Below are 144,179 nucleotides of genomic sequence, written 5' to 3' on the forward strand. Positions count from 1 at the left end.
CTACCCTTAATACCACGTGGCAAGCTATCGTGAGCTGCTCATGTACACGCGCAAGTCAAAATTGGTTTAAACATATTTGGTTCGGTTTGGTTCAACAAAAAAATTAGTTCGAGTTGAACCATGCCTACCCTTAATACCTCGTGGCAAGCTATCGTGAGTTGTTTATGTACTATGTGCACAACTCATAAGAATTTTCCACGTTGCAATTGCACACAGAACTAATGCACAACTAGTCGTGCACCATGTTTGTGCATAACTGGTTACATTAATTTTGTAAAATATTTGAAAATGGCATTAATGTTGTAATTTATTGTTTATATTGCATTTTTTTTTAATTTTTTTGCCTAAAGAATACATTCTTATTTTTTTTGTAGTTTACAGGGAATAGAACACACAACCACACACTCACACACACCTTATTACACACACCCACGCCACTAGCTAGCCCTAGTGGATTCTAAAGATTACATTCTAATAAGCTTCATTGTAGAATCACTTTGTCCATCACACACTTTCTTGAGTTTCCAATTTTTAATTTCTTGTAACACTTCATTAGTGAGAGAATGATAGTTTTGCTTCCACTTGCATGTTAGTCATATTTTAAGAACATGGGACTTTAGTTGTGCTTTCACTCACTCACCTTGAGAGATTGGTGTTCAATCTTCACCGTGTCAAAAAGTTTGGTTGTAAAGTATTAAAAGACTGAATCATATCAAATGCTTGATAGTACCTATATTGGAGTTCTTACCTTTGGATCAGAGCAAAGATTATAGTGAAATCTTGAGGATATTTTTACTTTAGAAAGTAAACGTAGGTTCATTAGAAATTAAATCACTATAATTAAATTGTTGGGACGAGGTCACTCAATCAGCGCATAAGCAAAATCTCAGGTTGGCATGATGAGCTCGGAGCTCGGCACATGGAGATCAGCCGGAAGTCACCAGGTTGGCTAATACGCAAAGAAATGAAAAATGCAGAAATTAGAGACACAGAGAGGAAACACAAGTTTTAACGTGGAAAACCTCTCCTGAGTCAGAGGAGAAAAAATCACGGGACACAATTCTAGAAAATATTCCACTATGTAATAGTAGAATTACAAAGAGATCAAACTTTTCTAGTCACACTAGAAGTACACTCAAGCTTCACCAATAATAGTGGTTACAAGTTCTTCTTAAAAAAGCTTTTACTCAAACTTTTCTCTAGAGGGTTTTCTCACAAAAGCTAGGCTAACCTTTTGTAAAGGTCTTCATGTGTTTAAATAGGGTGAGGGAAACCCCTACACCTCTTTCTAGAAACTTCAATGATAAGGTGGGTAGCATTCATTGAGGTGGTTGGATAGACATTGAGCCATACACCCATAAATGAGGTGCATGCTCAACCATCAGCATTAAAGGAAAGAACATACCCCAACAAATCTCCCCTTCTGACTGTAATGCATCGGGTTCAGCAGCCTGACACCCTTATAGTAGTCTTCAAATTTTCTTGCTGGTACCGACTTGGTCATCATGTCCAACCGATTTAGGTCAGTGTGCACTTTAACGAGTTCAAGTTGTCCATCCTCCATCACATCCCGGATCCAATGATATCTCGCGTCAATGTATTTAGTGCGAGAGTGATAGGTCGAGTTCTTCGTTAGATGAATCGCGCTTTGGTTATCACACTTCAACTCGTATTTTTCTTGATCATGGCAAAATTCCGTAAGAAACTTCTTTATCCATAACATTTCCTTGCAAGCCTCAATAGCGACTATGTACTCGACCTCGATCATCGAAAGTTCCACATTTTTTTGTAGTTTTTTTTGTCAGGAGATAGCTCCTCCTGCAAAAGTCATCAAATAACTAATTATCAACTTTCATGAGTTGGCATCTCCCCCTAAATCGGTGTCCATCAAGCCTTGCAACTCGGCCTTACCTTCAATTATCAGATGTCAAACTAGTTGCTATAAAGAAGTCGAAAGGCAAGTCTTTCAAGTGCGGACTAAAGGGACACTAGAAGAAAGATTGCCCAAAGGTGATGAAAAGAATTAGGTGTGGGTAATTTAAGGCTTATTTAGTGGATGAATCCATGATTTGGAAACCACTAACTTTGTTTGTTGCTCTTTGCAGTGGTTCAAGTATAGAGGGCCTGTTAGTGCAGGATAAAGAAATTTTAAGCTTAAAGGGGAGCTTGTGTTTGCATTAGTAGTAGAGCAAGTTGTTTTATCTTTTGATAACTTAAGACTTTGGTTTTGGAAGACTGTTTCTTTATTCTATATTTAAAAAGGAATTTTATTTGTGTTGGTTGTTTATGTAAACATGGTTTGACAATACCATTTAATTCCTCAGTTTCAATAAGAAATTCATATTCTTTTATTCCGGTATATTAAATGGTCTTTATTACTAGAGTCATATACCCCATTGAATTTATTATGTTGAATTAAAAGGATGATGAACAAGTACATTCACCAAATAAATAAAAATTTCAATTGAAACATATCTTTGGTCTTTATGATTGAGTCAGATTACCTCAAATAAGAAACATAGTTTCGTTAAAAGCGGGATTGAAAGTTCCATAGTCTTTGAACTAAAGCTACATATAAGTCTTATTTGGAAGGTAAAATGACCAAACAATCTTACAAGGTCAAAGGGATTTGTGCAACTATTCAACTAGAATTGGTACATATTTATGTGGATCTATTAGCATTCAAGCCATAAAAGGTTATGAGTACTTCATTATGTGAATGGTTACTCTGGATTTGGATAGATGAATCTAGTACGCTATAAGTCTAAAGCTTTTTGAAAATTCCAAAAGGTTTAAGTCTGAGGCAGAAAAATATCTAGGTGTTTAAATCAAAATACTTTGGTCCAACTGAAGTGTTAGATACTTGTCTGGTAAGTTAAGGTTTTACCTGATTTAACAGGGGATAGTTTTCATAACTGTCAACTCAAGGAATGCGTTAGTTAAACGAAATTGCAATATGCAGAAATCAAATATTTCTAGACTTGGAGAAGTCCATTTTCAGTTATCCATCCTTCCCAATGTTGTTATGGGGAGATGCCCAGGAGAAGACAATGTATCTTATTAACTTGGTTCCATCAAAGTCTGTTATAAAGACATCTACAAAATTATAGAAAGGGTGCAAGCCTAATTCAAACCATATTCAGATTTAGGGTGCTCCGACACACGTTTTACAATAGTAGTCAAATAAAATGGAATCTTGTACGAAAGTGTGTATATCTTTTAGCTACCCTAAGATAACCTGGGATTGGATCTTATTTAGTCTAAATGATAAGACGGTCTTAGTAAGTACTCATAGGATTTTGTTAGAAGAGGACTATATGGCAAATTATAAGTCATGAGTAAGGTTATTCTTGATGAGACTTATCTCAGATCAAGAATTTTCACAAAATTTAGAAACTCCATCCCCTGCTTCCTTGATTGTTCAAAGAAGGGAAAAATATATACCTCTGGGTGAACAAACATTTGGAACAATGATTGGAAATTCAACATAATATTGGATAACGGGTAGTTTGGAATTTCAAGATTTGTTTCAAATATTCAAAAATTTGATTTCGAAAGGTGAGGTTCATATTTTTTTTGTTACTTTGTGTGCTCTCTTTTTATTTTGCGGTTCGGTTGCGAAATCTGCCCAATTCCCCCTTCATGTATGGTTACCGGATGCTATGGAAGGGCCTACTCCAATCTCAGCCCTTATACAACACAAGTGAAACTAGTAGAAATATTAGTATTATATGTAGAAGAACAATATCAAGAATTTGTTAACACATAATGTGTGGATCATCAAGCTATGAAGATCCACCACTACCCCTAAAACTTGGACCTACCTGTAGATACTTAAGGTCTAATGCGGTACATTCATAGTGAGAGAGAACCTTGTTAACTCTCAAGTTGTCTCTTGTTAAGTGACATTAATCCCACTAGTTACGATAATGCACTAGAAGATATTGTTAATCAAGTGTTGCTCAAAGTTATGAACCATGAGGTGGAATACTTGTATTTCAACTCTGTTCGGTATCTAGTAAAGGCACCAAGAGGGATAAGACTCACTAGGTGTATGTGGACTACAAGGCAAAGAGAGGAAGGACATGAAGATAAAAACCTTCAAAGCTAGCTTGAAGGCAGTTTTCATCAAACAACATGCTTAAGTGTATCCAGATTCTCTTAGCTGCTACTTCAAGTCTCAATTATGAGATTTTATTTTGGGAGTTGGATGTTAGGATATCTACATGCAATAACAAAAAATGGTTTATAGCTAATGGGAAGGAACACTCGGTATGCAAGTTGTGAAAATCCATTCTATGGACTTAAGAAAACATCCAGATCATGGAACATCAGGTTTGATCATATTATCAAAATTTTAATTTTGAGAAAACCTTGATGAATGGTGTGTATTTGTATGTAAATGATGCAAGGGGAGACAATTATTTCTCTGATACTTTATGTAGATGATGTAAGAAGCCGCACCGTTAATTAAGGTATTTAATTAATTAATTGTGTGAAAATAGAAAATGATTCCATAATTGACCCTAATAATTATTTATGAGGCTTAATAATTATAATAAGTGGGTTAGAATGCTGAAAGTCGCTTTTCGGAAGAAAAGTGCAGATACCGGTTATGCTAGTCGGTATAATTGCGTACCGAAAAAGTATCCCGGAAAATTAATGTAAGTGCATGATAATTACTATAATGATATATAGGACTTGTAAAACGAGTTTCAAGTCCAAATAATGAGAACTGGTGCTAGAAACCGGTACTGGCTCTGAAAAGCGCGTACCGGAAAGGTGCTCAGAAAAATATTATAAAAATATGATAATTCTTGGAAAAATATGTAGTTTCAGAATCCAAAGTTTGGGATTAAAATGCTAAGCGTAGCAATTAAAGTTAATATTGTGTGTTTAATGCTTAAGTGCCTATATATACTCTAATCATTGGGCACAAAACCCTAGAACCACTACTCCTACGTGACTTGAGCGGCTGAGTGCACCTTGGCACTGTTTCATTGCTGTGTTCTTCTTCCTTGAGAGTCTTGGAGCCATTTCTTCCTTGTTCTTTGTGGTTTCTTCTTCTTAAACACTTGTGTGAGGGAGAGTCACCTTTGGAAAGGGGTTTGTGGTGCTGTTTATGAGTAAGGAGGTCAGCTTGAGGGAGTGTTGGGGGCTGACTTTGGGTTGGTGGAGGGAGTGAACCTTGTGCTTCATTTTTGGAGGTCCAAGGAGCCACCTTTGGTGAGGAAGAGCCTTGCTTGTCTTCCATTTTCGCACACCCTGTGTGGTCAGTAGTTGAGGGACTGTTGGTGAGCTCCAAGAGCATCTCCATTCTGAGTTTTGAGCCTTGGTATGTTGTACCAACCTTTAACTTGAGTTTTAAGGGTTAAAAATGGTACCTTGATGCATCTAATGACTAAAAGATAATAACTTGTTGTTGGGTAATGTTGAACACGCCTATAAATGCATGATTAGGTGTTTAAAATCGGTAAAAAGGAAACCTTTAAGGGATATCTTCACGAAAATGCAGAAACTGCATTCTGTCGTGAAATATCCGAATATTTGTCGAACAGATATCTGGATATTGGATATCCGGATATGGGGTTTTGGGATATCTAGATATTGAATATCCGTATATGTGAATCTGTATATCCAGATATTGCATATCTGGATATGGACAGTGAGATATCCGGATATTGCATATCCAGATATGGTACCGAGGAATATCTGGATATTCTGGGATTTCGTGGAACAGTAGCTGTGTTGTGTGTACAGTAGGCTATTGGGGGTTTGTAGACCCTAGTTTGATGAAGTTGAACTTCTGTATGTAAAGGACTAAGCCAAAATCATGGGATTAAGGGTTTGTGACTTTGTTAGAAGCTTTAAGACATTAAAACGTAATGATAAGGCGTTGTCTTTAATTTGTATGCATGTGGTACATGTTTATTGATTTATATTTGGTCCATATCAGATTGTGATCTGCTGTGATTGGACTTTGAGCTCGTGGCATTAGATAGCTAGCTTAGAGGTAAGCTTTTGTGTCCTCGGTTTAGCCATGTTGTGGTTCCACCATGTCCCATGGGGATATGCTATATGCATGCTGTGTTACATGCTTTTGATGTTTTGGAAATGCTGTTGAGCTATGTATGTTAGTGCCTTGTTGATATGCATGGAGGTGTTCCACCTATACGGTAAGCCTGAGTATGTAGAACATACAAGAGGGTGAGGCTGTGGGTGAGATGCAAGCGGTGTTCCTTGTACTTCATGTAGGGAATAGACGTATTCCTACATTTCTTAAGCCAGTAGATAATGATTACACACATGCCATAGATATCTGTTGCACTACATAGTTTTGGAACTGATAATGATTTTACTGCTTTTATAACTTATATTGCACGTGTAAGTGAGCTTGGGGTGGAAGATCCTTGAGGACCCCTTGTCTTACTGAGATTTCTTGTTTAGAGATCTCATCCCACGTTTGGGGAATGCTTATTTCAGGGTCAGGTAATGTTGAGACCTCAAGCGGCAGGAGGCCGGAGCTGAGTTAGATTGCTGTTATATTATGCTGCCATGATTGGATGCTGGATATGCATGCTGCTTATATGCTTATAGCTTCAGTTTATGTTTATGGAGTTTTATGTTGAGACTTGTTGTTTACTATGTTTATTTGATGAGCATGGGGATTGTCCATGACACATAGTATTGTTATGTCTTGAATATGTCTTGAGTCTTTTGGAGTTGTAATAATGTATCAGGATATCCGGATTATGAGACGTAATGCCGTGATTTAGATACACACTTATTTATATATTGAGGTATTTCAGTAGATGTCTTATTGCAATTTACATACAGGCGTTATTTTATAAAATTGATTAAGTAATCAAGTTGGTAATTGATAATGACGTCATAATTGAAAAGAAAAAGAATATTCCGTATTTTTAATTAAGCACCGCTTAATACGATGTAATGTTAATTTTCTACATGGGGTGTTGCAGATGATATGCTCTTTATTGGAAACAATGTGGAGGTAATATTAAGCATAAAGAGTTGGCTGAGTAAGCTTTTTGATATGAAAGTCCTGGAAAAGCCAATTATATTATTGGTATAAAACTCTTATGAGACGAGAAGAATAAGTTGTTGGTATCACCTTAGGCTACTTATATTGACAAAACTCTTACCAAAATTCAACATGCGGAATTCTAAGAGGAAAATCAGGTCTCTCAGACGTGGAATTCATCTTCCTAAGGTGTAACCTATAAAGACTCTTGAGAAAAAAAAATGCATAAGTAGGATACCTTTTGTTTTGGAAATAGGTAGTCTCATGTATACCATGTGGTGCGATGAACCAGATATCTTCCAAACAGTGGCAGTAGTGAGACGATGTTGTTTTGATCATAGAGGAAGACTAGATTACTGTTAACCATAGACTCAAGTATCTTCTGAGAACGAGAGATTATATGATGGTATATTGTTGTGAGAGTCTTGAAAAACTGAGTTTTCAGAAGTTTTTCAAGTGGATATTAACTCAAGAAAATCAAACTAGAGCTATGAGTTTTTCACTAAACTAAGATAACATTAGAGGTGGATCTTGCAGACCCAATTACTAAGAGTTTACCTAAACTTGTGTTCAAGAGACATATTGCTTCTTTGGGTCTTAGGAGGATCCCATACTTGCATTAAACGAGTGAGAGATATTGTGTTCATTGTGCTCTTAGAGTAAGATAATGAAATGATGTAATCATTTCCTGAATTTTACAAATAAGATATTATTAATTATTTTGTAAACACAATTTACAAACATTAAGATTCAGATGAATTGTGGAGTATATGATCATTTAGATACGTTCACAGAGGACTTGACGTGATCATAGGTTCTCACGATTGATGAATTGGTTCACAATTGTTAAATAAAGTTGGGCACTTTATTTAGGCTGCAATATTTTATGAAATGGTTTTGTCTGAAACATTGTAAAACATTGGTGTAGATTAACATTCACATTGAAAGGATCAAAGAGAGATTTGATTAAGATTATTTTTCTGTCATAAGGTATCAAGTCTCCAATTAACTATAATTATGTAATTGCTCTTAATCGTGAGTTTATTATAAATAGGTAATTAAATAGTTTTCATTCTTTGATTTACCAATGGGTGATGTTCGATCTTTTTTTTTTTTTTTTTTGATAACATGATGTTCGATCTTTTGATGACCAATAACTTGGTATTTTAGGAGTGAGATTATTTGATTATCAATATTTATGAGATAAACAATATGAAATTTGTAGGAAATATCCCCTTGATATGTTTCAGTACTGGGATATTAAAGACACTGGCCAGTGCATGCAATCCATTAGAGAAACTACCACAGTCAAGAGAATAAATAAGTGATTGAGTAACATAAAACTTATCAGTCAATTATCGACATTCTACAAATGGGCGATGCGTATTTATATTATGTGTTATTAATCTTGGAGTTCAAGTTCGGGCTTTTAGTGGAGTAGCACTGAATTATCAGGAGCCTAGATTAATAACAGTTGGTAGATCCCCAGGCTAGCTCGAGATAAGGGATGAAGCATTTTTAGTTGATGACGACTAGTGAGTTATATGGTCTTGGGTTTTGGGTTCAAGTTTGTATGCAAGAGCAAGTGGAAGATTGTTGGGTTTGCTCTTTCACTAAAGCCTAATTAGGCCTAGAGTGTAAGAAGAGCCCAAGAAACCTAGAGCATATTCAGCTTAGGGCTAGGATTTCTTGGAACCCATATATATTCTGCAGTTATAGTCATTAGCCTCCTAGTCTTCGCTTGGTGGTTGCAGAGGTTGAGGTAAGGTCAACTATATGATAGTGAAGAGTGCCCACATATCAATCCTATCCCCCTTGAGAGATACTCTGGAAGATCTACCACTAGCCAGACTCAAGAGGATTATTTGTGAAGAGGAATCAAATACGAGAAGATAATTCATAGATCTACGCGACAAAAGGACAACAAAAAACAATGATGATCCGTCGCATCCCAAAACGCAATAGTCTAAACGTTTCCTCAGAACCAATTGCGCCTACATTTACTTCCTCATCGATAGAACAAAGTTAACAAAAATGTATGTAATATGGATGCAAGTGCAACTTTCAATGGTGTTCCCTAAAACCCAAGTTGTAGATTCTTCCATCATGAAACTTCATCCTTTGTTTTAATCAATTATTACAAAATCTCTCATACTTTTCTTTATCCCCTCTCCATCCCTTTTATTTTCATATCCACCACCATCTAAGAAGGTGTTGATTCAAATATCTATGTAATGTTGGGATATTAAAGTATGATAAAGTCTCACATTGGTTGATAATGAGTTAAACAAAATGCATATAAATGGGAGGACTCATGAACCCAACATCTTAAGATTTTGAGTTATGACATGATATCGAACCCACTTGATATAGTTAATGTAGCTTAGTCAATTGATAGTGATTTCCTGCTCCTCTGGACTCACATGTAGGGCTGTGCGTGGGTCATGTCGGGTCAGGTTTTTGTCAGACTCGACCAAACTTGGTTTTTATAGGTCCGGTATTTTGACCCGACCCGCTTTAATTTGATCCAAGTCAGGTCTGACTTGGTTTGGATTTTGTTGAACTAGTTCATAACTGGATCGGATCTGACCTGACTTGGTTTCTGAAGTGGGTCTGACTTGGTTTCTGAAGTGGGTCAAATCTGACCTGACCCGTTTTTGACTTGGTTTCCTCACAAAATTTCATCGAAATTTCTACATTGCAAATGACGAGAATTTCGTCACAAAATTATTTTTTCGTCGGAATACTTTTTGTCGAAAAGCATCGAAATTTTTTCTCTAAAGAAAATGTTTACAAAAATAAATTTTCTATCGAAATTTAGTTTCCGTCAAAAGTTTTGACGAAAATGATTTCTTCCATCAAATGTTTTAAACGAAAAAAAAATTCTATCAAAAATTTTGATGCAACGTTTTTCGTTCAAAATTTCGATGGGAATGTGTTCTGACGATAATTTCTACGGTAATTGTTTCGAGAAAAATGTTTCATTCGAAACTTTCAACGAAATTTAGATTCTCTAAAGAATTTTGACAGAATATTTTTTCCGTCAAAATTTTTTATCGAATTTTTTTTTTACAGAAATATGTTCCGTAGAAATTTTGATGGAAATATTTTTTATCAAAAAACTTGACGAAAATATTTAGTTGAAAATTTTCGATGGAAATGTGTTTTACTAAAAATTTCGACGAATTTTTTTTTTTGTCAAAAAGTTTAACGAAAATTTTTCCGTTGAAAACTTTCGCCGAAATTTGAAATCTATAAAGAATTTTGATGAAATTTTTTTCCGTGAAATTTTTTTGATGGAAATGTGTTTCGTCCAAATTTTCGATGGAAATTGTTTTGAGGAAAATGTTTCTTTCGAAACTTTCGACGAAATTTAGATTCTCTAAAGAATTTTGACAGAATATTTTTTTGTCAAAATTTTTATCGAAATATTTTTTGTCAAAAATTTTTACGAAATTATTTTACAGAAATGTGTTCCGTTGAAAATTTTGATGGAAATATTTTTTATCAAAAAACATGACAAAATATTTAATCGAAAATTTTTTATAGAAATGTGTTTCGCTAAAAATTTTGACGAATTTTTTTTTATCAAAAAGTTTAATGAAAATGTTTCCGTCGAAAACTTTCGCCGAAATTCGAATTCTGTAAAGAATTTTGATGAAATTTTTTTTCTGTCAAAAAATTTCGATGGAAATATGTTTCGGCGTAATTTTTGATGAATATATTTTTTTGTTAAATATTTTGTCGAAATTTAGATTCTGTAAAAAATTTTGACAAAAAAAATATTCCGTCAAATTTTTTTAGAGAAATATTTTTAGTCACAAATTTTGATGAAAATAGTTTTCGTCAAAAAATTTTGCGAACATTTTGTATGGAAATATTTTTCGTAAAAAATTTTGACGTAATTGTTTTACGTTAAAACTTATCTTTTAATGTAACTGTGATTTTTTTTTTTTTCACATAATGGGTATGAGTCAAGTTTTGGGTCAATGAGTCAATATTAAAACAAGTCAGGTCTAAAACTGACCCAAATAAAAGTGGGTCAGTATTTAAACCAATTCAAAAAATGTAGGTATTTATGGGTCAGGTCAAGGGCAGAGCAGAACAAGTGAACCCGTTTTTTTGCACACCTCTACTCCCATGTAACTATTGTCAGTGATAGGCCTCTGTGGTTTGCCATGGATGGTATAACAATTTGGAATTGAAAATTCATAGTCTCGTCATTAATTCTAATTATAGCAAGAAAAAAAATGAAGATGAAGTGCTTTCTAGTATAATATTCCTAAATTGAAGGTAATATATGGTTTTGGTTCGGGTACGAGGAAGAAGTTGCTTGTATTAATTTTAACTAATGTAGTTAATAAAAAGATTAAGTAATTTTCAAAATACGAATTAATTTGACTACTTACACTAAACATTGTTTTTACCGTCTCTTTACCAGGGATTTAAAATTTTAATCTTGGAATCCGTCCTGAATCGGACTAGTCGCGAAACAATTAACTGATCGGAACATCTCAAAAAAAAAAAAAGAGTAATTAATTATTATTGTTTGTCGTTGATATAAACATCAACAACTATAATTTAAGGTCCCCAACATGCAAGGTAAAGACTGTATCCAACAAAAAATTAACCAGGAGTTTAATTATGGATCTTAATCATCTAATCAAAGAGTTAATTATATACTAATTAATGCAATACAATAATGAATATCTCGTTTAAACTATACTAATACTAATAATAATTTCTTTCTTAAACAATTAAGGCGAACTCATTTTTTTGTGGGTACATCAAAGGGGCTAAAGCCCTTGCGAACTCATTTTTTCCGTGAACTTTGGCTTACGAAACAATCTAAGCACAAAGAATGAGGGGTATATCGGTAGTTTAACCATTGGACTCTGTTCTTACACACATAAAAACCAAATCCACTTAGAAACCTTTTTCCCTTATGAATCTCGAAACATTTTCCGAAACGCACTCTTTTCCCCGCCATTCGCTTCCAATTTCTTTTCCCAATCTATCCCTCTAGGGCTCTTACTCTCTCACACACACTCAACTTTCTAATTTCTTCACATAAACCCTAATTCCCTTCAATTCGCCCTCAGATTTCCCCATTTTGACGCGTTCTGCATCTTCATGCTCTTCCGGTGACCAATTCATGAATTTTCCAGTCACTTCCGGCGCCGTCACGGCGGTGGCGTCCTCCGGCCACCGCGGCATCAGCTTGTCGAACACCGTCCACTCTGATGTTGCTTCGTGCTTGCCGTTGCCGTCGCTTCCGGTGTTCTGCGGTGCTTCCGATCAGGACCTCCGCCTCTTTGACGCGCCGATGCATTTGAACGGCGTCGACGTGCTCGCGCAGTCCAGTAAGATCGCCGAGCTACTCCGGCACACCGATGTGTCTTACTTGTAAGCTTCTACTTCGGTTTTTGCTCGACATTCTGAGATTTTAGTAACTAGGAAGCTGAATTAGTAGAGAAAAGCAAAATTAGGTTCGATTTTCGTTGGTGTTTATTATTAGTTTTTACGTGCAATTGAAATTTGTGGTTGTGACCTGAAGTTAGAAGCATTTGAATTTCCCTGTGATTTACTGTTGCCGTATGTGATGAGGTGTGACTTTTGGTGCTGGTATGAATTTTGCTGCGACTTATGTAGTTGACTGTGTTCTTATTTATAGCTATATATATATATATATTTTTTTTTTTTTTTTAAATAAATTTAGATTGCCTGTTCATGAGGAAGTTTGAAGGTTTAGGTCACCCGCAGATTAGTGTTGGACTTACAAATATTGGATGCTAGTACAATAGGTGCTATATGGTTTAATACTATAGTTTGTGAAAACTGTATTTTTTTTTAATTTTATTTTTAAAAATTTCACGAGAGAGATTTTGATTGAGAAAAGATATAACTACTTTATGACTCAGTTCACACTAATGCGCATAGAATATTATTCCCTGTGTTGATTTACTATAAATAAAACGCCATTCATTCCAACTGTTTCCATATATCCAAATTTTTGGCGCCTCTGTAAAGGGATACGTATTGATGTCGTCATCTTCATCAATGTTGTTTATGTCGTTACTATTATTACTGTTACAATTGAATTTAATACAATTTTATATATTTTGTCGTATATAGGAATTTAAGAGATGATGCCAGGAGTGTTCCGCATACCTATGTTGAGCCTTTAGAACTCCATGATGAAGTTCTTAGGTGCAATCCCGAAGCATTCAAATGCAGCGCTGCAGGTAAACAGAGTACTTGGTTTCTGCCCTAAATATCACCTTTGTGGATTTATTTCAAATCTCTTAGGGCTGTAGCTTCTCATTGGGCTACAATTATCTGACAGTTATTGAGGGTGACTTTTGCACTCAGAAATTTGGCCAGGATAAGATTTTTTACAAAGAGAAACTGTCATACTTAAAGTTTGATTTCATGCTGACAAATTACTGTCAGTTATAACTTCGAAGAGGTTTAGTGTGACTTGCTGGTTTGGTAAAACTCGAACTTGGGTTTGTCAAACTTTATAATTCTATTTACCTTTTCCACATACAGGTTTTGTTTTCCTTGGATCTTATTGCTTTTTGTTAAATAATTTAATGGTGCTCTGCTTATTGTTTATTGTATTGGTCAAGTTTCTCAGGTCCTGTCAAGGAGCAGATCTCTGGCATTGCTTTACCTGATAAGAACACCTTTGAATCAAGTTTTCCTGTCCCAAGTCACACTCAAAAAGACTATAACGTGACCCATAGTCGCCAGCTTGATAATTTTTCCACAAATGTATGCATGTGTTTGATATACACAGTTGATGATTAGATATTTTCATTTGCTTATATCCCAAATGATTTGGCAGGACATTTCTACATTGTCTTCTAAAAAATCAAAAGTCAAGAAGAGAGGTGGCGATGTAATATCTGTTGATCTCGATCCTGCTGAGCTTCAAGGTTGGTATGGCTGGTTACTACTATCCTACTTCTCAACAATTTTATTTGTTCTGTCTCTGTATCTCTCTCAATGTATGTGTGTGCGCTTGCGTGCGCATATGGCACAAACACTTGCTTTAACATATGTAATAACTTGTATTTATAATCTTTTTAGATGCCAACATTGGAAGATTTTGTGAGTTTTTGGAGGACTTGTGCAGCAAAGCTGAATTTAATAGTGATGATCGAGATGAAGCAGAATGGTTGCCATTGCCTCTTTCAGATCTTAGATTGCTTGTTAATGAAATAATGTCTATACGTGAGAAGAAACTTCTGCATTTGGTTCCCGTAGAAATCCTTGTTAGATTACTAAAAGTTCTAGATCATCAGATACATAGAGCAGAAGGCATGTCAATTGAGGATTGTGATAACGTAAGTTCACCTTTCAATTCTTTTTTTGTATTAGTCTATGCTGAGGTTTTAGGCTTGTTTTGATTTAATTGCCTTTAAATACGACGACCTCAATTTTTCTAATAAAGTTTATTAAAAACTGACTTGTATTGGGTACTAAACAGGAATTTAATATCAAAGTAGCTTTAGTACATAGATCCATTTGACTATGGTAGTATGTTTTCTCTTCAATGAGGAATATTAGTCATATAATTCAAAATTTCTAACTTTTTGGTCTGACAAATCTGTTCTGCCTTTTTTTAACAATAGCCAAAATTCAGAGCGGTCATTTTGGTCTGTTAAATTAAAATATTTGTTTTTAAATTTTTGAAAATTTATTTAGTTTTTTATTTTTATATTTCCTTTGTTCTTCTAATCTGCTCCTTCTACTTTCTCCCTTTTGTCTTGCTTTCTAATCTATTGATAACTCTGAGTTGAATTTTTACTTAGGCTTCTTTCCCCATCTTCATGTGTCTACATTGCCTTGTTATAAGCTGTTCACATTCATGAACAAACCTATTCATAATATTTAAGCTCAGAGTCTTCATACATTATGCTATTTTTTATTTTATTTTCAAGACTTTGTTTCTTATCATCGTTCCTGAATTAATTTGAAATACGCGTAACTATAAACTGTAATTGACAGCTGTCTGATTGTTATATTTTTTTATAGAACAAGAAATATTGTTTGAGAGAAAGTCATGAAATCACAATTCAAATCGTGAATCGCTAAGCTACTTTTTTAATTGTATTGAATTGTAAGATTCAGAGACAATGAAAAGCTTGAAATATATTATATAAATAATGGATGATACACAATGCAATTATTTTAAATTAGGAACTAGAAATTGACAAAATAACTTAGCCATAAGTCTCAAAAATTAAAATCGTAAGTCATAAATCATAACTGAATCACATAAAGTGATTGCATGAAGCCTATTCAAAATAACGAAAACATAGTAATGATGTCCCCAAGTAAGGTGCATATAGAGTGAGTGAGTGACTTTGTAAAGCCTCTATTTCAAAAGAATGAAAATATAGCAATGGAATAGCCAAATAGGATGTATAGAGTGAGTTAATGTGTGAAGCCTGTATTTCAGAAGAATGGAAACAAAGATATGGAATAATCAAATGGGGTGAATTCATTGGTGTTCCTTTAGTTCCTTTTGATGAAATTATTTGACTTTTCAATTTCTTTTATGAAAATTGATGTAAGAAAAAAAATGAACGAACCGTTGAATCGTGTGATTGGCATTGGTGATGCTGAATCACATTGATTCATGCATGTATCGTACGATTTAAAGCCATCTCCGATTTATCATATAATATGAATTGCTAGCTTGGCAAATCGTAACAAATTGTAAGATCCGAATGGTGAATCATGCGATTTCTGTAAGCATTGGAAAATAACAAGTAGAAAAGGGGACCAAATATCCTCCATAGTGAATACAGTAGAAAGGAAAATATTAACAACAATAACAAATGCATCAGTGCGATCAAATTCTCCAACCCTCCCTATGTCTGATGGGGAGTTTCCCTTGAGGAGATATGGTCAGAGCACCAAAGAGAAACCACTGAAACTAATTTATCCTTAATAGTGGTAAGGAGAACAAAGCACCCTGGAATTTGTTACCATTTCACTCCAACCAAAGTGCACCAAAGCTCCAGAAACAGACACCACTAGGGCAAGGTTTTTCACTTCTTGCTTCTTGCAAATTTTGTCAACAAGAATGGCTCTAAACCCGACTCACCCAAGATGGTTTGATCATGTGAGGAGAAGATCAACAGAGGCTTCAAGTGAGAAAGTGGATCAAAAGGAAGATATTTTGATTAAAGAGGTTGGGGAAGTCTGAAAAAAAACTTAAGGAGAAACCATTAAAAGGCCTTGCAGTTGATGGATTTATTGAAAATTGGCTTTTCATAGAGCCCAGTGGCGTGTTTGATCCATGTAGTTGACCCCGCCTAGTTGTATTAAGGCTTGGTTGTTGTTGTTGTTTAGAGTTTAAATCACAATTTACATAGTGAATTCATTCTTGATTTTGTTGTTGTTATAACTGTTATAATTGTGTGTTTCAGTCAGATTCAGAATTAATCTCATCTGTCTTAATTGCGTTGGAGTCCATTCATGCTGCGCTGGCGGTGATGGCTCATACTGAGATGCCAAAACAACTTTATAAAGAAGAGGTGTGTACTTTATGCTAGTTTAAAACTATTATTATTATTATGAATAACAAGAACTTCATTAGAACCTGTCTTGGCGCAAAGATACAAATAACATCTCCCTCAGCAGGAGAAAAGTATTGTTATATATGTATGAAATCAGTGATTTACCTTGCCATGACATGCATGGACTGTTACTTTTTTAATAATTATAATCTGTAATGTCTGAAAGTAATTTTTCCATGTCAGATCATCGAGAGAATTCTGGAGTTTTCCAGGCGTCAAATAATGGATGTGATGTGTGCATGTGATCCATCCTACCGTGCACTACATAGACCTAGTGAAAACACTGCAGTTGAAGGTTAGCCTTTTTAGTCTTTGTGTTGAATAGAACATTTTTTCCTTTCATAATTTTTCATTTTGGAGGATGGAGATGCTAGATTTTTGTTTTAAATTGCATCTCTGACCGTAGTTTATCTGCAGTTAATGATGCTTTGTAATTTCTTTGAGGGTCACTATGGGGTGATAGAGTTCACAGAAAATATACAATAGGGTCCATTAGGGACTAAAGAAAGGGAGTGAGAGTGAAAAGAAATTATTTCCTCTATGTGGTTTGAAACTGCCAATCTTTATTTGTTTTCCAGTTGATGATTATGAAGAAAATGATGCTGAATTTGGTTCAGCAAGCAAGAAACGGCGTACTAGCAAGACTTCGAAGTTGAAGAAATCAGCATCAAGCAGGTCTGTTTATTATTTTCACTTTAAAAGACCTTTAAGTTGGCTTTGTATGTGTCTTATGTTAGATTTGTTCATATACTTTTCTTATTATTTTCTCTTTGGTCCTTGCTTGATTAGGGTCTCTACTGCTGTGAACACTATTCTTCAGAAGTTGTGTACTGTTCTTGGACTACTCAAGGATTTGTTGTTAATAGAGAGGTTATCAGATAGTTGCGTTCTACAACTTGTAAAAACAAGCATTACAACATTCTTGGTTGATAATATCCAGCTTTTGCAATTGAAGGCAATTGGTTTAGTCAGTGCGGTACTGACACTTTTCTTTTATCTTGAAAACTTTGTGAATGTTAGCTTTCATGCTCATTTAGGCAGCTAACTTTTATAATTGTTATTTTTCCAATATGGTGGTACAGATATTCTATTTATACACACACCATCGCACTTATGTGATAGATGAAATGCTTCAGCTTCTTTGGAAATTACCATATTCAAAACGAGCTTTAAGAGCTTATCACATACGCGAGGAAGAACAAAGGCAGATCCAGATGGTTACTGCTTTGCTGATTCAGTTAATTCATTGTAGTGCTAACCTTCCTGATGCTTTAAGACAAGCATCGAGCGGTAATGCTGTATTAGAAGTCTCGGTTGATGTTGGTTATCCAACTAAATGCAATGAGGCCGCAACAGAAGCCTGTTGTCTATTTTGGAGCCGTGTGCTTCAGCGACTTGCAAGTGTGAAGACTCAGGATGCTTCTGAGTTGAAATCCATAATAGAGAATCTTGTTACAGATTTACTGACAACTCTAAATTTACCTGAATATCCTGCTTCAGGTCCTATTCTAGAGGTAGCTTTTGTGTTCATGCAGGCATCTCCATGTTTGTGTATGTATTATTATTTTGGTAAATTATCAGATTAGTTTACCGCTGAGAGTTGTTTCAGGTTCTGTGTGTCCTACTACTTCAGAACGCTGGGCTGCAATCTAAGGATATCTCTGCACGCTCCATGGCGATTGATATTCTTGGTACAATTGCTGCAAGGCTGAAGCGTGATGCTGTTATTTGTAGCCGGGAAAAGTTCTGGATAGTTCAATTTTTATTTAGTCAGGATTCTACTTCTAAGCATTATCCAAAAGATACGTGTTGTGTCTGTTTGGGTGGAAGGGTAGAAAACTTGTTCATATGTCACAGCTGCCAGAGACTTTTTCATACTGATTGCCTGGGCATTAAAGAACATGAAGTTTCCAGCCGGAACTCGTACTGTCAGACATGCATCTGTTGTAAGCAACTGCTTGTATTACAATCATATTGCAGTTCCCAGCGCAAGGATGATGTCAGAAAGAATCGCAATGCATCTAAAGATGATTCTGATGTTTCTAAGCATGAAATTGTTCAACAGTTGCTTTTAAATTACCTTCAAGATGTCACCTCCACTGATGACCTGCATCTTTTCATTTGCTGGTTTGTAGTCATGACAGATCTTCTAATTGACAATTTAGTTATGTTTATGCAAAGGTAATGCATGTGTATGATGTGTAGGTTTTATCTCTGCATGTGGTACAAAGATGATCCAAATTGTCAGCAGAAGTCCATTTACTACCTTGCTAGAATGAAATCAAGAATCATAGTACGGGATTCTGGTACTGTGTCTTCTATGTTGACAAGGGATTCAATCAAAAAGATTACTTTAGCTTTGTGCCAAAACAGTTCACTTTCTCGAGGGTTTGATAAGATTCTTCACATGCTTCTGGTCAGTTTATATTCTCCCTTTCCCTGATGTGTAAAAAAGAAATAAATTACACTTCACTGTTTTTTCTTATGATTTTTTTTTTTTTATGATTATAGGCAAGCTTGATGGAGAACTCTCCAGTTATTAGGGCCAAGGCTTTACGAGCAGTAAGTTTAAAATATTTTTGAGTTTTTGCTTTCTAATGAAAATGGGATGCTTATAATAGTTTCTTTATACAAAATTAATTCTGTCTCTCATTTAATATAATGAGCAGGTTAGTATCATTGTAGAGGCTGATCCAGAGGTATTGGGTGATAAACGAGTACAATTAGCGGTCGAAGGAAGGTTTTGTGACTCTGCGATATCTGTTAGAGAAGCAGCATTGGAACTTGTTGGTAGGCATATTGCTTCACATCCAGATGTGGGTTTTAAGGTATGTGTCAATGAATCTTTCCTTAATGATCAGAAACAAAACTGGTCATGCCTTATAAACTTCGTAGTTGTTATGGAGATGCTTTAAAGCTCGTAGCTTGTATTGGTTTCACTTTCACCAAAATTGGGTTATGAATTGTTAAAACATATTTCTCGAATATTTGTTGTAGTATTTTGAGAAGATTGCGGAGAGAATCAAAGATACTGGAGTCAGTGTTCGAAAACGAGCCATAAAAATTATTCGAGATATGTGCAGTTCAAATGCCAACTTCTCTGGGTTTACAAGAGCTTGCACGGAGATAATTTCACGTGTTAGTGATGATGAATCAAGTATCCAGGTATTTTAAAATTACTGCTTGAACCTTTAAGATATGTCACTAAGAGCCTGTTTGGCACCTCTCTTTTTTAAGTTAAAAGTTAAAAATAAGAGCTTTAAAAATAAAGCTACAAGTTGTTTTTTGATTATACAAAAATTTTAGCTTAAAAACTATTCATTTAAAAAAAAACACATTAAAAAAAAGCTGATACAACTTAAAAAAATCTCCTCTTAGGAGCTTTTGGGTTTTTTTTTCATTATAAAAAAAGCTCTTTTTATTATAAGAGCTTTTTTAAAATCCTATTTGGCCTAGCTTCTACTTATAAGGAGAAGAGAAGCTAAAAAAAAGACCTCCCAAACAGGCACTAAGTATTTTAAATACTTTCTACCTAGCTGTCAACAATTATAATTTATGCCACTAAGTGTAGCATGATGTGTTTATGTCTTTGGAGATTAACATGCTTTCTCTCCAACATGGTCTTATTTTAGAGCATTGGTGATGATATGTAATATTTATGGCTTCATTTTTACTCTTTATATTGTAAAGTTTCATTGTGCCATGTAAATTATTAGTCATTGGAGGTAAACGTCTACTTATTTTATGCTAAGCCCTGTGATAGGATCTTTTATTTATTTATCAATGTCCTCACCCTCTTCGGAGTTAATGTTCTCCCTACTATGCTTCTGTTTTATAGGACCTTGTTTGCAAAACATTTTTTGAGTTCTGGTTTGAGGAGCCTTCTGGTTCACAAGCTCAGGTCTTCGGAGATGGTAGTACTGTTCCACTTGAGGTAGCTAAGAAAACGGATCAAATTGTTGAAATGTTGAGAAGAATGCCCAATAATCAACTTCTTGTAACTGTAATAAAGCGCAACTTGTCGCTTGATTTTTTGCCGCAATCTGCAAAAGCCATTGGGGTCAACCCAGTGTCCCTTGCAGCAGTGCGTAAGCGTTGTGAGTTGATGTGCAAATGTTTGCTGGAGAAGATATTGCAGGTACACTAGTTTTTTGTTCATGCATGTAACTTTTATGCTTGGCTACATTGATATGAAATTGACACAGTTTATGTTCACGATCAGGTTGAGGAAGTGAACAGCGATGAAGTTGAAGCACATGCACTTCCATATGTGCTTGTCTTGCATGCATTTTGTCTTGTGGATCCAACTCTCTGTGCTCCATCCTCTAACCCTTCCCAATTTGTTGTTACTTTGCAGCCATATCTGAAGACTCAGGTTATAACTATCATCTTAAGTTTTATATATTGGTTTACTCTAGTATTACTATGAATTGTATATGTGTACGGTGTCATTATTTCTCTTGTATTTCTTTAATTAGTGCTGGGTATATAGTGGCTGGCAAATTTAAATTGCTAAGCATTGCGGTGTCCTGTCCTTGTTGGGGTGGTTGTTTCAGACTTTGACTGGGCTGTGGGGCTGATACGTATACTCCATCCCCTATAACCAATTCTGGTTATGCATATATACTAATTATTTGTACATATTATAATTGTTCTCAAATTAATGAAAAAAAACTAGTATATGCCACTGAAAATTCACCTATATTTTCAACTTTATGTTTCCTCCATAATTGTTTTTTTAATTATGTATTGTTTTGTAATTATTTTTTAATACATACTAATCTAACTTTATTTTTAATATATTTATTTATTGTGTCTAAGATAATGTTTCTTTTCATTATGAAATTTTATTTTGACACCAGCATTTTGTAAAATAACATTAAAAATGATCAAACAACCACGAGAAGAAACCTTATGACCTTAAAATTCTGAAGGCTATCTCAAGTTTGGAAAATTTATTACTTTAGTTTGTTTGATATTTACAATATATTGTGCCCAACAGCCCAAGTGTGGAAAAGAAAGTGTTCGATTTGTTCACATAAAAATGATAAGAATAATAAGAAAATCTAGCTTTTTGTTGATATGCCTGAAGTCAAACAGTGATGCAACTTTTCATCAAGGCAAACAAAGAAAAGAATAGAAAGATTAAATTCAGATTGTGCACAATAGCTAGGGGTGTTCATGGATTAGCAGTTTTGGACCCAACCCACTCATGAAAGCAGTGGGTTGGGTTTTGATTTTTTGTTTTCCCCTTCAACCTGACTTGCACATGTGCAGATTGGGTTGAACATAAAAAATAAAATAGCTTGCTAAAATATTTTTCGAAATCCATTGCATATGACATAGTGTGATGGAGTCTAAACACGTCATAGCCAATAACAATATAAAGCATTCTTTACATTAATCAAAGTCTCAATCCTAATGCCAACAAGCTTGTAGCTTAATTGGCACTGACCCCAGAGTGTGAGGATGATGTTGGAGGTCACTTATATTTTCCCTTCTCCCCCTCCCGAACTCGTGCGCACACAAACCCCTTTTTCCATGCCTAGGGTGCTTTGAAAACCAAAAAAAGTCTCAATCAATTCAAGCACATTTCCTAACAAATAGGGCAATAACTATAAGTCAGTAGATGATTCTTAAATTTTTTGGTGGAGTTGCATACCATTTGTCAGAGTTAGAGCACTTCCAATTTGAGAACCATCAATGCTATTAGTCAAATTCCCTTTCATAGATAAAAAGATCATTTTATTTCCCTATAAACCTTGGTTGAAGATGGTGTCCGGTCTCAATGATTAAGGTTGAGTGTGTCAAAACCCACAACTCAACTCAAGCCTGGTTGTTTGTTAATTTCAGACCCATCCCAGCCCATTGATCAAACCTTCCCACCATTTTTGGGTTGTTTTAGTTTGTTCGTGCTGGTTAATGGATCAACCTAAGCATGGGATTGAAGTATTAGATTTGTTGTAAAAAATGATAAGAATACTAAGAAAGTCTATTAGTCATAACATTGATGCAAATTTCCATAAACGCAAACAAAAGAAAAACAAGAAAGAAAAAGAATGGATTTAGGAGAAAAGCACAATTTTCGTGGTAGAGAAAGGAAAATTCCAATGCACAAAGGCTCTCCTTTACTTTGCGATGGTAGGACTGAGGGTTAATGATATGTAGTCTTACCCTTGTAATTTTGCAAAGAGATTGTTTCCTAGACTTGAACTTGTAATCTTCCGGTCAAAAACTGTAAAGAACCAATTCAACTCAAAAGTTTAAGATATTGAGTAAGGCTATATTAATGATTTTATATATCATATCTCTAACACGCCCCCTCACATGAGAGTCCATTGGGCTTAAAGGGTGGATGATGCATCAGGCCCAGTCTACCTATGCTCAGAAACTCCACAAGAATTAATTAAATATTAATTAAATGGGGGGCGGTGAGGATCGAACCATGACACCGAGACTCTGATACCATAAAAGAATTAATTCAATCCAAAAGTTTAAGCTATTGAGTGAGGTTACATTAATGATTTTATATATCTCTAACACTCAGCTTGAGAGGGAGTGTTGTAAATAATAATATTTTATTTTTGTTGAGAAACAAGAGATGAAAGGAACATTGATATAAATTTGTGTTGTGTTAAACTACACAACATTGATTCTATTATATAACAAACCAAATGAAAAATACAAAGAGATACACACGATGTGAGACTTCTACACCACTATTCTAACACTATTCATAACACTTCCCTTCAAGTTGGAGCATAAAGATCGTGTGCTACAAGCTTGAAGAACAAAGACCGACATAACATCAAAATAAATCTTCTCTTGAATGAAGAAACAAAATCAACAGTGTGCTAACATGGTGTCGGGAGAAACATTGACGAAACGATGCCGGGATGGACATCGACTAAGACATCTGTGCTGGAATGATCATCAGCAACTTGGACGGTGCCAGAATGAACTTCGGCAGAAACAACTGAGCTGTTGGAATTATCATCAACAACATGGATGGTGCTCCCCCTCAAGATGGAGGGACACTCCATTTCGGGAAGAAAGAAGACTAAAATGAAGTTTCAAGGAACATAAGTCGGAGAAATCGGTAGCACAACAAATCAACTGGAATGACCATCAGTATGAAGAGTTGGTAGCATTGGATGACCACGCCGGACGTTGGCAAAGACAATTGAAAAGATCCCTCTCAAGCATTTCGTCAAACAGTTGGCGAGCAACACTGGAAGGAAGACGATGATGAAAATGGCCAGAATATAAGCCAAGCCAATTGCAAACACAACAAACACTTAATAGCACCAAACACAACAAACAGTTAATTGGGTGCTGCGAACAGACCGACAGAAGATGACAAAAAAGATAGCAGCGTCGGAGCTTTGCCGGAAAACATCAACGAGGTCGAACAACAGCAGCTGGTTTGATGAACAAATTCGACTGAAAAACAGGTCTGACGAATGGGGGCGGACTTCCTCGCGAACAATTGACAGTGCACGAACAGATTTGGAACCGGCAGGGAGCAACGACGACGATTTGCAACTGGGTCAGACGCGAACGGTGGAAAACATCAAACGCGAATAGCAAATGTGAACGGTGGAGACTTTAAGAAGGTGGGTGGCCCAAACGATCTCCGTTGAACGAAATAAAGGCCAATCTGGAAAGAGGCAAATGGGTAACCTTGTCTGCCCTTGGTTGACGGTGAACAGGCGTTGTAAATGTCGCATGTGCTGGAGGAAGGTGGCGTGTTGCAGCCACGCGTAGAGACTGAAGTGGCGCGTGAGGACTCCAATGATGGTGGGGCTGGCAACGTTGAGTAGTTCGGCTCCTTTTGAGTCCGTTGACATACTTGTTGATTAGAACGGTCACTGGAAAACTTTTCTGGTGGAGGACGACGGTGGCTGACTGTGGCCGGTGATGCCGGAAATTGACGATGGCAGCGGAAATCCTTCATGAAGGGTGATATCTCTCTATTACCATATTAAAATTTTGGAAAAGAGAAATAAGGGAAGGCGGATTAGGATTTCTCTCGTTAGGCTCTTGATATCATGTAGAGAAACAAGAGATGAAAGGAACATTGAAATAAATTCGTGTTGTGATAAACTACACAACGTTGGTTCTATTATATAACAAACCAAATGAAAAATACAAAGAGATACACACGATGTGAGACTTCTATCCACTATTCTAACACTATTCATAACAGTTTTAAATAGGGAGTGGTATTCTAGAATCTTCTTTGGGCTTAGCCTATTCAGTCATTTAGTCTTTTTAAATAGAGAGCTCTTGTACAGTTGTAATACAAATTTTTTTCATATAATACAATCCTACTTTTCAAGTTGGTATCAGAGCTCTCGATCATAAAGGCTCTGCTTCCGCAACTGTCGCCTTTAGATCGGAACCCTATTTGTTTGCCTCTAGCCGCCACCGGAAAAAATTTTCGGGGACCTTTTGGACCAAGAGGACCACTGTTTGACTCTGTTTTTCCATATGTATCAATCTACAGACGTTTCCCAGTAACAAAACAACCCAAACAACCCCAAAAAGCTCAGACCGCTTCTGTTTTTTATCGGAACAGTACTATTCTGATGCCTTTTCAACTCCGATCTGCCTTGGACCACCTCGGTTGGACTCACCTTGGCTCCCTAGTTCCAGATCTGCTCTTACTTCCTTGATCAGACACTTTTCCAGCAATGGATCTTTGATCTCGTCATAAAAATCGGATCTCTTTGGCCACTACGCCTCCTTATACAGGCGCCGATTATACTGGACCCGTGACTGACCGACCGACCGACGGTCTACTTCAGGCTATTGTATGTTTCTCTAAGGAAATTTAGTAACATGGAGAAGTAAAAAGCAAAATGTGGTTGTTAGGTCAAGTGCAAAGGCAGAATTTCGGGCCATGGCTCAAGGTATCTGAATTATTATGGCTGAAAATCATTCTTGATGATCTCAAGGTGAGATGTGAAGGATCTATGAAGTTACTCTGTGATTATAAGTCAGCTATCTGTATAGCCCACAATCCTCAACACGATCGAACCAAGCATATTGAGATTGACCGCCACTTCATCAAAGAGAAACTAGAAGTGGACTGATCACTACTCCATATATTCTTTCTGGTCGTCAACTAACTGATGTCTTGACTAAGGGTTTCCCTAATGATAGATTTCAAGAACTTACTAGCAAGTTGGGAATGATAAATATCTATTCCTCAGCTTGAGGGGGAGTGTTGTAAATAATAATAGTATTTACAACAAAAAGGATCACAATTTTCGAGGCAGAGAATAAACCAAAAAGGAAATAATAGAAAACCTTTTGATTTGGACCTATGATTGAAATAGCGCCGCTATAGCACTTCAGTTGCGTTGCGGCACCCAACCGCTATTTTTGCACCGCGACACGACGGTTTCCGGTAGCGGTCAGTAGCGGCCGGTTGCGGCGGTGGCGGACGGCAGCTCTTGCGGCGCTATCGCGCCGCTACAAGGAAAGGAAGAGAAGTTACAGACATTCAGGGAGAAAAAGAAACGTAAAAAGCATGGGTGGCAGCATTTTGTAAATTTGAGTATCATTTAAGGGTATAATAGGAAAAGGCCAGAATAAGTAAGGGGTAAAATAGATATTTTATTTAAAAAGCCAGCTTTTTTTTGGGTAACATTATCACCTTCCTTTTCCTTCATTGATTATGCTACCATCTTTTGGGTAATGTGTCCGTGCTTGGTTTGACAAAACTTAATAATGCCACCAAATACATAATTAAAAAAAGGAAATAGTGGGAAGAAGTCAAGAGAAAAAAAGGTTGTAGGTGATGCTGCAGCTACGATTCAGATTCTTGGGAACTGAGTTTTGATAGCTCCTTCTCCTAGTTCACTGCATCATTACCCCTATTCTCCTCTTTCCTATTTTATTTATAATCATAATAACAATAATTTCAAGTCCCATTGTTTTTCTATCCACCAATTCACATTTTAATCAAATATATTTATTTTTAATAATCAAGATTTATATTATATACTTTAAATAAATTATAATTTGCGAAAACCACTAGGGCTAGCCTAGTGGTGTGGGTGTGTGTAATAGGGTGTGTGTGAGTGTGTGGTTGTGTGTTCTATTCCCTGTAACCTACAAAAAATAAATAAATTATAATTTGCATGATCTTCTAATGTAACATAAAAATAATTTGTTACCATAATATATATATATATAATTTAAAAATTTATATTTTATATTAAAATAGAAAATTACAAAATTATTACTGTTGATTTATTCATTAATATTTAGAATTCTCTCACATAAAATAAATCATATTAAATGATATATTAGATAATTGATCTTTTGAAGTAATAAGAATGGCCTTAAAAAAAATGTGTTTGGCTGTATTGTTATTAATTTAGTTACTTTCATTGAATTAATATGTTGATTCCTTTATGTTTCTTGAATCCTTGTTTTGAATGTGTAGTATTATATTTTCCATTCCTCATTTCCTCCTATTTTGGGTGATTTCTTATCTTATAGAATTTATATAGTATTTATATATGTGGTATAATTTATTATTAAGTAAATATGGACTTCACAGTACCGCTATACCGATATATCGTTTTGGGGGTCGGCCACTACTGTCCGCTACCCGCTATTTAAAACTATGATTTGGACAGCTGGTGACAATCTGTCATGAGTAAAAGAACAGAAACAAACAACTAATTTAAAACGGATAAGAAGCAGCAACAGCTAGAAGAATGTGTGCCATGCAGGGCGGAAATAAAAAATTTGAGCTAGAGTAGTTTTACTTGAATTAGAGCAAGGGACTGCCATGTTGCATTGGATGCAGTCCTCCTTTTTATCAAGAGTCTCAAGACCAGAATGTGTGCCATGCAGGGCGGAAAAAAAAAATTTGAGCTAGAGTAGTTTTACTTGAATTGGAGGAAGGGACTGCCATGTTGCATTGGATGCAGTCCTCCTTTTTGTCAAGAGTCTCAAGACCATGAGGTGTCTCCATATTGGGAGTGGGGCGAAATTCCCAATTAGGTGTTAGCTTGGCCTTAGACACAAGATACTTCTAGAGGGTTACAAGCAGTCCGCCCACATGGAGTTAAGTTTGCCAAGTGAGCCACACCTTGTGGTTAGAGACAGTTCAAAAAGATATTGGTTTCCTTATAAATTTAGAATTTAGAATTTAGAATTTATAATATGATTGGTTTCCTTATTTTGATATTATGTTTGTTATGTAAATATAATCTATTAATTGAATTACCGTATCAGTCAATTACAATTTTTTAGGGTTTTGATATGGGTAAAAAGATATGTTGTGGCAGGGTGCTGGGCTGGGACAGGTCACTAAAACCCACCCCCTTCCCCTGATTGCCACATTTAAGACTTCCAATAGGTATGCTACATCTACTATATAAACTATCTCTTGTATGTTTATAACTGATGTATGCAAGGTAGCCAAAACACGATCTTCCTAGTGAGTTCGCACGATTGTAGGATCTTCCTAGTCAAAATCCCAACATGTTTGGTTGGGATCGAGTGTACAGATGATCTCTCCCATTCTAAAAAACCCCTTTTCGAAACACCCATGTCCACCCAACTGAAAAACCCGACTTGTACCCGGTTTTAAATGCCCATTTCGTTTAGATGGCTTTCTTTCTGAAGCCCTTTGCATCTCCATTGTGCTGCTGCCGACCTTCCTGTTTCGAGTTTCAAGTTGCAACATTCTGGTTCAAACTTTGATGGGTTCTGCGCCTTGCTTCTTGTTGTTTTGGCTGATCAGCCACCACTGATTCATTCTATTTTGCTTCATGCTTGGTTCTTTTGTGATGCAGCCTGCTCTACGAAGGTGTTCTGTACTTATATGCCATTCAGCTGTTCTATTCTTTGTGTTGTGTGTACTACTGCTAGTAGTGATTTGAAGGTTATTTTTCTTATTTGTGTTATTTTATATAAATGTGTGTGTTTGAATGTAATTTTATTTCTTAGGTAGATTCTTACAATCTGTGTTACTATCAACACGATTTATGCGTTTCCCTCTCTCTTCGATCCTAGGTTGGATCTTGATTTTGACTTCCTTGGATGCATGCTCAACCAAAATCCTATTATGAAATTTTGTTTCTGCTTCAGTTTTGATCTATTTATTATTAATTGTGTATTTTAAAGTTTCTGACATTTAATTTTATTCCTCTCCTTATATATTTTATTGGCCTACAAGAAAATATAATGTACAAATGACAAAAGTGCTCAGTATCTTATTTTTGCTTGTTTTCAGGTTGACAATCGCATGGTTGCACAGCTACTTGAGAGTATAATATTTATAATTGATGCTGTGTTGCCCTTGCTTCGGAAGTTACCTCCGAGTATTGTTGAGGAACTTGAGCAAGATTTGAAACATATGATTGTCCGGCATTCATTCTTGACAGTTGTCCATGCTTGTATCAAGTACCTACGATTTCTCACCATTTTTTTCTTCAGTTAGCTGTGTTCTTTTACTTTTGTAATGCCTCAGCCTGGAATTAACCAGCTGATATATTTGTGTGATGTGAAATTCTCTAATTTTTCCAGCCTGGAAAATCCCCCTTCCCCCCCTAAAAGAAGAGAGTTGGCCTGCCCGTTCACCTACTTATAGGTCTTATTACTTTTCTCTTAATAGGTGCCTCTGCTCTTTGAGTAAGATGGCAGGAAAAGGGGCTGCTGTAGTTGAGCATCTTATTCAGGTCTTCTTCAAACATTTGGAAGCCCAGGCAGTTGATAACAAGCAGGTTTATTTGTCAAATCATGTCAAAATTTGCCTTTACTAGTGTATTTGTTATTGGGATTTATGTGCATGTACTTCATGGCAATATCTTTCAACTTATTAAAAACAAGATTATACGTACTTTATCTAAAAAATTGTGATTTGGAAATCATGCTGTTGCTTTGTATTTCTTTTAGTGGGGAAGGGGGCATTATTATTGGGGTCAGATTGGTTCTAACTTTTTGATGTCTTTGTATGGCCTAATATTAAATAGTATCTTGTTTTTGGCTGGGGGCAGCGCACAGGGATTTTGAATTTCTTTTCAATTTTTTAATAGAAAAATAAATATTATTGTAGAGAAAAGGTGTTCACTAGGAAGAATAGAGTGATGAACAGTGGAGTGACAATAGGAAGTGAGTCCGTTACATAGTTTATTCTAGAATGTCCAGCTGGCAGCCTTTGAGTGGAGAGAAGGGTATAATGCTGTTATTAGGCTGGTTTAAAGCAAGGAAAGGCTGAAAGACAAGGGAGGGGGGAGTATTTGGTGTTATTAGGCAGCACCTTGCTGTAGCCTTAGGAGAGTAGAGTTCTCTCGAACACCGCATATTCCTTTTTATTCCATTCTCAGATTCAATTCCCATACATTTCAGTTTCCTTCTATTTTTTTATCTTTGAATTACCATGTTTTTAATGAGAAAGGAGGAGGAATGAACGTAAGGGTTGATGGGAGAGACTCATGACTGAGTTTGTTAGAATGAAAATCACTCAAATTTCAGAGAATTTTCTCTGTTTTTCTCTCTTTCATTTTCCCTCAGTTTCTATCACTTCTCATCATTTTCTTGCTCGTGCTCAGTTTCTTTCAGTGAGACGCTCTCTTCTTGAGAGACCTTTTCTGAAGATGTAAGTTTAAGATGTTTATGTATTTCTTGGCCTGGGATAATGGTATATGACTTCTAACACATAAATTTGGCTTCACTAGTCGTAAGCAGATTTTGTGTTGATTGCCATGATACTATAAGCGTTGTCTTAAATTGTATTCTAACACGAATTGGATTCAATTTCAGTACTCAACTTTTGTTCCTTAAAATTCCTTGGCTAGAAAGTTTCTAGCATTACGCTACTTGAAGTTTGGGTAATTATGTGTCAAATCAGACTACACGAGGAAGTATATTTATATTAAGGAATTACATGGGCTTGGACCCTGTTTACACAATGTGATACTATAATATAAACAGCTTATACAAATGCATTCTAACAATGCTGAAGGATACATAAAGTAGTCTGATGAGGGAGCCATACGTCTGATGAGTAACTAAATCAATGTCATGGAAACCCGAAACCCCCCATAAAAAAAGCCCATTGTAAAACTCCAATCTCAAATGACTTTTTAACAGGAAACTAAGAAATTTATTTGTTTAAAATGGCAATGGAAAAATTGAATTCTTAAACTACATGGACATGAAGATTATAATATAATCTCATTAATTTATGTATTCAATTTATTTAGCTTTGACATGAAGATTATGAATATATTTTTGTGTCATGGAGTGTGAATAGTTATCTACTATATACAGCAAGTTGGGCGATCTCTCTTCTGTCTTGGGTTGCTTATTCGTTATGGCAACTGTTTGTTAGCAAGCTCCAGTAATAAACTTATTGATGTCAGAAGGAGTATCAGCTTGTTTATAAAGTATCTTTCGGTGGAGGATTTCATCATTAAGGTTCGATCGTTGCAGGTAAGAGCTACTCATTATTTCTGTTCTCATCTTGGTTTAATCTTGGAGTTTGTTAATGTTAGATTGTAACTCTTGTAGGCACTAGGGTTTGTTCTAATTGCTAGGCCTGATTATATGTTGGAAAATGATATTGGAAAGATAGTGGAGGGAACATTATCTTCTACTGCTGATGCTCGCCTTAAGGTAATATATTTCGTCTTGATATATACATTGCTTCTTTGTGGTTACTAAATCATTCTGGTAATCAGATTCAAGCATTGCAAAACATGTTCGAGTATCTTCTTGATGCTGAAAGCAAAATGGAAACAGATAAAGCTGATGATAATGTAGCTGAATACTCAGTTGGAGCTGGGCAGAGTGTACCTGTTGCTGCTGGTGCTGGGGATACAAACATATGCGGGGGCATAGTTCAGTTGTATTGGGATAATATTTTAGGCAGATGTTTGGATTTCAGTGATCAAGTTCGCCAAACAGCCCTGAAGGTTAGAACCTAGCTTCTATTTTGGATCAGATAAGCCAAATGCTAAAAATAGTAAAAATAAAATAAAAAATAAAATAACGAGAACTGAAAACATTTAATAAACAGGGGGGAGAGAGAGAGAGTGTGTGTGTATTGTTTCGGTGGTGGTTGTTTCTATTCCTCCAAATCTTTTCGATTGATATGGGTGAGGGAAAGGGAATGAGAAATTAGGTAGATGCTTTACAAAGGAGTTTATAGGTGAATCTTGCTTGTTAGTTATCAGTCCCTTGGAATGTGAATTAAATCATCTATCTTTCTGATTAGCTTATTTTCTTTGGAAACTTATGCATTCCAGTAAAACCAATGAGGTTTTCTTTTGCTCTTACATATTTATAATAACAGATTTGCTAATAATACAGATTGTCGAAATAGTGCTGCGCCAAGGTCTTGTTCATCCCATCACCTGTGTTCCATACCTTATAGCACTTGAAACAGATCCTCTGGAATCAAATTCAAAGTTGGCTCATCATCTCCTAATGAATATGAATGAGAAGTAATCTCCTAAATATAGTTTTGGATGACTTAGTACTTGTAAACTTGGTTGTATTAGCTAATAAAAGCATCTTTCAGGTACCCTGCATTTTTTGAAAGCCGCTTGGGTGATGGACTTCAGATGTCATTTATGTTCATACAATCTATTTGCGGTAGTTCTGAAAATGTTAACCATAAGATCCAATCTAAGAACCCTGTCTCTGGAAAAGGGAAACCTGAGGTTGCCTCCCTCACTCAAGCAAGACTTGGGGTTTCTCGAATATACAAGCTCATTCGAGGGAATCGGTTATCACGGAACAAATTTATGGCCTCAATTGTACGAAAATTTGATAATCCACGCTGGAACAGATTAGTAATAGCTTTCTTAACGTAAGTACTGTCTGTTTCTATTTTTAGTTTTTTATGTGCGTTCTTGAATGACCATTGACTTGGTTTCTTTTAACAGATACTGCACCGAGGTCCTTGCATTGCTGCCATTCATTTTACCTGATGAGCCACTTTATTTAATCTATGCTATCAATCGAATAGTTCAAGTGAGGGCAGGGCCGCTGGAAGCTAACTTTAAAGCCTGGAGTTCAAGCTTGTTGCGAAGTGAGGGTCATAGTACACCTCAAGGGAATGGAATGTATCAACAGGGGCCAGATGAGCATACACTTACAACCCATGTGATGTCAATGGACTTGAATGGAACATTTCAGCAAAACCTTGATGCTCAGCTCAATATCAATGACATGAGATCAGTGGATTTAAATGGAACATATCACCAACAGCCAGATCATCCTTTATCAAACAATGGTAGCTCAGAAGCAAAGCCGCATGCTACAAGTTTGCCAGATTCTTTTGCCTTCTCAAAAGAAGATCTGGAGAAAATTCAGGTAATTTGGAACATGCAGTGATTATTTTTGCCAATAACGTTGATTTGTTTGAGGAAGAATGGGAAAATTTCTGCTAACGAAAAGCTTTCTACAAGCAAGAAAATGAAATATTTTCCTAGTACTGCCTAAACAGTAGAATATGCACATTTTAATTGTTATTTTTCTGGTCATATGTTCACAGTCGTTTTGTTCCCGATGCTTATGCAGGTTGATTGTTTATCGGCGATTGCATTGCAACTTCTTTTAAAGCTAAAGAGGCACCTAAAAATCATGTATAGTCTCAATGATGCCCGATGTCAGGTAAAGTTACATAATGCATCATCATCACTTAGCTGCATTTAAATACTGTATATCCTTTTGACTAGGATAAGATGAGATAGAAATCTAACTGTCCTCTCTTTGGGGTACGTTCCCATTTTTATTCAGGCTTATTCTCCAAATGAGCCCCCAAAACCTGGAGAGGTCATATCCAGACAGAATATTGCGTTTAACATTAGTGAATGTCAGTTAAGTTTGCCTACAAGTCCGCAAGAATTAATACAAAGATACCAGGTATTTTAGTTTTGAAGTGAATTTATTTTTCTTTCATACGCTTGTAAGCTTGTTGCATCTGATTAGATTGAGGGTTTCTATAGCGCCGTTATTTCTCATTTGTTGCACCAGGAATTTAAGAATGCATTGAAGGAAGACACTATGGACTATACACTTTACACTGCAAATATAAAACGGAAGCGACCTACGCCGAGAAAAGTTCGGAAACCCGTACACATGGCAGGTGGGGACTTCGACGAGGAGGATGACGATGAGGATTGGACCGGTGGAATGCGCAAGATAAATAGTAGTGGCCGCAGGAGTGGCCTTAGAAGCTCTAGGCAATATTGATTTATGTGTAAGTACATGATAGTTAGGCTAACTTGTACATTAAATAGGAAGTAAAAAAAGAATACAGGATAGGATGAAAGCCAACAGAATAGGGGTTAAGGAAACAGGGTGTAGGAAAGCAGGGCCTGGAATACTCCTAGCCGTCTTAGTGGATGTATGATTTTTGTCTGTTTCCGTTTGTAATTTGCTTCATATTATAGTGGCTGCATTCTTTTGTTTATGAAAATTCATCTCAGCGCCATCCAAATATCAGATTTCATTTTATCTTCGTTTTGTTCATATAGAACTTACGTCGTCTATTTAATAAAGCTGTTTGCTATGAAATAAGAGGCCTGTATTGGAAGTAATAAATTAGAAAATCATCTCAATCATTCCCCTATTGAAATTTTCGTAGGTTCAAATATTTTATGATTGGAAGAAATGGTTCTATTTTTGTTGCAGAATTTTTTTTTACCATACTGTCATAAAGGTGAATGGGTCCTTATGAAGAGGAGAAATTTTTTGTGTGGGATTCATTAACTTTTTATGAGTATGGCAGAAAAAAATTTGATATAATTACTTGTAATCACCAACCAGATGGTGGAAAGTGTAGGACGGACAATATTCTAGATGATGAAACAATTTCAACGTCAACCACTTTGGGAGAAAAAAAAACTTGTTTGCAAATCGTTATGACAATTATATTTTGCGGATTTGTATTTATAAGGGATAACAATTATGAGCGAAAATCCGTTTAAATTAAGGGTTTCTATTCTATTATTTAACCACAAAAAATTTTCTACACACACAACATTTTGTGAAGTTCGCATGTTTTAAAAAAAAAACTCTGGCACGCAAAACGAATCTCTATAACATAACACAATCACTTTTCCTACAAAATAACTCTTATAAAACCCTTAAATCAAAATACTCATTATCTTCTACAACTACAACAATCATAATTTTTTGTACCAAAAAAAGAAAAAAACATGTTTTGAATTGTATGTTTATATATAAATTTTTCTTAATCTCTACAAGGTCAAACCAATAATCAAAATTATGTCTTTCTCCTTTCGGCAATAAAACAATGCTACTGCACAGCACAACAAAACAAATCAAACGGTACATGCTTCATCACTTAAGAGCTGGATCTTATACGAGAATAACTAAAGTGTTAATAAACCAAAAGGAAATCATACTCTGCTACCACTTTTTTTTAAACTATTAGTAAACCTTACCATCTATGATAAAAAATATCTATCTTCAATAACATGAAAAAATAAAAGAAGAATAGATGACAAAAACAACAACTTAACCTTGAACTAGAACGCACGGAAGTTATAAGATTTCCTGCCCAATGAACTAGAAACCTCTTCTGTTTTGTCTCGATTCCCAAACAAAACAAAAATAATTAAGCTCGAATAAGACTTCGTCCTCAAACCAAATAAACCTGACCCTAGAAAATAAACAAATTAAATAAGTTTTTAATCGAGATTACAGGCGAAAAATTTGACAAATTTCCAAACAATACCCTATCAGCTAAAATAAAATAAACAAATTAAATAAGTTTTTAATCGAGATTACAGGCGAAAAATTTGACAAATTTCCAAACAATACCCTATCAGCTAAAATAGACGTAACAAATATTAGAAAATTTAACTGACATTGCAGAGCCCTCAAATGAGAGCTCTTCCAAAAATAGGCGTATGCCGCTTTGAGTGGCGAGCACACGGTATTCTTTAGTAAAAGGCGAAAGAATAGTTCGCTCTGTGCTCAACACACGGCTCCGTGCCTTGAACCATTGGAAGTCCTTTCATTTTATAGCATAAGCACTTTACTTCCACTTTGTACACTCCTCGATGTGGGCTTTGGTAAAAAAACAGACACCAAGACATTTACGTTGTCATAAACAGGTAGTTTTAGAAGATTCATGGAGACGACGCAAATAGCAGCAATTACTAAATAGATCTGTGACTGTGGATGACACAATAGTTTGAACAAGTTTCGTGATTACAGTTCAATTATACTTGAACCAATTTATCTATCTGACCCCATTCAAGGTAGGAACATTTTGAACTAGTCTCATATTGTTATTTCAGTTTAATGTTGTTCCCTCCAATCACTTCTTCTATACACACGTAATGAAGTTTAGTTATCTCTGACGTTATTGTATCCAAAACCTTATCACCGTTTTTCCCAATAAACAACAATAGGTGGAGACTGAAAATTCAATTTCACCAGCGTGATTGGAAAGTTATGATTAGTTCAACAAAAACCTAAATACCAATATATATAGGGTAAATTGAGTGTCATTTTAAATGATGTAAAGTTGTGTCATTTTAAGAGAGAGAGAGAAAGAGATAGATAAAAGAGGAAAGAGAGTTGACAAAAAAAAATAAAGGTGTGGGTCCCACCTCTTTGTGAGAGTGAAAGGATATAAGTTGTGTGATAAACATTTTTTCCATATATATAATATGAATCACGCTTGTAACGAATTGTAAATAATTTTTTCTGAAATTAATTAATTTCATTTCATGAAGTGTTCGAAAGACAATGATGACAATGAGTTTTAAGTCGAGTTGTGATGCCACCACACAAAAAATTGGCTCAATTTAGGATATTCATGAAAGGATGAAGATAATTTTGAGTCATCTTTTTGTTTTGCCACATAAAAGACCCTATAACAAATTACATTAATAACATAACAGCCAGCAGGTTCTTACAAGAAAGAGGGACCATTCAGAAACCAGATGCAGAGAACATTAATATTACAAATATCAAAACTGCTTAGAAGTTAGAACTACAAATCCAATATTCATTCTGACATGCTGGGGTTTTTATGCCTAAAATATATCCCAAAAATGAGACAAACATTATCACTCAATAAATATATGTATAAAATACCATGCCATCCAACAAGGGAAATTCCCATCAACTTCTAAGTAAGGTCCCTTCTGGTACTCATGGAGCTATTACAAAAAGAGGCTGCATAGAGCACAAGTATTTTAGTTAGTGAAATGAAGCATGTTGTTTGTAGATAGACAGACAGATAGATACACAAACACACACACATGCGCGCACGCAAAGAGAGAGAGTGTGTACCGTGTCTACACTGACTGGTTTCCCATCCTCAGCTACAATCTCAGCTATTGTTCCAGATTGATCAGCCTGCCACCAAGCAAGGAAAGGTAACCAAGAAATTAGATTTTTCAATTTTTGCCTATATGTTGATAGAAATTTGTTGAGAAGGAGAGAGTTTATCTAACAATAAACCACTCCCCTTTAAGCCCCGACTAGCGAGGGTGGGGTAAAGTTTATCTAGCAGTAGACAAAACAAAATCCAACAGGCTCTTAAAGGGTCTTGCTTCCTCCCTGAGTCTCTCTTCTATAAAATATTCCACATAACTCACTCTAAATGCCTCTCCTTCATTTTATTCATCTCCTAACACAAACTCCACACACACCAGTATAGGAATGTGCAAAATAATCAAAAAAACTGGACCGAACCGTGAACTGAACCGAACTGCACTTTGACAGTTTAATTACATGTACAGCTCACCCCCAAGTGAGTTATTTCCCATTCTACTCTGTACTTATCTCTTAATCCCTTTCTACCCCTCCTAATGTAAACTTTAGTCATAGTTAGGTGCACATCAGTAAGTAATTAGAGAGTTAATGCAGCTGAAAGAGATGGAATTAAAGAAACAGAAACAGCGTTCGAACAGCTTTACCAAGTCTGTGCTTTTATATTTGTTACACTCAGAGAGCCTTGTTTACGGATTTATGTATATTAATTACTATATGGGAGGATAATCCATATAACAATGGGACAAATCTCCAAAATAAACGGGAAAGAAAACAAGATAGTAAATAGGGAAAGATAAATGTAATAATACAAAAAAGAAGCTGGAAAAAAATACACATACCTCAATTTCATTCATCAGTTTCATAGCCTCGATAATGCAAATAACCTGGCCTTTCTGCACTTTATCTCCCACCTGAAGCAACAGCAAAATAATTAGGCTATTCATTAATTTATTTAGTAAATATATTGCATCAAATATCCAGTAGTAAATTGAAAACTCAAAAGAAGTGTGCTATTTAAACTTCGTATGTTTACATACCTTGACAAATGGAGCTTCACCAGGTGCTGGACTCCTATAAAAGGTTCCTGCCATTGGACATTTCAGAGGTGGGTGAGATGATGAGCTTGTTTTCGCAGGAGGAGGTAAGGCAGGTGCTGCTTTTGAAGATGGAGAGCTTGCAGCTGGTGGTGGCGGCGGTGGTGGTGGAGAAGGAAATGCGGGATAATGCAGCGGTGGTGATGCTGAGGCCATAACTGTGGCTGGTGGAGGCTGCAAAGCTTCCTTTTTCCTTATCATGAGCTCACAGTCAGATTGCTTAAGTTGTAGTTCCACAATGTCTCTAGAATCCACAAGTCTGTCCATGGAAATGATGTTAAATAAAAACAATGGAAACAATGCATGTCCTAACATAAACCACTCTCAATTAAACCCTGACTAGAGAAAGTAGGAGTGAAGGCAATCTTTATACATGGTCTTATCCTTGCAATATTTGCAAAGAGACAGTTTCTCAGATCTGAACCCGTGACTTTTCAGTCACAAAGAAACAGTTTTATCATTGCTCGTGACTTGACCTCTTATTTCCTAGCATAGATATAATAATTAAAAAAAGGAAAGGTGATTGCATGCAGACTGCAACTGCTTAGTCTTACTTTACAAGGTCTGAAACTTGAGCCATGAATACAAAAATTGAATCTGCATCCGGCACAGAGAGTTTCTCTTTTGATGAAGCAACATTAGGTCCGTTGACCGGTACAGGTGCAGAATTAGAAGAATTTTTTACAGTAGCAGCCTATGATGCACAAAGCAGGGTAACTTATAATAAAATTTTAATTAATAAAGAACATATATGAACAGCAGGATGAAAATTTTGTTCAAAACAAAACTCAATTAAAAAAAAAAAAAGACTCAATGCAAACTGACCTCATTAAGTTGTGCTTGAAACTTCCCAACAGAAAATTGCTTCCTGTTAAGGCACTGCAGGAAATAACAAATAACAATTGAACAATTAAATAATCAGGAAAAAAAAAATAGCAAAGCCTAATAAAATACACATTTATTATTTATTCAGTGAATAATGGATAAATTATAATTTCTCCAATTATAAACTCGTTGGAAACTAATAGCTAAGACTACAAGTTCAGTGACTTGAATGCCTTGTAGTTGCAGTTGTCCTCACAGATCCATCAACTACAATGAATATAATGAACTTTTGCAAGTGATAATATGCTTAAAAACTTTAGTTGTAGTCCCCATGTGGGAAAATCATAAATGGAAGGATTGATATGAGTATCATAAAAAAAATAGTAGGTATTCTAAATCATAAATGTGCATATTTACAAAGGCCTCATCATATAAATGCTTGCATGTTACTGCAAATTTTATCTTAACTCTTGACAAAAACATTGATGCCCCTGTAGGAGAATTTTATCTTACAGAGTGCTACGCTTCTCTATGTTTGTACTTCATATTTGAGATGGCCTTTTATGCTAAGAAATAAATATAACTATTGAAAGAAAAATTTCTAGATTCAAAATTCTAATTCTTAAACGAACATTCAGAAACCCTAGGGAAAATCAATTGCTAAAGGTATTTTTTTTCTTCATTATTGGGAAGGATATTGTAACAACCAATTAGTGTTACTATCAATATTACTACCAATCAATTTCACCGTTAGATCGATTATATTGATATAACGGTTATATTTATTTCCAACTTTGTATGGTTATGATTCTCCATATTTAATACTTTATATTTATTTTCACCTTTGTATGGTAATGGTTTCCTATATTTAATGCTTTTACATTAAATATGGGGAATCATAACCATACAAAGATGAACATAAATATAACCGTTGGATCAACATAATTGATCTAACGGTAAAATTGATTGGTAGTAACATTAATAATAACACTAATTGGTTGTGACAATATCTTAACCCATTGTTAAAAGAAATCAATTTATCAATACACTACAGAAATAACTGGAGAATAAATACTATGCTTTATGTGGATTACATACTGTCTCGTCTGTAAAACGTTAGATGCTTAAAAAAAGGATCACAACAAACAGAAATTCAAAGAACAAAAGAATTTTTTTTATTTTTATCAAAAGTAACCTCAACACAGAAATTACAGAGGAATTTGCTCAATGCCAATTTATGTTGAAAGCAATACAGTAATTAAATTGAGGTTAGACAATAACTAAATAACTTATATACCAAATAATAATAGCGACAAGGCATCCAAATTTCTAAAATTCAGCCATTAAACTTGTATCCCAGTTCTGCTCTTTCACTATCTAATCTTCCAGAAAAAAGAAAAAAGAAAAAAAAGAAAGAATGAGTAAACAAAAAAGCAAAAACGAGGATTCTTGTGCGACCCTCAGCTTCTTCATCCTATAATTAAAACATTAATTTAATTATAATTCGTATAAGCTAATAAATAAACAATCAATCACAAATCAACAAGACCAGATTCATATTCTAAAAAATTACATACTCGAATCCCAGATGAGGCTGAATCAGCAAACAAAGATCCGAATGAAAGGGAATGCTTCAAGCTCAACCCACTTTGAAACGAGAGCTTGTGGGATTTCAATCCCAAAGTTGCAGGAGAAGGGCACTTGGGGCATGGGACCGAGAAAGATGCCATATGGAACCAACCCCACGAATCAAAAACTTGTCTTTCCTTCTTCTCTGCTAAAAGTGGTGAGTGATTTGCAAGGAATGTTGGAAAATGGCAATTTGGGTAGGTGAAAAATATAAGCTTGAGGGCGATAAAATCGAAGAGGGTATGTGAGGAATCTGAGAAGGCACAAAAAAGGGTAAGTGAAAATGTTCAATGATTGATTAAAAAAAAAAAAATGTTCAATGAAAATGGATGGAGAATACAAAGGAAGATTTGGAAGACAGTGTTTTAGATTTTACACGTTTAGCTTCGATAATTACGATGCAAACAACAACATCAGTGTCACACAGTTTTTAACTAACTTGGTACGACAATAAATCAATGATGTCATGGCTCTTAGTCAAATATGCTTTTGCATTTGTCTCGGACACATGTTAGATGTTTGTTTCCAATCCAAGTGCAACAACATTGGAAGTCTTTGTCCTCATGATCCAACGGTCATAACAACCTCCATGTGCACCCATCAACAGCCACTACCTTTACTATTATTGTGGCCGATTTAGTAGGTCTTGCCTTTAGAGTAGGGCGTTCATTTATTTATTTTCTAAAGTGGTATATTTCAAAATTGACTTAGAAAGTGTGTTTTTGTATAAATATACTTCATTATTAATGTTGTAAAATTAATAAGAAATATAAGAGAAGAGATAATAGAGATAGGAGAATGTACTTTTCTTGTGTTGTCATACTACAAAGATGTTTTATTTACAACATTTTGTGGGGTCCGCACTTTTTGAAGCAAGTAAAAAATAAAAAAATTAAGGCACGCAAAACGAATCTCTATAACATTACACAATCATTTTTCCTACAACATAACTTTTATAAAACCCTTTATTTATAGGCTCGGGAAACATAAAAGTTACGATAACTGAAATTATTCTCCAACGGTCATAATATCTCCAACAGTCATAACGTCTCCAACAGTCATAACGGTTATATAATGGATATGGACAACCAATAAATTATTTATAACACTCCCCTTGGATGTCCAATAATCCTATTGAGAAGAAATATGTATTAGAAGCTCCCTCATTAAAAACCTTACCAGGAAAACCCAATGGGACAAAATCATGGTGAAGGAAAAAAGAGTGCAGCACGTATTTTACTCCCCCAGATGATAACATTATTTAATATCTCTGAGTTTATGCATTCCGATCTTGTAAACGAGCTTCTCAAAACTTGAAGTAGGTAATGCCTTGGTAAATAAATCTGCCAAATTATCACTTGAACGGATTTGTTGAACATCAATTTCACCATTTTGTTGAAGATCATGAGTGAAGAAGAATTTTGGTGACATATGCTTCGTTCAGTCTCCTTTAATATATCCTCCATTTAATTGAGCTATACAAGCAGCATTATCTTCATGCAATATTGTTGGAACCTCTTTTTCTAACTAAAAACTGCATGCTTTTCGGATGTGTTGCGTCATTGACCTTGATCAAACACATTCTTGACTTTCTTCATGAATTACTATTATCCCATGGTTGTGCTTCCACTTGTGAATAAATATCCTGCTTGAAATCTAGCTTTGTGTGGATCCTGCATTATTCTAGTATCTATATATCGGAAAGAAATAATTCCTGGTAACAAATTTACAAATAAAGATAAAATATGAGAATAAAGGGGAAAATATGAGGTTTAAAAGCCAGACATCCACTTTAATAATTTTATTATTTCCCTTGGATGTTCACCCTTTATTATACGATAATAAGATTGTCTCGATTGAATTAAATATTTTATTAAGGTGATTATACCACACATGCCTTTATTGTCTTAATCCATTAATGATATTTGAAGCTTCATTTAACTAATTTCCGGGGAATTTTTATATGCTTCAAGTATTTTAGATCCTTTTAGGATTTTCATATATATTTCACTGTCAGATTATTAAAATATCTGAAGGTGATTTCATCCACCACAAGAGAATATATTTTCAAATAATTGATGCTAGGCTTTTGCAAAATTCTTGTGCTACAACAACTTCATTATAATTTTTGCACATTTGTACCCCACTGGCATTACACCTTCATGTTTGGACTATATGATCAAAAACTTTAAATTTGAATTGTGTCTTTATATTTTGGCCAATCATCATCAACAAATTTAGCTTCAAGATCCTCGTCTTGTTTCTTCATTTCATTTTATGCAAAATATCGTCGACAACTATATCTTTATGGTTCCAACGTTTTTCTGTAATGACATAACTAATAGAGATCTCTTTGTTTTCATTATTTTCAGGTACCTGAACCTCCCTTGAGATTTGATCAAAGTTATGTCTTTATGTCTCCATATTATGACCATCTTAATCATTTGCTCCTCCTCCCTTTATGAGGATTTTTATCCTTGGAATCGATCATTTTTCTATGTACAATATGAATATGTACAATATGAATTGGAGCATTTTCAGTTGGAATATTAGACTTATTGGTTAGTGAAATCATCTGGCAGTCGATATATAATATCTTTTCTCATGTTTACTTTGTGCTAGGATCTATATGAGATAATAATAAATTTTCCAACTGTTTATTCTCTCCCCCTCATGTTGGAAAGACTGATAATAATAATCCACTAAATCTCCAGTCATTATTTCAGGATATTATATAAGGAAATTCATATCCAACATATATTCTCAATTATATTTGGGATTCGTACGTGTTGTGGTGGAGTAATTAGAATATAAATCGCACATCAAAAATATTATTTGGCTCCTGACCATAAGCCAATGTAATGGGGAGATGATAACTTATTGGCATGATGCGTACAAGTACTGCAACATAAAATATAGCATATTCCCATGCAAAAATAGGAAGTTTTGTTCTCATAGGCAATGTTCTAGTAATCAATTGGAGACATTTAATAAATAATTTCGCTAATATTAAATTCACCAGCATTATGAAGACGAATTATCTTTATTGTACTCTTAATATTATCATTTGAGCAAACAATCTCACAAATGTCAAGATAGACAAACATGTGGCCATTTTGTAGATGCATCTATTAAATTCATATTATTTGAAAGGTCCACTTGATAGGTGAATGAGCCCATATATTTCACCCTATATGCATTTTAAAAATGCAAGATATTGAATCTCAACTTTAGTTGGTGATAATTTCTCTTGAGAACTAGCCGTACAAGAAGAATCTTCTGGTTCTTCAATGCATGATCATAATAATTTTTAAATAATGTTTCGCACCATATTTGATCCGAGATGGTCCATCTGGTCATGCCAAATAATATAGTTATTATAATCAATATCTTTTTGATTTACCAAGACATGTTTTTCAATCATGCTAATATATATTGGAAGCAAGACATGTAATTTTTTCTTTTTATACACATTTCTTACCTGCAATATTTGTAGTAATAATAGTATATCAATATGTGTGATTACATGCATCACATATGGAGGCATTAAAATCATTTTGTATATAGGTAATTGATAAAATAATTCAGATTTTGCTACTTCAGGAGCAATAACGAATAAAGATATTGTTAGCCTCAACAGTGAGATTAATCTCAAAGGCATGAGATTCATAACACTTGCCCCTTTTTTAATTTGCTATATTTCATTAGCCACTTTCGTTTGGCTTCTCTCGTGATTTGACCCAATATTAGATTATTTTCTATCATCCCTTTAGGGATTATATCATTAATGTGCTCATAGCCATCAAAATAGCTAGAGTCTTTCATATATTTGACATTTGCTTCGGGCAATGCTTTTGAACAACGGGTCTAAAATTATAAGTATTATCACTCATTCGGATATAAAGAAAACTATAATAATTATATATTGAATGATTATTCATAATGATTCAGATCAGAGATAATTTAATGAATTGCATAACTGATTAAATTGCATTTAATTATAAAAATCATAAAACCACAACGGTAATGAGTTGTCTCATTTAACATATATGCATAATCATATCAACCCACAAATCATGCATTAAATTATTGAATAACATTTAACCATACATAAAACAATTGTAACGATTATTCAATTAACTGTTAAACTTATAACATTTCATTTAAATGCATTAAAAACATAAATTGCTCAAGGTCAGAAACTTTCATCGTTGGCCAAAAATTCAATAATAATAATTGTTTTCATTAATGCTTCATTGAAGAATCAAATTCGGTGGATTAAGGAGGACAAATGAATTCCAAGTTACCATTAAAAAAAAACACATTGGGCCATGTTGCAGACTTGTTGTATGTGGTGTGTTATGGCTCAATCTTCATCTCTGTTTGTCTTCCTATGAATCTCAGTGCCATCATAGAGCAACACAAATACCATTACCAGTAACATAGCAGAATTATTATACTCAATAATAATCTTCAGCAAAAAAATTGGGGATACAAACAATGCAAACAAGGGAGCATATACAGAAAATTTAGATAACAAATGAACTGAGTCAAGTCTGATTTGAAGACTAAAATATGAGTAGACACAGACATACACGATAAGAATTAACACATTTAAACATCCCAAGAGAAAAGATTTTAACAGTTAATTCAAACATACAATAAAAAACCATCAGTGGATAAAAGGTCCAACCTGATAGCAGGAAACAAAAAAAGGGTTCCTGTAACAACATTAATCATAAATTTAATGAATGTCAAACATTAATCATAAAATTAGCAACCAACAAACATTTGAAATTTACCTCAGGTAGGGTACCATAAAATACCTCGTGAGTTGCACCTGTCTTATCCTATAACACAAAATTATCATATCTTCAATCCATAAGAGAATGGATCTCATAGTATATATTTCATGCTTTTGGGATTGCAATTCTCTTTTCGGGTAGAGTCTCGTGCTGATAACGTGTTGTAAAATTAATAAGAACTAGAAGAGAAGAGATAATAGAGATAGAGGAATGTATTCTTATTGTATTGTTGTACTATAAAGATGCCTTAGTTATAGGCTCAGAAAACATGAAAGTTACAATAACCAAAATTATTCTCCAACGGTCATAATATCTCCAACAACCATAACGTCTCCAACGGCCATAACATCAACAGTCATAACGGTTATATAACGGATATGGACAATTAATAAATTATTTATAACAATTAAAACTTTAAATCACTTTTTTACTTTGTCACAGGGTTCAAAAATTTGAGTTATTTTTAAGTTTTCAACCTCTCGTTTAATACGTGGAAGACTTGTTTCTCGTGATATAGTTTTTACTTTTCAATTAACTCCGTCTTAATTACTTCATTGAGGCGAGTTGCCTCTTTTCGGTATCTTCACAAACTTTAATTTTTTTGAACTGGCTTGAGACTAATCCGGAATGCAGAACAGATCAGAAATGAAAATATTTAAATCCTTTCCAAAATGAGATGTGGGGATCGAATCGGGGTTCATTCCTTTTCACTTACTCAATTTCCTTACTATGAACCGACCTACCACTATTTAATGTTTCTCAAGATATAGTTAAGAGTTGAGAATTCTTTCCAACATTTCTTTTTTCGTACGCATAAATTGTGTAGTCTAATATTGAATAATATATTTAAGGAATTTGAGTCTCTACCAATTAGAGCAACATGTGTACGTTGTTAAACTTGAATTCTAATCATGTAAATATCAACATGAGCAAAATATCAACAAGTTGTAATTATACAAAAATGATACATGAGCCTTACTTAAAATGATAAAAAAGATATGTTGAATATGTGAATATGTTGAATAATTTGTGAATTTGTATGTGGTCTACACCAGTTAATGGTCTCAACTTTCTCTTTTCACTACATGACATGCAATAAGTATTTTAATTCCTTCACTATCTTTCATTCACCTCTATTATACATAACTACCCACTAAATATACTATCACATCAGTAGTTACCTGCAAAATCACTCACTATATACACCTCTCCTTAACACTTCCTAACAGCTACTACACTTCATCGATACGTGACCTCCTATAATGAATGAGGGGATAATCTCTTTAGCATTCTACAGGTTTACCACCATTATTAGTGCTAGAGCACATCCACTTTGTAGATGACTCACACCCTTGATTATAATCCTATCAGACTATTGGGTGAAGATACTATATTTTTCCTTTCTAGTTATCTCTAACTTTACTCTGTAGATATAATTAGTAACTTTTCTGCTAGATATCTCTGCTCGACCTTCGAATTTGGTATCTGTGAGTTGTACTATACAAATCTATAGGAAAATATCATTATAACATAAGTAAGGTACTACACCTATAACCAGTTATTTATAATATCTTTCATTTTTAAAACATTAAAAATAGTAAGTAATATAAGGTAAAAACCCACTTGATAGATTGATAAAATACATAAAGAGGAAGAAAGTAGATGTTGAATCCTATTTTGATGAGAATTTCGTATATTTTTAATATTTTGAGTAAATTATTTTACTTTTGCTATATGTAACACCCCGTGTGCATCCGATATATTAAACATATAAATGGTAATAAGCACAACTCAATAAATGCGGAAGCTAAAATTTCAAATTATGAATCTTATTATGATAACTCAGTGAATCTAATGATTCTTTTCCAAACACCGTCTGTATGTAAATTGCAATAAATAACTAAATTGAATAACTTCATTAACATAAATAAGGTATCAAGTCATGGAACTACAACACGTAGACCAAACAAATCCTGATATAATAATACAACTCCAGTATAAAATAAACACAACTTATTCAAATGTGACATGGACAACCTCATGCTCACCAAATAAGGCAACATAGTCAAATGATGTCTCAAGTACAATAGCCATAAAGATATAACAGCAAGACAAAAATCATAATAAAATGACAAGGTGCATGCATTATCTCAACTCAACTCCGAACTCCTGCCACTAGAGGTCTCAGCCTCAAAAGTACATGTCCCTGAAAATGTGCTCCACACCGGGTAAAATCTCTAACAGAAATCTCAGTAAGGCAAGGGGTCCTCAAGGAGCTCTCTAACCCAAGCTCACTTACATGTGCAATATAAGTTCAAAAATGATAACAACAGTATAGTATCAAATATCTGTGCAATGCAACATATGTTTATGTCATGTGTGTATGCATCCTACTGGCCAAAGAATAAAAGATAGGGATTACACACGTCTATAACCCACAGTACAAGGCTCTTCTCTTGTACCTCACCCACGGAGTTACCTTCTTGTATGTTGCCCACATACTCAGGGATTACCGTCTAGGGTGGAACACCCCACATACATAACATATGGCATGTAGGGTTGGCAAAAATGAGCCAACCCATCGGGTTGGCTCGTAACCCGTAAAAAATGAGCCGGGTTGGGTTGGCCAAAACGAGCTGCCAACCCGAGCCAACTCGGCTCGTTTTAACTCGTGAAAAAACGAGTCAACCCGCGGGTCAAACGAGCCAGCTCGCGGGTTGAGTTTTTTTTTTTATAAAAAAATACAAAATATAATATACAAAAATGAACAAAACCCACACATGTTGTCATCATTTTTTTTCTTCCTTCTATAAACCTAAGTCCCTAATCTTGTCACATCCTGCCATTTTTATATTGTTAGGCTGTGCTAGCTCTGTTTGGTTCAAATATCTTACTCACTTGGTAGCAAGTGGTTCTGATTGTTTCTTGATATTGATGCAAATTTGTTGTGAAGAAAATTCAAAATTAAAATATTTTGCTTTTATTTCTCATTTTGTAACCTTTTGTTTAAGCTAATGGAAGCCACATAGCTGGTGCATTAATACTACATGGTCATTTAAATAGGCTGAAAATGAGCCAACCCACGAGCAATATCGAGCCAACCCGCGAGCCAATTTTCGAGCCAACACGCGAGCTATTTTTTCAAGCCAACCCACGAGCCATATTTTTGATCCAACCCGCGAGCCAACCCTAACCCGACTCGGGTCGGGTTGGGTTGAGTTTTCTGACTTGTTTTTTTTTTTTCGAGCCAACCCTAACCCGGCTCATTTTTTTCGGGTTGAATGCGGGTTGGGTCGGGTCGGGTTGGTCCGTTTTGCCAACCCTAACGACATGTGCACTCACAAAACAGCTCAACAACATATCAAATATTCTTCAAGTAATAAACACATTTACAAAAAAAAAAAATGCATATAAGCCATCCCTCTATGAGGTATGGTGGAACCATCAATGGGCAAAATCGAGGACACAAAAGCTTACCTATAATGCCAAAGTCCTTATCCAAAGGCTCGGTACAACTAGACACACCAACAGTGACACAATCTGACAGTTGCAATCTGTTTTATATCAGAAATATCATCAATAATTATGTCCTAAAATCTCAAGTTAAATGGACTATGTTTTCTTTTTCGTTTCATGCCTGCAGGCCTTTCTCAAAGGCATAAGCATTCACCCACTTGGGTTTTGATTTAGTTACATTATTACAGAGGCTCACATTAACCATAAAAGAATCCTAATTCATCATACACGGTTCTATTTGGACCAAACAACACAAAACACAAACTTTCCAGGATATCCAGATATTCCTCGGGGACATATCCGGATATTCAATATTGGGATATCCTTGGGCCAATATCCGGATATCACATATTCAGATATTCATATCCGGATATTTCGCGACAGTATGCAGTTTTGCATTTTCGCAAAGATATCCATCCAAGCTTTGATTTTTAACATAAACAGGGGTCCAAACATGCATCTTTAAGTGTGTTCTTACTAGTTTACATTGAGGTTACTTAGCTTTCTCTTTTTACATGCATCAAGATTATTCTTTTCTATGAAAACTCAAGAACAAAAGATGAAGGATGTACCCAAGGCCTTAGAAACAGAAAATGGAGGGTCTTAAGGGTTGAACAATCCACTCCAAGGTACAGTCCAAAGAGAGGCACGAGTTTGAGCTCCCAAGCTTAATCCTTTCTTCACAAAATTCACTCATTGGAGCTCTAATGGTAGTTTAGAAGACTCTATCACACCTAAACCAAAAGATAGCCCCACAACTCCCCAACATTGTAGCTATAACACTTGAAGAAGGTATTTTTCTTCCCCACATATCTTGCCCACAAGCATCAATGGTGTTTTAGTGAAGAGGGAAAGAAGAAAAATGGTAGCTTGGAGATTTTCTTGAAGAAAAGACTATGGTGTTTAGGTGGGAAGCATATGGCTGCATGAAGGAGAGTATCAACGTGAGTGTGCAAAACTTAGGGTTTTGTGCCCCACTTATCTATTTGTATAAATATACTCACTCATTAATAGTATTAGTTCTAATAGCTCTACTAATAATTTTTTTTTCAAACTTTATATTCTTAACCTAATCAATTTTTCTAGGAATTATCATATTTTTATATTAATTTTTCGGGACACTTCACCGGTATGCATTTATACCCCGAAACAAAATCAATATTTGCACTTTCTAAATAATTATCTTACCATAATTATGCATAATCTTTATTAAATTCATGCTCTGACACCGATAATGTTATTTAATTAATTATTTAGCGGTGCATATTTTTACACTATAAGTTTTGTATATTGTATATTAATTACTAATTGATAAAAGAAATGCTACTAATAAATAAAAAGCAACCTAATAAATTCATATATGTTATTTGGGAAGGAAGCGTTGGCAGGTCATTTCTGACAAAATCATGAACAATATTTCAGAATTTAACTACTAAAATTTTTATAAAAAGTTAAAAATATGTGTTCTTATTTTAAAAATAAAAACACAGATTATGGCTTCAGAAAAACAACATAAAAAGTAAGGGTTTAGCTTTTCTTATGTTGTAGGATTGTAGGAGAGAAAAAAAGTAGAGAGAAGTTAAATGTGGATCCCATATTTTATATTAAAAAAGAAAAGAAAAATTATTTGACACAAAAAACGAATTTGTGTAAGAAAATGAGAGAATCTCATGTGGCATGAGAGTATTATTTTCTTAAAAATAAAAATGAAATGAGAGCTGAGCCAAATAATGGACTTTACCAACATGACAAAGAACAGTGGAAGGGAAGCCCAATAGAACCGGGTCGGGCATAACCCGAATAGGATGCAAAAACCCTAATTTGAGATTTACTTATATGAACTCGGAACAAAAGGGTCAATTCTCTTTACGTTGGAGAGAAATTGAGATTCGAGATCAGCACTTTGTGAGAGTGTGTTTGTGCTTCAGACCATGGCTACAGCGAGGACCGTGAAGGATGTTTCGCCTCACGAATTCGTGAAGGCTTATTCCTCTCACCTCAAGCGTTCTGGAAAGGTTCAATCTTTTTGTCATTCTCATCGTTTTTCCTTTCCCCATTCGACTCACCTTCCCAGATTCCTTTCTGGGTCTATCTAATTTCATCTGTTTCTTCATTTGCCAGTGTTCAGGTTCATCTGGGTTTTGTAGTTTTTGTTGCTCTATATTCTTGTTGTGTGTTTGTGTTATATGTTTTCAAAATAATAATAATTTATATTTGTTGGGCTTATATTTATGATGTGTAAAAAATATATTTTGGTCCCTGGAATTTCGTTGAGTGAATCAATTGTTGTTAGCTTGTGAGTTATGAGCCTTTGATTTCACTTATTGTGCTAATGATGTTGTCAGATTCTGATGAATATTCTTAATATGGTTAATTAGATGGCGAACACTTGCTGAGATGTAATTAATATTAATTAATATGAGTTCTTTTGTGGGGAATTTGTTTTTATGTCATATCTGGATCGAGTAAGAGTGAAAACTTGTTGGTGTTTAGTGGCATATGGAAGGCTTTCAATGGCTTTGATCTTCCACTCCAGATTCCGAAATGGATAGCTGCTAATGTTTCTTTTACTTGTTGATTTATATTTTTCAATTGTAATGCTGCTTGCTGTGGTGCTTCTACGAATGTATATTACTGTCCTATTTATGCGTTAACTTAAAATGAAGTTACTACTGCATGCTAATTTATTGACATTTCCACCTAAATGTTATTGTTTCCCTTGTGATTGTTGATTCCTATATGGTTGCTCAACAGATGGAGCTTCCTGAGTGGACAGATATTGTAAAAACTGCAAAATTTAAGGAATTGGCTCCGTATGATCCTGACTGGTATTATATTCGATCTGGTGAGTTTACTCTTAACTAATTGTAAGTTTGTCATATGCTAGCAGGAATGCATGCACTCACACTTCATTCATTTTGTTGGTAAATATTGTTGTAATATTTACTGTTAGACTAATGGAGTTCAACCTTGGTTACAGCCTCCATGGCAAGAAAGATCTATTTGAGAGGTGGTCTTGGTGTTGGTGCTTTTAGGAGGATCTATGGTGGAAGCAAGAGAAATGGAAGCCGTCCACCACATTTCTGCAAGAGCAGTGGTGCTATTGCCCGACACATACTGCAACAGTTGCAAAGCATGAACATTATTGAGATGGATACAAAAGGGTATGTCTTGTTTTGCTCTTAAATGCCAAAAATGCTAATGGAACAATTGCTAAGTGTTTCTACTTTAAGATGAGGTCATACTTGTATTTCATTTGATTTCTAGACAGAAGTACTTGCTTTGAGATGAAGATTGAGACACCTAGAAATTGTTTTCATTCCTTTGGTTCTTTCAGCATTTGTTCACCACATTGTTGCTTGTTATCTATAGCATTCAACTTGTTTATGCTTTTTGTATTGCAGAGGTAGGAGAATCACTTCTAGTGGTCGAAGGGATCTTGACCAAGTTGCTGGGAGAATTGTGGTTGCTTCTTGATTTACATGTTGTTGAGAACTGATTATGCATTGCATGTCTTATTGAACAGCCCAGTTTGCTGAGCTTATTACAATTTGTATTTGTATTTTTTTGTTTAAGTTTATCCTTTAATCTAGTTTGGAGTTTTGTTCAGTAAGGTTTTGATTTGAATTCTCAATACATTATTTCTCCACATTACTCGCAACAATGATTTTGTTTTTTCTGCTCTCAATTTCTCTATTGCACTGCCCTTCTAGAAAACAACTAGAGAAAAGCAATAGTAGAAATTAATGCTATCAACAAGAACAGCATGTGAGTACACTCCACAAAGAGGGTCATAGGTGAATTTGCATCGCTTGAGTTTTTCTAAGACAAGTGTGTTAATCTTGATTCTCCACTTGGCCACCCATTTTGAAGGGGGTGTCTAGTTGAACAAAAATGCTAAAAGAAATAGAAAGCACAAGGCAATTTACACGGTGAATTTCATTTGGTTAGAGGTGCTAATAGGAGATGAAGGAAGGTAGAAAGGTTAAACTTTGGACTTGACATTACGTTACCAACAAGGATCTAATAGTGGGCAGAATGAGACAACCAGATAAATTACTTATCACACATTTTGTTATTTGGCAGAGAAAAGTCTAAAGAAGAACATTTGTCTCAGTACTTTCTATTTTTTATTTTTAGGTTTATAAACACATTTATGAATTGGTATTTGACTCACCTAGTTGATTTTTGCTTTCGTAAATATAGAAGTTCAATTTATCCACTTTGAGCATTATTCGATTTGTATTGATATAGCTATCCCAATATCATTTTCTCCATTCTCCAGATTAAAATTCTATACCTTTTATTTAAGGGAACAAAATTCTTATCATTTGAACTAACATTAGCAAATTTTATCTATTTATTTAAAACTGTACTTGCAACTGTCACTTGAATGAATCCTGGAGTTGTTTCTCTTGGAGAAGACATTACTTAACCTTCACCTCCGATCCCATGGATTAATTTCATAACTATGTATTACTATGAGATACTCCTGTCAAATAATAATAATAATATAATCCTTTCATTAACTTAGAAATTAATCTTAAAGAATAATAAGAAGAAATAATGTTATGAATACATTTTTTTTCGATTATTATTCTTTATTGTCATCAAATAACAATATTATTAATTAAACATTGAGAAAAGATAAATTCAAAAATAAAATAAAACTACATATAAACGCTGCACAGAAAGAAAAGTAATAATGGGATATGGCACCATAATAAGATGAACCATGTTCGAAATTCAGTTTAAGCCTTTGTCATACTTTCAGCAACTTTTTTTTTTCAATAAAATTCTTCTAAAGTGACCTTGTTTCTTAAATGATATCATTAAGGACAATATACTCCTTTTTGTCCTCTTTTTCTTTATGGTAAATGTTTAAATTTCCAACTTGATAGCTCGATCTAAAAACTGGTCATTACCAATCTTATTGGTATATTCAATAGTTTTGTGGTAAAAAAAAAAAAGGGGAAAAATATTATTAAAGGATATAACTTTGTGTCATTTTATATTCTAATCGTTGATTTCCATCAATCAACGGTATAATTTATTAGGTTAAACTTATTAATTAATTATTAATTCGCAGTAAAACCCAATAAATTATAATCGTTGATTGATGGAAATCAACGGTTAGGATCTAAAATGTCACAAAGTTATATCCTTTAAAAGTACAAACGTTTTTCTCAAAAAAAAAAAAAAAAAAACTACAAAACAATACTAACAGGCTTAATATCATTAATTTGAATTGTTTTTGGAACACAAATACCTGCACTTTTTTATAATAGCATTTTACACTATCATAAGTTTTCATTTTTTTAATGATATAATATACTACCAGGGGCTTTTGAACTCACTTGTTCTATAATTGAAGTAATGATGAATTACAACCCGAAACAAAAAATAGTAAATTCATTTCATTTCGAAAAGAAGATACCTTATGTCCTATAAGTGCACTATAATTGACCAAAGACAAAAAAGAATTTGCAACTATATATCGGTTGCCCATATACAAAATTGAACAGTGCTCAGAGAATGGGAGAAATGAACTTCACATCAACCAGTGACCTTTGGAAGCTTAGTTGAGGTAGGAGGAGTAGGGGCTCATGTCATTCCATGACAAGCAGCACTTGATCTTCTTATGGTGGGGTATGTGAAACTTGGGTTCTCTAGGTATTGTTGGATGCTTCATTGACCTTGTATACACAAAAGTATAAAAATAAAAATAAAAATTAATGAGACAGTAATTCTAAAGAGAACAAAGGAAAAGACTAAAATAATTTGTACAAAAATTGTAAAAAGAAGATTATAATTTATAACATGTTCTATGATTATTAATCATGAGACTAGATCAACAACCATTACCTCCTTGGGACAAAAGGTCTATCAAAATAAGGCATGGGTTGTGCTTTTGGGATGAGTGCCTTCCTCAATCTTCTGATCTCTTCCTCTTCTGCCAACTATATGGGAGTAATGTACAAAAACATCAGCATTTTAGATAAACTCAGTAATTAGAGATAGATAGATAGTGAGTGTACCTTATTTTGTCTTTCCATTTCAAACTTTTGTTGTTCTATCAAGCTCATTTTTTCTGCCACCTACATTATCAAACACTCATCAATTTTGTATTTTTTTCCTAAAATGAAAGATAGCTGTAGCTCAATTGAATTCAGCAGTTAAAATCATAAGCAATGGCAGAGTTAGAATTTTTTTTTTAGAGGGGGCAAGTAGTTCAAAATTCACACTAACTAAGGCAAGCAAACACATTAGTGGTCGATATGTAGCCAAATTTAAGTTTTCTTTCGTGCACAAGGAATAATAAGGATGAATGGGGATAAACTTATGTTACACTACTTTTCTTTTAAATCCAAAAGTAATTGAAGATAAAGGTTTGATTAACATTATACATTAACTTGTATAATGTGAAAAACTAAGGAAAAGAAGAAAGGAAGAAATAGATGAAAGAGTCACCTGATGGTCAAATTCAGCGCGATCAATTGCCCTCACATCACTATGAAGCTTAAGGTCAATAGGCTTTGTGCTTTCTTTCACAGGAGGTTTTAGCAAGCACTGTAAAAGTAGCACAAAAAAATTGCTATTATGCCAAGTAAACCATTACAATTTAGCAAGTGCAAACTTGAGACCATATTTAAATTTGTTTGTGAATTATGCTTTAGATTTCACCACAGTCATATGGAGACCTCAAATCAAGGACTTGCATAAGAAAATGACCTTACCTCAGGTTCATCTGTTGTCCATGGAAGACCTTGTGCAATAGGTATTCTCAGCTTCTCTTCTTCTGTCATCATCTCTTGCACCTTCTTTGTAAATTCTTCTTCTTTCAACTTTCCCCTTTGCTACAGTACAATTTCCATTGCATTACCAATTTTACTCTCCAAACTCCAACATCATTGGAAAATAACTACAAAAAGGAACCTTTATAAAAAAATAAATATCATTTATTTGTCATAAATCACCTCTGTTCTTAGCTTGAATGGTTTTTGGCTAGTGACTTTTAGCTGCTGCTTCTTCTTCCACCTCTTTCCTCCTAAAGTCCCAGATGATTCCAAGCTCTGAAATCCATTCATTAGAATTCAAAATCTCATTAATGAATCATTAATCGTTCTTCATTAGTACTTAAATATAACAACAGTATCTAAAACTCTTACATTTCTCCTGCTTCTTCGACCCCCAGAAGTCCTGCTAGACACACTGCAGCATGAAGAAAGATAAAAATCGATAAACATCACCGCAACAATGAATGACACACAATTCAAGAAAAATGAATGGAGATACTAAGGATTTGGATGCTTTCTTATTCTTGAATATCATGATATTGTTCTGTTGCATAGAGAAAAACATAATTTTTTTAAAAATATAACTAATGTACCGTATAACTACTCCTTACATGATAAGAATTATGTTTTTCACTCTCTAATAGGTGAAAACAATTCAATAAAAATGAGTAGAGATACTAAGGATTTGGATGCTTTGCTGTTCTTGAACATCACAATATGGTCCTATTGCATAGAGAAAAACAAATTTTTTTTTTCCAGAATATAACTAATGTATCCTATAACTAATCCTTATATGATAACAACTATGTTTTTCCTCTATCTAATAGAACCATATCCTGTTATTCAAGATGTTAATCAAATAGAATCATCAAACAAGCTTAAGGAGTCAAAGTCAAACCTTCCACGACTACTATCCCAAGAAGAAGAAACTGAAACCCTTTTATCCAAGCCAAGGTTCTCGGATGTCAAAACCAACTCTGAAGTGCAGCAAAACAAAGAAGAACCAGAAGCAGAAACCTCAGTTTCAGAAGCCTTAGGAGGTTGTTGCAATTGCAATCCTGGCAATGCCCATTTCATCACCTTATTCTTACTATTCTCTCCATCATGATGATGATGATGATGTTGCTTCTCATCTTCCTCCTCCTCCTCCTCCTTTTCATCCTTCTCCTTGTAACTAGTTTTGTGTAAAGAGAGAAGCTTCTCAAAGGCCTTAACCAAATGCATCACTCTCCCAGACCCACTTTCAGGAACACTATTCCTAGCCTCTTCCAACAACCTATCCCTCCTACGTTTCACCATGGAACTACCCTCAACTGCATCACCATTATCTTCATCTTCTTCTTCTTCTCTTTCTTCATCCACTATTTTCCTTCCCTCATTATCAAGGTCCTGAATCATCAACCTTGCTTCTATCACCTCATCAAGCAAACTCTCAGCTTTTTGTTCTTCATCTTCTTCATCATAACCCTTCTCTTTGTTATCACTATTCTTGGAGAAAAACTCTTCCTGAGAAGCCCTCAGATTCTGATATGCAACACAAAGACACTTTGCAGTGCCTTTGTATTTGCATTTGCACGAAACCGCTGTGCCCGCATCGGTTTTCTTCTTCTTTGCTACAATGAACTTTCTCTGACGGATCCTGTTCTGAGGAGAATGGACAACAACAACAACTGGTTCCTTTGAAGATTTCATTGAAGACGTTGGAACATTGGGATTCAAATTCTCAGCATTTGATTGTGATTGTGAGGCTTTCTCAGGAGTCATTGCTTGACCACTAATTTCCATTGAAAAAACGCTCCAATCTCGCTTTTGAGTAAATGGGTTCTGAGAATCGGAGAGAGATTTGTGTGTGTGTGATTGGTTTGGTGAAACAAAATGAAGGGAAAAATAGGAACTTTTTGTTTTGCAGAGAGAGAAAGTGAGAGAGAGGCGCTCTTTGTTGTAACGGCTATTTTTCGTGTTTGATTACAGATTTTAACAAATTAATTAATTAATTAATTAATTAATTAATTATTTGAAGTTCTGTTTTTATTTTGGTTTTGAAACGTTACATCATATCATGGATTCATGACCAAGTTCATTGCTGATTAGTCTAAGTCCATGCTTAAATAAGAAATTTTTTATTTAATTTTTTTCAAAAAATTAAGAGGAAGGATATTCTCACTGCCAAAATTTTCCACTACCAACTTACTACCTATTTAATCACCATTGAATTAGCATTTTCTCTCTCTTCAAAAACTTTTTAACATTCTCTCTTTGATCCAATGTTGATTAGATATGTAGTAGAAAATTTTGGTAGTCAAAATATCCTCCCTCAAAAATTAATTGGACGAGTTGGGTCTAACTTTTGTCTTTTGCAAAAAGAGTAGAGCATTTTTTTTATGGGTTATATTTATTCCATGTTACATAAGAGAAGCCAATTTCCTACACACACAAAAGAGAGGTGGGTTCCACCTCTATTTTTTCTCTCTCCTCTTACCTGTGGGTCCCACTTATAATTTTGTTTCTACTATATGAGAGAAATTTTTTCCTACAACATAAGAAAACTATTTTCCTTTTTTTATTCACAATTTTCAGTGATTAGTAGTATTATGAGTTTTATATTTATATTCAAGGATGTTTTTCTTAAAGCAGGAATTTTTTTAATATCGTTTGATTTTATAGAAGAAATGAAATTTTGTATAGAGAAAATTGAAAAGGCAGGAAAAAGGGAAAGAAAAAATATGACGTGAATCTCACACAAAAGTGCATAAAGCCCAATCTTTCAATTTAGATTCAGGATAAATAAAGTTTAAAAAAAAAAAAACACCTTAGCAAACAGTTTTTTTTTTTTTTTTTTAAAGCATACTACGTTCTTTTTTTGGTAGACATCATACTACGTTCTTTAAAAATAAATTAAATGTGTATTTAATTTATTTTGAAATAATTATTCATATTAATGTAATGAATTTTGTATGTTGATCATAAGGTACAGGTCTCACGCGCCAACAATGTGAGATTTGAAGTCAGCATAGAAGTTTCATACATTTGTAATGTGAGAGTCTTCTAGTCACACATTACAAACACATGAGACTAATCTCGTATTGCTCTTATGTTGAGATTTATGTATATATTAGTCGATAATCACACAAACACCACATTTCCTCTTTTTACTATTCTATCTAAGTCTCGCACGAGATCTATATGTAACTAATCATGTATTTTTGTAATGCGGAACTTAAAGAGTCCTATATTTTTATCTTGTGGAATTTTCACACTGACAATAAATCTTGTATAGTTGACGTTCAAAACTTGTCGCATGACTAACGTGTGAGATTTATCGCATTAATTTGAATAATTATTTTGAAAACAATTCAATCATTTAGTTATACAATCGTTGAACTGATGGAAATTTAAAATAAAATAAAAAATACTACCTTGACTGGGTGCCAAATGCCAATAATGTATTAATATTTTATTATTTTAATGTTTTCTAATTGGTATATTAATTTTAAAGATAAATTTCTCCTTATACATTGATGTAGATGTATCTGGTCTTCTATTTGATCATCCACTTTTTTAGAGGTTAGATGGGTTATTTATAATTATAAATGACTATATGTGGTAAAATTACACTTATTGGGAAAATATTATTTTGGCTTTTTACATAAATATCAATAATTAGATAAAAATATAACTCAAATCATGCATACAGTTTAACCTGTTTTGGCTAATATTCATGGATGAGAATAATCAAAATTTATTATCAAAATAATATTACATTACAATAAGGATGATTAAATGTGATGATTAAATAGGAATGATGATTTTCAATTTATTCTATGCCACAATTTCTTTACCATGATCCATACATGTTTATCCATCCTCTCAATTCCATAAACTCCTACTTATTCGACAATTTCTTTTTTTTCTCAAACCACTACTTTCTCTATTAAAAAAAGAATTGTAAGTTCACCAAAAAAAATTGTCAATTTAAATATTTTGATTTATTTTAAATTTTTTTTCAATTTTAAAAACCAATAAGGAATTTATTTTAAATTATTTAATGACTTTTTTTTCTCTTTATGTGAAAAATTAAATAACAGTTATTTTGAAACAATGAGTATTTATAACTGATAATATTTTAGTTTCTTATTAGAAAAATAAACCTATCTCATATCTTGATAATGATCACATTCAAAATTTAATTTTATACTTTTTAACAAAATAAGAAATTATTAACACTTATCAAAACAGAATTCTGGTCAACCCAATAATTAAGTTATTTATTTGAGTCTCAATTATTTGAGAAAATATTAGGCTCGTAACTCGGCTAAAATGAGTCGGGTTGGGTCAGAGAAAATAAGTTAGTAACTCAAGTCAGCCCGACTTGTTTCAGCTCGAAAAAAATCGAGCTAACCCACGAGTCAAACGGGTTGGCTCGCGGGTTATGTTTTTTTTTAATATAAAAGTATAAAAATTAATGAAGGTAAAGTGGAAAGCTACAACCTAAAATCTTAATTCCAAAGACCCAAACGAAAATACCCTGCAGTAGCCAATAAGTCCAAAATCGTGCATTAAGGACCTTTTTATAGTATGTGTGACAGTGTGAATGTGGTGCCAACAAGTCCAAATGCAAAAGGAATTTTCTATGGTTTATCTGTATAATGTCTTTGTATTGAATGAATTAGTAATTTAGGAAAAAAATTTAGAAGTTATAGCATCAATGAAATTTTATTTTATTTTTTCATTTTTTCGAGCCAACCCTAACCCGATTCGGGTCGAATTGAGTTTTCCGGCTTGTTTATTTTTCGAGCCAACCCTAACCTGACTCGTTTTTTTCGAGTTGAACGCGGGTTGGTCGGATTGAGCCGGGTTGGCCCGTTTTGCCAACCCTAGAAAATATAATTGATTTTTTTTAATTGTATATCTCTTAGTTAGTATTTTTTTTTTCAAGCCACGAATCCAATATTTTTTCTTTGCTGAACTATCCTTTTTATTCTTAAAAATATATAAAATTTGGTTTTTCCTTTTTAAAAATTTAGTTTTGATCTGTGTCTCTTAAATCTCTTTATTTTTTTCTTTCTAATTTCAGTCTGCATACTCATAAATTTGTTAAATGCTGATGTGTTATTTAACAGTGAATTAAAAATCCTTTTGACATGTTTACCAAAAAAATATATATATATCCTTTTGACATATCAATACTTAAAGGTCATACGAATAATCTTAAAAAAAATAAAATACACTAATCAAAACTAAAACTTTTAAAAGAACTAAAATAATAAATAAAAAAATTTATAGGGAAATCATTGTCTTATGTTGCTAGAAAAGGAAATCTCTCCTGCAAAAATAAAATAAAATAACTATGTACCATGGTTTACGAGTAATACATAGTTATAATATTAAAGCTATTTTTTTTCTCTTCTCAGACATTGTCGGCTGACGTAGGGGAGAGAGAAAAATAATGTTACTATTATAACTATATACCCGTAGTACATAATTATTTTTTTTTGTAGGATATAATTCTATCATGCAATATGAGAAAAATAGAATCCATATTTATAAGCACCAAATGCATCTTTAATTTTTTTTTCACTAATAGTTCACCTTGAGCGTGTTCAGACTCTTCTTTCTCATTTGTGTGCTAAACGAAACACTTCTGTTAAATTTGTCTTAATTTTGCTTTCATTTTTGTGACTTGCTTAATTGCATATGTCATCATGATTCATGACCATATGTAGACCATCTCAAATTATTGTTTCTTTCAACTTTTTATAATTTTGGATCGTTAGTTGTTTCCTCTTGTATAGCTTCATAAGCACTCAATATTTTCTTTACTTTTAAAGCAAAGTCCATCCTTGGTTTTGAAGTTTGCACTATCTACTTTAATATAAGGAAAAAATTACTCTTATGCTACATGTGATAACTTTCTCTCTTACACACCTTCAATAATTATGTCACAATTTTTTTTCTTTTCTTTTTATTTTTCAGGTGGTGAAGCCCACAAATTTGTCTCTATGACATAAGATAATTTATTTTCTTTAACATGAGATTAATAAAACCCTTAATATAAAGTTCGTATAATCATCGTGTTTAATCAGCTTCTAAGCACACATGAAAGTCCTCCTCATGTAATTCCTACTGTTTTGTCTTAAAGACAAATATGTCTAGTCCGATAGACTAGTATGTTAATATTGGATGAGATATTTTTGAGTCAAGCAGATCACTGTGCATTGAAGAACTATAAACGGCTTTGCCAGAGAGAGTATGTGTGTGCACAGTGATAACATAACAGTAAGAAAGAGAGCGTAATGTACCCGTATGTTTTATCTCTTATTTATAGAATTTACCTGTGAGTAGTGGATTCTGGATGTTTAGTGCCTCTGTTGGCGGCCCAAGCCCATATGTCATGCTATCATATCAGAATTGATATCTTTGATGAATATCTTCCCATAGTTCTATTTGATTAATGTCGGGCTTGTCAATTAATGAGCCTCATATTTGAGTCCATAGCACATACCAATAATTATATTTTGAATTTGATCTTTGAGATTGTTGGAGTAAATTTCTTTTTAAATAGGATGAAGTAACCAGCATCAATTCAATTCATACCTTTAATTTTCAGAATTTTCAGAATTATTTTTATAATTTTCAGAATTAATTTCTTGGGCTAAGGGATGAAAAAAATATAGTAGGAAAGCAATTTAAGTATCTGATGTAAAAAGATTTTTAGATAACAAAAACAAATTGTAAAAACAGAATGATGATTGAAAAATTAAAGATCAGAGGAACAAAAAAATGAGTTTGTGAAAATGGTTGAAAAAATAGGTTGAGCTTCGGTTTACCTTTCCCACAGCAATGGTTTGAATGCCAATTACATATTACTAAAATTTAATTCTCAATTAATAGATAACTTCTTATTGATTTTAATCTCTTAAAATTATTTTATCCCAAACAACCATTTACACATCTCTGTGCTAAATGAAGTAAGGACTCATGCATTCAAGTCCAAAATTACATGGTGGCTTCCCTCATCTCTAAGTGGCAGCCCTTGAATGCTCTCACAATCAAGTCCATGTGCTTAATGCATTTCCAGAATTAGTCACCTCTCGATGACTACTTCCTAACATAATATCTACCATCAGGCCTCAATGATAGAATATTTAAATACAAAGCATGACATTAAACAACTGAGATTCAAAGTTTAATAAAAGTAATTAACAATCATCCATTACTGAGGTTCGGATATCCTAGACCCAACCTTAAAAGGTTTAGCTCATACCCATAAGGGCCCAGCTACAAAATCAGCAAATGAAATGAAAATTACAAAGAAAATAAAGTGCAGAAAAATTAAACTACAGCACTGAGTACTATTCACAAGAATAGCCTTGGTACTGTACTGACATATTCAATAAAAAACAAAGTAACATCTATTACAGTACCAGAAATGTAAAAGTAAAACTAAAGAAAAATGGAGAAGAAGAAGCATTACAGCAGAAGGTCCCTTGCTCTTTTTATATCATCTCCTCTGCATGCAATAGCTCTGAAAACCCTTGGATCATCTTCCACGTGGCTTCTCTCACACGATGAGATCAATCAACGCATGTGCACCTTTTCACTCCACGCTCGCTTCACACCATCAACCCGTAACTGCTTCAGATTCGCAAAATAAAAAGAGATTCTTCTTTATGTGTGGCTGGTTTGATTTGTCGGTTTGGTGGACTGATTGGGAGGTTCAAATGGTGAGGGGCTAGGGTTCGACTACTGTCTACTTTTGTTTCCACGTTGCTGAGTTTTTCTTTCTTTCTTCTTTCTTTTGTTTTTCTTCAACTGGGCCTCTGATTTGCATTGCCAAAGTCCAGTCCACTTCTTTTCTTCTTATTTTCTTTTCTTTTCTTTCTTCCTTCTTTGCTTTGGAAAATGTTAATAGATGGGCCTGAAAAATAGAATTGCAGCCCATTAGCTCTTAAATCAATAACATTTCAGCTTTGGTAATTGGGGTATATATTAACACAAAGAGTATTCTTCTTTTTTACATTTTCATATTAAAACCATATGTTTTAAGTCATATTTCGTGGACTTATCAATACCCATCACCACTTATCTATGTTGCACCGACACAGATATGAAATACGGGATACAATACAATATGACCCGCCGACATGTTAATTTGATGTGATATTACACACTGACACGTTAGGACACATTTTGATATTAAATAATATTTTTAATATATATAATATAGTTTATGTTTAATACATATAGCAGTTCATAATAAGTCTATATTAAGATTCCATAACATAAATATAAAGTAAAAATAAATTTTCATGCCTTGTTACTTTTTTCATGTTAAATTCCACAACATAAAATATTTTATTTATAAATTAATTTTAATGTTTAGTTAAAAAGATAAAATAAAATAAAATTTGAATTCTAATACACCATATTATACATAACCACACATCACTTAAAGGATAGTGTGTTCAATTCCTGAGAGTTATAATTCGAAAAGTGGAGAGACACAAACTCGCAATCGGATTAGTGGGGCCTGTAAAGACTTTGGACACTGATCATATTTAAAAGGTAGTGGGTGTAAGCAATTTAATCAATAATTCATGATTCATGTTCAACAGTAATCAGTCAAGAACATGACATAGGATCTTTAGAATTCATGAGTTTCACACAAACATACCTTTGTCCATAATTGCGGAAGATCTTTAATAGTAGAATGCTTTCTCTAAGCCTTAACCCTTTCACCGTTCTTGTACCTTCTTTGATAGGGATAGGATACAACTTTTCTAGGCAGACTCAGAAGGACGTTTGTTTTCTATCAGATACCCTTATATGAAAACTGACCATATAAACTATTATATAACTGGCCTATCACAGTTATTTCTAATTAACTTCCCTTAATGCGAAACGTCAAAACGTCAATTACCATTAATGCGAAACGTTACCATAATGCAAAACGTTAAAACGTCAATTATCATTAATGCGAAACGTTACCATAATGCAAAACGTTAAAACGTCAATTATCATTAATGCGAAACGTCAATTACCTTAAAGCCTCTTTTATTATTAATCAAACCAATTGACACACATCACACACGAGACACAAATAGTTTTACATTCTCCCACTTGGCTCATGTCATAAGGTGTCCCTTCATGATTTAATTAACATTAACTTTAATGCGCATTTACTAGGCTAAAGGTTCCATACATTGACGTCATCATAATTCATTATTAGAAATAAAATCAACATGAGTCATGGCGGTTTTATGCTATCAAGTCGGCATAGTCCCTTCCATGTACTACTATATTGACTCTTCTTCCTAACATGATACTTTAATAGGAAGTGTACATTATGTCCAACAATAATGTCTTCATAACGGACCATAATGATTTTCAATATCATCACATATACTTGCATGCATTCATAAATTGAAAATAAGACAATATCAGAAACATATATTCATCAATGAGCTCAGAGTGTCAACACTTAATGCATAACTACAATTTTTCATCATTCACTAGCTGACATAATGCCCATTTTACGTAGTAAATGTCTTGGGCGATAGTCCCTTCGTCAAGGGATCAGCTAACATAAGATCGGTGCTAATATGCTCTATTGACACTCTATGTTTCTGAACATCTTCTTTAACGGCAAAGTACTTTAATTCCATATGTTTAGCACCTTTGGAATACTTGTCGTTTTTAGAAAAGAAGACTGCTGCGAAATTATCACAATAAATTTTCAGCGGCTTTTCAATATTGTCGACCAATCCAAGCCCTGAAATAAAGTTTCGTAGCCATTTAGCCTGAATCGTGGCTTCAAAGCATGCCACAAATTCAGCTTTCATAGTGGACGCAGCTATTACAGTCTGCTTTGCACTTTTCCATGATATAGCTCCTTCAGCTAAAAAATACAGGTAACCACATGTAGACTTTCTTGTGTCTACGCATCCTGCAAAATCCGAATCTGTGTATCCAATAACTTCAAGGTTGCTAGACCTTCTATAAGTAAGCATGTGACCTTTAGTTCCTTGCAAATATCTCAGAACTTTCTTTGCAGCTTTCCAATGATCCATACCGGGATTACTTTGGTATCTACCCAACATCCCAACTACAAAGCTAATATCTGGTCTCGTACAAGTCTAAGCATTTCAAAAAGGATTGCCTGAAACGTAAGGCTTGGTTGGAAAGAAAGGTAAGCCTAGTGCTTATGTATGTTATGAATCAAACCTGGCTGAAGTTCCTTATAATACATGGTGGATTGATTCTGGTTGTACTACTCATGTTTCTAATACAATGCAGGGATTGCTTATGACCCAAACCACAAGGCCAAATGAAAAGTTTGTCCTTATGGGCAATAGAGTGAAAGTTCCGGTGGAAGCTGTTGGGACGTACCGTTTAATTCTCGACAGTGGATTTCATTTGGATTTACGTGAAACTCTTTATGTACCTAGTATATCTAGGAATTTAGTTTCAATTTCCAAACTTGATGTTGCTGGATACTCTTTTAAATTTGGTAGTGGTAGTTTCAGTTTGTACAAGCACAATCATTTGATTGGTAATGGTACTTTATGTGATGGATTATATAAATTATGTCTTGATAATCTCTATGCTGAAACACTTATGACTCTGCATCATAATGTTGGTACTAAACGTACCTTAATTAATGAGTGTTCCGCTTACTTGTGGCACAAACGTTTGGGATATATTTCCAAAGAAAGGATGAAAAGATTGGTAAATAATGAAATCCTTCCGGATTTAGACTTTACTAATTTGAATGTTTGTGTGGATTGTATTAAAGGAAAACAAACAAAACACACAAAGAAATGAGCCACAAGGAGCACTCAGCTTCTTGAAATTATACACACTGATGTATGTGGTCCGTTTGATGTTAATGCCTTCAATAAAGAAAAATATTTTATCACTTTCATTGATGATTATTCACGTTATGGTTATGTCTATTTGTTGCATGATAAGTCTCAAGCTGCAAATGCTTTGGAGATTTATATTAATGAAGTTGAAAGGCAATTAGACAGAAAGGTGAAGATTGTCAGGTCTGATAGGGGTGGTGAATATTATGGAAGGTATGATGAAAGTGGACAACATCCGGGCCCATTTGCTAAATTTATGGAAAAGCGTGGTATTTGTGCTCAATACACAATGCCCGGTACACCGCAACAGAATGGTGTATCAGGAAGGCGTAATAGGACCTTACTGGATATGGTTAGGAGTATGTTAAGTAATTCTTCTTTACCTGTTTTATTGTGGACTTATGCTCTAAAAACTGCCATGTACGTATTGAATAGGGTTCCTAGTAAGTCAGTTCCAAAGACTCCTTTTGAACTTTGGACTGGAAGGAAACCTAGTATAAGACACCTGCATGATTGGGGCTGTCAGGCAGAGATTAGATACTACAATCCGCAAGAAAAGAAACTGGATGCAAGGACAATCAGTGGTTATTTCATTGGTTATCCAGAAAAATCGAAAAGGTATAGATTTTACTGTCCTTATCATACTACAAGGATTATTGACTCTGGAAATGCAAGGTTCATTGAGAATGGTGAAGTTAGTGGGAGTGAAACACCACGTAAAGTGGATATTCATGAAGTGAGAGTACAAGTTCCATTACCTTGTAGCTCTAGTAAAGTTATTGTTCCTTATGCTATTGAACCAATCAATAATAATGAAGGAAAAGTTAATGATCCCACTACTCATGAAGAGATCATTGTTGATGAACCGAATGAACCCATAGTAGAGGAACCACAACAAATAGCATTAAGAAGATCTCAAAGAGAAATGAGACCTGCTATTTCTAATGATTATGTGGTATATCTACAAGAGTCTGAATTTGACATGGGTATTCAGGATGATCCAGTAACGTTTTCACAAGCCATGAATGGAGAAAATGGTGATAAATGGTTAGATGCTATGAAAGATGAGTTGAAATCTATGGAACAGAAGAATGTCTGGGATCTTGTTGAGTTACCAGAAGGGTGCAAGAGAGTTGGTTGTAAATGGTTCTTTAAGACCAAACGTGACTCTCATGGTAACTTGGAACGTTACAAGGCCAGACTAGTTGCAAAGGGATTCACTCAGAAAGATGGCATTGACTATAAAGAAACTTTCTCACCAGTTTCAAAGAAGGATTCTTTAAGAATTATTATGGCATTGGTGGCTCATTATGATCTAGAGTTACACCAAATGGATGTGAAAACCGCCTTTCTAAATGGAAATTTAGATGAAGATGTGTACATGGACCAACCAATGGGGTTCATAGAAAAGGGTAAAGAGCACATGGTGTGCAAACTTAAGAAGTCAATATACGAACTTAAACAAGCTTCACGACAATGGTATCTTAAATTTAATGATACTGTTGTTTCCTTTGGATTTAAAGAAAACATCGTTGATCGATGTATATATCTGAAGATCAGTGGGAGCAAGTTCATCTTATTGGTTCTGTATGTTGATGATATTTTGCTTGCAACTAACGATCTTGGTCTTTTAACTGAGACTAAGAAGTTTCTCTCTAGTAACTTTGAAATGAAAGATATGGGTGAGGCAGCTTATGTGACAGGAATAGAAATATTCCGTGATAGATCACAAGGACTGTTAGGTTTGTCTCAGAAAGTATATATTAATAAAGTTCTAGAGAGATTCAGAATGGAAAACTGCTCATCGTATCCAGTTCCAATTCAGAAAAGAGATAAGTTTAGTCTCTTACAATGTCCTAAAAGTGAATTGGAACGAAAAGAAATGGAAGCAATTATGTATGCATCATTAGTTGGGAGCTTAATGTATGCTCAGACTTGTACGAGACCAGATATTAGCTTTGCAGTTGGGTAGATACCAAAGTAATCCCGGTATGGATCATTGGAAAGCTGCAAAGAAAGTTCTGAGATATTTGCAAGGAACTAAATGTCACATGCTTACTTATAGAAGGTCTAGCAACCTTGAAGTTATTGGATACACAGATTCGGATTTTGCAGGATGCGTAGACACAAGAAAGTCTACATGTGGTTACCTGTATTTTTTAGCTGAAGGAGCTATATCATGGAAAAGTGCAAAGCAGACTGTAATAGCTGTGTCCACTATGAAAGCTGAATTTGTGGCATGCTTTGAAGCCACGATTCAGGCTAAATGGCTACGGAACTTTATTTCAGGGCTTGGATTGGTCGACAATATTGAAAAGCCGCTGAAAATTTATTGTGATAATTCCGCAGCAGTCTTCTTTTCTAAAAACGACAAGTATTCCAAAGGTGCTAAACATATGGAATTAAAGTACTTTGCCGTTAAAGAAGATGTTCAGAAACATAGAGTGTCAATAGAGCATATTAGCACCGATCTTATGTTAGCTGATCCCTTGACGAAGGGACTACCGCCCAAGACATTTACTACGTAAAATGGGCATTATGTCAGCTAGTGAATGATGAAAAATTATAGTTATGCATTAAGTGTTGACACTCTGAGCTCATTGATGAATATATGTTTCTGATATTGTCTTATTTTCAATTTATGAATGCATGCAAGTATATGTGATGATATTGAAAATAATTATGGTCCGTTATGAAGACATTATTGTTGGACATAATGTACACTTCCTATTAAAGTATCATGTTAGGAAGAAGAGTCAATATAGTAGTACATGGAAGGGACTATGCCGACTTGATAGCATACAACCGCCATGACTCATGTTGATTTTATTTCTAATAATGAATTATGATGACGTCAATGTATGGAACCTTTAGCCTAGTAAATGCGCATTAAAGTTAATGTTAATTAAATCATGAACACCTTATGACATGAGCCAAGTGAGAGAATGTAAAACTATTTGTGTTTCATGTGTGATGTGTGTCAATTGGTTTGATTAATAATAAAAGAGGCTTTAAGGTAATTGACGTTTCGCATTAATGATAATTGACGTTTTAACGTTTTGCATTATGGTAACGTTTCGCATTAATGATAATTGACGTTTTAACGTTTTGCATTATGGTAACATTTCGCATTAATGGTAATTGACGTTTTGACGTTTCGCATTAAGGGAAGTTAATTAGAAATAACTGTGATAGACCAGTTATATAATAATTTATTTGGTCAGTTTTCAAATAAGGGTATCTGATAGAAAACAAACGTCCTTCTGAGTCTGCCTAGAAAAGTTGTATCCTATCCCTATCAAAGAAGGTACAAGAACGGTGAAAGGGTTAAGGCTTAGAGAAAGCATTCTACTGTTAAAGATCTTCCGCAATTATGGACAAAGGTATGTTTGTGTGAAACTCATGAATTCTAAAGATCCTATGTCATGTTCTTGACTGATTACTGTTGAACATGAATCATGAATTACTGATTAAATTGCTTACATGTGGTATCAGAGCAATTCTAAAGATCCTATGTCATGTTCAGGCAATCCTTTCTTGTGTCTACGCATCCTGCAAAATCTGAATCTGTGTATCCAATAACTTCAAGGTTGCTAGACCTTCTATAAGTAAGCATGTGACATTTAGTTCCTTGCAAATATCTCAGAACTTTCTTTGCAGCTTTCCAATGATCCATACTGGGATTACTTTTGTATCTACCCAACATCCCAACTGCAAAGCTAATATCTGGTCTCGTACAAGTCTGAGCATACATTAAGCTCCCAACTAATGATGCATACATAATTGCTTCCATTTCTTTTCGTTCCAATTCACTTTTAGGACATTGTAAGAGACTAAACTTATCTCTTTTCTGAATTGGAACTGGATACGATGAGCAGTTTTCCATTCTGAATCTCTCTAGAACTTTATTAATATATACTTTCTGAGACAAACCTAACAGTCCTTGTGATCTATCGCGGAATATTTCTATTCCTGTCACATAAGCTGCCTCACCCATATCTTTCATTTCAAAGTTACTAGGGAGAAACTTCTTAGTCTCAGTTAAAAGACCAAGATCGTTAGTTGCAAGCAAAATATCATCAACATACAGAACCAATAAGATGAACTTGCTCCCACTGATCTTCAGATATATACATCGATCAATGATGTTTTCTTTAAATCCAAAGGAAACAACAGTATCATTAAATTTAAGATACCATTGTCGTGAAGCTTGTTTAAGTTCGTATATTGACTTCTTAAGTTTGCACACCATGTGCTCTTTACCCTTTTCTATGAACCCCATTGGTTGGTCCATGTACACATCTTCATCTAAATTTCCATTTAGAAAGGCGGTTTTCACATCCATTTGGTGTAACTCTAGATCATAATGAGCCACCAATGCCATAATAATTCTTAAAGAATCCTTCTTTGAAACTGGTGAGAAAGTTTCTTTATAGTCAATGCCATCTTTCTGAGTGAATCACTTTGCAACTAGTCTGGCCTTGTAACGTTCCAAGTTACCATGAGAGTCACGTTTGGTCTTAAAGAACCATTTACAACCAACTCTCTTGCACCCTTCTGGTAACTCAACAAGATCCCAGACATTCTTCTGTTCCATAGATTTCAACTCATCTTTCATAGCATCTAACCATTTATCACCATTTTCTCCATTCATGGCTTGTGAAAACGTTACTGGATCATCCTGAATACCCATGTCAAATTCAGACTCTTGTAGATATACCACATAATCATTAGAAATAACAGGTCTCATTTCTCTTTGAGATCTTCTTAATGCTATTTGTTGTGGTTCCTCTACTATGGGTTCATTCGGTTCATCAACAATGATCTCTTCATGAGTAGTGGGATCATTAACTTTTCCTTCATTATTATTGATTGGTTCAATAGCATAAGGAACAATAACTTTACTAGAGCTACAAGGTAATGGAACTTGTACTCTCACTTCATGAATATCCACTTTACGTGGTGTTTCACTCCCACTAACTTCACCATTCTCAATGAACCTTGCATTTCCAGAGTCAATAATCCTTGTAGTATGATAAGGACAGTAAAATCTATACCTTTTCGATTTTTCTGGATAACCAATGAAATAACCACTGATTATCCTTGCATCCAGTTTCTTTTCTTGCGGATTGTAGTATCTAATCTCTGCCTGACAACCCCAAACATGCAGGTGTCTTATACTAGGTTTCCTTCCAGTCCAAAGTTCAAAAGGAGTCTTTGGAACTGACTTACTAGGAACCCTATTCAATACGTACATGGCAGTTTTTAGAGCATAAGTCCACAATGAAACAGGTACAGAAGAATTACTTAACATACTCCTAACCATATCCAGTAAGGTCCTATTACGCCTTCCTGATACACCATTCTGTTGCGGTGTACCGGGCATTGTGTATTGAGCACAAATACCACGCTTTTCCAGAAATTTAGCAAATGGGCCCGGATGTTGTCCACTTTCATCATACCTTCCATAATATTCACCACCCCCATCAGACCTGACAATCTTCACTTTTCTGTCTAATTGCCTTTCAACTTCATTAATATAAATCTCCAAAGCATTTGCAGCTTGAGACTTATCATGCAACAAATAGACATAACCATAACGTGAATAATCATCAATGAAAGTGATAAAATATTTTTCTTTATTGAAGGCATTAACATCAAACGGACCACATACATCAGTGTGTATAATTTCAAGAAGTTGAGTGCTCCTTGTGACTCCTTTCTTTGTGTGTTTTGTTTGTTTTCCTTTAATACAATCCACACAAACATTCAAATCAATAAAGTCTAAATCCGGAAGGATTTCATTATTTACCAATCTTTTCATCCTTTCTTTGAAAATATGTCCCAAACGTTTGTGCCACAAGTAAGCGGAACACTCATTAATTAAAGTACGCTTAGTACTAACATTATGATGCAGAGTCATAAGTGTTTCAGCATAAAGATTATCAAGACATAATTTATATAATCCATCACATAAAGTACCATTACCAATCAAATGATTGTGCTTGTACAAACTGAAACTACCACTACCAAATTTAAAAGAGTATCCAGCAACATCAAGTTTGGAAATTGAAACTCAATTCCTAGATATACTAGGGACATACAAAGTTTCACATAAGTCCAAATGATATCCACTGTCGAGAATTAAACGATACGTCCCAACAGCTTCCACCGGAACTTTCACTCTATTGCCCATAAAGACAAACTTTTCATTTGGCCTTGTGGATTTTAGAAGAAGAGGCCTCATTCACTTTAAGGGGTCCTCCTCCTCCTCCTTCTCATGCATCTTACCTTTATACTTTTCAGCTTCTTGATGCTTTACATAATTGACAGAATGATTTTAATAACATGCTCAATGATTTTAATTTTGCCGCAATGCTTGTCATTTCAATAACATGCTCATGCATAGTACGCGAACCATCAAACTTCATGGTGGTCAGTGTACTCATAAGTGTCCCAACAAGAGACTTATCAGCGGTTTGGGAGCGTTCTTCCACAAGTTCATCATTTCGATGGTACTTTCAATTTGTGGAAGAGCTGAGTTAATGCTTTGAGTCATACATGTCACATACTGACATACTTCACAGATTCAACTATACTAACTTCAATGCATAGATTCAACTATACTAACTTTAATGCATATTAATGTTCGCCTTTGGGGATCCATTAACATACAACATTAACTATAATGATGCTATATAAATTTCACATAATTTGGCAATGATGCATACCCCTATCATAATTATTTGTCATCTTTGGATGTCCAAATGTGAGGAAATATGCCAACAATACCAACATCTATGTTCATTTTATAAAACAAATAATCAACCTTTGGGTTGATCTCCAACTGTTCTATAATAATGAACTTCAATATACCATAACTATAATAATTATATCATACTATTCATAGCATCACAGTAATGGTAATTGAAATAAAGTTCATAATATTTGAAATTAAAACAACTCTTCAAGATTTGGCTACTTTGGTGACTAAGAAATCTATCATAATTTAATTCCAAAACTTTAATATTTCATAAACAATAATAGGATTAAATTTTCACATTCAATTTTAATCCAACCACATCACATAAGCATTTACAGTTTAGAAAAAAATAAAAAACAAGTTTCCAAACCGTGAAGGTTGCAGTATTCCAAAACACGAAAACCGAATGGAAATATTATCCATTAAACATGATGCACAGTTAATTGATTTCAAGAATAATATGAAATCCAATATCATTCACTTTTTCCATAATACCAACACTGGTTCACGATTTCATTCAAATCAATTGAGGCTTTGTCCATAATTACGAAAACCGAGAAGCAAATTTACGTTTAAAATTTACACAGTACCTTGCTTCGGTGGTTTTCATTTGATGGGAATTCTCATATATGTTTTCAACTTTCTCCATTAAGCACAAAAAACGAGAAGAGCAAATTGACCTTATAATTCACAATTCACAAAAGGACAAAACAAATTGTGAAACCGTAATATGCAATTCGAAATTGTGAAACCGTAATTGAAAACCGAATGGCTATCGAGAAGTACCTTTTAGCGTAATGATCGAGAATTTTCAATGATGATCGGAAATTTTATTTTCAAAAACTCTAATTTTCAGGAACCAGAAATCCATTCATAATTATTTATGGAAAAATACAAATTCTTAAACACAGACTCTGATACCACATGTAAGCAATTTAATCAATAATTCATGATTCATGTTCAATAGTAATCAGTCAAGAACATGACATAGGATCTTTAGAATTCATGAGTTTCACACAAACATACCTTTGTCCATAATTACGGAAGATCTTTAACAGTAGAATACCGTTCTTGTACCTTCTTTGATAGGGATAAGATACAACTTTTCTAGGCAGACTCAGAAGGACGTTTGTTTTCTATCAGATACCCTTATATGAAAACTGACCATATAAACTATTATATAACTGGCCTATCACAGTTATTTCTAATTAACTTCCCTTAATGCGATACGTCAAAACGTCAATTACCATTAATGCGAAACGTTACCATAATGCAAAACGTTAAAACATCAATTATCATTAATGCGAAACGTTACCATAATGCAAAACGTTAAAATGTCAATTATCATTAATGCGAAACGTCAATTACCTTAAAGCCTCTTTTATTATTAATCAAACCAATTGACACACATCACACATGAGACACAAATAGTTTTACAGTGGGTTCAATTCGAGTCGCAATTTTTTAGAAGAGCAGAGAGGTACAAACTTGCAACCGGAATAGTCGAGTCTATCGAAACTTTGGACATCGATCAATCTCTAACAAGAAAAAAACCAAATCATACATAGTCACACCTCACTCACTACACCCTCTCTCACTGAAAATATATCATTCATGCATATACTTATTGGGCTTATCTAGTCTCATGTTATATGAGAGAAGAAATCTTATGTTATAGACACATAGTGATGGGACTCACTACCTAAAATATAAAAAAGAAAGAAAAGAAAAATATTACATGATTATCAAAGAGTGTGTAGGAAGAAAACTTACCTCATGTGACATGAGAATAGTTTTTCCCATACTTATTTCTTACAAAAGTACTTCAATAGTTCAAAGACTCAAAGAGACCTTCCATAATTCTTGGAAGGTGGAGATGTCTCATGTTCACATAGAAGATAACAAGGTTGCTGACTGGATGGCCTCTCATGTAGCTGACAACGACTGGAATATTGCTTGGTTTAGTTCACCTCCGAAAGTTTGTAGTGACCTGGTGCAAAGTGACTGTACGGGAACAACAGTTCCCAGGATGTTTCAGATCGGATCATCTGTTTTCTGTTTCTGCTTTGTTAATTTTCCATCATTTTCCAATAATAATAATAAGGTTTTATTTTTCTCATGTTGCATGAGACAAATTGTCTCATGCAACACAAAAAAAAGTAGGTGGAACTCACTTTTTTGTTTTCTCTCTCTTTTTTAAGTGGGTCCCATCTACTTTTGTGTGTGTTGCATGAAACAATTTGTCTCATGCAACATGAGAAAAATAAAACTCATAATAATAATAATAATAATTGCACATTCGTTGTGTAGTTTCATGTAAGTTTAATTGTTTTTAAATGATATATATCATACACATAACTCAAATTGTTTGTGTAAGTACCTTTTGCTTACACATTAATTGGAACGAGAGAAAATGAAAAAAAAAATTGTGGTAAATCTTAAACTTGAATATTCTGTAAAGTTGCAGAAAATCGGGTGGAACGACAACTGCATTTCTTTTTTAAAACTCATGCACCTAGCATTTTTGCTTTAATCACACACTATCTTCATTACTTTAATTTTCTCTAAATACACATACTGATGTATCCATGCAATCCAACCACTAATGTATTTTCTTCTAGTCCCTTTCTTTTGGTGCAACCAATAGACTGTGGTCTAGATCATATTTTTTTAATTTACAACTGAACAACTAAATTTATTAATTATTGTATGAATGAAAAGCGGGAAAAAATTTAAGAGTTGTTGATCTAGTGACATTCGAGATAAATCCGAGGATTTAACCTGCTCAAAGGATAGTAAATTTAATTATTGAGAGTCATAAATTTTGAAAAGATGGAAAGACTCAAATCCAAAATCGAATTAATGGATCCCGTGAGAGCTTCAAACACTGATTGGTAATTAAAAAGAAAAGAAAAGAAGTTACAATTTACAAACCTAAATTTGAACCTGAGTTACTAACATGTTATATTACATTTGAAAATCATGCACCACATTAATTATTTTGATAGAAATTTATATGATAGACTAGCGGAAGGAAATGATCTATTTAATTAAAAAAATAAATAAAGAGAGCTCAATAATGATAGTTTAGTTGGTGTAATGGAGCTGAGTGAGTAGGGAAGAACCTCAGTTCGATTCGCACCAATACCATCTTGGGAAAGGGCATAAGATTTTAATTCTCGACTTGCCCTGCACTCCAGATTAGTCCTATAATCGACTCTAATAATCAAAGTTTGTGAAAATATCTGGAGGAGTCTGCTCGCCTCAAAAGATAATTATTACGGTTGATATATGTTAGCTATAAATTATGATTATTTTAATGGCTTTGTTTTTACAATATTTGAGCTAAAGACTAGTTATAAGTGCAAAGTAATGGGCCAAATGAGTACCAATCAGCCCAATAAGGTAAAAGAGAGAGAAAGAGATAATTTGATGATTTACTATCCTCTTTTACTATTTTTACTGCAATTAGAGAGCCATATGAGTTACTTTTTGGAAGTGAAGAAAAAAAGAGAGCTGGACCGTTGGATGAGGACATGCATAGATGAACAGCAATGAAACTTTAGATCAACGGTTTGTTTAGTTTTAAATAGGAGTCTTAGATACAGAGATATAGACTAAGCACTCTCCTGTAAAGTTTTAGTTTTCAATTCCAGAATTTCTTTTCTGCTCTTTACTTTTTGTTAAGTTCGAGTCTTTGTTCTTCAAATTCTCACATCAAGAGCAAGCGTGAAACTTCTTTCTTGGAGGGATCCAAGACTCAGCTACATGCAAGCTTTGGTTCTTCATTTTCCTTTTCTAAGCTTTTCATTTGTTAATATGAATTTCTAAGTTTCTTTTTCTGGGATTCACGATGATTGGGTGATCTTTTATTTTTCTGAATACTGTGATGGTTTGCTTTAGTTTCATTTGATTAGCAAGATTTTGATTTTAAGTTCAAGAACACCATGGGAATGGATCTTGAATATATTTTGCATAATTGTGATTGGGAAATCAGGTTATGACCCTTGTTAATTGAACCCTTGAGGTTAGGGATAACCCAAGGAGGTCTTTGATATAATTTTTGAAGATTTAGAAGACTTTGGGAAAAGATCCTTCTAAAGATTAAAACTGGAACTGGGAAGTTTTAGCTAAAATAGCCATAGTAGTTCAAATTCTGATCTTAAAGTGCCGTAGCAGTTATAAAACGCAGGAATGCGAAATTTTTCCTTCATCCATGATTCAAGAATTCCAGTACCGTATAATTGTTACATTTGTGATTAGATATTCCTCTGTTAATTTTGTTTAATACAAGTCTGTTAAATACTTGCTTCATTTAGTCTTTTCTTAGTTTTAAAAGATTGATTACTTAAATTCAAGAAATTAGAAATAGGAATTAAAAAAAGAAAACTAAACAAACCGTTCCCTGAGAACGATAACTCTTTCTTTCGAAAAATTACTACCCAACAAAATGGCGCCGTTGCCGGGGAACGGTGTTTGATTTAGTTTCTTTTTGAAAATTCTGTCTTTTAGTTCTTGAATTGGTTTTCTTTCATTTTCATTTTTAATTTTTCTTGAACTTACATTTTCCTTGTAGATTTTGCAGATCAATAATTTTTACTGTGAAAACAAATTGATACACTTAGCATTCTGCCAAATCTAAAAAAAAAAAAAAAGTTTGGTTGTTAAACACTTTACAGGGGGATCACAATGGCATTGGCAACTCAACTCGCAGCTTTGCATAACACAATGAAGGATTTGGTCATGGTTATGGAAGAATCCAAGCAACCAACACCTACTCCAATAGTTGCTATAACACCTATATGCTCACTTTGCTATGGTGCTCATGCCTTTGAAGAATGCCCCAGCAAGCTAACATCTGTTCTTTATGTGGGAGACTTCAACTACAATTTTATCAACCACAACCAATTTGATCAGCAAGGATGGCAGAACCAAGAATGTAATTTTGCCCAAAATCAAGGCCAAAATTACCAATACCAGCAACCTTATCATGGATGGCATCAGTCATTTGAAGCAGAAGAGCCTTTTTCACCTTGTTTTATGCTTCCTCCTTTTGTTGAACAGCTAGAACAACATGTTGCAGAAGCTCAACCTCCAAATGAGCAGTTGATGAATCAAATGCTAGAAAACCATGAAGTTATGCTTCAAAGTCATGGAGCTATCTTGAAGAGCCTTGAGATACAAATGGGGCAGATTGCTTCTGCCCTTAGTTGTAGACCTTTGGAGACACTACCAAGTGACACAAAAATACCTAAAAGGGATGGAAAAGAAGTGTGCAAAGCCCTCCACTTGAGGAATGGGCAGCAAGTGGATAACATTGTTACAGCCCAACCATCAACCACTCAATCCTCACCTCAAGACAAAGATGATGAGAAGGAAACTACAACTGAACCAGTGTGGGCAGCATTGAAATCAAACGAATCAGACAAGCTAATGCAAAACATTGAAGTTCATCAACCTATATCAAAGGCAATACAGATCCCATTTCCTCAGAGACTCCAAGAGCAGCAACAAGAGCACTATCTCTCCAACAATTTTTCATCCAAGCTGAAAAATCCAGGTTCTTCTTTAATTTCATGTGCAATAGAAGAAACGAATATTGTCCCTGATGGAAAAATAGAGAACAAATTAGTGAAAGTTTATAGGTTTATTTTTCCAACAGATTTCATGATAGTTGATTTTGAAGCTGACAAGGATGTGCCCATTATATTGGATAGGCCATTCTTAGTTAAAGAGGATGCTATAATTGATGTTGAAAAAGGAAAATTGACCATGAGAGTTAATGAGGAAAAGATGACTTTTAATGTTTTAAAAACAATAAATGTCACTGATGAAGATGTTAATGACTATTCTGCTATTTCATTTTATGATCATTTGGTTGCTCACAACTTGCTTTTAAATAGTGAAATTAGCAATTTAGAAATGGGCAGCCTCAAACATGTGGAGGAAAAGCAAAATGAAAGTGAACTTGTGTCAGCCTTTGTGTCCCCACCACCCAAATTCTTTGGAGACAAGAAATTTGAACCATTAAAATTTCTTGAGAAAAATCTGAGCTACAGCTTCTTATATCAACTGAGAAGACTTAGTCTAACCATGAAGGAAATAATGCAAAAGAAAATAATCAAATGGTTAGATACAGGGCAAATTATTCTAAATTTGAAGATAAGAATCAAATTATTTCCAATCAAGTTTAGATGGTTAAAATGTTGCTGGAGCAGGCATGAGGATAAAGAAAAGAATTTTGTTTCTTTACTAGATGCTGGATGAAAATAAAAAAGAGTTTAGTTGATTAGTTAGTTAGTGTACTTGTTGCTATTAGAGCTTAGGTTAGTTTAGTATTAGTAACTGCTCACGTGTTTAATTTTATTTTTCTACATAGGTTTTAGCTTGTTACTAGTGAGTTTCGATTTTTTTTAGATAATACATAGGAGTTCTTTTGTCTTCTTTTAAAACCAAGGGTTGTTGCTGTCCTTGTATGTTAAAAAAAAACACGAAACTTGAGCTGATAAAAAGGGTTGACTGAGAATACTGAATTAAAGTGGTATTGTTCTGCCAAGTGAACCTTATGAGAATGAGCAACCTCGTGAGTTTGGGGTAGCACAGTGATAGGAAGTACTAGGTATTAATTTTTTTGAGACTTAAATTGCTTATCTGCTAGTTGTCAGCAAATGAGGTTTAAAGAACAAGGCTATCAGTTTCAGTAGGAAACCAATGTGTATTAGGTGGACTATTTGAGCACATGACTGTTGAATATATAAATGAGGATTGGAGAGATGAGTTCGAATTTGTGTATGACTGAGTTAGTTGATCCGCAACTTATTGGATTAGTTGGATATGTGATTTAGACAAACACATTGAGTTTGAGGTTCAATTCTTTATTGTGTGATGATATAGGAACGAGACATCAAAGTTGGATTGTATAATGATGGTGATCAGCTCACGTTGATAGCTTAACCGTTACACATTGTTGAAACCGTGTGATTATGGTGCTATGTGAAACTATTGGGCTAACCCTTATATTAAAGCAGGCTGGTCTATGGACATATGAGAGGTATTTGAGGTGTGAAAGTAGTGTGTTAATTCTTAAACTTGAAATGTTTTGTGGTACAGTTGTGGGTTGTGATTAAATTTTCCTACATATGTTAGGTTACTGTCCAGCAATGTAATTGGGTTGCTTTAGTTGGGTGAATAAGCGTACGAGTGGTATATAAAAAATTAATGCATGGGTTGAATATGAGAATAGTAAGCCCAATGTAATATAAAAAAAGAGAGGAATGAGAGCTTAACTGAGTATATATATTGGTGGGCATGTATACACGTAAGTTAAAAAAATAAAAAAAATAAAAATGTGACTGGTTTGAGTTTAGTACACCGAGTGTAATCCATTCAGCTGAATAGGGTATTTAAAAACTTGATAGCCCAAATAATAAATTTTTTTTTTTTTAGATGAGGAGAAGTACTTGTGCCATGGGCTGCTACAAGTTAACTCGGCCAGTATAAAAAAAGAGAGTAATATAAAGTGTATGAAAGTAATTGGGCCAAGTATGATTTAATAATATTCTAGCCCAAATATGTTAAGCTCAACACTTTCTTATTATCTTGATTTTCAAATCTGACATTGGTCAGATTATTTTTTTTCTCTATCCCCTCTTTGCTTCATCCCCAATCCTTCTCTGCACATATCAGCTTCTTCTTATTGGCACAAATGTAAAAAAAAAAAAAAAAAAAGAGAAAAGAAAGAAGAAATTTGTGATCAAAGTGGTGCTTTATGCACAGCAGAGCCAATTTTTAATGGTGAAATTCTACCATTATTGCACCTCTGAGATACTCCAGTGGCTTTTAAAAAGTTTTCTATAGCATTGATGTGACTTCTCTGCATCAGTCTCATCTCATTTACTCCACCAAGAAAAAGATTACTTTTCCTTTTCTCTATCTACACTGCACATCTTTATCTGACTAACCCTTGACTTCGTTTCTTATACCCATTTTCGTCGGTCAAATTTTTTTTCCTTTCCCATTTTTATTCTGATCTCTCACTCCCACAAAATGCTCATTTCTCATTACTCTTTACCGCCGAAAAGGAGAGCACCACTTCATCATCAAGGCCTCGACCTTGTTGAGCGTCTTTCATCACTGTTGGTGTGGTCTGATTCGAATTTAGGTTTAGTACTTCCAAAACCCTATCAATCTCTTGCTTTAGATTGTTTCACTGATCTTCCATTTTTCTTTTTCTTCTTTTCTTTCCATTTTTATTTTATTTTTCTTTCCTTCGTATAGGAGATTCAAACCACCTTGTATAAATTCCAACCACAACCACACACACTGACTTTGTTGATTCTTAAGTTTGGTTTCATGAACATTGAGATATTTCAATTTTTATAAAGTGTGTAGTTCTTGATTTGAGATTGATGAATATTCATTTGATGCTCATTAACCTAGTTGCAAACAAATAAAAAAAACAGGGTATATTGTGGTTCTATATCCAGGTGCTGAATTATTTATTTTTTATTTTGCAAGACCACTAATAATCAAACACCCATAAAAAAAAAATCTGAGTGAGCGAACCCCCTGTCACATATGTGAACTGCAGTTTTAGTTTCTTTGTGTGGTCTATGTTGAGATGAGTCAAACAAGCAGGTGTCTAAAAAAAAACAAGGAATTTTGTGGTTGAAAGTAGCGAGTTCATGTCATAATTTTGCTGGGTATTGGTTGGTTGTGTAATTTTGGATGGGTATATAGTCTGAATTGTTACTTGAGTTTGTGCCTTATTACTGCTGTTCTCTATTGCCTAACTGAAACACAACTGAGTGTGTTTTGTTGTTGCATTTTTTTTCTATCGCTTTGACACTTACCTGCTACACTCTTTGGGTTCTTTTTCCGTATTCACATTCAATCTTCATTTCACTCATTCTCTAGTTATCTATTTCAGCAGCAATTATGGCTCCAAAGGCAGGTAGACATGTGAAAAACCTCAGCCACACACACTTAGGAGCACCATATTAATGGTCTCCCAGGTTTTATCTTTTCTACATTTGTCTATAGTTGTTTATCCTCCCCAACATGTATATTATTCTCTTCAATATTGTGTTCTCTGTTGTTAAAAATGATTACTACCATTTGTTGTGAGGACACAACTGCCTTTTAAGTTTGGGGTGGGGTATACAGGGTATACTGAATTAATTGATTTGCATGCTAAAAAAAATTTAATTTTTTGAACTTGAATAACAATTTTCTGGTTTATCTATACATATGACAACCATTATCATTAATTCAATTATGTTGATCTTGCATATCTTGTTAATTCTCTGTCTATTCCATTCTAAGTTGGTGAATTAGCTATGCATCATCTATGTTACACTTCATGAGAGCAGTCCTAACATGACTCAGCTTAGTTCATGTTACATCACTGAAAAATAAAAACCTTAGTGAGGATTTGGACCCAAACACATATACTTTCTTGTTGAGTGGTCACTCTACATTGGGGTCCTTAACCTACATTACACCTAGGCGACTAGTGTGTTTATTTCCACATGATAAGGGCACTTGTTTCAAATTGTTTAGCCTAGAGCCAAAAAGCTTTACCTTTTTAATTAATTTTAATCCCTTGATCCCTTATTTGAGCTTGAACCTTTTCTTTTCTGTTTACATAACCATGATATCAAGAGCCAATTCCCCCAATCCATCCTTATAGGAAAGCCTTAGTCTTTGGTTAATTCTCACTAGGCTGCAATACACGAAAATAAGTAAGGAAAAAGGAAGCTAGCTTGAAGAGAGTGGTTATAAAAAGAAGAAAAATATAGAAGGTGATCAAGAAGAGATTAGAAGAAAAAAAAGGGATATAAAAAGGGAGAAAGAAAAATAGAAAATTCCTTGTATATAAAAAAAAGGAAGGTGAGAATGAATGTGAAAAGTTGAGGCTGAAAATAAGAAAAAAGTAAGGAAGGAAGTTAAAAAAAAAGAAGCAAGAAACTTCCCTTTAACTTACTAGGACCATATTTTGCAAGCTAGTTGTGGATTAATTAGACACTTAAGGTTAGCCTAAATTAAAGTGTCTAGAAAAACAAATATCCAAACCCAGCCCCATTATAAGCGTAAAAGCCCCTTTGATGGAAATTCCACATTAGACATCAAGTGTCTAGGCAATATTGTATGTTAGGCACAACAATGTAGAGTTGATAATGAGTGATTATCCTTAATGAAAAATAAGAGAGATGAGTAGAAAATGCCTTGTGAGGAACTCAGTGTATGACATTGAACTGATATGGAATATGTATAGTGACTGTTTGATATGCATTGTGACATAATGTGCTGTTTGTTTAATTTAAAACTTAGATTTGGACTAGACTGCTGTTTGGTATTGATATTAAAAGACAATATAATTGATTGATGTTAATGGATGACATGTAATGTGATAAATGGAGGATTGTACTGTAAAGCCATTACATTGCTTGAATGATGATCTGAATGCTAAAAAAGACAATAGCTAACAATGTGCTTACTGAATTAATATTTTCTTGATTGCTTGAGGACAAGCAAAACTCTAAGTTTGGGGTATTTTGTTAGCTATAAATTATGATTATTTTAATGGCTTTGTTTTTACAATATTTGAGCTAAAGACTAGTTATAAGTGCAAAGTAATGGGCCAAATGAGTACCAATCAGCCCAATAAGGTAAAAGAGAGAGAAAGAGATAATTTGATGATTTACTATCCTCTTTTACTATTTTTACTGCAGTTAGAGAGCCATATGAGTTACTTTTTGGAAGTGAAGAAAAAAAGAGAGCTGGACCGTTGGATGAGGACAGGCATAGATGAACAGCAATGAAACTTTGGATCAACGGTTTGTTTAGTTTTAAATAGGAGTCTTAGATACAGAGATATAGACTAAGCACTCTCCTGTAAAGTTTTAGTTTTCAATTCCAGAATTTCTTTTCTGCTCTTTACTTTTTGTTAAGTTCGAGTCTTTGTTCTTCAAATTCTCACATCAAGAGCAAGCGTGAAACTTCTTTCTTGGAGGGATCCAAGACTCAGCTACATGCAAGCTTTGGTTCTTCATTTTCCTTTTCTAAGCTTTTCATTTGTTAATATGAATTTCTAAGTTTCTTTTTCTGGGATTCACGATGATTGGGTGATCTTTTATTTTTCTGAATACTGTGATGGTTTGCTTTAGTTTCATTTGATTAGCAAGATTTTGATTTAAGTTCAAAAACACCATGGGAATGGGTCTTGAATAATTTTTGCATAACTGTGATTGGGAAATCAGGTTATGTCCCTTGTTAATTGAACCCTTGAGGTTAGGGATAACCCAAGGAGGTCTTTGATACAATTTTTAAAGATTTAGAAGACTTTGGGAAAAGATCCTTCTAAAGATTAAAATCTGGAACTGGGAAGTTTTAGCTAAAATAACCATAGTAGTTCAAATTCTGATCTTAAAGTGCCGTAGCAGTTATAAAACGCAGGAATGCGAAATTTTTCCTTCATCCATGATTCAAGAATTCCAGTACCGTATAATTGTTACATTTGTGATTAGATATTCCTCTGTTAATTTTGTTTAATACAAGTCTGATAAATACTTGCTTCATTTAGTCTTTTCTTAGTTTTAAAAGATTGATTACTTAAATTCAAGAAATTAGAAATAGGAATTAAAAAAAGAAAACTAAACAAACCGTTCCCTGAGAACGATAACTCTTTCTTTCAAAAAATTACTACCCAACAGAATCCAATTCCATAATTAATTTCATCAAATAATGTCTAATTACACCATTTCACATGTTAGAGTTGTTTACCTATCGAATTATTACCATTTGCCCCTGATGGGTATTTTGCTCCCAAACTCAGAATTTTCACTAATTAAATCCTTAAATCTTAATAATATATTTCAATTTGTGAGGTGTTATACCCTACGTGTCAAATCAATTAATTGGCCAAATAATATCTTTTAGGGGCATTGATTCGATTAATTTTAACATGCCAAATTAGTTTTGAAATGCAGATTTGTATGTTTTTCACGAACGCTTACTTCGTTGTTGCATTACATCTACCTTGAACTAATTGCAAGGCCCAAATTTTTTTGGTAGAATGTGATAGAGATTATATGTAGATGCATAACTTCAAAAAAACATACTTAAATAGTGAACAGGTAGGCTGGCTCAGTCAATAAAATTTAGATAAATGATAATTGTGCAACTAGAGAGTCTCACAAAAGCCTAATATAACATAAAAGCAATTGATGAAAAAAATTAGTCTCACTTATTTTTGTGAGATTTTTTTGTTAGACTCTTTATCTATCTATCTATTATATTGTCGTAAAATTTCATTTGGTTTTATCTAGCATAAAATGTAATAATAAAATGATCTCCATAATTATTACATGTGTTATGAAATAAGAAGAGAAAAAAATAGAGAAAGAGATGAAGACAGATGAAATATAAATTATAAAAGTTCTTGATGAACTAGCCATAATGTCTGTTTCTTATTCATTTATTTTCACAGTACAACTCTTTATATAGGAAATGAGGATGAATGGATTACAAATATACATAATTATTTATGAATGCTAAATGTTGTAACCACAAAGCATATAATAATATCTAATAACCCTAAGTTGTAACCACAAAGCATATAATAATATCTAATAACCCTAAGTTGTAACCACAAAACCATATAATTAGCGGTACCTAATAACCCCTAATTAAGGTAATCATCCACGTATAAAACATGTGTTTTACAACAACAGCTTCTTTATTGGTGTTATCACCAGATAAATCTTGGATGTGACAATATTCACCTGCTGGAGTGCATGCATTTAAAAGCTTACTAAAAAAGAAAGGTGGGGGACATTATTTAGAGACATAATTGGCTAAAAGGAGGATCGACAAGATGCACGTTCAGCGTCACGAATCTTTGAGCTGGCCATTGTTGTAAGCAAGGTTCAAGAAGAGTACGAGTTGGATAAGTGCATGTATGAAGTCCTTGTGGATGATATATGGTACGTAATAACCCTACTTTTGCTTGAAAAGAGTTTGCAAGATTAAGAGCATGTCGGCACTCAATATGCCCAAAAAATCGAAATCTCTTTAGGCTTTGTTTGGGAGTTGGTTTTAAGAGGGGAAAGAAAAAAAAGGAGGGTTTTAGAAAGCCCTTCCCTTATTTGTTTGTGAGTTTAAAAAAATGAGGGGAAGAAATCGAGGATTTTTACTAAACTCTCAAAAACTCTCCTTCTTCTTAAAATTAAAGTTCCCCCAATTTTGGGGGTTTGAAGGGGAAAATATTAAAAATTACTTATCTACCCTTAGCATTAAAATGTGAAAACTACGTAAATGTGAATCATATTTAAATGTGACATTATTAGAAAAGTTTCAAATACCGACAAAATTATAGACGAAAAATATTTCATCAAATTAGAGAAGAAATTTTTGATGAAAATCATATACGTCAAAAAATTTCCGTCAAAACTAAAGACAGAATTAGAGATGAAACCAGATTTTGCCATAATCAATTACATAAATTTTTTACGGAAAAAAATTCAGTCAAAATTATTGATAGAATCTAAATTCCGTCAAAACTTCCGACGAAAATATTTTCATCCAAATTTGTTTTACTGAAAACATTTCCATCGAAAAGTTTTGACGTAAAACAATTACGTCAAAATTTTTTTCAGAAAATATTTCCATAAAAAATTTTTGCAAAAATTTTCAACGAAAAATATTTTCTTCAAAATTTGTGAATAAACATTTCTGTGAAAATTTTTGACAAAAATTTATTTTTGTCAAAATTCTTTATGGAATCTAAATTTCGTCAAAACACTTCCCTCAAAATATTACACAAAAAAACATATTCATCAAAGTTTTTGACGAAAAATATTTCCATCAAAATTTTTAACGAAACACATTTCCATCGAAAATTTTTGACAAAACAAAATTTCATCAAAATTATGTACAGAATTTAAATTTTGTCGAAAGTTTTCGACAAAAACATTTTCGTTAAACATTTTGACAAAAAAATTTTCCATCGAAAAATTTCGACGGAAAATATTTCCGTCCAGTTTTTTGGTAAAACACATTTCCATCAAAATTTTCAACAAAACACATTTCTGACAAAAGTTTTTGATTGAAAATATTTTCGTAAAAAATTTTGACAGAAATTATTTAAAAAAAATTGACGGAAATAATGTTCTGTTAAAATTTTTTACAGAATCTAAATTTCGTGAAAAGTTTTGAAAGAAACATTTCCCTCAAATTTTTTGACAAAACAATTTTTGTCGAAATTTTTGTCAAAACACATTTCCGTCAAAATTTTGAACGAAAAACTTCCGTCAAAATTTTTGACAGAATTCTTTTTTCGTTTAAAATATTTGATGGAGGAAATAATTTTCGTCAAAACTTTTGACGAAAACTAAATTTCGTCAAAAGTTTTGATAGAAAATTTATTGTTGTGAAAAATTTTATCGGAGAAAACTTTTTTTCGCTTTTTGACGAAAAGTATTCAGACGAAAAATAATTTTGTGACGAAATTTTCATCCTTAGCAACGTAGAAATTTCGTCGAAAATATGATCTTTTTTAGTATTGTGAAAAGTACATAAATATTTACCAAAAAAGAAAAAAGTACATAAATAATTTTGTTAGAAATTTTAAATTTAATTTAATTTGTAAAATATAATAATTATATTTATTTTTAAAATGGGGTAAAATGGTAAAAATATCTCATTAACCCGCTATTTTCCTCCATTACCAATTTTTTAACTCCTAAACAAGGGAAGGAAATACCCTTCAATTTCCTTCCCTTCATTTTCCTCCCTCACCCTTGGATCCCCTTCCTTTCCTTCCCCTCCAAACTCCCAAACAAAGCCGTAGTAGTTTTTCTTTTCTTTTTAATATTTTATACCTAAACATGTCAAAGCTAAATTGCTAAATACTTGAGAAATTAAAAGATATATATTAACATTTTTTTTTTTTGTAAATATTTTTCAAAAATGAACTAAAACATTCACAAAGTCATGTTATAAGTGAACACAACTTGTTCCGGGATCTTTACTCCCTTCAAGCTAGGAACAAAATGGTATGGTCCTCTCCCTACAAGGTTTATTCAGTGACTGAGCACACGTCTTTTCCAAGTTAGACACACACCTCGTTCCACTGTATTACCCATGCGGCCATATGGGCTACATAAATGAGTTTTATAAGTGTACATATTACGAGTAAAAGATTTTAATTTCCTATATTTGATATTTTGTTAAAAATATTTAATAAAATATATCGTGTACTTTAACCTAATAGATCAAGCTTTTGGATTGAATTAATTGATTGATATGATATCAGAGTCTCTCTGACTAAATTGTTGAGATATATAGTCTCACATTGGTTGTATATACAACTAATGTGAAGTTTATAAGGCATTGGGCACTCCCACCCTTTGAGCTATCAGAGCCTCGCCGCCCCCACTTTCTCTTGTGGCGTTTCTTATGTTGCATTGTCCACTCTTCAAGCCCAATGGACTCTTGTGTGAAGGGGCGTGTTGAGATATATAGTCCCACATTGGTTGTATGTTTCAACTAATGTGGAGTTTATAAGGTCTTGGGCACTCCCACCCTTTGAGCTAACTTTTGGGGTTCTTTATAAGGCATTGGGATCTTTATATTCTCTTGCGGAGTTTCTTAGCACAGTTAGGCTGGGCCTGTTGCATTGTCCACTCTTCAAGCTCAATGGGCTCTCGTGTGAGGGGGCGTGTTGAGATATATAGTCTCACATTGGTTGTATGTGCAACTAATATGGCCTTTATAAGACCTTGGGCACTCCCACCCTTTGAGCTAACTTTTGGGGTGATGTATCTCAAGGTTCTTTACAATGATCTAGATTCGATTCTTGTTATTTGTTACCCTCATTCTTCTAATAATCTTCTAATATTTAATTGTAAAATTTCTTAGCACGTGATAGGTAGCCAGATGTGTTATTCATCTTTCAAACTCAATGGGAAGTGTGAAGGGAAATATTTTCAGTACTTTTACTTATCTAGAAAAGGGAATTATTTACATTTATTTTACCTATCACTTTATATTAATATCACCTCCGTCCTACATTCTCCTAATTTTAGTAAAGGAGTTCCAACTCTTTCAGAACCGAAAATATGCTGCATGTGTTAGGAAATATGTTAAAAATATATAATAAAACTATTCATACCAAAAAATGAAGTTTTTACCTACTTCAGAAACTAAGATATCTTCACCTAGCATATTTATTTATTTTTTTGAAATTTTTTTATTTGAATATTATTCATCAGTTCATTGATTATTCAATTAATCTGATTCTAGCTAGTAGGATCACTTAGGTAGCAAAGCTTTTCCTACTAAATTTTAACACAACTGCATTCACAGATACTCAAATTTGAGACCACTAATTAAGATAAAACAACTTTAAAAAAAAATTAAAAAACAAAGTAATCCTAACTCTTTTGAGAACTCCACTCCAACCGGCAATCATTCAAGCCTGATTCGGACCCTTCACTAAGGAGGGAAAGCAACCTTTAAGCAATGCTGCAGTAAACCCAGAAACACAACTCCACAATTCATTGAAAAATCTGAAACGTTATTACTGAAAATTCAAAATCTAAAAATCTTATAGTTAATTTTTAGTGTTAAAATATAGATATTTTGTATATGATATCGAGGTCAAAATTTCCAAAAAATATGCTCTATATATATTATTATGCGGTGGGATTTGTCAGAATATTTCGACGATGAGAAATGGATTAATTACTATATCACTACGCTATAGTCTATATATTATTTGTGCGCGCGTTCTTTCTTTCCTATTGATCTCCTCATATCTTAACTAATTGTCATGAAATTTATTTTGCCATGCTAAAATTTTATCAAATTCAATCTATATTTGGAAACCAGAACAGGATTCCCCTATATAAATATCGGGTTATATTTATCTTATTTCGTAAGAAAATGGTTATCTCATGTTATAGAAATAAAATTATAAGTGAGACCACATGTAAGGGGAGAGAAAAAAATAGATGTGGGACCCACTTCCACTTTGTGTGTGTAGGAAGTTTGTTTATCTTATGTAACATAAGATAAATATAACCCATAAATATCACATAGTAATTTATATATTGTTGATGAAGGTAAAAGATGAACGAGTACAATTTATGGATTCTAGGGGTGTTCATAAGCCGATTCAAACCGCGATGACTGAACCGAAAAACTGTAAGAACTCGCACTGTTAATTTAAGAAATTAATTAATTAATTATAAGATTAATGAGATAATTTCATAATTGACCCTAATAATTATGAGAAGACTTAAATACTTATGGTAAGTGAGTAATAGTGTTGAAAGGCGCTTTTCTGACGAAAAATGCAGATACCGGTTCTGCCTCACGGTATAAATGTGTAAGAACCCGCACCGTTAATTAAGGAAATTAATTAATTAAATATGCAAAATTAGGAAATGATTCCATAATTGACCCTAATAATTATTATGAGGCTTATATAATTATAGAAAGTGGTTAAGAATGCTGAAAGTCGCTTTTCGGAAGAAAAGTGCAGATACCGGTTCTGCTAGTCAGTATAAATGCGTACCGAAAAAGTATCCCAGAAAATTATAATAAGTGCATGATAATTCCTAAAATAATATATAGGACTTGTAAAACGAGTTTCAAGTTAAAATAATGAGATCTGGTGCCAGAAACTGGTAGTGGCTATGAAAAGCGCGTACCGGAAAAGTGCTGCGAAAAATATAAGAAAAATATGATAAATCTTAGAAAAATGAATAGATTAAGAATCCTGAGTTTGGGATTAAAATGCTAAGCGTAGCATTTAAATTTAATATTGTGTGTTTTAGAGTTAAACCGCTATAAATAGGCACACTTGGCCCAAGACCCTAGGCACTCAGCATTTTCTTACGTGAAGGGTTGCTGACCAATTCTTCTAACACTGTTCCATTGCCTCCTTTCACCATTTTTGAGCTCAAGTTGTCACCTTTGCTTGGGTTCTTCATCTTTGAGCTTGTATACACTTGAGAGTTATCCTTGTGAGGGTGTGAGGGTGCATTTTCTGAGTTCTTGCCACTGTGTGAGTCAGTTTTGAGGGATGAATTTGGAGGTTGAGTGGTGAAAGCCTTGTTCTTGACATTTTGAGCTTCAAAGTGTCACCTTTGTGAAGAAAAGAGTGATCTTGTTGTACATTTTCGTGACTCTCTGGTTGCTGCACAGTGGAGTGGTGTAGGAAGCTCCATTTCCCTTCCTTATTCTGAGTTTAAGCTTGGGTAAGCTTCATCACCTTTGATCTTGAGTCTAATTGGTTAAAAATGGAACCTTGCTGCATGTAATGGACTAAAGATGATAACCTAACGTTGGGTAATGCTTAACACACTTAGAAATGCATGTTTAAGCTTTTGTAATCGGAAAAAGTTGGACCTTTGGTTTGGAATTTTGCAAAATGCAGAATCTGGGTTCTGTCGCGAAATATCCGGATATTTTGTTGTGAACATCCGGATATTGATATCCGGATATGGTATCCGGATATTGATATCCGGATATACCCCCGACATATATTCGGATATTCTGGGATTTCGAAGAACAGTAGCTGCACTATTCATACAGTAGGCTATTGGGGGTTTGTGGACCCTAGAGTGATGAAGTTGAACTTCTGTAATTATCAAACTAAGTCAGAATCAAGTGATTAAGGGCTTATGGCTTTGTGTGAAGCCTTAAGACATAAATCGTAAGAGGAAAACGGTCTTTATGTTATGCTTTTGAGCTTTGTTGTTGATATGCTTGCTGGTCCTAATCAGATTGTGATCTGCTGTGTGTTGGACTTGAGCTGTGTGGACTCTGGGCATTGGATAGTGAGCTTGCAAGGTAAGCTTTCGTGTCCTCGGTTTAGCCATGTTGTGGTTCCACCATGTCCCATGGGGGTATGGTTATATGCATGTTGTGTTACATGCTTTTGATGTTTTGGAAATGCTAGTGAACTGTTATATGCTAGTGCCTTTATGATATGCATGTGGTGTTCCACCTATACGGTAAGCCTGAGTATGTGGTACATACAAGATGGTGAGGCTGTGGGTGAGGTGCAAGCGGTGTTCCTTGTACTACGTGTGGGTAATAGACGTATTCCTGCATTTCTCTGGCCAGTAGATTAGTTTAAACACACATGGCATGAATATCTGTTGCACTGCATTAAGTTTTGGAACTTATATTGGACATTACTGCTTTTGAACTTATATTGCACATGTAAGTGAGCTTGGGGTGGAAGATCCTTAAGGACCCATTGTCTTACTGAGATTTCTTGTTCAGAGATCTCACCCCACGTTTGGGGAATGCTTATTTCAGGTTCAGGTAATGCGGGGATTGAGACCTCTAGTGGCAGGAGGCCAGAGCTTAGCTGATAGATGTTGCATGTTTATGCTGATATGTTGTTATGTTGTTATGATTAGATGTGGATCTTATTTACTGTCTTATGCTTTTAGCTTCAGTTTATGGATTTATATGTCGAGACTCTGTTGGTTATGCTGTTGATTTGGTGAGCATGGGAATTGTCCATGCCACTTAGACTTGTTTATGTCTTGTTTTACTTGGAGTTGTATTAATGTATCAGGATTCTTGTCCGGACCACGTGTAGTGGATCCGTGACATAGATACCCACTTTATATATATTCTGAGGTATTTCAGTTAGATGTTTATTTGCAATTTACATACAGGCGATATTTTGTGAAATTGATTAAGTAATCAACTTGGCTAAGTATAATGACGTCATAATTGAAAAGAAAAAGATATTCCGCATTTTTAATTAAGCGCGGCTTAATACGATGATATGTTAACAAACCGGGTATACACTGGGTGTTACAAAATGCGTACCAATGAAGTATCCTGGAAAATTATGAAAAGTGTGTATATATCACTAGAATAATATATAGGACTAGTATAACAAGTTTGAAGTCAAAATAATGAGAACTGGTGCCAAAGCTGGTACTGGCTACGTAAAAGCGCTTACCGAAAAAGTACTGTGAAAAATAAAATAAAAATATGAAAAATCTTAGAAAAATGGCTAGGTTCAGATTCCAAAGTTTGGGATTAAAATGCTAAGCGTAGCTATTAGTGCTAATACATTGTGTTTAAGACTTCATGTGACTATAAACACTAGAGGCACATATTTCTAGGTCATTTTGTTAAGTGCTACGTACAGCTCTTTGGGTGCTTTGGCTGCCACCTTCTTCCCTTGTCCTCCATGCATGAAAAACCTCCCAAGTCACCTCTTTTTCATTGATTCCTCTCTTCTAAACATTGCAAACACATAGTTGAGTGATTGGTGAGAGTGGAGTCAGCCATTTTTTGAGTTTTGATCACTGTTTAGAGGGGTAGGAGGGTTGACTTCTTGGTTGGTGTTGAGGGAGCCACTTTCTTGGTAGTTGATGCTCCAAGAAGCAACCTTTGTGAAGAAAGGAGCCATCTTGAAGCTCTTTTTCGTGCATATTGTAGTCAGAACCTTGGGAGCTACATAGAGAGCTCCAAGAGCATCCCTCTTTTCTGTTTTGGAGCCTTGGGTATGCCCCTGACCTTGATCATGAGTTTTCTTTGCTTAAAAGTTGAGTCTTGGCATTTTAATGAGTAGTTTAAGTAACTAACATGATCATGAACCTAAATGTCTATAAAAATGCATGCTTGGACATTGAAATGGATTAAAAGTTGAACCTTCGAGTGATATCTTCGTGAAAATGCAGAACTGTATTCTGTCGCGAAATATCCGGATATGATATCCGGATGATATCCGGATATTGATATCCGGATATAAGGTTGGAGATATCCGGATATGATATCCGGATATGTCCCCGACAAATATCCGGATATTCTAGAAATTTCGAGACAGTGACGATTTTGTGCATAAAGAACTGTATTTTTGGGTTTGTGGACCAATGCTTGGTTATGTTGAACCTTTGTAATAATTAACTAAGTCAGAATCAATTGGATTAAGGGCTTATGACTTTGTGAGAAGCCTAAAGACATGAAACGTAAAAGGAAAATGTTGTCTTTATGTCATATGCTTATAGATCATGATTGTTGATTTGATTGCTGGTCTAAAACAGATTGTGATTCTACTATTTGTGGACTTTGAGCTTGGTTGGACTCTTGTATTGGATAGTTAGCTTGCGAGGTAAGCTTTCATGTCCTCTGTTTAGCCATTGTTGGTTCCACCATACCCCATGGGGAGATGGTTTATATGCATGATGTGTTTTCATGTATTTATATTTGAAATGTTGTTGAGCTGTTATGTGCAAGTGCTTATAATATGCATGTGTTGTTCCACCTAGACAGTAAGCCTATGTATGTAAGAGACATACCATAGGGTGATTCTGTGGGTGGGTGCAAGTAGTGACTTGCACTGATTGTAGTTAATAGACGTATGTAAACCTTGCATTTCACTGGCCAGTAGAATAGTTGACACACATGACATGATTATTCTGCTGCATTGCACTGATTTTAGAACTTGTATTATATTACTGCTTTTGAACTTATATTGCACATGTAAGTGAGCTTGGGGTGGAGAAATCCTTGAGGACCCCTTGTCTTACTGAGATTTCTGTTTAGAGATCTCACCCCACGTTTGGGGCACATTTTCAGGTTCAGGTAACTCGAGGGTTGATCCCTCGGGTGGCAGGAGGCCGGAGCTGAGTTAGATATATGTTATTTATGATGATGTGCTGGATTCTGACATGCTTTACAATTATTATCATGTTGTTTGATGTGAAACTCTGTTAGGCTTTGTTGCCTTATTTGGTAAGCATGGACATGGAGGTTGTCCATGCCACATTGATTGACTTTGTCTTATTTTAGATTTGAGTTGTATTAATGTATCAGGATTAATGTTCAGACTACGTGTTGTAGTTCCGTGACTTAGATACTCACAGTTATATATATATATATTGAGGTTATTCAGTGTATTTAGCTTTATTGCAATTTACATACATGAAATGTTTTAAAAGGGATTAAGTAATCAACTTGGTAATATTAATGACGTCATAATTGAAAAGAAAAGTTTATTCCGCATTTTTAATTAAGCGTAGCTTAATACGATGACATGATAACAAACCGGGTATACACGGGGTGTTACAAAAACCGATAATTGAAAAAACCGAAAACTGAAGAAAAAACCCATATATTTTAATTGGATTTGTCGGTTTTCGATTTAGTTGGTGAAAATCAATCCAATACAAACCAATTCAATATATTTATATATTAATATTAAAATAATGGTTTTTATTGCTAAGATACTTCATCCCCGGTATAAATTACGATTTGTGGAATGGAGTTTTGAGAAGCTTTATGAAAGGGAGAATGCGGAATTTTTAATTAAGTGTTAGAGTTGAGGAGACTTTAAACAAGATGTTCCGTAGCTATAAACATTTTCATGGAAATAATCTTTGTCAATCGTCCACCAAAGATCATCTGAGATAGAAGACACTGATTTGGCAGCATTAGATAACTCTTCATTTGTTAGTGAATTTGAGAGGGGCTTAATCGTGAATGAGAGATTGAATAAAAATGAGATGGATCTGTATCTCATGGAGCCACTAGAGAAAGGAACTCAAAATTTTGATATCTTGAATTGGTGGAAGATAAATTCTAGCAAATATCCTACTCTTGGTCTAATAGCTAAAGATGTATTAATTATTCTAGTATTTACAGTTGTTTTAGAATCCGCATTCAGTACTAGGGAAAGAGTTCTTAACAACTACAGGAGTTCTCTTACTCCAAAGACAGTTGAAGCATTGATTTGTAAAATTAGTTCTGGTTTACTCCTTTTTTCCAATTATGTAGAAGAGCTTATAGAAGAATTTATAAAGATGGAGATAGGTAATTTACTTTATTCTACTTGTATAAATTTTTAATTTTGCATCATCTTTTTATTTTTCTAATTGTTAATTTACTAACAATATTTAATTATAATTATTTTAGAAATTTCTCCAAATATAGAAGTTGATGATGATTCTGGTGCAGATTCTGATTAAAAGCTGATGATGTAAGTTGCTATTTAATTTCAATTTTTCATGTATTTACTTTAAATTAGTTGTTACTTGAACCTTTTCTTAATCTATTATTTTCAAGAAAGTTGTTGTCTTGCTGGTTGTTTTGAAGACCATAGCAAACTGAAAGAGTGAAATATAGAATAGAAAGATGGTAACTCGAAATCTTGTTGTATATTAAGTTTTAAAGTCTTTGAGTCTGTAACTTCTTTTCTACCAGTTTGTAAGAACCCGCATTGCTAAATAAGTAATTTAATTAATTAATTATGAGATTAATGAGATAATTTCATAATTGACCCTAATAATTATGAGAATGCTTAAATAATTATGGTAAGTGATTAATAATGTTGAAAGTCGTTTTTCTGACGAAAAGTGCAGATACCAATTCTGCCTCGTGGTATAAATGCGTACCGATGAAGTATCCCGAAAAATTATGAAAAGTGTGTATATATTACTAGAATAATATATAAGACTAGAATAACAAGTTTGAAGTCAAAATAATGAGAATTGGTGTGAGAATTGATACTGACTACGTAAAAGCTCGTACCGGCAAAGTACTGCGAAAAATAAAAAAAATGACAAATCTTAGAAAAATGACTTGGTTCAGAATCCAAAGTTTAGGATTAAAATGCTAAGCGTAGCTATTAGCGCTAATACAGTGCGATTACCGGCTATAAATACTCATTTTGCACTCAACCCTAGGCAGATTGTGCATGTTACTTTCCTCTTCTTCACTTGAGTTCCATCAGTTTCTGAACCTCACCTTGCCACCTCCATTTTCTCCCGAAACTTCTCAAAGTAATCACCTTTCTTCACTTTCTCTTCATCAAAACACCATGGCTTGGTGTGGGTTAACATTGTGAGGGAGATGAGGGTGCCATTCTGAGGTGTTTAGCCTCTATTTTTTGTGTGTGAGGGCTGAGTTTATTGGGTGGAGTTGTGTGAGCCATTTCTTTGTTGTGTGAGGGTGCAAGAAGCCATTTTGGTAGCAAAGAACCAAGCTTTGATGGTCAAATTTGTGAACCCTTGGAAGTCAGATTTTGAAGCTGTCTTGTGAGCTCCAAGAGCAACTTGTTTCCTGTTTTGAAGCCTTTGGGTAAGCACCATCACCTTTGACCATGATTTTCCTTGTTAAAAGAGGAGCCTTGGCATGTAATATGATAAAATGAAGTAACCAACCTGATCACTAGTCTAAATGGGCCTTAAGATGCATGCATTAACGTCTGTATGTGTTAAAAATGGTGTCTTGGATGGATATCTTCGCGAAAATGCAGAACTGCATTCTATCGCGAAATATCCGGATATGATATCCGGATAGTGATATCCGGATATGGGTATCCAGATATGATATCCGGATATGGGTATCCGGATATGGCCCTGACAAATATCCAGATATTTTGGAAATTTCGGGACAGTGACTGTTCTGTTCATACAGAACTGTATTTGGGGTTTGTGGACCCTAGATTTGGTTAGTTGAACCTCTGTAATAATTAATTGAAGTCAAAATCAAAGGGACTAAGGGCTTATGGCTTTTTGAGAAGCCTAAAGTCATGAAACGAAGAATAAAACGTTGTTGTTATGTCTTGAACTATTAGTTGATGAATGATGATATGATTGCTGGTCTAAAACAGATTGTGATTGTGCTGTTTGTGGACTTTGAGCTAGTGTGGACTTTGGCTTGGGTTGATTGCTTGGAGGTAAGCTTTTGTGTCCTCGATTTAGCCATTGTTGGTTCCACCATACCCCATGGGGGAATAGTTTATATGCATGATGTGTTTTAATGTTTGAATATTTGAAACGTTGTTGAGCTGTTATGTGCAAGTGCCTTATGATATGCATGTGTTATTCCACCTAGACGGTAAGCCTGAGTATGTGACGTCATACGACATGGTGATTCTGTGGGTGGGTGCAAATGGTGTCTTGGACTGATTGTAGGTTATAGACGTATGTAATTCCTGCATTTCTCTGGCTAGTAGGATATTGACACACATGACATGATTATCTGCTGCATTGCACTAATTTTGGAACTTATATTGTTTTACTGCTTTTAGAACTTATATTGAACATGTAAGTGAGCTTGGGGTGGAGAGATCCTTCAGGACCCCTTGCCTTACTGAAATTTATGTTTAGAGATCACACCTCACCTTTGGGGCACATTTTTAGGTTCAGGTAACACGGGGGTTGATACCTCGGGCGGCAGGAGGGCAGAGCTGAGTTGAGATTTACGCTATTATGATGATATGCTTGGATGCTGACATGTTCTATATTTATTATCATGTTATTTAATTTGAGACTCTGTTGGGCTTTGTTGCCTTATTTGGTGAGCATGGGGGTTGTCCATGCCACATTGTTTTGACTATGTTGATTTTAGATTCGTGTTGTATAATGTATCAGGATTATGGTCCGGACTACGTGTGGTAGTTCCGTGATTTAGATACTCACTTATTTATATTTATGTAATGAGCTCATCCAGTGTAGTTAGCTATTTATTTGCAATTTACATACATGCAATGTTTTCTGAAAAAGGATTAATTAATCAACTTGGTTAATATTAATGACATCATAATTGAAAAGAAAAAGTTAGCTCCGCATTTTTATTAAGCGCGGCTTAATAAAATGATATGATAACAAATCGGGTATACACGGGGTGTTACACAGTTCCTCTTCATCAATTTGTATCTCGGGTCTATAGGATTTCAAGTTATTAAGATTATGTATGCATATTCAGCCATGTGTTTAAACATGAGCTAACTTCTTTTTGGAATGGTGAATTTATGAAATTGTTAAATGTCTTTCTTTAAATCTTTCTAACTAAAACTCTTTGATTTCTATTGTTTAAGTGTTTTAATATCTTATATCAACTGGCCTTAAGCATGACTGAGAAAGGAAGGTGAGTAGTGTAGTAACACTCTTACTGGTCGCCTTAGGAATAACAGACCACCTCGTTTGAAGGTTCTATACCGAGTCATCTTTGGGAACGAAGTCGCCATAGGAATATAGGGATTCATATATCATTTAGCCCGTGAATTGAGGAATCAGAATTGGCATTTTTTAGCCAGGATTTCAATTGGTTTAACAATAGATTAATGGATCCATTCCCTTTTCTTAATTTATTGTTTCGTTTAACAAATCATCGTGTTATTGTTTGCTAAAGCTCACTTTATTTTCTGCATTGTTTTATTTCGTTTCACGCCACACCACACCTGAATCATTTACTCCTATGATCTGTCGTTCCTTCTCGTATTAGGAATGACTTGAGTATATAACGACGCGAGGAGTTGTTTGAGGTTAAACTGAACCATTTGTCATAAGGGAACACCCTTGGGATACTTGGAAACGTCAACCAGGATAGTTCGATACTATTAAATTATTCTTTTCATTCTTTAACATAAATTAAAATATCAGTTAGCAATACTTTCTCCGTGGGAACTATAATCTGGGACGACTTAAACACTCTCATTTATTACTTGATGCGTGCACTTGTGCGAAGTGGTGTTCATTCTAAATAACGAATGTGTTTCCTCTGACTAGTTGTAAAAAGGACTAAAGTCATAATATTGGGAACGAATGTATTTTCCTCAATAGACTACAAGAAGACCCAACAAGTTTTTGGCGTCATTGCCGGGAAGAGTTTTTGCTAAATCCCATATTTTAGACTGTGTTCTTTTATTTCACTAACTTGTAATCATTTTATTTCCTTTTTTATTCATTTATTATTTACGTTGTTGAAGTATTCTTACTGTATAATGGTTTATGAGTGAATCACCTAATTCATCTTATTATTCCTCTGACTCTGAAAGACCATTCTTAACCCTATTTTTTTGATCCATAACCTGAACGTACTCTCCACCAAAGAAGAAGAATCCTAAGGCAAACTGAAACAGAAAAAGAGATGGTTGACCATATTGACAATAATGGAAACGGGACTGAAACTGAAGGAACACCACCACCACCCCCAGGCCTACATTTAGAGCTATAGCTGCTCCATCTCGAAACAGACTAGAAAGAGGAGTTTTTTTCCTCTAGTCATAGCCCCAAACTTCAAGCTTAAGCCTATCATGTTTAATATAATTAGGGACGCTAGAGTTTTTAATGGACTTCTTAATGAAGATCCATATGCTCACCATAATGATTTTTTAGACATCTGTGATAATTTTAGAGCAGATGGTGTCACAGAGAATAGCATGAGAATAAGGTTGTTCCCTTACTCTCTAGAGTCAAAAGCCAAAATTTAGCTTAAATCCCTTCCACCCAATTCTATACACTGTTGGGAGGAATCTCTAACAAATTTGCAAGAGATTCCTTCCCATGTCTCGCTTGGCAGAAGTAACGGTAGAGTTCTCCAACTTCTGCATGTTTTGTGGAGAAAATCTCTATAAGGCATAGAAATGATACAAGGACACAAAAAAGAAATGTCCTAACCATGGAGTGAAAAGTTGAGTAGTTCTCCAAACTTTCTACAAAGGTATCGACCACACATTTCAATCTCATTTGGACTTTGCTGCAAGAGGAAATTTATTTGAAAGGACGATTGAATCCCGCTATGACATCATTGAAACCATTACTGAAAGATATCTTCGAACTAGATTTGAGCTAATGTAGACATAGTGCCAATGAATTTATGGTCTATCCCCATTGACCCAGGAAGAATCAGTTTCAGTTTGAGGTACGCACCGACAAAAATTAGTATTTAGTTGTTACTGAATCGACCATAGACCAATTAATCAGTTTACTTTTTGGAGGAATTGTAAAACTATTTCGATCAAAAGTGTATCTGAAATAATCAACCTTCTATTAGAGATTCGTTCCTATAACACCTGACAACTTGCAAGGATCAACGACTGTCCCCATACACTAACACGAGACTTTTCAACGTGCTTTGTACTTGCACACTTCCCGAAAAAACTTCCCAAGAGGTCACCCATCTCATAATTTCCCTAAGTCAAGTACGCTTAACTATGAAGTTCTTCTGTTCCGGGTTACCGAAAAGTAGATGCATCTTGTTAGTATAGGTAGTACCAATTAATTCTTATAAGCTATTCCCAACTGTACCGTCCCATACCAGCACAGTCTTTGGAATCCCTCTCTTTCGGTGTTGATTCGATTCATTCATGTACCCCCGTCGCTGGAAGCATGCCAGGAGCCGCTTCTTGTTCATGCCCTTTTGCACCGGTAATCACTCCCTGCCCTCGTTAGCGCCCGGGATGTTACATGCCCACCAGCTTTCGCCTGGTTCGTCCTCGAACCACACCGTACTGAAAGAGAGGCCCTACTCTGATACCATAAAATGTAACACCCTGTGTGTACTCGGTGTATTATCATCATAATGGTATTAAGCGCAAAATATTTAATTGAATAAATGCGGAAGCTAAACTCATTAAAGCGTGAATAACTTTTTCTATTCTTTATTAATTGAAATCATCACTTGCATGCAAGCTAATTACATGTTATACATGATTCGTTCCACTTTCTTACTTATAATTTACAAATAAGCTTATTTACCCATTTCATAATCCAAATCTTACAAGAGAACATCCTGATGTTTATTGCCTTCTCTTTACCATTAGTTACTCCATTATACATACTTCGTTCTTCGTAATTACAAATGCCAAATTAAGGCTTTACAACTCTTTTTAACATGCATCATTTATCTAAATAAATTCCTTTAACCTTTCCATTTCTATTTGACTTAACCATTATTAAGTTGTTAATTGTGGTTACTAACTCAACTTACTACTAAACACATAGGGATTTATTATGACAACTCCTCTACGGTCTCCTTAGTCTTGTTTTATTACCTAATCTTCATAGGATATAAGTTACACCATTAAAATCTTGAAACAGAATCGCAATTGCCACTACCCAGGGGAGTATTCGAATACTGCCCGAAAAGTAATCAAATATTTTTCCAAGTATTCGGATACTTCCTTGACAGTAGCTAAAAATCCATTCCTGCCAGGCAATAATCGAATACAAGTTCGATTACTCCCTGGACAAAGGCCATATCAGCCCTGTTATGCTACACAATGGGTTTTTTAACCCCCTACAACTTCCATACAATTCACCTAAGGGACTTTCATTTATATATATAAGTGACCTAAGCCATTTAAAGACTTTAATTAATAAGTCCATGAAACCTAGTTCATATGACACAATATCAAATGGCTCAAGCAATATAATTATGCAAAAGCTATAAACTTATACATATCTTCCAACAAGAGCAAACAAACTCAATGGGTATATAGTGGCATAGACAACCCCTATGCTCACATTAAATAAAGCATAAATAAATACTGTCAATATTAAGCATGGCTCAACTACAAAATATTTCATGAACATAATGCATGCATATCATGCTAACAACTCGACTCCGGCCTTCTGCCTCTAGATGCACCAACATCAACAATCTCAGTACCTGAAACATGTGCCCCAGAAGGGGTGAGATTTCTAACAGAAATCTCAGTAAGACAAGGGGTCCTCAAGGACTCTTCCGCCCCAAGCTCACTTACAAGTATATAATAAGTTCAAAACACTAAATACAATGCATGTTCATGTTAAAGTAATAAAATCGAGACAATATTTCTAAATTCTTAGAAAATCATGTACCACAATTCATATCTCATGAGATGTATGCAAGAGCGGTTCAACTGGCCAGAGAACAAGATAGGAATTACACACGTTTGCGACCTACCTAACATAAGGGTCGCAGCCTGATCGTATAAGTTGTCAACATCACATCCATACATTACATTAAATGCCTTGCACACTAGGGTCGCAGCCTGATCGTGTAAGTAATCAACAGACATATTCACATATCTAAGTCATATATCAATGCATATATCATTTTCATAAAAGCATACCATGCATATAAACCACCCTCCCATGGAGGTCGGTGGAACAAGCAACAGATCAATCCGAGGACCAGAAACTTACCTATCACAACCAAGTCCTCTAATAATAACACAGTGTCCGAGAGGTCACCAACACAGTATCCAATAATATCACAACCTATTTTAACAAGGTGCATCTCATCAATAAATATATACAAACACATAATGTCTAGAGGGACTCTATTTCTTTTTCGTTTGTTACGCTTAATGCTTCTTTTAAAACCACAAGTATGGGATGCTTAAATTATGACTTAATCCAACTTTTACCAAAGTCCATACTGACCTCCTTAAGATTCTAAATCATTAATAAGGGTTCACGAGTCCTTTTATTGAAGAACAATTCAAATAAATGGGTTCCATTGCCCGGTTTGGCATTAAACTACCTTTACCATTTTTAAAACACGTGTTGTATATCTTTACTAAAGGCCCTAAGATTTTACTATGTTATACTAGACATCACAATCTTTCCAACGACATATTTTATGTCTCAATTGGAGTTGTATAACTCCGGTTATGATTTTTGCAAAGTTCCTACAACAAACTGAATTTTCAGCAATAGGGTCGTGACTTCAAACATAAATCCCAGCAATAGGGTTGTAGCCCTATGTGTTAGCTTTACATAGGTCCAAATCTCATTCCATTTGGAGCTATGTAGCTCGAGATATCGTGATTTTACTAAACTAGGTCGCTACTGTCTCGCGAAGTATTCGATTACTGCATTTTTCCAAAAACGTATTTGAATACTACACGAAAAGTATTCGAATACTTCTTCGACAGAATGCAGAAAAATGAGTTTTAAAGGTGTAATTGACCTCCAATGATCCCCCAAACTTGTTTAGTCATTTAATTAACATACCAACACGTTTTAAACACAAAAACAACTTCAAGACTCAAACTTTAACCTAAATCATACTTTCTATCATGAATAACAAAGGAAAGGTTGAGTTTTTTCACCTTTGAAGCTCCACACAAGAAAAACAAGATGATCCATGCCTTCAACAACGAAAAGATCCCACTTTTACTCCATATGGCAGAAACGAAAATCACTCAAGATGATGTTTCTTTCTATAACTCAAGACTTTAAGTTGTATCTATGATATAGTGATGAAATGTTAACTATTGATGGATGCTCATGCTTGGTTCTTGGAAAGATGAAGAACCCTAGAGATGAGAGGAATTTTCGTGTCATGAAGGATGTTGGTGGCTGACTTAGGTTAGTAAGGAATGAGGAAGTGTGTGTTTTTAAAAGAAAGTGAGGGCTTTTAGAGTAGTGCCACTTATTACACACTTAGAACACCCGATATTAGTTCTATTAATTCCATTCATTATTTTTCTACCAAACTTCATATTCTTAACCTAGACATTTTTCTAGGAATTATCATATTTTTCTTATAATTTTTGCAGCACTTTTCCGATACGCGTTTTATACATAGATGGTATTAGTTCTGGTATCACCGTTCATTATTCTTACTCCAAACTTGATATCCTAGACCTAGATATTTTTTTAGGAATATTTATATTTTTATTATGATTTTTCGGAATACTTCACCGGTACGCATTTATACCGCGAAGCAAAACCGGTATATGCACTTTTCATCAGAAAAGCGGCTTAAGCATTATTCTAGCTTCTAGATAATTATTTTACCATAACTATGCATAATCTTTATTAACTCCATGCTCCGACATCGATAATGTTATTTACTTAATTATTTAGCGGTGCAGGTTCTTACAGTTCCCACTAATAAGCCAGGAATATTGGAACTAGACAAGCAGACAACCATGGAAGCGCAACTGGCAGCTCTGATGAATGAAGTGAAAAAATTGAAAGCTGACCAAAAGAAGCCCAAAGCCAATGTCTCCTAACTCACCGTTCCTAAGAATGACCCTTGCCCAACCTGTGGAGATGATCACGATTCAACTGATTTTCCTCATACAACACCAGTATGTTATGCAGATAACTATAGTGGCAAAAATCCCAACTACTCAAGGGACAACAACAACTATGCGGGAAGGAACAACAATCAAGGTTATGGTAACTTGGGACATAGACACCAAAACTGGAGACTAACCAACAACCAAAGATTCAACATCAATCAGCAGCAGAACAATGCAGGAAGCAGTGGAGCCTATGACCAAAACAGGTAGACACAATTCAATGTTTAAATTTTCAGAGAAGAACAACGCATCAGTTCCGTGGAGAATATTATGAAAGAATATATGACAAGAAATGATGCCGTTGTTAGAAATATTAAGACCCAACTTGGTCAGATTGCTTCATCTGTGAGCACAAGACCACCGCGAACACTTCTTGAGGAAACTGAAGTCCCCAGCACCATAAGACATAAGTTGGCCATCTCCGATCTTGTGTAATCAGAATGCACTGGGTCTTGCTTGAGACTATAACTGTAACGCTGACTGGGAGGCAACCCAGTATTTTCCTTGCTATCTTTAGTATGATTTTGTTCGTTCCTAGGAGGAAAGAAGTTTTGGGCGGTTCATCTTGACCATTCAAGCCCAAAACAAGGACTGGAACGATTGATGTTCCCTCTTTTTTTCTTCTCAAAGAATAAGTTTTTGTTTGTTCCCTAGCAGGAACGAAGTTTTAGGATGGTCTACGCAAACTACACATACCTAACTTTTGCAATGGAATGTTTATCGTCCCGACCCTTTTTTATTGAAAAATGAAAATAAAGTAGTGTTAAAAAAATTATTTGGCAATGTCTTTGTGTCTAAAGTATTCCTGTAGGATACAAGAGAAGTTATTCCGTGAAATGACCTACGAAATGTAGCTGAAACATCATAAAAAAAAGAAGACAGCACAAATGATGGATCAGCCTAAATAATGGTTCAATCTTATCCTTTTTATCTCTCCTTAATAAATATTTTTTCAGCCTTTTTAGTACATGTTGGAGATGTGCACTTGAAACGGCTGAAAGAACATAACACTTCTATTTATATTCGAATAACCGCCTTGTACAAGTCAATCACTACTCTTAACTTCTATCATCAAGTCTCTTTGGGAAGCACCCATTTTTCTCTTTCCATCGACAAACGTGACTACCAAGCTTCCTACTATCTCCCATCTCTGAGAAAATGTCTGTTAGTAACTGTCCACCTTCTACAACCACATCTCATCTCCTCTTCTATTTAACCCTCCCACATTTCCCCTCATAAGTTCATCACTTGCAGAAACTACCATGTGCCTTAAAAACCCTCAGCCTGAGTTTTCAAAATTGCAAACTTTTCACCCTTCGTATCTCTGACCTTTGTTGAAAATGTCAAAGCAAAACTTCTCAGTTGTCCTCACAAAAGACTACACCACTCAATCCCTTCACAATGCAGTCATGTTAAGCTTCATCATGAGAAGTACATAAACTTGGTAATGAAAGAAGACAAACTTCTTTCTTGGGTAACCCAGACCCTCGCTGTAAGAACCTGCACCGTGAATTAAGGAAGTTAATTAATTAATTATGAGAAATTAAGATATAATTCCATAATTGACCTAATAATTATTATAAGGCTTAAATAATTACGGTAATTAATTAATAATGCTGAAAGTCATTTTTCTGACAAAAAACGCAGATACCGGTTCTGCTACTCGGTATAAATGCGTACCGGTGAAGTATCCCGAAAAATTACGAAAAGTGTGTATATGTCACTAGAATAATATATAGGACTTGTAAAACAAGTTTCAAACTAAAATAATGAGAACTGGTGCCAGAACTGATACTGGCTATGGAAAAGCGCATACCGGAAAGGTGCTGCGAAAAATAAAATAAAAATATGATACATCTTAAAAAAATGAGTAGGTTCTGAATCCTAAGTTTGGATTAATTTGCTAAGCGTAGCAATTAGCACTAATACAGTGCGATTAAGACTTAAGTGGCCTATAAATAGCCTTGGCACATGATCCTAGGTCAGCTTGTTGTGCCTCTTGCGTTGAATTTCTGAGTGTGGACTGCTGCCACCTTCTTCCTTGTTTTTTTTGCTTGTGAAAACCTTCAAGACACCATTTTTACCTTACCTTCATTCCTCTTTGGTCTTCTATACACTTGAGAGCAACCTTGTGAGGGTGTGAGTTGGCCATTTCCTGAGTTGAGGTTCTGTCTTGGAGTGCTTGAGGGCTGATTCCACTGTTTTGAGGGGGAAGGAGCCTTTGTTCCTTGCTTGGTTGGCTTCAAGAAGCCATTTTGAGTGATAAAACACCTTGCTTTGTGGTCATTTTCGTTTTCTTTAAAAGTCAGAACTTTAGGAGCTTCAAGTGAGCTCCAAGAGCATCATCATTTTCTGTTTTGAAGCATTGGGTATGTTCTTGAACCTTTGATCTTGAATTTTAGCATCATCCTTATCTGTTTTGAAGCATTGGGTGTGTTCTTAATCACTTATCATAATTATTAAAGCCTCTTAATAATTATTAGGGTCAATCATTTCCTCATTTCCTAATTCCACATCATCAGGTTGCACCACGTGCGAAGGATCTGTTATGTAATTCCGAAGCTGAGACACGTGAAACACGTCGTGGATGTTGGCCAAGTTCGGAGGCAAGGCAAGCCGGTAGGCAACGGGTCCTACTCTACCAAGAATCTGGTATAGCCCAATATATCGCGGGCTCAGCTTCCTCACTCTGAGTGCCCGACCAACACCGGTGACAGGTGAAAGTCTCACAAACACGTGCTCACCCTAACTGAACTCCAGTGGATGATGTTTGACATCATAGTAGCTCTTCTGGCGATTCTGCGTCTGCTTCAACTTTTCACGGATCATCTGGATCTGCAAGGTGGTATCTTGGACAAAGTCCAAGCCAAAAAACTTCTTGTCCCCAACCTCAGACCAACAAGTAGGAGTCTGACACCTCATACCATACAGTGCTTCGTAGGGCGCCATGCCCAGGCTAGCATGAAAGCTGTTGTTGTACGAAAATTCAACCAACGGAAGGTACCTATCCCATGCCGAGCCCTGCTCCAACGTGCAAGCTCGCAACATGTCCTCCAAGGTCTGGATGGTCCTCTCAGTCTGTCCATCAGTCTGAGGGTGATAGGTGGTACTCAATCTCAATTGCGTACCAAAAGCTTCCTGCAGCGCCTTCCAGAACCGAGATGTGAACTTCGGGTCCCTATCACTAATGATACTCTCGGGAACCCCGTGAAGCCTCACAATCTCGCGAACATAAAGCTTGGCCAATTGCTCTGTAGTGAAGCTCGCCTTCACTGGAAGAAAATGGGTAGACTTCGTCAGTCTGTCCACAATCACCCAGATAAAGTCACAACCCACCTGAGTCTTCAGCAATCCCACCACGAAGTCCAAGGAAATACCTTCCCACTTCCACTGTGGTACTTCAAGAGGTTGAAGTTCACCATACGGTCTTTGATGTTCAATCTTCACCTTCTGGAAAACCAAACACTTGGACACAAAGACAGCAACATCTTTCTTCATACCCGGCCACCAGAAGTTCTTCTTCACGTCTTGGTACATCTTAGTAACACCAGGGTGGATAGAAAACTGACCCTTATGGCCCTCTGCCATAACCTCTTCGGTCAACGTACCTTGAGGAACCACGATCCTCTGCTGAAACAAAAGAAGTCCATCATCATTCCAAGACACACCGTCTTGATTCTTCACATAATCCAGACACTCTCTCTGAACTTGTGCCTCTTTGATCTTTTCTAACAGCTCGTTCACAACATCTGCTACTTCCATCTCGAGAAGTACACCCTCACGCGGAGCGGTCACTGCCAAGTTTCAAAACTTCTGAACCACATCAAAGTTACCAAGTAACAAACTGGATGAGCTACTGGACTTCTGACTCAAAGCATCAGCTACCACATTGGCCTTGCCAGGATGATACCTCAGCTCGAAGTCGTAGTCCTTTATGAACTTCATCCATCTCCTCTGCCTCATGTTCAGCTCTTTCTGGTCAAAGAGATACTTCAAACTCTTGTGGTCACTGAACACCACAAACTTCAAACCAAAAAGATAATGCCTACAAATCTTGAAAGCAAACACGATAACAGCCAACTCCAAGTCATGAGTAGGGTAGTTCTCTTCATGAGGTTTCAACTTCCTCGAAGCATAGGCAATCACTTTGCCCAACTGCATCAACACACAACCTAGCCCTTTCCCGGAGGCGTCGGTGTAAAGCTCAATCTCGAGCACAGGATCAAGAAGGACCAACACAGAAGCAGTAGTCAGTCTCTCCTTCAATTCCTGAAAGAATTCCTCACACTCGTGAGTCCAGACAAATGAAGTCTCCTTCTGAGTAAGGCGAGTCAAAGGGAGAATCATTGTGGAGAAAACCTTGATGAACCTCCGATAGTAACCTGCCAAACCCAGAAAGCTCCTCACTTCCGTAACTGTCTTAGGTCTCTCCCAATCCAGTACGGCCTCGATCTTGTTCGGATCCACTACAAATCCTTCAGCAGAAATAACATGCCCAAGGAAGTTCACAGACTTGAGCCAAAACTCACACTTTGAAGGCTTCGCATACAGCTTCTTCTCCTTCAGCACTTGCAGAACAATCCTCAGATTCTCCACATGCTCCTCCTCTGTCTTGGAGTAAATCAAAATATCGTCAATGAAGATGATCACAAACTGATCCAAGTATGGCTGGAAAATCCGGTTCATGTAATTCATGAATACAGCAGGTGCATTGGTTAGTCCAAACGGAATCACCAAATACTCAAAATGACTGTATCTCGAACGAAATACGGTCTTAGGGACATCCTCCGGCTTCACCCGAATCTGATGGTATCCGGACCGGAGATCAATCTTAGAATAAACGCAAGCACCCCTGACCTAATCCAACAGATCATCAATTCGAGGGAGGGGATACTTGTTCTTGATTGTCACCTTGTTCAGCTGCCTGTAGTCGGTGCACAATCGCATTGTCCCGTCCTTCTTCTTCAAAAAGATGACCGGTGCTCCCCAAGGAGACATACTCGGTCGAATGAAATCTCTCGCTGAAAGATCCTCAATATGCTTCTTCAGCTCTACCAACTCCAGTGGCGACATTCGGTATGGAGCTAATGAAATAGGCCCCACACCAGGCAACAGATCAATGGAGAACTCTATCTCCCTCTGCGGCGGAAACTCAAGAATCTCCTCCGGAAACATCTCGAGGAATTCCCTCACCACAGGAATGCCAGTGATATCCTCATGTGTCCCACTAACCAAACCTCCCAACATGACGTAACCAAACGCCCCAGCTCTCAAGGCTCTCCTAGCCTGCAGCAAAGAAATGTACGGCGAGGAACTAGCTGTGGAATCACACGGAGACATCACCACACGTTTGGCACAACAATCAATCAATGCACAGTTCCTGGACAACCAATCCATGCCCAGAATAACTTCCATGTTGGCCATTGGCAATCCTATCAGATCTACCGAGAACTCACGGCCCTCCCACTGAAACACGACATCTCGATGTACAGTGGTAGAATCACACTTTTCTCCGGTGGCGGCGGTCACCCGCAACGGTGGAGAAAGCACAGACATAGGCAACTCAAGCCCCACAGCAATCGGGGTTGCAACAAATGAATGCGTAGCCCCAGAGTCAAACAAGACATCAACAGATAATAGGTAGAAGGGGAACCATCTGTAGCGGCACTGCCTGAACTGCAGCCGCTCTTGCCGTCACCGACGGACAATCTCTGGAGAAGTGGCCCTCCTTGCCACACTGAAAGCAAATCAACTGGCTGGTATAACATGGCCCAAAATGAGTCTTCCCGCATCCCGAACACCTGGGAGCAGGAGGTCTCGCTACACTCCCCTGAGCAGAAGTCCTCTTGAACTGATTCGGCGCCTCCCGAGCTGCCAACTGCTTTCCCTAACCCTTGTTCCCAAACTTCCTGTCTCCTCAAGAAGTGGAACTACCAGTTGTTACCTTCGTCGCCTCTGCAACCTTGGCCTTCTTGGCCTTACTCGAGTCGTAGAAGTCCTCGATATCACGACACTGCTAAACCGACGTCCCAAAGTCTCTAGAAGCAGAACCAGCAAGGTAACCAGCAATATCTTTACTAAGTCCTCTGCGGAACTTAGCAGCCAAGAATGTAGGAGTAGGCCTCGCCATCTTGAAGTGTGAAAACTTCACCAGCTCATTGAACTTGGCCAGGTACTCGTCAACAGACAACGAATCCTGAACCAACTTGTGAAACTCCCATTGATTCCTCTCCTGTGCATCGTAGGGGAAGTAGTTACCCAGAAAACAATCCTCGAAAAATGGCCAAGTCATCTGATGGCCCTGCATCTCGTAAACATGAGAAGTGTTCGTCCACCACTCATGGGCATCGCCCTTTAGCATGTAAGTAGCGAACATCAGCTTCTGCGGATCTGTGCACTGCATGACCCGAAAGATCTTGTCTAGCGCCTGAAGCCATCTTGCAGCAGCAATGGGGTCATAAGACCCATCAAAAGTAGGTGGCTTATGCTTACGGAAAGCATTCAGCCGGCGATCAATCGCATCTCTGTCCTCAGCGGGCTCCACAAAGGGTTCCATCACCCCAACATCATGCGTAGCACTACCAATGTGACTCAGGGTCTCATCCTGAACACTAGGTGGAGGCAGAGGTGGTGGCGGTGGAAACTGACCAACAGCTGGACCAGCTCTCATCTCCTCCAACATGGCCCTCATCAAGGTCATGTTCGCCAACCGATTTGCCTCAAGGGCATCCTCTGTGGCCTTCTAGTTCGCTTCTCTAGCAGCGTCCATCATTGCCACGTTGGCCAATCTAGTGGCCTCCTGCATCTCAGTCAATGCAGTCAGGATTGGATCGGGTTGATCCTCAGCAGTCTCACGTGTTCTCCTGGATCCTACCATGACTCTGCACAGGTTACACAAATTATGAGTTGATCAGGCCCACGCAATGTGATCACATATGCATCATCATAATAACAACCAACAGAGCAAACACACAAGACAGACACAACCACACATCTTAATCATTGCAATACATCCAGGCTTTTCCCTTGAATCGTTGCTCTGATACCATAAAATGTAACACCCTGTATATATCTGGTAGTGTTATCATTACATCGTATTAAGCTACGCTTAATTAAAAATGCGGAATATTCTTTTTTTTTCAATTATGACGTAATTATCAATTACCAACTTGATTACTTAATCAATTTCATAAAATATCGCCTAAATGTAAATTGCAATAAGACATATACTGGAATACCTCAATAAATAAATAACGTGAGTATCTAAATCACAGATCTACATCACGTAGTCCGGACAATATCCTGATACTTTATTACAACTCCAAATCAAACTAAGACATAACTAGTCTATGTGTCATGGACAATCCCTATGCTCACCAAATCAACAGCGTCTCAACAAGATAATCATAAACATAAATGAAGCTCAAAGCATAAAAGCAGCATGCATATCCAGCATCCAACAAGTCAGCATATAATATCATCAATATCTAACTCAGCTCCGGCCTCCTGCCGCCTGAGGTCTCAACATTACCCGAACCTGAAATAAGCATTACCCAAACGTGGGGTGAGATCCCTAAACCAGAAATCTCAGTAAGACAAGGGGTCCTCAAGGATATTCCACCCCAAGCTCACTTACATGTGCAATATAAGTTCTAAAAGCATTTATATCAATATCAGTTCCAAAACTATGCAGTGCAACAGATATTCATGCCATGTGTGTTTATCACTATTCTACTGGCCAGAGAAATGCAAGAATATGTCTATTACCCTCACGTAGTACAAGGAACACCGCTTGCACCTCACCCACATCCTCACCATCTTGTATGTACCACATACTCAGGCTTACCGTATAGGTGGAACACCACATGCATACCATAAAGGCACTAGCATATAACAACTCAACAGTATTTCCAAAACATCAAAAGCATGTAACACAACATGCATACAACCATACCCCTATGGGACATGGTGGAACCACAACATGGCTAAACTGAAGACACGGAAGCTTACCTTGCAAGCTCACTATCCAAAGCCAAGAGTCCTCACAGCTCAAGTCCAACACACAACAGATCACAATCTGATATAGACCAATAATAAATCAATAAACATGCACCACAAGCATATAATATTAAGACCACGCCTTCTCATTACGTTTTACGTCTTAAGGCTTCACACAAGCCATAAGCCCTTAATCACAAGATTCTGACTTAGTTCAATTAAAACAGAAGTTCAACTTCATCAATCTAGGGTCCACAACCCCCCCAATAGCCTACTGTACACACAGCACAACTACTGTTCTACGAAATTCCAGAATATCCGGATATCTTACTGTCAATATCCAGATATACAATATCCGGATATCTCACTGACAATATCCGGATATCTAGATCCCCATATCCGGATATCAATATCCGGATATTTCACGGGAAAATATCCGGATATTTCGCGACAGAATGCAGTTTCTGCATTTTCTCGAAGATATCCTTCCAAGGTCCCATTTTTAATCGAATGTAACGTCCAAGCATGCATCTTTAATCAATTTTAGGTTCAACTATCAGTTGGTTATATGTCTAACTCATTTTCATGCAAAGACACCTCTTTTAATCATCAAAATACAAGACCAAAGGTTAGGCAACTCACCCCAAGGCTTAAAACAGAGGATGAAGTGCTCTTGGAGCTCACCAATGGGTCCTCATAATTCTGACTAAGAAGGTGTACGAAAATGCACAACAAGATGGTTCCTTTCTTCACAATGGTGGCACTTTAAGCTCACAATGGCAAGACCAAGGCTTCCACTACTCAACCTCCAAGCTCAGCCCTCAAGACTGACTCAAACAGTGGCTAAGACTCAGAAAATGGACCCTCCCACCCTCACAAGGATAACTCTCAAGTGTATGCAAGCTCAAGGATGAAGAACCCAAGCAAAGGTGACAACTTGAGCTCCAAAAATGGTGAAAAGAGGCAATGGAACAGTAGCCAACCCTCAGCCACCAAGTGAGTCACGTAGGAAATCTGATTCTAGGGTTTTGTGCCCATAATAAGGGTATTTATAGTCACTTACTCAATAAACACACAGTATCAACTTTAATTGCTACGCTTAACATTTAAATCCCAAACTTTGGATTCTTAACCTACTCAATTTTACAAGAATTATCATATTTTATAATATTTTTCGGAGCACCTTTTCGGTACGCGTTTTTCATAGCCAGTATCAGTTTCTGGCACCAGTTCTTATTATTTTGAGTTGAAACTCGTTTTAAAAGTCCTACATATTATTCTAGTAATTATCATGCACTTATTATTATTTTCCGGGATACTTTTTCGGTACGCATTTATACGGACTAGCAGAACCGGTATATGCACTTTTCTTCTGAAAAGCGACTTTCAGCATTCTTAATCACTTATCATAATTATTAAAGCATCTTAATAATTATTAGGGTCAATTATGGAATCATTTTGTAATGTTGCATAATTAATTAATTAATTAATTAATTTTCTTAATTAACGGTGCGGGTTCTTACAAGTATCATCCCGGCAAGGCCAATGTGGTAGCTGATGCTCTGAGTCAGAAATTCGTAAGTCTATCCAGTTTGTCGATTGGTGACTTTGAGGTTATAGAGAATTTTCGAGATCTGACGGTGACTTCCTTGTTTGGAGGTGCACTTCTCGAAATGAAGACTGTGAGTCAAGAATGAGCTTATGGAGAAGATCCAAGATGCGCAAATGCAGAGAGAGTGCTTGGATTACGTGAAGAACCAAGACGGTGTGTCTTGGAATGAGGATGGATTTTTGCTGTTCCAAAAGAGGATTGTTGTTCCTCGAGGTACTTTGACCGAAGAGGTTATGGCAAAGGCCCATAAGGGCCAGTTCACAGTTCACCATGGTGCTACGAAGATGTATCAGGACTTGAAGAGAAATTTCTGGTGGCCGGGTATGAAGAAGGACATAGTTGTGCATGTGTCCAAGTGTTTGATTTTCCAGAAGGTGCAGATAGAACATCAGAAGCCGTCTGGTAAGCTTCAACCTCTTGAGATTCCGGAATGGAAATGGGAGAGCATTTCCATGGACTTCATGGTGGGTTTGCCGAAGACTCAAGTGAGCTTCACTACTGAGCAGTTGGCCAAACTGTATGTTCGCGAGATTGTGAGGCTTCACGGGTTGCCCGAGAGTATCATCAGTCATAGGGACCCAAAGTTCACATCTCGGTTCTGGGAGGCGCTGCAGGGAGATTTTGGTACTCAGTTGAGATTGAGTACAGCCTATAACCCTCAGACTAATGGACAGACTGAGCGGACCATCCAGACCTTGGAGGACATGTTGAGGGCTTGCACTTTGGAGCAGGGCTCAGCATGGGATAGGTACCTGCCATTGGTGGAGTTTTCGTACAACAACAATTTCCATGCTAGCCTGGGCATGGCACCCTACGAGGCGTTGTATGGTAGGAGGTGTCCGACTCTTACCTGCTGGTCTGAGGTTGGAGATAAGGAGTTGTTTGGCTTGGACTTTGTCCAAGATACTACCCTGCAGATCCAGATGATCAGAGAGAAGTTGAAGCAGGCGCAGAATCGCCAGAAGAGCTACTACGATGTCAAGCATCATCCGCTGGAGTTTAGTGAGGATGAGCACGTGTTTATAAGACTTTCACATGTCACCGGTGTTGGTCGGGCCCTCGGAGTGAGGAAGCTGAGCCCGCGATTTATTGGTCCATACCAGATCCTTGGTAGAGTAGGACCAGTTGCCGTGGAAGTTCGGGAGAACTTGAAAACTCCCATCGGACCACTTAAAATTCTTGATCGTGGCGAGAAGCAGCTGAGGAGCAAGATCATTCCGATGGTCAAAGTGCAGTGGACAGGGAGAACTCCTGAGGAGTGTACTTGGGAGCTAGAGGACGAGCTTCTCCGGCAGTATCCCGACTTTCGAGACAGGCATATTCGGATTTTGAGGATAAAATCCAAAAAATGTAGGGTGAATGTAAGAACTCACACCGTTAATTAAGGAAGTTAATTAATTAATTATGAGAAATTAGGAAATAATTCCATAATTAACCCTAATAATTATTATAAGGCTTAAATCATTATGGTAAGTAATTAATAATGCTGAAAGTCGCTTTTCTGACGAAAAGCGCAGATACCGGTTCTGCTACTCGGTATAAATGCGTACCGGTGAAGTATCCCGAAAAATTACGAAAAGTGTGTATATGTCACTAGAATAATATATAGGACTTGTAAAACAAGTTTCAAGTTAAAATAATGAGAAGTGGTGCCAGAACTGATACTGGCTATGGAAAAGCGCGTACCAGAAAGGTGCTGCGAAAAACAAAATAAAAATATGATAAATATTAGAAAAATGAGTAGGTTCTGAATCCTAAGTTTGGGATTAAATTGCTAAGCGTAGCAATTAGCGCTAATACAGTGCGATTAAGACTTGAGTGACCTATAAATAGCCTTGGCACACGATCCTAGGTCAGTTTATTGTGCCTCTTGCTTGGAATTTCTTAGTGTGGACTGCTGCCACCTTCTTCCTTGTTCTTCTTGCTTGAGAAAACCTTCAAGACACTATTTTTACCTTAGCTTCCTTCCTCTTTGGTCTTCTATACACTTGAGAGCAACCTTGTGAGGGTGTGAGTTGGCCATTTCCTGAGTTGAGGTTCTGTCTTGGAGTTCTTGAGGGCTGACTCCTGACACGAGCTGTCGAACTCGCGCAAATTAAAAATTAATTCTTTAGGGTTCAGAAAATTTGCAGTAAAGTGGAAACCCTAAGTCGTCTCTCAAGGAAATTGTTTTGGTTAAAATCGCTTATGAGAACAGAAAATTAAAAGGGGGGTTTTGGATTTTGATTCAATAATTAAAAAGGAAGAATATAAATTTGGAATAAAAATTCGTAATTAAAAATAACCAACCTAAGGTTTGGGTTCCATGGACGTCTTTCCTCGGATAAGAAGATATCAGAATCGTGATTGATTTGTCAATCGGATCAGAATCCTTATTTCCAATTGACAACCCTCTCTAAGCGATCGCTTAGTATTTGATCAAAGACGATGCTTCTACTCATACAATCGCAGAGTATCAGCCCGCTTGATTTAAGGTCATAGGGTCAATCAACCTAATCATCAAATCTGATGATTAATCCCTTTCCATAATCGCAATCGCGAACCTCAGATTGAATATCCACGATCGCACGATATCAATCTGAGTTGGGAAGGGAAACAAAACTGATTTGAAATAAACGCAGATCCTCAAGACCAATCCATGGAATCCATTACCCTTAGGTTGATTAAAAGGTTCTTAGCCTCGCATGGCTAAGGTAAACATAATTTTAATAAAAAGAAGAAGAAGAAGAAAAAAGATGAAGAACACAATTGAATAAAAACTCAGAGAGAACTTCTCTGTTGTAAAAACTGACTGCCGAAGGGTTTCCTAGAGTCTCCCTTAAATAGCTGTCACGCAGGACGGCTAGGGTTTCACCGCTTCAGCCCAAACATAAAATAAAAGCTGAATAAAATAAAATAAAACAATAAAACATGGCCTTGGGCCCTAAGCACATTGGGTCCTAATGTGAATTACAAGTTCAAACGTCAAAATAAAATTCCAGCAAAATACGTCATCTTGAGATCAAGTTTCGACCATCTTCCCGTCTGAATTGGGCTTCAGTAGCTGAAATAGCGATTGTAGCCCTATCGGTTAGCTGCAAAAAGCAACAATAACGGAGTCAATCGGACATCTTTATAGTGAGATATGGTCAAAATACGGAAGTAGTGTAAATCTGGAAAATTATGACGAAAATCAATTAAATCCAACTAAAATCTAGAATTGTGATTTGACCCAAAAGACCTTTATTTAATTCAAATAAATCATAAAAATATCAACCAAGAGTAATAAATAAGTGTAACAAAATATGAGTTATCAACTCCACTATTTTGTGGGGGAAGGAGCCTTTGTTCCTTACTTGGGTGGCTTCAAGAAGCCATTTTGAGTGATAAAAGACCTTGCTTTGTGGTCATTTTCGTTTTCTTTAGAAGTCAGAACTTTGGGAGCTTCAAGTGAGCTCCAAGAGCATCATCCTTTTCTGTTTTGAAGCATTGGGTATGTTCTTGAACCTTTGATCTTGAGTTTTAGGATTAAAGCTTGAGTCTAGGTGTAAGAACGTGCACCGTTAATTAAGAAAATTAATTAATTAAATATGAGAATTAGGAAATAATTCCATAATTAACCCTAATAATTATTATGAGGCTTTAATAATTATAGTAAGTGAGTAATAATGTTGAAAGTCATTTTTTTGACGAAAAGCGCAGATACCGGTTCTGCTAGTCGGTATAAATGCGTACCGAAAAAGTATCCCGGAAAATTATAATAAGTGCATGATAATTCCTAAAATAATATATAGGACTTGTAAAACGAGTTTCAAGTTAAAATAATGAGAACTGGTGCCAGAAACTGATACTGGCTATGAAAAGCGCGTACCGAAAAGGTGCTCCGAAAAATAAAATAAAAATATGATAATTCTTGTAAAATTGAGTAGGTTAAGAATCCAAAGTTTGGGATTAAAATGCTAAGCGTAGCAATTAAAGTTAATAATGTGTGTTTAAGTGTTAAACCACCTATATATACTAAGGGCACTAAACCCTAGGCTGATATTCATCCTTCCTACGTGACCCTTGTGCCTCCCATTGCTGACTTGGTGCTTTCTTGACTTGTCTTCACCATTTCTTCATGAGAAACCACCAAATAATCATCATTTCTCTTGTTTCTTCCTTGAAATCACCTTGTGGTTGTGTTGGGTTGGGTGAGAAGTTAGGTTTCTGAGTTGGTGAGCTACTCTTGGGTGTTTCTTGGGCTGTCTTCTCTGGTTGTGGGGTTTAGAGCCTTGTTCTTTGGATGTGTGGCTTCAAGAAGCAACCTTTGGGGAGCATGGGAGTTTGTGCTTGTTTATGCTGCTTATGCCGATATGCTGTTATGATTAGATGTTGGATCCTGTTTACTGTCTTATGCTTTTAGATGCAGTTTATGGATTTCTCTATTGAGACTTGTTGGGCTTTGTTGCCTTATTTGGGTGAGCATGGGAGTTGTCCATGTCACTGTATTGTTAGTACTTTTAGCTTGAGTTGTATAAACTGCTAGTTGGTCCGGTCTACGTCTTGTAGTTCCGTGACTAGAGACATATATCTGTTATTCTTGGTAATGAGGTATTCCAGTAGCTGTCTTTTGCAAATTACATACAGGAATATTTTGAAAATGAACTAAATATTCAACTTGGCTAAGTATAATGACATCATAATTGAAAAGAAAAAGATATTCCGCAATTTTTAATTAAGCGCAGCTTAATACGATGATATGTTAACAAACCGGGTATACACGGGGTGTTACACTAGGCATGTTTAATGAGTTGTTTAAGTAACCAACTGGTATATGAACCTAAAACAGAATAAAAATGCATGCTTTAACGTTGGAATGGGTTAAAAACCCAACCTTTGGAGTGATATCTCGCGAAATGCAGAAACTGCATTCAGTCGCGAAATATCCGGATATGGATATCCAGATATTGATATCCGGATATGGTCTTTGAGATATCCGAATATGGATATCCGAATATACATATCCGGATATGATATCCAGATACTGATATCCGAATATTCTGGGTTTTCGAAGAATGGTTGCTGCATTATTCATACAAAATGTTGTTATGGGTTTTTGGACCCTGGTTTGATGAAGTAGGACTTCTGTAATAATTGAACTAAGTCAGAATCAAGTGATTAAGGGCTTGTGGCTTTGTGAGAAGCCTTAAGACATGAAATATAAAGGAAAGACGTTGTCCTTGTGTCTTATACTTGTTGAGTATGTTTTGATATGATTGTTGGTTCAAACAGATTGTGATTCTGCTGTGTTTGGGCTTTGAGATTGGTTGGACTCTTGGCTTGGATTGTTAGCTTGCAAGGTAAGCTTTCGTGTCCTCGGTTTAGCCATTGTGTGGTTCCACCATACCCCATGGGGAATGGTTTATATGCATGCTGTGTTTACATGCTTTGATAATTGAAAATGTTGTTGAGCTTTATGTGCAAGGGCTTTTAATATGTATGTGTTGTTTCCACTTAGACGGTTAGCCTGAGTATGTAGCATCATACAAGACGGTGACACTGTGGGTGGGTGCAAGTGGCGTCTTGCACTAGTGTGGGTAATAGATGTATTACTGCATTTCTCTAGCTAGTAAATTAGTTATAACACACATGACATGATTATCTGCTACATTGCACTATTTTGGAACTTATATTGTTGAACTGTTTTGGAACTTATATTGCACATGTAAGTGAGCTTGGGGTGGAAGATCCTTGAGGACCACTTGTCTTACTGAGATTTCTGTTCAGAGATCTCACCCCACGTTTGGGGCACTTATTTCAGGTTCAGGTAACCCAGGGGTTGAGACCTCTAGCTGCAGGAGGCCGGAGATTAGTTGATTGATATTTATCTGTATGCTGATTGTGCTGAGATACTGGATATGCCTGTTGCTTTTATGTCTTTAGCTTTATTATTATGTTGCTGTTGTTGAGACTTGCTGGGCTTGTTGCCTTATTTGGTGAGAATGGGGATTGTCTATGCCACATTGATTGACTTTGTCTTATCTTAGTTTTGAGTTGTATTAATGTATTAGGATATTGTCCGGACTACGTGTTGTAGATCCGTGACTTAGATACTCACTTTATATTTTTGAGGTATTTCAGTTAGCTGTCTTTTGCAATTTACATACAGGCGATATTTTATGAAATTGATTAAGTAATCCACTTGGCTAAGTTTAATGACGTCATAATTGAAAAGAAAAAGATATTTTGCATATTTAATTAAGCGTGGCTTAATACGATGACATGTTAACAACCGGGTATACACGGGGTGTTACACTCGCTTACCACAAGTAGGAAAAGTTTGCTGCTTTCAAAACTGAAGGGCATTCATGTTGTTCCACGCTAGACAAACTAACGAAGAATTCATCCTCGTCTAGGAAAGGAAAATCTTCTTCACTTTAGGATCCCTCCAACTCATTTACTCTCTCCCTAATGCCAAGGACTGCTCTTACCAAAAGTTGGTGGCAGCCAAAGGTCACACTCACTTTCAGAAGGAGGTAATGGAAACCCTTGTACTCCTACACACCTCGCTCATTAATGGCAGTCTTCCAAGAGCATATCTCAACCCTAAAGCCCGCTTCTAGCTAATGTTTATTAGCTCCCAAATCTCACCAATTACCCGAATTGGTCTTCATTCTAAGGAACGAATATGTTTCCTCTGACTGATTATAAAAAGGACCAAAGAACGAATGTGTTTCCTCTGACTGATTGTAAAAAGGACCAAAGTCATAATCTTGAGAATGAATGTGTTTTCCTCAATAGACTGCAAGAGGACCCAATAGGCATGGATGTCTATTTTGCATGGTTTAAAGTCTATTACCTATGTACTTTACTTTTACATGTTGACAATGTGTAATGAATTATGCAATGTTGTCAAAAGGTATTATAGATTAAGTAAAAGGTGCATAACTTGTAAATCAAGTAAAGATAAGATAAGTGTCTTAAATAGTGAGGATTGTTGGTATGTAAGTGCATCTTAGTTTGTTGAGCTAGTGGTTACCTTTTCGCGTCTCTTAAGTACCCAAGTGGTGTGCCAATCATGTGGGGAGTGAACCATGAAAAAAATGGGACATGCCAAAATTCAAGCTCTGCGAGCTCGCTAGAGCGAAGAATCCATCGAGCTAAATAAAACTGAGACAGAAGAAAAATCAAAACAGGGGACTTTTCACTCAGTTTCTCGCTTGAGGGAGACCGCTGTTGACCTCGCTCAAGTGAGATAGGCTGTGAGAGGCAAGGGAAGAGACTTGTACTCTCAATTTATAATTGAAATAAACTCGCTGACGTGCTCGCTCGAGCGAGCAATTGTAAAATGCTCGCTGAGATGCTCGTTAGAGCTAGTAGGTCAGCGCAGCTTGCAATAATTAATCACGAAAGAAATATACTATTTTATTTAAATAAACAAGGCTAATCCTCCTGGTGGATTAACTTTGAATTAGATAATAATCCTTACGTAATTGCAAGACTAAAATAATCTGAAATATCTCGTATTCATAAATAACAATTCAAAAGCATCCATAACTCATGGTGCTACAATAAAAATACCCAAGTCAACAAATACACAGATTATTTAATAGTGGCTTGGGCAACCCTATGCTCACCACAAATATCAACATAATCCATCAAATCTAGTCAAGATAAAGTCTCATCATGGAAAAATAAATAATCATTATACCCATGGCTCATAACAATAATGAAATCTTTGTCAGCCTATTGCCTTTATTATTATCTGTCTCACGAATGTCATCTCCTGAAAAATGTGCCCCAGAAGAGGTGAGATTTCTAACAAAAATCTCAGTAAGTCAAGGGGTCTTAAAGGAGTCCTCCTCCCCAAGCTCACTTACATGTATAATATAAGTTTGAAAAACATTGCAGGCAGTATGTAAAGAAACAAAACTGTAAATAGGTAAGTAGAATGGCTATAGCATGCCATTTGTAACATTGTTCAACACAATAAATAAAAATGGGTGCACAATGCATTATATCAAATAGGGGTACAATGCCGCATATGTTTATGTCATGTGTGTATGCATCTTACTGGCCAGAGAATAAGTATAATTTACACACGTATGCTACATGTAAGAACCCGCACCGTTAATTAAGGTATTTAATTAATTAATTATGTGAAAATAGGAAATGATTCCATAATTGACCCTAATAATTATTAAGAGGCTTTAATAATTATGGTAAGTGATTAAGAATGTTGAAAGTCGTTTTTCGGAAGAAAAGTGCAGATACCGGTTCTGCTAGTCGGTATAAATGCGTACCAAAAAAGTATCCCGGAAAATTAATGTAAGTGTATGATAATTACTAGAATAATATATAGGACTTGTAAAACGAGTTTCAAGTCAAAATAATGAGAACTGATGTCAGAAGCTGATACTGGCTATGAAAAACGCGTACCGGAAAGGTGCTCAGAAAAATATAATAAATATATGAAAAATCTTGTAAAACTGAGTAGGTTATGAATCCAGAGTTTGAGATTAAAATGCTAAGTGTAGCAATTAAATCTAATAATGTGTGTTTTAACCCTTAAGTGGCCTATAAATACAATAGTTGGGCACAAAACCCTAGGTGTGTTTTTTGAAAGAAACTCAGCGGCTGAGTGTGGCTTCCCTTTAGATTTTCTTGGAGTCTTAGCCTTCTTCTCTAAAGTTTCTATCTTTTCCTCCTCTCTTCCATTGAAATATCACTCATCCATTTAAAGCTTTAGCTTGTTGAAGAAGAACCCATTGTTGAAGATTTGAGTGTTTTCTTAACCTCTAAAGTTCTCATTTTTCTGTTCCCTAAAGGATCCTAGGTAAATTTAACTACCCCTTTGTAAATCTTTAATTGTGGGTGTCATCTTTGTTGTATGTTAATATTGATTCAGAATCATGTTAATAAAAGGGCATTCGCACAGCACACTGTGTGCTACCTCTTCCTCTGTATATGGCCATCTATTTTGTCACTTTGATTTTTTGGGTTGCGTGTTTACAAATTGAAAAGTTTGCATCTTTTTACATGAATTCGATTAGCACCTTGTTTACGTTGGTTCAAGTTGTTTTTATATAATATATATATAAAAGTTTGTTACTTTTCCCAGGGAGCCGTATATATATATAAGTTTATTATATATAAGTTTGTTACTAGTTGTTTATATAAGTACAGGGAGCCTAGTTGTTTATATAAGTACAGGGAGCCGGATAAGTTTTCGTTTCGTTATATATATATATATATATATATATATATATATATATATGTCGATGATTTTTCCCAGGGAGACAATATATATATAAAACGTTGCTTAGCCTTTAGCCAGGGAGTCTGAGGGTGCTTTTTGAAATTGTGGTCTTGGAAACGATATATATATATATATATATATATATATATATATATATATATATATATATATATATATATAAGATAATTATTATCTTAAATAAAATACGTTAAATGATATGTCTTAAAAAGAAAATAATACCCGATTTCTTTGGAATTTTAGAATATGTATATTGATACTATGATGGTCATTGAACCAGATCTGTGAGTGCATTGGATTCTATTTGTGGTGTGGACCCTTGTGATACCGAGTTCGAGTCGGAGGGGCATACGGGTACAGGTAAGCTTTTGTGTCCTCGGTTTAGCCATGTTGTGGTTCCATCATGTCCCATGGGGATATGGTATATGCATGTTGTGTTACATGCTTTTGATGTTTTGGAAATGCTGTTGAGCTATTGTATGTTAGTTCCTTGTTGATATGCATGGAGGTGTTCCACCTATACGGTAAGCCTGAGTATGTAGAACATACAATAGGGTGAGGCTGGGTGAGGTGCAAGCGGTGTTCCTTGTACTACATGTAGGGAATAGACGTATTCCTACATTTCTCTGGCCAGTAGATAGTGATTACACACATGCCATAGATATCTGTTACACTACATAGTTTTGGAACTGATAATGATATAAATGCTTTTTGAACTTATATTGCACATGTAAGTGAGCTTGGGGTGGAAGATCATTGAGGAACTCTTGTCTTACTGAGATTTCTTGTTTAGAGATCTCACCCCACGTTTGGGGAATGCTTATTTCAGGGTCAGGTAATGTTGAGACCTCAGGCGGCAGGAGGCCGGAGCTGAGTTAGATTGCTGTTATATAATGCTGCCATGATTGGATGCTGTATTTGTATGCTGCTTTTATGCTTATAGCTTCAGTTTATGTTTTGGAGTTTTATGATGAGACTGGTTGTGTACTATGTTTATTTGGTGAGCATGGGGATTGTCCATGACACCTAGTATTGTTATGTCTTGAGTCTTTGGAGTTGTATTAATGTATCAGGATATTGTCCGGATTACGAGATGTAATACCGTGATTTAGATACACACTTTATTTATATATTGAGGTATTTCAGTAGATGTCTTATTACAATTTACATACAGGCGATATTTTATGAAATTGATTAAGTAATTAAGTTGGTAATTGATAATGACGTCATAATTGAAAAGAAAAAGAATATTCCGCAATTTTTAATTAAGCACCGCTTAATACGATGTAATGTTGATATTCCGAGTATACACGGGGTGTTACACTACATACACCAAAAAGCATAAGGATTCTACCTTATACCCTCACTCGGAGATTATCATCGTGTGCAACTCCACACTACACTCAGGGATTACCATCTTTGGTGTAATACCCCACATACATATACATATAGCAATGCATTATGACAAATGTCCATCCAATAATATGTTCAATAATCATAATATAAACATACCTCAGCTCAACAATATATTCAATAATCATAATATCAACCGATATCATTTTCAAAAACATATCATGCATATAAACCAACCTCTCATAGAGTTTGGTAAAACAAACAATGGATAAAATCGAGGACCGAAAACTTACCTATCAGGCTAAGTCCTCCCTCAATGACTCGGTGTCCAAAAGGTCACCAATAAATACAATATTCAGGAAGGTCATAGATCTGTTTTTATAATATTCATATCATTAATAATCATATATGAAAACCCTGTATCCTGATACATACTGGGGTGTATCCGGATACCCCGTATCGTGATACTTACTGGGGCATATACGGATACCTCGTATCCTGATACTTACTGGGACGTATCCAGATATATCACGACAGAAATGTAAAATTGCATTTTTCAGTAAAAATATCCAACAAGCTCTCATTTTTATACTTCACAAAGGTTCAAACACTTGTTTTTAGGTGTGTTTATGCTAGTTTATCTCTATGTTAATTTCACAAAAAAATTTAAAGAACAAAGGTGGGAACATATACCCAAAGCTCAAAACATAAGAAATGAGTGATCTTTGAGGTCTTAAAGTAACTCTAAGCTACTGTCCATATGTGTACATGAATTTAAGCTCTCAAGTTTGGTCATTTCTTCACAAAGGTAGCATCGCTTTGGTATATACTAAAAAAAATTGTGAAATTTCACTTCTTATAACATTTTCAAATTGATCATTTTTTATATATCGCAATGGACGAATTGTTCGGTTTTGTTTTGGTTTCATCATTACACAATCGGATTCTATTTTCGAATATATCCAGAGGAATAAATTCTGTATCCAGAACTTTTGTTGCCCTATTTAAAAATTCATTGCTGAGTTTTTTTTTTCTTCATTATTAGAGTTCCAATAATTAGAAAATGGATCATAAGATATTTTTTCCCCTGTAAAAAGAAAAATTCTTTTTTCCATCATTTTAAGAAAATGGCCCAAACCAACAAAACAAAGATAAAAGCTCTCAAATTCCCCAAGGCAGAATTAAAGACACTCAAGAATGGGTTTCTATCCTTCAAGATGTTAGCTTTCAAGGTGATAGTGTGGAAGGAAGATGAAGAAATGTGGAGTCTTGGTTAGGTTTCATGAAGAAATTCTTAAGTCTTCATGAAAAGTAAGAGGTAGCAGCCATGAGAGAAAATATGAAAGAGATGTCTACGTGAAAATGGAAAATATAGAAGTGAGTTCTCACTATTAAGGTTATATAAGTGTGCTCACTTAATCTGTCTCTATTATTTCTAAAACCTCTACTCATTATTTTTCTTCTAAACTTTATATTCTTAACTTAGTGATTTTTCTAGGAATTTTCATATTTTTATTTCAATTTTTCGGGCCACTTCGTGGATACGCATTTATAACGCGAAATACACATTATTCGCACTGTTCTTCCAAAAAGTGACTTAATTCCACATTATGGTTCCTCTATAATTATTCTAATTTAATTATGGAATATAATTCCCAAATTCATGACTTATCATTTATTAATTTTATTTATCTCCTTATTTAGCAGTGCGGGTCCTTACAGCGAGCAGCCGAGTTTCCAAAAAAATAAAAGTAAAAGTGTGAGACCTTTGGGAACCTCATAATGGTATCCCTTGGGACTTGTATGAGACGTTTAAGCTTGTTTCCGTTATTCCGCAATGTTACTTGGTTACAATTAAGGTTTTGGTTATTTTAAATATGGTATTGATTAAAAAGAAAACATGAATGTTTAGAAAGAAAAAGTTTGACTGTGTTTTTAATTAAACCCATGTGAATGTAACTGCGCTTAATATCGTACGTAATATTAACGAATCGGGTGTACAACAGGGCATTACAATAACTTTCTATTTAGCAATTTTTCTATGCGCTTTCGGCATCATTCTAAATCTTTTGCTAAAACACATGCAAAAGATTTATTATATAGAGAGCAATGGTGCTACTTTCGGCAATGGAACTGTATCTTTTAATTCCCTATTAGATCTTCATGAAATCTTTGTTCATTTCTTAATTGAGATACTGAATCTAATATGGGCCTGAAGTTTGACTTATCGCACTTTAGCACTCATCAGAGCGCTTAAGCGCTCTGTAAGTTAATTCTATCTGCCTTAACGCGCTTTAACGCTCAACAGAGCGCTTAAGCGCGCCCTTCGAGAGGAAATTTTGTTGTGGCTAGCGTGTTTTGGCGCTTTGTAGCGCGTTAAAACGCGTTCCTCCAGTGAATTTTGACTATTTTGCTTCATTAGTGGGCTTTAGCGCGCTGTAGAGCACTAAAGCGCCCTCCATTAGTCCCTGGATAGCTTGTAGTTTGCTTTTTCTGGACTTCTTTTGGTATTGAAACATATCCTTTTATTCTTTTGCTCCATTAAGCATTCTTTTATGTCAAAATTCCTTCAAAATAAGCAAGATTACATCACGTTAGCTAGAAATTCAATCTTTATGATTTTATAATGTAAAGCCCTAATTTTCATGTAATTTACTATATAATTCTTGTATAAATTAACCTAAAAACATGGTAAGCAAAAAATTTATCAAGTACTATATCGGATTCCAAAATTTATAGGGTATGCCTTATAATTATTAATTTATAAGAACCCATTTCAGAAATGCAGAAATAAAATTTTTGGCTTCATGCATCTATATAAATAGGACGGGAATTGGCTCTACAAAGGCGTTCTGGAAATAGTGGACATGTTGCAAAACAGAGGATCTATGGCCGTCCAATATATTTTGAATTAATTCAGACTGTTAGATAATCTTTAATTATCGATTGAATGAATATAATCTTAGTTTATTAAACTTTTGGCACGAGCATCTGCATGGGACCCTCATTTCTCAAGATTGGTCGGTTGTCATCTCCAACAAATTTGACGTCTACATCGGTTCCTTCTCTACAATATCATGGCAATAGAGAAAAATCTGATGACTATATGCGACAATTAATGCAAAAATTGCATCACATGCCTTACCTAATCTCTTATTTGTTTCTAGAAATTGGTATAATGGGTATTAAGCTAAGCTAATTAATTAAGACATTTTCCAATGCATCTGTTGAACCATTTTTAGAGTGTACACAAAACCTGAATAGAAGGAGTTGTTGTAAATAAAAAAATAAACAATGGTACTCATACATATTTACTGTACCTTATTTTAAATTTATACAGTTGGTCTCATCTTATGTTTATACACTTCTATTTTAATTCTGTCACTTATGTTTGATGTGTTTATAAGATGAACATATATGTACCTAGCATTATTAGAAGAAATTAAACAAACTGAAACAGGTGGGTAAAAAAGATACTACATGAGAAAAAAGCCTTGCATGCTCCAAAAAGTACGGCCAAGTATCTTGTGTCATGCATGCAAAGTTGCAGAGAGATTCTACCAACAACCAGTTATAAAAGCTGTTTCTGATATGAACCCAAAAAAAAGCTGTTTATGCATGTGTAATATTGTATTCTGAATTTATAATACGCTATATATTTTCAATTGAACTTGAATGCACATATCATAAGTGTATATTTTGCTGACCACAACCATATATAATAGCCATATCAAATGTCAATTTAGTTAATCTTTTTTTTTTTTCTTTACCTGAATGTTGTTATTGACATATTTTATTTGGTGTACTTTGCACTTCGAGTTACTGAATCACACTGTACACAAAACAGTGTTTTCGAACGATTTAAATTTTTTGTACATTAATGTATGTTCTTATAAATGGATGCAGGATGTATCAATATTGAATCAGTATGTTACTAGCTAGCCCTATTGGCTATTAGATTGATTTGGTTCATTAGGGCAATAATGGTAATGGGCTTGATTAATAAGGCGATAAGGCTTATGTGTTGACAAATAAGGGCAAACAATAATTGCATAATGCTTTTAAAGAAAACATATAGTTAATGCTAATGTCACTACCAAACAAAAAAGAGAGTATAAATATGAAAGAATCATGTCTTGGGGTCTCAAATTTAAATCCAGTTACGCAACTTTGTTAAAAACTTAGTAAATAGAGTTTTATTGTCTTTGTAATCCTGCTCGACTCAATTAGATTTATTGATTAATTGATGAATAGGTAGAGAAATTTAATGAAGAAAATAAATATGAAATTGGAAGAAAAAAGATGAAAGAAAAATAAACTAATATGGCCCATAAAATGTCTACTCAATAGCCCAATGACGTGATCTCCATACTCCATTTTCCTCCACTCTCCTCCTCCTCCTATTCCTTTCACCTTTCACCTTTCACCTCTCTCTTTTCCTGGCTTTATTTAGAAAAACCAAACCTAACCAAACCACTCAATCTTCATCATTCACAAACACAATGTCTACCGGTGGTAGTAGTAGTAGTCATGGGAAGGATTTGGCAGACGGATCATCAAGCAATATTCCAATAGAATATGAGCAGCTACAGCAGCAGCAGCAGCAGCAGCAGCAGCAGCAGCAGCAGCAGCAGCAGCAGAGCACAGTCACACTTAGCCGCTATGAGTCTCAAAAAAGAAGGGATTGGAACACTTTTGGACAATACTTGAAGAGCCAGAGACCCCCAGTTCCACTTTCACAGTGCAATTGCAATCATGTGTTGGATTTCCTTCGTTATCTTGACCAGTTTGGAAAGACCAAAGTTCACTTACAAGGTTGCATGTTTTATGGGCAACCAGAACCCCCTGCACCCTGCACTTGCCCTCTTAGACAAGCTTGGGGAAGCCTTGATGCTCTCATAGGGAGACTCAGAGCTGCTTTTGAAGAAAATGGTGGGTCCCCAGATACTAATCCTTTTGCAAGTGGTTCCATTCGTGTGTACCTCAAGGAGATCAGAGAGTGCCAAGCAAAGGCTAGAGGTATACCTTACAAGAAGAAAAAGAAGACCACAAATCAAACCAAGGGAAATGAAGAATCAAGCTCCACCTTGCACTTCTCTTGAGTATTTCTCTCGATGTTTCAGCTTATGGTAATTAATTTCGTCATCACTAATTAATTGTAAGTTTTGGTGCTTACATCACAACCTAAAAATTACTACTATATATATCTCTATATTTGTAGTTAAGTGAAGCATTAATAGATAACTATCTAGATGATTCAGTTTTATTTAACCATGTGTGTTATTAGGACTACAATTTTGGATCTTATACCGTATAAAACATAGAACTTGAAAATATGGATCATTAAAAGGATGGATCGATGTTATACCGTTTGGACAAAAAACTAATGCTTTATATACAGTTTCTTCCACACTCATGAACCAGATAGCTGATCCTCAATGTCTTGTATTCATTAGGTTGCAAGTGATTGTAATAATTAAGATTGGAAAGATTAAATTAATCTTCCATGCGTACGGACATTGAACTATCCAACAAAAACATTGTTTTTTAATTTATGGCACATGAATTAAATAATTTATTATTTTCATGTTTACCTTCTCCGAATTTTTGCCTTTAGCAGACTCCTTGTCCCATGAATGTTCAACTGAGAAGTCATACACGTTTTTAAGTTGTTGCTAAGCATCAAATAAACAAAAAAATTTAAAGGTTCTAGGTTCCAAATATAACATATAAAATATTTTATAATGCATGCTTTTTGCAAGCCTTTTCTTATTCACAAATATTTTATATTAACAAAGACATGATCGAATGGAATCTTTTAGATAGATGTTGGAGAAACTTGATGCTAGATTGCTAATTATATGTATTAAATGTTTTGTAACCCTTAACAAGTTCCCACCATCCTCACCTCCATAATATGCCCCACTTATTGCTATCTTTAATGTACAAGATCCTTGCAAAGGGTGATTTGATATGCTTATTTTTCTTTTCTCCACTATGTTTGTTTCACCAAGTCCCTTGATTAGATCATGTCGTCTAGTATCTGATTCTGAGAGTTTTATCCATTCATCAAAAAGCTATTTGTTATACAAATGTATTAAGTATTGATTAAGCATTTTTGGGACAAGTATTTTGTTTGGTTAGGCGAATGCTTGAGCTTTGTGCTTCCCGTCACCTCACATGTTTTTGTCGGGATTTATTTCAAATGGACTTCCATTTGCAAATTTTGATTAGGCACGTTTTTGTATTTTAAAATATATCACGGATTGCTCATTGCAGGTACGAGCTCTTGGCTTCAAGTGATTATTCTACTCAAACTTGTGCATATTTTGATTCTTTAAGCTTATAGATTATACATATGTATGTCTGGATTATTGAGCTTTGTAAAACTTTGTGTGGGCTTCTACAGTATCTACTTCCTCTAACATAAGATTAATGCTGAAATCATGTGTAGCCAATGGCAACAGGTAGCAAGTTAGGGTTTTCTTGTTTGTCTTCATTTTTTGGATTCCATGACCCTTGTTACCCTGTGGGGCAAACCAGTTTCCTAGGTATTCTCACAATCTAGGTTGGAAAAAGAGCTCGCACAGATACGAGACTAATCCCAAATCGAACGGCGTGACAATTATTCAGCTCTGGTCTCAAAGGTCATCTTTAGGATTCAAAGACTTCCTCTTTTGACAATTCATATAAGGGGTTCATATTGTTACTTGAGTCAACCTCAGGGTTTAGTTTGCATTCTGATATGAAACTATTCATTGGCAGCTTTTTGTGCTGGGAGTCAGAGTTTTATCGTGACACAGTAATCACATTCACTTGTGCTCCCTGGTTCAGAGATGAAAAATGTACCATATTGGCCTGCATCTGCTTCAGTTGGGGCTAACTTTCACTCCCTCTTAATTTCTCTCTCTCTCTCTCTCTCTCTCTGTTCCAGATTCTTCTTTTTTCCAGCCGCAAGTTAGAGTGAATTACATTTTTCACGTAAATATTTTTATCATGTTTCTAGGTTTCATGAATTACTAGCTTTTATATATCACCTAGTCTTCCTCATCATCAAACAGATTGCTGCTTGGTAATAGTGCCATGTGTTTGAATTATGATCAGTTGAACACTTCAAGTAGTTCATATCCTTTGTAAACCTTTAATTGGAGGATTTATGCATGCCCAGAACAGCAAGAAGTTGTATATTAAGGCTTAAAGTGTAGATGCAGAAAGGAAATATCTCTATTCTGGACGATAACCATCCTAACTAATGCAGCATTTGAATGCTTATAAATGTAATTGATGAGGAAACTCTGTGTTCCTTCTTCTTCTTTTTTATTTGGGTTTAATTTAAGTGGATTCAATACTTATAATTAAAATGGCATACAACCTCTCTATGTTCTTTCATAAGATTTTGGTAACCGATTATAAATGACAGTGTAAATTAGTTATTCGGATTAACTGATTACTTGAATATTCTTTCGTTCTTTCATACTTTTGAATATGCACAGGCCTGATAAAAGTATTTCATTTGGACAAAGAAGTGATGCCTGGTTATTAAACACTCCCTAATCTCCTTGCAGGATAATGTGGCATATAAACTCAAATGGAGGATTCTTACTTGCAAGGCACAATCTATGGGAGGTTTGGTTTTTATTTCTATAATTTGATGGCAATCCAGTACCCTTAATTACCAGAACCAAAAGCGCATTATATAATCATCGGTTATGCCTCAGTGTATCTTATATTCAAACGTCATTTGAATATTTACATACATATATAGTTGCTTCCCTCTTTGCATGTACGGTTCTATTAAAAAGTAAGGTGTATTTCAATATTTTGGGTTTGATCATATATATACTGTTGAAATTGTTGACTTATTTTTCACATGATCAAAAATATGTTACTATGGTGGCTGTTAGCTTTCACAATTTGCCTATATAATGGGTGATTTGTTGGGAGGAGGATTTTTGAGAAAAGTAAAGGTTATAGAAAGATATGGAGGAAGAGAACATTTTTCTTGCTACACAACTCTTTTTTATTTTTGGGTTTTTTTGGCTTGATGCAAAGTGATGGAGATGACCCCTATTTATACTAGTGGCACCTTTACAAAACAATGGCTCCAAATAATTCTAGAGTTTTCTATACTAGCCTAGTACAAATATTAATTGTGGTAGATGCAACTACTCTCTAGAACTTTCATGAAATTGATTAGAATAAAAATTTCTTGATCTTGGGCTAAACTAACTCCTAAAATATAATTTTAGATGTTGGGCTAAATGTATACTAAGCCCAATGGACTAAAAAACTAAATCAATTTTATTTATTCAACATGCTTGAGCAAGTTCTAAACACAGCAAAAGAAAAGTATAATAAATGCTTTAGAGAAAGAGTTTAAAGAGAAAGCTCACAGTAAGAGCATTTCTAGTATGAGGGAGTTAGAGAAAATAGTAGAAAATTATTTTTCTCAAAAAGATCAATTTTGTAATACTCTATATATTTTTAGTGGATTTTTTAGAGCTTTTCCCGTGATTTTTCTAGGTAGGGTTTTCTATGTAAAATCTTATATGTCAATGTCACTATTATTAGTATTCTTTGTACGTGTTGATTTCTTGACATGTGGAATTAAAGATAAAGTTAATTTATACCGTTAGTGTCTAGGAAATTGATTCAAAAGGCATATGCCTCAAGTTCAATGGTTATTTAATTAGTTACCGCTTCAGTAGCACAAAGAGACTCTCACTTCACTTACACTTACCTGTCCAAATAGTATCGTTAACAACGTCTTAAATTCCTAAGTTCGTCAAGAAATCTCACAGGTTACAAAACCAACTATGGCAAGCACCAATACATGTTACGATGTTGAGCTATTCGATGTAAAGTCAAATTTTAGTATTTAACAAAATATTGTTAAGAATATATTGGTTCAACAAGGGTTGGAAAATGAACTTAAGGGGAAAGAGAAAAAGCCAGAAACCATTAAAGAGGAAGAGTGGAATGATCTCGAAGCAAAGGCGGTGGTAACTATCACATTGAATTTGGCGCCACGGATCAAATATCAAGTGTTGACAGAAACCTCTCGGAAGGACATGTGGGAGAAACTTGAAAAAGTTTACACGTTGAAGTCATTGTCAAACAAACTATGTTTGAAGAAGGATCTATACCGACTTCAAATGGAAGAAGGTTCATATTTGACCAGTGATATTAATGAACTTAATAGGTGACCCAGCTTACCAGGATAGACGTAAAGTTAGATGATGAAGATAAAGTTTTGTTGCTTATAATATCACTCTTAGATCCATACTTAACTCTTCGGATCACTCTCCATGTAGGAAAGGACAAGCTAACAGTGGACGAGGTGAAGTTAGCAGTCTTGGACCAAGACAATTTTAAAAGCACCACTTCTAGCGATCAAGGAAAAAGTTATCTTGCAACATCTGATGGTTGTGGTAGAAGCTATAGTCGGAAGAAACATTATGGCAATGATCGAGGAAGATCTCAATCTATATCAAGGAAGAAAGATATATCGCAGATTAAATGTTTATATTGTCATGAAAAAGGCGACTATCAAAATGAGTGACCCTCAAACAAAGAAACCAAGAAGAAGAACAAGTAGTAGAATGAAAATTCTACCAATGTTGTTGAGCAAGGTGAAAGCAGTGATAGAGAGTTGTTGATAGTTATTGTATGTGAAGCTTCAAAAGGAGATCTCTTATCAGTTAGAGATAGTAGTAGCTTGACGGATTGGTACTTAGATTATGGTTTCTCTTTTCATATATGTCCTATAGGGACTGGTTTGATACCTTCACATTGTGCAATGAAGGTAGCGTGTTAATAGGCAACAATGCAATATCCAAAGTTGTTGGAATTTTCACCATTAAAATCAAGATGTTCAATGGGATTGTGAGAACATTAGCCTATGAAAGGTATATTCATGGTTTAAAGAAGATATTGATATCAATTGGAGTACTTGATTCCATTAATTGCAAAATTTTAATTCAAGAAGGATTCATGAAGATTGCCAAAGCCTCAATGGTAATCATCAAAGGACAAAAGTCATGTACTCTCCACAAGTTGACACGAGACGTAATTGTTGGTGGAGCAGCAATTTTCATGCAAGAGAATTCCCACAATGATGATATAAAGTTATGACACAAGCGGCTTGGGCATCTTAGTGAAGGTGGGATGAAAGAACTTCACAAGAGAAAGATGTTGAAAGGTGTCAAATCCTGTAGATTGGGATTCAGCAAAATTTTCTTATTCTGGAAGTAAAGGAGAGGAAGCTTCAAGGTAGTGAAACACAAAAGTAAGGATGTACTTGATTATGCACATTCAGATATATGGGGAGCAAGCAAGCATACCTTAAAGGATAAAGCCTATTATTTTGTAAGCTTCATAGATTAATATTCCAGGAAAGTATGGGTGTATTTTATGAAGCAAAAGTTTAAGGTTTTTAGGATTGTTGCAATTTCGGTAAGTGCACCGGTCGTAAAAGTAATAATATCAAGAATTAAAACCTTAATTAATTGCCCTTTTTATATTGCCCATCAATTCCCCTAAATTAGTTAAAACTCAATCCCTTGGCATTCTAACCCTTTACTCCTTTAAGAAAATCCTAATTCCTTGGTGTTTCTCAAAAGGATTTAAGCTTAATATCAAGAATCATAAAAATATCACAATTCATATGTTTATTCCTACGGTCATACAAATTAATGATGAATGAGTCGAACCAAATTCATATACCAACATCCCTATTGTAATATACGAATCTTAATTCAATCTACAAGAATAACTCATAGAAGGCATTAAGCAAAGACACATTCATTCAATATAAAAAGGGAAAATTACATTAAAGATTAATTAAGAAAAATAAAGATTCAATTGGGTTCCATATAGCCCTAACTACAAAGAAAATCTAGCCTAACATGGTGGAATTAAGAACACAAGAAAACAAGAAAGTTTCCCGAAACTCCATTGATGTGACAGCGCAGTGAATCTTCAAGGTTTACAGCGTAATCTTGACTCCAACCCGTCTCCGGTGTAAAGTTCTTCAAAATTTGTGTTTTGATTATGAAATTCCGCTTTTATAGAGGTAGAAATCCTTGCCCCAAGCTAAAGCAACGAATTGAGCCTTAATTGGACCGCAACTGGGCTTAAAAATGAGCAAACACGCTATTTTGATAGAAAAATGATTTCATATTTTGGGCATAACTTGAGTTATACTCATCCAATTGATGTGATCTAGATCTCGGTGGAAAGATCAAAGAGACACCTACAACTTCTATGCAAAACATGAGATCCAAATACATCATCTTAGATAAGAAAAATTGGCTGCAAGACTGATCTAGAGAGACTTTCACTAAATTGTTGCTCCTTATTTATCGCTTTAAGTTCTTCTACTTTAACCATTGCTCCAATTCAATTAAATTGTCCTACAAAACAAAACAAAATTATTCACATAAGTCAATAATTTAAACTCCATATTTTTTAGCCAAATAACTCTAAGTTTTCATGCTTTGGACTAAGTATATGAGTGATTTTAGTCCTTAAAAACATAAAAAAAAAAACTATGAGTTTATCAAGGATCTTCAAAGAATGGAAAACCAGAGTTAAAAAATCAAACAGGAAAAAAGGAGAAATATTTCAAATTAGATAATGAAATAGAGTACAAAGATAAGTCATTCCTATAACTCTATAAAGATGAAGGTATCATCAGACTTTTTTCAATAAAAAGAACTCCATAGCAAATTAGGGTTGTAGAGAGAATGAATAGAATATTGTTGAAACATGCTAGATGTATGAGGCTGAATGCAGGATTGTCCAAAAGCTTTTGGGCTAAAGCAATCAGAACGACATCATATGTGCTTATCAATTGAGGAACGACAGTCGAAGCATGATCCAAGGTCAAAAGAGTGTATTTTTCCTAGATATGAAGATGGGCTGAAAGGATATAGGTTATGGGATCTGATGACTGAGAAGGAGATTATCAGCAGAGATGTGGTGTTTAATGATAAGCACATTCTGAAAATGATCGAGAAGGAAAAACCAACAATTGTCGACAAACATATCCATCCAGTTGAGGTGGAGTTGCTTGAACAAACAGATGAACTAGAAGAGGGTGAAGAGGAGCGACCTACAAAGCACCAGAAGACATTTTATATTCTATTTAGAGATCAAGAAAGGTGTGTGAAAAAGCTAGTGCAAACATATGGCTTTGAGGACATATAGTCATCTATGCGCTTATTGGCAGTAGTGGAGATCTATCTAGCTATCAAGAGGCTATTAAGTCCAAGGATGATGACAAATTGGCTATAGCGATGGTAGAAGAGATGATGTCTTTACAGAAGAACCAGACTTGGAATCTAGTTAAGCTTCCAAAGAGATCGAAGGCTATAAGATGCAAATGGGTTTACAGGAAAATGGAAGCTCGGTCAGAGGAGGAAGGTGAAAGATTCAAGGTCAGACTGGCGGCGAAAGGGTTAGCTCAAAGAGAACGAATTTTCTATAATGAAATATTTTCTCCAGTGATGAATCACACTTCAATTTGGTTGATTCTTTCTATTATCATATCACAGAACATGGAGGTAGAACAACTTGATTTTAAAATAGTCTTTCTCCATGATAATTTAGATGAAATGATCTATATGCAGCAAACTGAGGGGTTTATTAAACTACAGAAGAAAGAATTAGTTTGTAGATTAAAGAATTCCTTTTACGGTTTGAAGCAGTCCCCTAGACATTGGTAAATGCAATTTGACATATTTATGGTGGCTCATGGTTACTCTTGTAGTGAGTATGATTCATGTGTTTATTTCAAATCACTCCAAGATGATTCTATTATATTGTTAACGCTATATTAGATGACATGTTGATAGTGGCAAAGAAAAAGTTAGATATTCTTCAATTGAAGAAGTTGTTAAGTAGTGAATATGACATGAAGGACCTTAGATAAGCCAAGAGGTTTCTAGGGATGTAATTTCATAGAAATTACGAGGAAGGGAAGCTGTGATTGCCCCACAAACTCAAGCTTACCGTCTAGGTGGAACAATACATACATATCATAAGGCACTTGCACTTAACAGCTCAATAGCATTCCAAATATCAATACATGAAAACAAATCATACATATAAACCATCCCTTCATGAGGTATGGTGGAACCAACAATGGCAAAACTGAGGACACGAAAGCTTACCTCTAAGCAATCAATCCAAGCCAAAGTCCACACTAGCTCAAGGTCCACAAACAACACAATCACAATCTGTTTAGACCAACAATCATATCAATATTTATAATCTAAGAGTTCATGACATAAAGACAACGTTCTCTTTATCGTTTCATGCCCTTAGGCTTCTCCCAAAGCCTTAAGCCCTTAATCTACGTGATTCTGACTTAGTTCAATTATTACAGAGGTTCAACTCACCAATCTAGGGTCTATAAACCCGTAGTACCATTCTGTCAGAACAGGACACTGACCATCTCAAAATTCCCAGAATATCCGGATATTTGTCGGGGCCATATCCGGATATTGTAACAGCCCCAAACCCCGTAGCATGATATTGTCCGCTTTGCCCTCGGGCTCACGGTTTTGTTTCTTGGGACACCCCACAAAAGGCCTCACACTAGAAGAGGTATATCCACACCCTTATAAGGCATGCTTTGTTCTCCTCTCCAACCGATGTGGGACATTACATCCTCCCCCACTGAGAATACAGCGTCCCCGCTGTACACACCGGTCCAGGGCCAGGCTCTGATACCAAATGTAACAGCCCCAAACCCCGTAGCATGATATTGTCCGCTTTGCCCTCGAGCTCACGGTTTTGTTTCTTGGGACACCCCACAAAAGACCTCACACTAGAAGAGGTATCCACACCCTTATAAGGCATGCTTTGTTCCCCTCTCCAACCGATGTGGGACATTACAGATATCCATATCCAGATATCACAAACCCCATATCCAGATATCAATATCTGGATATTTCACGACAGAATGCAGTTTCTACATTTCGCGAAGATATCCTTCCAAGGTTGTGTTTTTAACAGATCTATATGTCCAAGAATCCATTTTTAGGCATATTTAAACCAATACACATGCTAGTTACTTAATCATCTCATTAAACATGCCAAGACTCCACTTTTATTAAAGAAACTCATGATCAAAGGTTCAAGAACATACCCCAAGCTCCAAAACAAAGATAGATGATACTCTAGGAGCTCTCAAGTCAGCTCCAAGGTGCTGACTCCAAGGGTCCATGAAAATGAGCTTCAAGATGGTTCCTTTCTTCATAAAGATTGCTTCTTGGAGTACAACTACCAACAAAATGGCTTCAACAACACAAGCCAAGGAACTCAGCCTACACCTTCCCAAGACAGTGGCTGAAAGTCAGAATTGAAGCACTCATCTCCCTCACAATGCTAACCCACACCAAGTCAAGTGTTTAAATGAAGAAAATTAACAAGAAAGGTGGAAGTTTGAGAGGTTTTCAAGCAATGGTGACCAAGGAAGAAGGTGGCAGCAGATGAGCACCAACAACTCACGTAGGAGGAACTAGAAAATTAACCTAGGATCATGTGCCACCTCTATTTATAGGTTTGTTAATTTTCATCACACTGAATTAGCACTAATAGCTACGCTTATCATTTTAATCTCAAACTTTAGATTCTGAACCTAGCAATTTTTCTAAGATTTATCATATTTTATTTTATTTTTCGCAGCACTTTGTCGGTACGCGCTTTTACGTAGCCAGTAACAGTTCTGACACCCGTTCTCATTATTTTGACTCCAAACTTGATATACTAGTCCTAGATATTATTCTAGTGATATATACATACTTTTCATAATTTTTCGAGATACTTCATCGGTACGCACTTGTACCATGAGGTATAACCGGTATCGGCACTTTTCGTCAAAAAAGCGACTTTCAACATTATTAATCACTTACTATAATTATTTAAGCTATCTCATAATTATTCAAGGTCAATTATGAAATTTATCTCTTAACTCATAATTAAATTAATTAAATTCCTAATTTAACGGTGCGGGTCCTTACACTTTTTATGGAGGACCTATTTGTTTGAGGTCAGTCTTATAATCTATAATAGCGTTATCAACAACTGAACCAAGGTACACGGCTTAACCGAGACAAGAAAAGAGGCTTTGTGACATAATGGGTTGGTGGAGGAACTAGGGTTCCATCAAGGCAGTGTGTAGATATTGTGTGATAGAGTGCTATTCATATAGTAAAAAATCATATGTTTCATACCAGGACCAAACATATTGATGTGCGGTACCACAAGATTCATGAGTGGATAAATGATGGTGACATTGCAGTTCATAAAATTCATATGAAGGAGAATGTTGTAGATATCCTAGCAAAGTCAGCTCCTTAAAAGAAGTTCAAGCATTGCTTGAACTTAATCCAATTTGTTGATTGTTGAGTTCATAGTGGAGTATCTAGGGCGAGCGATGCATCTACTATAAAAGGATGTTCATAATTGTAGTATATTGAGAAATCAAGTCAAGGTAAAGATTGTTGAAATTGCTGACTTAATTTTCATGGTGGGCTATTAATTCAAACATGGTAGGCTACTTATTCTTCATATGGAAAAATATGTTATTATGGTGGATATTAGATTTTACGCTAGATGGAAATTTTCCTATATAATAGGTGCATGAGCAAGTTCTAAACACACCAAAAGAAAAGCATAACAAATGCTTTGGTGAAAGAGTTTAGAGAGAAAGCTCAAGTTATAGCATTTCTAGTGCGAGGGGGTTAGAGAAAATAATAGTAAAATTATTTTCTTAGAGAGATCAATTTTGTAATACTCCAGATATTTTTAGTGGATTTCTGAGAGCTTTTCCCGTGATTTTTTCCAGTTGGATTTTTCACGTAAAATCTTGTGTGCCACTATTATTGCTGTTATTTTTACGTGTTGATTTCTTGGCAGGTGAAATTAAAGGTAAAGTTAATTTATACCATGCGCTAGTGTCTAAGAAAGTGATTCAAAAGGCATACATCTTAAATTTAATGGTTATTTAAGGTGTTACCATTGTAGTAGCATAGAGAGACTCCCACTTGACTTGCACCTACCTGGTCAACTGGTGTGGTAAACAATGTCTTAAATTTCTAACAAATACAATTACAATTATAGTGAAATTATATCCTATTTATCTGTTTTACTTCCTTTTATATGAACTCTAGGCGTATTTGTGCGATTAACATAAGCTTATGTAAGATTCAGGGTATTGAAGAAGCATGGTTTGAGATGAATTATAATGTTTTCATTATTGCTATACATAGAGCATACATAGCCACTTAAGTTTTTCTTAGGTAAGTAGGATTAGTAGGTACAACTTAGGTAGAGTTTGTAGGTTTTAGTTGTAGCAAAAACTCTCAATGCCCCAATATAATCAAAATATTTTTAGTACTACAGATGTATCGAACACTCAGTATCTCTTTTATTAAATATGAAAAAAGTAATACATTTATACTATCTCTATCTTTATAGTTATTTTCTTCTATATCCTCTCTTTTTTCCTATTGGAAAAGGGTGTACATACTCTCGAAGCATTGAAAATGTATAATAGGAAAATACAACTTCAAGTACCCTAAGTCTTAGCTGTCTATAACTCCTACGAAATCAAATGTGAGGTTTATTTGTTTGCTGTATGGAAAGGTAAGCTTGATTAATTGAGAATTGAATCCAACATCAAGTGCTTTTCAAGTAAAGTTGGGTGTGACTTGAGTCACTACGAAGTCATTAGTGTTGGGATCCAAGTATAGTAGTAAAATTCTACATTGATTACAAATAAATTAGAGGGAATAGTTCATAAACCCCCCGTGATTTACTTTTTTATCACTTGCATTGCTATGCTTTTTTTTCTTATCAATTAATTACCCCCACATGATTTTTTTTCATCCAAGTTCACCTATAATATTGTTAATAATTAAATTAACTTATTTATTTTACCTTGGAGTTTTAGTTATCAAAAATAAAATTTGATCTTAAAAATAAAAATGGTGGCAAAGTCTACTAAATAAAATTTATTGAAAATAAAATAAATTAAAAAAACACAACTCTTTGTCCTAAATTTAATCAACGTATGTTAAAATTTAATTAAACACTAATTCAACATAACAATAACAATAACAGTTAACTATTATTATATCCCACTCAAGAATCGACCATATATAAGCTGTCTTACACATTTGATGTGGCACAATTTAATTTCAAAACATCATGGGGTGTTGAATATTGGTCCAAGTACTGCCCAAATGTTCAACTAAGTTGTCTATGTATTTCATGAATAAATCTTTGGTACTACTGTTGTACCAAAGATTCAGTGCATTTCACCAATGAGAATATTACATGTCAGTTTATTTTATTTTATTTTTCTGTCAAATTTTTTCTATCTTCTCTAATGTGTAATGTTCTCATTGATGAAATGCATTGAATCTAGATAAAATAGTAGTACCAGAGATTTATCGTATTTCACATGGAAAGCTAATTAAGGAATGATTCCCTGATACTGTGACGCCCGACCGCTTCAAGAATCAATGACTATCCCTACATACTAACACGAGACTTTTCAGTGTATTTTTTCCTCACTCGCACACTTACCGGGAAAACTTCCCAGGAGGTCACCCATCCCAGAATTGCTCCAAGTCAAGCACGCTTAACTATGGAGTTCTTTCGTTCCGGGCTACCGAAAAGAAGATGCATCTTGTTAGCATAGGTAGTACCAATTAATTCTTATAATTTATCTCAAACTGTGCAGTCTTATACCTGCACAGCCTTTGGAATCCTTCTCTTTCGGGTATCGATTCGATTCATTCATGCATGTAACCCCACGCTGGAAGCCTGTCAGGAGCCGCTTCTTGTCCATGCCCTTTCGCACCGACGATCACTCCCCGCCCTCATCAGCGCTCGGGATGTTACATGTCCACCAGCTTCCGCCTGGTTCGTCCTTGAACCACTCCGTACTGGAAGAAAGGCCTGCTCTGATACCACTTGTAATGTCCGGCCGCTTCAAGAATCAATGACTATCTCCACATACTAACACGAGACTTTTCAGTGTGCTTTTTCCTCACTCGTACACTTCCCGAAAAAACTTCCCAGGAGGTCACCTATCCCAGAATTGCTCCTAGTCAAGCACGCTTAACTATGGAGTTCTTCCGTTCCGGGCTACCGAAAACAAGATGCATCTGCTTTTCGGTAGCCCGGATCAGAAGAACTCCACAGTTAAGCATGCTTGACTTGGAGCAATTCTGGGATAGGTGACCTCCTGGGAAGTTTTCCCGGAAAGTGTGCGAGTAAGAAAAAAAACATACTGAAAAGTCTCGTGTTAGTATGTGGGGATAGTCATTAATTCTTGAAGTGGTCGGGCATTACAGATACTGCTTTCAGAAATTGTTTCCCGAGATTGAATTCAAACAAAATGTGTTGTTTTGTGCAGAATGATAAGCTAATTAAGGAATGGAATCTTATTGTTGATAAATAAAACTTTAAATATAAAATAAAGGTAAAATGGACAAATTAGTTTAATTATTAATATTGTTAAAGGTGAATTTGGATGAAAAAAAATCACAGAGGGTAATTGATACAAAAAAAAAAAACATAAAAATATTAATGATAAAAAAGTAAACCATATGGGTTTATGAACTTTTCCTTAAATTTAATGAGAATGATACAAATGGAAATACCCATAAATCTAACATGTTAAAGATGCACTGAACAATTAGAACACACACTAAGGGGGCGTTTGGTTCAGGAAAATTTTTTGGAATAGTAGAAAAATGAGATAGATAGAGAAATGATTGGAAAGATAGATAAAGTGAGATAGGTAGAAAAATGTAAAAAAAAGTTGTTTGGTGGGAAAAAACTTTACTGGGAAAATTAAGTAACTTTATGAAATCAAC

General features: G+C 35.3%; 4 protein-coding genes, 1 non-coding gene and 1 pseudogene across 6 annotated transcripts; 3 read left to right on the plus strand and 3 right to left on the minus strand.

Moving 5' to 3' along the window:
- The first annotated feature begins 12,006 nt into the window (after positions 1 to 12,006).
- LOC133312157 (sister chromatid cohesion protein SCC2) lies at positions 12,007 to 34,117 on the plus strand. Of its 2 annotated transcripts, none has more exons than XM_061513314.1 (28): positions 12,007 to 12,448; positions 13,178 to 13,287; positions 13,683 to 13,819; positions 13,893 to 13,983; positions 14,138 to 14,394; positions 16,489 to 16,596; positions 16,822 to 16,933; positions 17,217 to 17,313; positions 17,428 to 17,614; positions 17,721 to 18,152; positions 18,248 to 18,765; positions 18,844 to 19,054; positions 19,150 to 19,200; positions 19,308 to 19,466; positions 19,636 to 19,803; positions 20,477 to 20,776; positions 20,861 to 21,013; positions 28,901 to 29,070; positions 29,282 to 29,390; positions 30,940 to 31,101; positions 31,180 to 31,284; positions 31,350 to 31,583; positions 31,981 to 32,114; positions 32,192 to 32,482; positions 32,559 to 32,988; positions 33,196 to 33,288; positions 33,415 to 33,540; positions 33,652 to 34,117. In XM_061513314.1, exons 1-28 carry the CDS (start codon positions 12,198 to 12,200, stop codon positions 33,868 to 33,870), a joined length of 5,415 nt encoding a protein of 1,804 aa, XP_061369298.1. In that variant the 5' UTR covers positions 12,007 to 12,197; the 3' UTR covers positions 33,871 to 34,117. The 2 variants fall into 2 exon arrangements, with proteins under 2 accessions (XP_061369298.1, XP_061369299.1); XM_061513315.1 differs by having other exon boundaries at positions 12,341 to 12,448; positions 13,675 to 13,819.
- Positions 34,118 to 35,520: 1,403 nt separating this feature from the next.
- Positions 35,521 to 35,635, minus strand: LOC133312163 (U5 spliceosomal RNA). Its single transcript, XR_009751642.1, has one exon. It is a non-coding gene; the product is annotated as a U5 spliceosomal RNA (small nuclear RNA).
- An 872-nt stretch (positions 35,636 to 36,507) lies between these two features.
- Positions 36,508 to 40,926, minus strand: LOC133312153 (biotin carboxyl carrier protein of acetyl-CoA carboxylase 2, chloroplastic). The gene is made up of 7 exons (XM_061513307.1): positions 40,433 to 40,926; positions 38,856 to 38,909; positions 38,585 to 38,724; positions 37,974 to 38,289; positions 37,776 to 37,847; positions 36,952 to 37,017; positions 36,508 to 36,834 (listed from the first exon to the last, which is right to left on the minus strand). The coding sequence occupies exons 1-7, from the start codon at positions 40,583 to 40,585 to the stop codon at positions 36,811 to 36,813; spliced, it is 825 nt and encodes a 274-aa protein (XP_061369291.1). The 5' UTR covers positions 40,586 to 40,926; the 3' UTR covers positions 36,508 to 36,810.
- A 9,731-nt stretch (positions 40,927 to 50,657) lies between these two features.
- Positions 50,658 to 52,414, plus strand: LOC133312159 (small ribosomal subunit protein eS19z). Its single transcript, XM_061513318.1, has 4 exons — positions 50,658 to 50,820; positions 51,560 to 51,650; positions 51,786 to 51,969; positions 52,210 to 52,414. Exons 1-4 carry the CDS (start codon positions 50,737 to 50,739, stop codon positions 52,280 to 52,282), a joined length of 432 nt encoding a protein of 143 aa, XP_061369302.1. The 5' UTR covers positions 50,658 to 50,736; the 3' UTR covers positions 52,283 to 52,414.
- A 1,969-nt stretch (positions 52,415 to 54,383) lies between these two features.
- LOC133312162 (microtubule-destabilizing protein 60-like) lies at positions 54,384 to 57,000 on the minus strand. Its single transcript, XM_061513321.1, has 8 exons — positions 56,501 to 57,000; positions 55,975 to 56,017; positions 55,783 to 55,878; positions 55,543 to 55,662; positions 55,277 to 55,375; positions 54,844 to 54,903; positions 54,671 to 54,765; positions 54,384 to 54,501 (listed from the first exon to the last, which is right to left on the minus strand). Exons 1-8 carry the CDS (start codon positions 56,998 to 57,000, stop codon positions 54,384 to 54,386), a joined length of 1,131 nt encoding a protein of 376 aa, XP_061369305.1.
- Positions 57,001 to 129,782: 72,782 nt separating this feature from the next.
- Positions 129,783 to 130,382, plus strand: LOC133312147 (protein LIGHT-DEPENDENT SHORT HYPOCOTYLS 10-like; annotated as a pseudogene).
- The last annotated feature ends 13,797 nt before the right edge of the window (positions 130,383 to 144,179 follow it).

This window comes from Gastrolobium bilobum, unplaced genomic scaffold (genome assembly GCF_033153095.1).
Source record: "Gastrolobium bilobum isolate Gb01-03AN ecotype WA unplaced genomic scaffold, APGP_CSIRO_Gbil_v1 utg7613, whole genome shotgun sequence".
NCBI lineage: Eukaryota > Viridiplantae > Streptophyta > Magnoliopsida > Fabales > Fabaceae > Gastrolobium > Gastrolobium bilobum.

Excerpts from the sequence above, each read along its gene's own strand:
- LOC133312157 (XM_061513314.1), top strand. The coding sequence starts at position 12,198 with ATGAATTTTCCAGTCACTTCCGGCGCCGTCACGGCGGTGGCGTCCTCC. Across the intron at positions 14,395-16,488 it reads CAATTGAGGATTGTGATAAC|TCAGATTCAGAATTAATCTC; the intron begins GTAAGTTCACCT and ends TGTGTGTTTCAG. Across the intron at positions 19,467-19,635 it reads ATCCAGATGTGGGTTTTAAG|TATTTTGAGAAGATTGCGGA; the intron begins GTATGTGTCAAT and ends TATTTGTTGTAG.
- LOC133312153 (XM_061513307.1), bottom strand. The coding sequence starts at position 40,585 with ATGGCATCTTTCTCGGTCCCATGCCCCAAGTGCCCTTCTCCTGCAACT. Across the intron at positions 38,290-38,584 it reads CAAGTTTCAGACCTTGTAAA|ACTTGTGGATTCTAGAGACA; the intron begins GTAAGACTAAGC and ends TTCCATGGACAG. Across the intron at positions 37,848-37,973 it reads GTGAAGCTCCATTTGTCAAG|GTGGGAGATAAAGTGCAGAA; the intron begins GTATGTAAACAT and ends CTGTTGCTTCAG.
- LOC133312159 (XM_061513318.1), top strand. The coding sequence starts at position 50,737 with ATGGCTACAGCGAGGACCGTGAAGGATGTTTCGCCTCACGAATTCGTG. Across the intron at positions 50,821-51,559 it reads ACCTCAAGCGTTCTGGAAAG|ATGGAGCTTCCTGAGTGGAC; the intron begins GTTCAATCTTTT and ends GTTGCTCAACAG. Across the intron at positions 51,651-51,785 it reads CTGGTATTATATTCGATCTG|CCTCCATGGCAAGAAAGATC; the intron begins GTGAGTTTACTC and ends CCTTGGTTACAG.
- LOC133312162 (XM_061513321.1), bottom strand. The coding sequence starts at position 57,000 with ATGATTCAGGACCTTGATAATGAGGGAAGGAAAATAGTGGATGAAGAA. Across the intron at positions 54,766-54,843 it reads AAATGGAAAGACAAAATAAG|TTGGCAGAAGAGGAAGAGAT; the intron begins GTACACTCACTA and ends ACTCCCATATAG. Across the intron at positions 54,502-54,670 it reads AGACCTTTTGTCCCAAGGAG|GTCAATGAAGCATCCAACAA; the intron begins GTAATGGTTGTT and ends TGTGTATACAAG.